The 140,701-nt window shown below is 41.1% G+C and overlaps 4 protein-coding genes across 13 annotated transcripts; 3 read left to right on the top strand and 1 right to left on the bottom strand.

Annotated features, from left to right (window-relative positions):
- Window positions 1-12,400: 12,400 nt before the first annotated feature.
- On the top strand, window positions 12,401-14,909 carry CEACAM18 (CEA cell adhesion molecule 18). Its single transcript, XM_060288294.1, is given in 6 exon segments — window positions 12,401-12,629; window positions 13,878-13,958; window positions 13,961-14,106; window positions 14,108-14,522; window positions 14,525-14,605; window positions 14,608-14,909. Coding segments are annotated over 6 exon segments (1,254 nt in total).
- A 10,835-nt stretch (window positions 14,910-25,744) lies between these two features.
- MYLK3 (myosin light chain kinase 3) lies at window positions 25,745-83,869 on the top strand. Of its 4 annotated transcripts, none has more exons than XM_060288343.2 (13): window positions 25,745-26,230; window positions 43,570-43,660; window positions 44,435-44,819; window positions 53,050-53,507; window positions 54,918-55,023; window positions 55,641-55,734; window positions 56,155-56,264; window positions 57,202-57,343; window positions 63,778-63,848; window positions 77,379-77,507; window positions 78,688-78,840; window positions 79,790-79,922; window positions 80,954-83,869. In XM_060288343.2, the coding sequence occupies exons 1-13, from the start codon at window positions 26,177-26,179 to the stop codon at window positions 81,011-81,013; spliced, it is 1,986 nt and encodes a 661-aa protein (XP_060144326.1). In that variant the 5' UTR covers window positions 25,745-26,176; the 3' UTR covers window positions 81,014-83,869. The 4 variants fall into 4 exon arrangements, with proteins under 4 accessions (XP_060144326.1, XP_060144327.1, XP_069900217.1 ...); XM_070044116.1 differs by having other exon boundaries at window positions 26,196-26,226; XM_070044115.1 differs by lacking the exon at window positions 25,745-26,230 and adding an exon at window positions 36,896-37,470.
- Window positions 83,870-88,260: 4,391 nt separating this feature from the next.
- Window positions 88,261-95,846, bottom strand: ORC6 (origin recognition complex subunit 6). 7 transcript variants are annotated; one of them, XM_060288349.1, is made up of 8 exons: window positions 95,407-95,846; window positions 94,564-94,816; window positions 93,438-93,567; window positions 92,033-92,196; window positions 91,729-91,818; window positions 90,431-90,543; window positions 89,966-90,034; window positions 88,268-88,946 (listed from the first exon to the last, which is right to left on the bottom strand). In XM_060288349.1, exons 3-8 carry the CDS (start codon window positions 93,483-93,485, stop codon window positions 88,819-88,821), a joined length of 612 nt encoding a protein of 203 aa, XP_060144332.1. In that variant the 5' UTR covers window positions 93,486-93,567; window positions 94,564-94,816; window positions 95,407-95,846; the 3' UTR covers window positions 88,268-88,818. The 7 variants fall into 7 exon arrangements, with proteins under 7 accessions (XP_060144328.1, XP_030688932.1, XP_060144332.1 ...); XM_060288347.1 differs by having other exon boundaries at window positions 88,269-88,946; window positions 93,438-94,082; XM_030833072.2 differs by lacking the exon at window positions 94,564-94,816 and having other exon boundaries at window positions 88,267-88,946.
- Window positions 95,847-95,920: 74 nt separating this feature from the next.
- VPS35 (VPS35 retromer complex component) lies at window positions 95,921-140,487 on the top strand. Its single transcript, XM_030833070.2, has 17 exons — window positions 95,921-96,025; window positions 115,125-115,223; window positions 116,540-116,636; window positions 117,758-117,881; window positions 118,370-118,552; window positions 120,146-120,359; window positions 121,355-121,438; window positions 128,018-128,127; window positions 130,504-130,600; window positions 130,707-130,855; window positions 132,298-132,505; window positions 132,907-133,062; window positions 134,939-135,061; window positions 137,097-137,276; window positions 137,784-138,023; window positions 138,734-138,877; window positions 139,522-140,487. Exons 1-17 carry the CDS (start codon window positions 96,023-96,025, stop codon window positions 139,699-139,701), a joined length of 2,391 nt encoding a protein of 796 aa, XP_030688930.1. The 5' UTR covers window positions 95,921-96,022; the 3' UTR covers window positions 139,702-140,487.
- Window positions 140,488-140,701: the final 214 nt, after the last annotated feature.

Raw genomic sequence — 140,701 nt, 5'->3', positions numbered from 1 at the left:
GTCTGCATTTCTCTGAAAATTAGTGATGTTGAGCATCTTTTCACGTGCCTTTTGGCGATCTGTATGTCTTCTTTGGAGAAATGTCTGTTTAGATCTTCTGCTCATCTTTTGATTGGGTTGTTTGTTCTTTTGATATTGAGCTGCATGGGCTGTTTATATATTTTGGAGATCAATCCTTTGTTGTTTCGTTTGCAAATATTTTCTCCCATTCTGTGGATTGTCTTTTCGTCTTGTTTATGGTTTCCTTCGCTGTGCAAAAGCTTTTAAGTTTAATTAGGTCCCATTCACTTATTTTTGTGTTTATTTTCATTATTCTAAGAGGTGGGTCATAAAAGATCTTTCTGTGATTTTTATCAAAGAGTGTTTTTCCTATGTGTTCCTCTAAGAGTTTTATAGTGTCTTGTCTTACATTTAGGTCTCTAATCCATTTTGAGATTATTTTTGTGTATGGTGTTAGTGTGCTGATTTAATTCTTTTACATGTAGCTGTCCAGTTTTCCCAGCACCACTTACTGAAGAGACTGTCTTTTCTCCATTGTATATTCTTGCCTCCTTTGTCATAGTTTAGGTGACCACAGGTGCATGGGTTTATCTCTGGGCTATCTATCCTGTACCATTGGTCTGTATTTCTGTTTTTGTGCCAGTACCATACTGTCTTGATTACCGTAGCTTTGTAGTATAGTTTGAAGTTGGGGAGCCTGATTCCTCCAGCTCTGTTTTTTTTCCTCAAGATTGCTTGGGCTATTTGGGGTCTTTTGTGTCTCCATACAAATTGTATAATTTTTTGTTCTCATTCTCTGAAAAATGCCATTGGTAATTTGATAGGGATTGCATTGAACCTGTAGATTGCTTTGGGTAGTATACTCATTTTCACAATATTGATTCTTCCAATCCAGGAGCATGGTATATCTCTCCATCTGTTTATGTCATCTTTGATTTCTTTCATCAGTGTTTTATAGTTTTCTGAGTACAGGTCTTTTGCCTCCTTAGGTAGGTTTATTCCTAGGTATTTTATTCTTTTCGTTGCGATGGTAAATGGGTTTGTTTTCTTAATTTCCCTTTCTGATCTTTTGTTTTTAGTGTATAGGAATGCAAGAGATTTCTGTACATAAATTTTGTATCCTGCAAACTTACCAAATTCATTAATTAGTTCTAGTAGTTTTCTGGTGGCATCTTTAGGATTTTCTATGTATAGTATTATGTCATCTGCAAACAATGACACTTTTACTACTTCTTTTCCAATTTGTGTTCCTTTTATTGCTTTTTCTTCTCTGATTTCCATGGCTAGGACTCCCAAAACTATGTTGAATGAGAATGGCAAGTGTGGACATCCATTTTTCACGATTGAGAATGATGTTTGCTGTGGGTTTGTCATATATGGCCTTTATTACTGAGGTAGGTTCCCTCTGTGCCCACTTTCTGGAGAGTTTTTATCATAAATGGGTGTTGAATTTTGTCAAAAGCTTTTCCTGCATCTATTGAGATGACCATATGATTTTTATTCTTTAATTTGTTAATATGGTATATCACATTGATTGTTTTGCGTATACTGAAGAATTTTTGCATCCCTGGGATAAATCCCACTCGACCATAGTGTATGATCCTTTTAATGTGTTGTTGGAGTCTGTTTGCTAGTATTTTGTTGAGGAGTTTTGCATCTATGTTCATCAGTGATATTGGTCTGTATTTTCTTTTTTTGTAGTACCTTTGTCTGGTTTTGTATCAGGGTGATGATGGCCTCATAGAACAAGTTTGGAAGTGTTCCTCCCTCTGCAGTTTTTTGGAAGAGTTTGAAAAGCATAAGTGTTAACTCTTCTCTAAATGTTTGATAGTATTTGCCTATGAAGCCATCTGGTCCTGGACTTTTGTTTGTTGGAAGATTTTAAATTACAGTTTCAATTTTATTACCTGTGATTGATCTGTTTATATTTTCTAATTCTTCCTGGTTCAGTCTTGGAAGGTTATACCTTTCTAAGAGTTCATCCATTTCTTCCAGGTTGTCCATTTTATTGGCATAGAGTTGCTTGTAGTAGTCTCTTAATATCCTTTACATTTCTGTGGTGTCAGTTGTAATCTCTCCTTTTTCATTTCTAATTTTATTGATTTGAGTCCTCTCCCTTTTTTTCTTGATGAGCTTGGCTAAGGTTTATCAATTTTGTTTATCTTCTCAAAGAACCAAGTTTTAGTTGTATTGATCCTGGCTATTGTTTTCTATGTTTCTATTTCATTTATTTCTGCTCTGATCTTTATGATTTCTTTCCTTCTACTAACTTTAGGTTTTGTTTGTTCTTCTTTTTCTAGTTGCTTTAGGTGTAAAGTTAGATTGTTTATTTGAGAATTTTCTTGTTTCTTGAGGTGGGCTTGAATTGCTATAAAGTTCTCTCTTACAACTGCTTTGCTGTGTCTGATAGGTTTTGGATGGTTGCGTTTTCATTGTCATTTGTTTCTAGGTTTTTTTTGTTTTGTTTTCTTTTTGCGGTATGCGGGCCTCTCACTGTTGTGGCCTCTCCCGTTGCAGAGCACAGGCTCCAGGTGCGCAGGCTCAGCAGCCATGGCTCACAGGCCCAGCTGCTCTGCGGCATGTGGGATCTTCCTGGACCGGGGCACGAACCCGTGTCCCCTGCATCGGCAGGCAGACTCTCAACCACTGCACCACCAGGGAAGCCCTGTTTCTAGGTATTTTTTGATTTCTTCAGTGACCTCTTGGTTATTTAGTAGTGCACTGTTTAGCCTCCATATGTTTGTGTGTTTTATAGGTTTTTTTTTTTTTTTTCTGTAATTGATTTCTAATCTCATAGCGTTCTGGTCAGTAAAGATGCTTGATACAATTTCAGTTTTCTTAAATTTTCCAAGGCTTGATTTCTGACCCAAGATGTGATCTATTCTGGAGAACGTTCCATGTGTACTTGAGACAAAAGTGTATCTTTCCACTTTTGGGTAGAATGTCCTATAAAAATCAATTAAATCTACCTGGTCTATTGTGTCATTTAAAGCTTCTGCTTATTATTAATTTTCTGTCTGGATGATCTTTCTGTTGGTGTAAGTGGAGTGTTAGAGTCCCCCAGTATTATTGTGCTACTGTTGTTTTCCCCTTTTATCACTGTTAACATTTGCCTTATGTATTGAGGTGTTCCTATGTTGGGTGTGTAAATATTTATAATTGTTATGTTTTCTTCTAGGATTGATACTTTGATCATCATGTAGTGTCCTTCCTTATCTCTTGTAACAGTTTTTAAAGTCTATTTTATCTGGTATGAGTATTGCTACTCCAGCTTTCTTTTGATTTCCATTTGCATGGAATATCTTTTTCCATCCTCTCACTTTCAGTCTGTATGTGTCCCAGGGTCTGAAGTGGGTATCTCGTAGACAGCATATATAAGGGTCTTGTTTTTCTATCCATTCAGCCAGTCTGTGTCTTTTGGTTGGAGCATTTAATCCACTTACATTCAAGGTGATTATTGATATATAAGTTCCTATTACCATTTTCTTAATTGATTTGGGCTTGTTTTTGTGGGTCTTTTCCTTCTGTTGTGTTTCCTGCTTAGAAAAATTCCTTTAGCATTTGTTGTAAAGCTGGTTTGGTGGTGCTGAATTTGCATAGCTTTTGCTTGTCTGTAAATCTTTCGATTTCTCCATTGAATCTGAATGAGATCCTTGTTGGGTAGAGTAATCTTGGTTGTAGGTTTTTCCCTTTCATCACTTTAAATATATCCTGCTACTCCCTTCTGGCCTATAGAGTTTCTGCTGAGAAATCATCTGATAACCTTATGGGGATTCCCTTGTATGTTATTTGTTGATTTTCCCTTGCTGCTTTTAATATTTTTTCTTTAAATTTAATTTTTGTTAGTTTGATTAATATGTGTCTTGGTGTGTTTCTACCAGGGTTTATCCTGTATGAGAGTCTCTGCACTTCCTGCACTTGGATGGCTGTTTCCTTTCCCATGTTAGGGAAGTTTTCAAGTATAATTTCTTCAAATACTTTCTCAGACCCTTTCTTTTTCTCTTCTTATTCTGGGACCCCTATAATTCGAATGTTGATGTGTTTAATGTTGTCCCAGAGGTCTCTGAGACTGTCCTCAATTGTTTTCATTCTTTTTCCTATATTGTGCTCCACGGCAGTTATTTCCACCATTTTATCTTCCAGCTCACTATTGATTCCTTCTGGAGTGTTTTGGATCATCTATACTATCATTACTCTGAATTCTTTTTCAGGTAGGTTGCCTATTTCCTCTTCATTTATTTGGTCCTGTAAGTTTTTACCTTACTCCTTTGTCTGTAACATATTTTATTGTCTTTTCATTTTTTTTTTTTGATGGGCGGGGCTTTATTCCTGTCTTACTGGTTGCTTGCCCTGAGGTGTCCAGCACTGGAGTTTTCAGGCAGTTGGGTAGAGCTGGGTCTTCCTGCTGCTATAGGGAGCTCCAGGAGGCCTCACTCCGATTAATATTACCTGGAGTCTGAGGTTCTCTGTTAGACAAGTGGTTTGCACTCAGTGCTCCTACCGCAGGAGCTCAGGCCTGACCCTAGCCTGGGAACAAGGATCCTGCAAGCCATGCAGCACAGCAATAGAAAACAAAAGGGAAAAAAAGGAGCTTACAATATCAAAGAGTAAAAAATTAGAGCAGAAGCAAGAAGAACTACAATCCTGCAGCCTGTGAAACAAAAACCACATTCACAGAAAGATAGACAAGATGAAAAGGCAGAGGGCTATGTACCAGATGAAGAAACAAGATAAAACCCCAGAAAAACAACTAAATGAAATGGAGATAGATTCTTTCCAGAAAAAGAATTCAGAATAATGATAGTGAAGATGATCCAGGACCTCGGAAAAACAATGGAGGCAAAGATCGAGAAGATGCAAGAAATGATTAACAAAGATCTAGAAGAATTAAAGAACAAATAAACAGAGATGAACAATACAATAACTGAAAGGAAAAATACACTAGAAGGAATCAATAGCAGAATAACTGAGGCAGACGAATGGATAAGTGACCTGGAAGACAGAAAGGTGGAATTCACTGCTGCAGGACAGAAAGGTGGAATTCACTGCTGCAGAACAGAAAAAAGAATGAAAAGAAATAAAGACAGCCTAAGAGACCTCTGGGACAACATTAAATGCAACAACATTTACATTATAGGGGTCCCAGAAGAAGAGAGAGAGAAAGGACTCTAGAAAATATTTGAAGGGATTATAGTCAAAAACCTCCCTAACATGGGAAAGGAAATAGCCACCCAAGTCCAGGAAGTGCAGAGAGCCCCATACAGGATAAACCCAAGGAGAAACACACCGAGACACATAGTAATCAAAATGGCAAAAATTAAAGACAAAGAAAAATTATTGAAAGCAGCAAGGGAAAAGCAACAAATAACATACAAGGGAAGTCCCATAAGGTTAACAGGTGATTTCTCAGCAGAAACTCTACAATCCAGAAGGGAGTGGCGTGATATACTTAAAGTGATGAAAGGGAAGAACCTACAACCAAGATTACTGTACCCAGCAAGGATCTCATTCAGATTCAATGGAGAAATCAAAACCTTTACAGACAAGTAAAAGCTAAGAGAATTCAGCACCACCAAACCAGCTCTACAGCAAATGCTGAAGGTACTTCTCTAAGTGGGAAACACAAGAGAAGAAAAGAACCTACAAAAGCTAACCCCCAAAATCAAGAAAATGGGAATAGGAACATACATATCGATAATTACCTTAAATGTGAATGGATTAAATGCACAAACCAAAAGACACAGGCTTGCTGAATGGATACAAAAACAAGACCCATATATGTGCTGTCTACAAGAGACCCACTTCAGACCTAGGGACACATACAGACTGAAAGTGAGGGGATGGAAAAAGATATTCCATGCAAATGGAAATGAAAAGAAAGCTGGAGTAGCAATACTCATATCAGATAAAATAGACTTTAAAATAAAGACTGTTACAAGAGATAAGGAAGGACACTACATAATGATCAAGGGATTAAATCAAGAAGAAGATATAACAATTATAGGTATATATGCACCCAACATAGGAGCACCACAATACATAAGGCAACTGCTAATAGCTATAAAAGAGGAAATCAACAATAGCACAATAATAGTGGGGGACTTTAACTCCTCACTTACACCAATGGACAGATCATCCAAACAGAAAATAATAAGGAAACACAAGCTTTAAATGACACAATAGACCAGATAGATTTAAGTGATATTTACAGGACATTCCATCCAAAAACAGCAGATTACACTTTCTTCTCAAGTGTGCACGGAACATTCTCCATGATAGATCACACCTTGGATCACAAATCAAGGCTCAGTAAATTTAAGAAAACTGAAAATATATCAAGCATCTTTTCTGACCACAACGCTATGAGATTAGAAATCAATTACAGGGAAAAAGACGTAAAAAACACAAACACATGGAGGCTAAACAATACGTTACTAAATAACCAAGAGATCACTAAAGAGATCAAAGAGGAAATCAGAAAACACCTAGAGACAAATGACAATGAAAACACGATGATCCAAAAACAATGGGATGCAGAAAAAGCAGTGCTAAGAGGGAAGTTTATAGATATACAAGCTACCTCAAGAAACAAGAAATACCTCAAATCAACAATCTAACCTTACACCTAAAGGAACCAGAGAAAGAAGAACAAACAAAACTCAAAGTTAGCAGAAGCAAAGAAATCATAAAGGTCAGGGCAGAAATAAATGAAATAGAAACAAAGAAAACGATAGCAAAGATCAATAAAACTAAAAGTTGGTTCTTTGAGAAGATAAACAAAATTGATAAACCATTAGCCAGACTCATCAAGAAAAAGAGGGATGGGACTCAAATCAATAAAATTAGAAATGAAAAAGGAGAAGTTACAAGAGACACCACAGAAATACAAAGCATCCTAAGAGACTACTACAAGCAACACTATGCCAGTAAAATGGACAACCTGGAAGAAATGGATGAACTCTTAGAAAGGTATAACCTTCCAAGAGTGAACCAGGAAGAAATAGAAAATATGAACAGACCAATCACAAGTAATGAAATTGAAACTGTGACTAAAAATCTTCCAACAAACAAAAGTCCAGGACCAGATGGCTTCACAGGTGAATTCTATCAAAGATTTAGAGAAGAGCTAACACCCATCCTTCTCAAACTCTTCCAAAAAGTTGCAGTGGAAAGAACTCCCAAACTCATTCTGTGAGGCCACCATCACCCTGATACCAAAACCAGACAAAGACACTGCAAACAAAATTACAGACCAATATCACTGATGAATATAGATGCAAAAATCCTCACCAAAATACTAGCAAACAGAATCCAAAAACACATTAAAAGGATCATACACCATGATCAAGTGGGATTTATGCCAGAGATGCAAGGATTCTTCAATATACGCAAATCAATCAATGTGATACACCATATTAACAAATTGAAGAATAAAAACCATATGATCATCTCAATAGATGCAGAAATAGCTTTTGACAATATTCAACACCCATTTATGATAAAAAACTCTCCAGAAAGTGGGGATAGAGGGAACCTACTTCAACATAATAAAGGCCATATACAACAACCCCACAGCAAACATCATTCTCAATGGTGCAAAACTGAAAGCATTTCCTCTAAGATCAGGAACAAACAAGGATGTCCACTCTCACCACTATTATTCCACATAGTTTTGGAAGTCCTTGGAACAGCAATCTGAGAAGAAAAAGAAATAAAAGGACTGCAGACTGGGAAAAAAAGAATTAAAACTGTCACTGTTTGCAGATGACATGATACTATACATAGAGAATCCTAAAGATGCCACCAGAAAACTACTGGAGCTAATCAATGAATTTGGTAAAGTTGCAGGATACAAAATTAATGCACAGAGATCTCTTGCATTCCTATACACTAATGATGAAAAATCTGAAAGAGAAATTAGGGAAACACTCCCATTTACCATTACAACAAAAAGAATAAAATACCTAGGAATAAACCTACCTAGAGAGACAAAAGACCTGTATGCAGAAAACTATAAGACACTGATGAAAGAAATTAAAGATGGTACCAAGAGATGGAGACATATACCATGTTCTTTGATTGGAAGAATCAATATTGTGAAAATGACTATACTACCCAAAGCAACCTACAGATTCAATGCAATCCCTATCAAATTACCAATGGCATTTTTTACAGAACCAGAACAAAAAATCTTAAAATTTTGTATGGAGACACAAAAGACCCCAAATAGCCAAAGCAGTCTTGAGGGAAAATAATGGAGCTGGAGGAATCAGACTCCCTGACTTCAGACAATACTACAAAGCTACAGTAATCAATACAATATGGTACTGGCAGAAAAACAGAAATATAGATCAATAGAACAGGATAGAAAGCCCAGAGATAAACCCACACACCTATGGTCAACAATCTATGACAAAGGAGGCAAGGATATACAATGGAGAAAAGACAGTCTCTTCAATAAGTGGTGCTGGGAAAACTGGACAGTTACATGTAAAAGAATGAAATTAGAACACTCCCTAACACCATACACAAAAATAAACTCAAAATGGATTAGAGACCTAAATGTAAGACAGGACAGTATAAAACTCTTAGAGGAAAACTTAGGAAGAACACTCTTTGACATAAATCACAGCAAGATCCTTTTTGACCCACCTCCTAGAGAAATGTAAATAAAAACAAAAATAAACAAATGGGACCTAATGAAACTTCAAAGCTTTTGCACAGCAAAGGAAACCATAAACAAGACAAAAAGTCAACCCTCAGAATGGGAGAAAATAATTACAAGCGAATCACTGGACAAAGGATTTATCTCCAAAATATATAAGGAGCTCATGCAGCTCAATATTAAAAAAAACAACACAATCCAAAAATGGGCAGAAGATCTAAATAGACATTTCTCCAGAGAAGACATACAGATGGTGAAGAAGCATATGAAAAGCTGCTCAACATCACTTATTATTAGAGAAATGCAAATCAAAACTACAATGAGGTATCACCTGACACCAGGTAGAATGAGCATCATCAGGAAATCTACAAACAACAAATGCTGGAGAGGGTGTTGAGAAAAGGGAACCCTCTTGCACTGTTGGTGGGAATGTAAATTGATACAGCCACTATGGAGAACGGTATGGACTTTCCTTAAAGAACTAAAAATAGAATTACCATATGAACCAGCAATCCCACTACTGGGCATATACCCAGAGAAAACCATAATTCAAAAAGACACATGCACCCCAATGTTCATTGCAGCACTATTTACAATAGCCAGGTCATGGAGGCAACCTAAATGCCCATTGACAGACGAATGGTAATGAAGATGTGGTACATATATACAGTGGAATATTACTCAGCCATAGAAAGGAACGAAATTGGGTCATTTGTAGAGACGTGGATGCATCTAGAGACTGTCATACAGAGTGACGTAAGTCAGAAAGAGAAAAGCAAATATCGTATATTAACACATATATGTGGAACCTAGAAAATGGTACAGATGAACCGGTTGGCAGAGCAGAAATTGAGACACAGAAGTAGAGAACAAACGTATGGACACCAAGGGGGAAAAGCAGCAGGGGGTTGGGGTTGGGGTGTGATGAATTAACAGGTTGAGATTGACATGTGTACACTGATGTGTATAAAATGGATGATCAATAAGAAAATAAACATTAAAAAAATTTTTAAGTTTTAGGAAATAGAAAGATAAAAAATATATTAGGAAAAATATAAATATAATTGAAAGAACTACAACAAGGTATAACAGAACCACAACAGAAAAGAGAAAGAAAAAAAAAGTAAAAACAAGAGAGGGGGGAACATCCCCAAAGGAGCAGAACAGTAACAAATTATAAATAATAAAATAAAATTAGAAAAATGAAAGATTTATTAGAAAAAAGTATAATATAGATGAATCAGCAACAATGGGTTAAAACAGAACCACAACCTAAAAGAAGAAAGCAAAAAAAATGCCAGAAAAGGCCTTGGCTGTGGGGGGCGGAGCTTAGGCGAGGTGGGGTTTAGGGTGGGCGTGGGGACTAGGCTCAAGACCCATGCAGCTGGAAAAGGCCTTGGGGGCGGGGCCTAGGCGGGGCGACATTCAAGAGTGGGGTGGGACCTAGGCTTAGGACCTGGTGACAGGGGAAAGGCAGTTCTGAGGGGGGCCTTGGAGAGTGGAGCTCCAGAGTTTGGAGGTAAGCTGTGAGTGAGCGTTTGTGGGCGAGGTTTAGGCCCAGTGTGGTTGGAGCGGGTCTCAGAGGTGGTCTCTGAGTGTCGCTTGTAGAAGTAGGGCTCTGAGTGGGGGTGTAGGGGCAGGGCTTAGGGTCTGCAATGCTGGAGGGAGCCTCTGAAGGCACAGTATTAAGCCCAGGAGACCAAGAGGCTCCCTGGTGCCCAAGTCAGCAGGGAAAGTGTTGGCCATGCTCCCTTCCGTTCCTCCACTCTCCCAAGGATCTCCCCTTGCTGCTGAAGTGTGGGTGGGTCCCACCATGTGTGGGAACTTCTACTCTCCACCCGCCGCCCCCCAGGGGTGCCAGTCCTGTCCGTCTGGCCTTTACTTTTGCTCCCCCTTCCCTCCCTCCCACTCCCTCAGAACCCATGCTGTTGGAGGGGACCTTGGTTGGCAGAGGATCAGGCCCGGGATCTCAGCAGGCTCCCCAGGGCCCAACTGCACAGGGGAAACGTTGGCTATGCTCCCTTCTGATCCTCTGACCTTCCAATGGTGCCCCCCTTTCCCCCTCTGGGCGTGTGATCCCTTCCTCTCCCCCAGCCGCCCCTCAGGGGCACTGGTCCTGTTCCCCCTCCACTTCTCCTCCCCCGTCACTCCCCACCCCACAACCTACCTGGTCGCTGGGGATTCCTCCCATCCCCTTAGGTGTCTGTGGTCCTCCACCAGTGCCTGGTAGGTGCCCTAGTTGTGCAGAGACGCGAATTCCACGTCCTCCTAGTCCACAATGTTTGGTAGTTTATTTCTTTTAGCACTTTGAATATATTAGCTCATTTTCTCCTGGGCTGTAATGTCTCTGCTGAGACATCCACTGATAGCCTTATGGGGGTTCCTTTGTATGAGAGATTTTTTTTTCTCTTGCTTCTCTTTTTTTTTGGCCATGATGTGCAGCATGCGAGGTCTTAGTTCCCTGACCAGGGATCAAATCCGTGCCCCCTGGAGTGGAAGTCTTAACCGCTGGACTGCCGGGGAAGCCCTCTCTTGCTTCTTTTAAAATTATCTCTTTGCCTTTGTTTTTAGACACTTAAAAAAAACGTAATTAATTAATTAATTTTTGGCTGTGTTGGGTCTTCATTGCTGTGCGCAGGCTTTCTCTAGTTGCAGCGAGTGGGGGCTACTCTTCATTGTGGTGTATGGGCTTCTCATTGCAGTGGCTTCTCCTTGCAGAGCAGGGTTCTAGGAACGTGGGCTTCATTAGTTGTGGCACATGGGCTCAGTAGTTGTGGCTCACAGGCTTTAGAGGGCAGGCTCAGTAGTTGCGGCACATGGGCTTAGTTGCTCTGCAGCATGTAGGATCTTCCCGGACCAGGGCTCACACCCGTGTCCCCTGCATTGGCAGGTGGATTCTTAACCACTGCACCATCAGGGAAGTCCTAGACACTTTTATTACTATGTGTCTTAGAGAAAAACGTTTTGGATTGAGAGTTTGAGGTGACATATTTGCTTCATGAACTTTGATGGCCTAATCTCTCCCCATATTTCAGAATTTCTCAGCCATTATTTATTGAAATAAGCTTTCTATTCCTTTCTCCCCTAGTACACATTATTTCTTTTGATGGTGTCCCATAACTTCTGTAGGCTTTCTACACTCCTTTTCATTCTTTTCTCTTTTTGCTCTTCTGTTTGTAAAATTTCAATCAATCTGTCCTCTGGATCACCAATTCGCTCTTCTGCTTGTTCAAGTCTGCTCTTGAAGCTTTCTATTCAATTCTTTATTTCAGTCATTGTATTCTACAGCTCCAGATTTTCTGTTTCGTTCTTTTTTTATGTTTTCTATCTCTTTTTTGAGGTTCTCATTTTGTTCTTGTATTGTTTTCCTGATAGCATTAAATTTTTCATCTGTGTTCTCTTGTAGCTCTCTGAGTATTCATAGAAGAATTATTTTGAATTCTTTGTCAGGCAATTCTTGGATTTCCATTTCTTTGCAGTCAGATACTGGAATTTTACTGTATTCTTTTGATGGAGACATGTTTCCCCTGATTCTCCATGACCCCTGTAGTGTTGTATAGGTATCTGCACATTTGAAGAAGCAGTCACGTCCTCCAGACTTTACTGACTGATTTTGTTAAGGGAAGCCTTCTACCTGCTGATAGGGACCCATACTGGTTATTCTGTGACCCTGATCTAGTGATGCAGAGTGCCATGTGGAAAGGTGCATGGTGGCACTGGGTCCAATGGTATATGATGTCTCTTTGGCTCCAGGACATTGGGGTCCACAGTATTGACAACTGTGTGGTCCTTGGCAAGCACTGCAGGAATTCTGTGGCTTCAAGATCTTTTGGGCTCCTAAGTGGCACCTCCAAGACTGGTAGCAGGGCAGGCAGTGGTGGTGGATGGAGCCAGTGGTGTGCACATACTTGGCTGCAGGGGCCAGCTGCAGGTGCCTATGTAGTGGCAGAGGGGGCCAAAGCAGGTAGCAAGGGCTGGGGCCAATTATAGGCTCACTGGCGTTTGCCAGTACCATACTGTTTTGATTACTATAGCTTTATAGTATAGCTTAAAATCAGGAAATGTGATGACCCCTGCTTTGTTCTTTCTCAGCACTTATTTGGACATTCAGGGACTTTTTTATTTCCATATAAGTTTTATCCTTCTTTCTCATCTCCCTAAGACAACAGTATGATGATTGGGACAGGCTTGAATCCTAATGAGAAGAATCTATCAGATCCTTAGAGGGGTAAGGTCCTTGCTTGAATATCTTCACTTCCATTCAGCCTTCCACCCTAGTGATAATCCCATTTGTTTGGGCATTATCTCTATCAATTGACTGTACTCCTTATGTAACCCACAATTTTCTAAGTCTTCTCTAAATCTTATGCTAGGGACATAAGCTCCTGGATTGTCCCTAACTCAACTCTCCACATTTTTTGCAGTTGACAGTGAGTGTTCACCTGATAGACCCTTCACTTGGCTGTAATATGCCCTCCACATATATCTTGGTCTGTAAAGCTTTCTAGACATCACTACTGCATGGAACTGACTAGGGAATTAACTAAGGTCATTCTTATTGGCCATGTGACCTTGAACAAGTTACTTAGCCTTTCTGAACTTCTGAGGTGGACATAAAAATTGTACCTAATTCATATAGTTGTTACAGGATTAAATGAGTTAATGTAAAGCACTTGGTGCCTGACTTGTTTAGGTGCTTAGAGATAGTGTGATTATGCTGTTGCTACTACTGCTGACTACTTCAGCTTTAAAACTTGCACTTGCTTGTTTCTTCATTGACATCAAGCCTTTGCCTACAGAGCCCTTTCTCTTTGTCCCATCACCTTTCTTTCTCAGGAGCCCCAATCCTTTGGCTGCCTGAATGTATGTTGAAGAATGGAAAATTCCTGTGGTTTTGTTGAGCTGTGCCTCCCATATTGGGGATGGGGGCCTGAAGGGATAGGGGTGCCAACCTGTTCATAACCAAAAGGCCAATAAAAGTGTCTTCCCAAATGAAATATTGAACTTCATTAAATCTAAGACATCATCAACTGTGAGCCACACCCTTATTTTATGTAATACTAAGAAAGAAATAAGCAACCTTTAGAATTTTAATTTTATACTTATTTAAAAGTTATTTTGATGCAGGTCTGTGAAGGGGCATAAGAGGCTTCCTGGTCCCTAGAGAGACCCCTCCACCAGGAGGACGTACGCAGCTCATGGACCTTTCCAGACATAGATGCAGCCTCTGGGGGGAGCTGGTCCTTGTGGCATGGGCCCATGTTCAACAGCCGGGAAAGAATGTACATGACAGGTGACTGCTGATCAGGGGCTCTCAATTAAGTGATACAGGGAGCTACACTGTGTGGGTAGAAGCCAGCAACGGGACCCAGAGAGCAACTGGCTGGCCTGAGATTCGAGAGTTGGAAATCCCAGGCATCTCAGTCAACATTAGCTCCGTGGGCAGAAAACATGGATTCCGTGGCTGCTGTCTGCCATACCAGTGCCACCAATGTCAAGTGGTATGTGAGTTACACACAGGTGTCCAGCTATGACCACATGACAGTCTCCCCAGACAACAAGACACTCATCATCCAAAGGATCAGTAGCTGCAACTCACCACTTCAGTGTGGGATAGAAATCCTCCCACAGATTATTGAGAGAAGTGAAGTAATCTTTCCGACATTGACCTATGGTCCCTCCAGTGTGCTGATCAGGAGTAAGCGCCGTAACTTCAATGGCATCCTGCCTGCTGAGATGGGCTCCCAGGTGGAGATGGAGTGTATCTCCTATTTCAGACCAGAATTCAAGTACCAGTGGATCCACTTCCACTGTGGATTCAAGTACCAGTGGATCCACTTCCTCCTGAACTTCTCAGAGAAAAAATTACCTTCCTGAATCTGATCTGGGACCAGATGGGCAGATACAGATATCAGGAAGTCCAACTCCAGGTGCCCTGGCACAGGACTGCTTTTAGCAAAGGTTTCACTATCTCAGGATCCTTGCTGGTATTTCTCATCATGGTGACAGCAGTGGGCAGTGTCCTCTTCTGTGCATTCCTCATTCATACCCTGATCAGACATTACTCTACCAGGGCAAATTGGGCTACATGACCACCCACCTCAGACATAGAAGACAAGACCAGATGGGCAAGGAGGGTTCCAACTCCCCCACTTCCTTATCCGACACCATGGGACCATCAGGTATGCCCCTTCTCAACATTGCCAGGGACAGAGAAACGGAACAACCTATACATGCCCAATAACCGGGAATTGCTTAAATGGGATGCAGCACATGTTGAGTGAATCTGTCATTGTTAGAAACCACGCTGGGGAAAGCCATTTACTGATGCAGAGAATGTTCACAACTTGTTGCCAGGTTAGAAATGCATAATGCAAACCTGCATCTGATAGTATCATATTGTGAAAAGTATAGATTAGTTAATTGATATAGATGTAATATTACAGTGTGTATGTATGTATGTGTTTTCCAGTTTTATGTGTACACACACATATATATGTGTATATATATATATACATATATATATACACACATATATACGCACCTGTGCAAAAATTGTGGAAAATATTACCTATCAACAGTGTTATCTCAGTTTCCTTCTTTGCACTTTACTGTATATTCTGAAGTGTTTTTTTTTTCACAAATTATATAAATTGTTCTTATTATTAGAAAACAAACCCCAATAAAGGTAAAACAGCATGAAGTTAAAAAAAACTTATTTTGACAGAGATTAGGATGGTGGTCACCAGGGGCTGGGGGTGGGGGCACTGAGAAGATGCTGTATAAGGGTACCAACTTACAACTAGTGGATAAATAAGATCTGGAAATCTGATGCACAACATAGGGATTATAGTCGACAATACTGTATTACAAACTTCAAAATTGCTAAGAGACTAAATCTTAACTATTCTCACTATAAAAAAAGAAATTATAAATATGTGCCATGATAAAGGTGTTAGCTAGCACTACTGTAGTAACCCTATGGCAATATGTAAATGAATCAAACCAACACATTTTACAACTTAAACTGTACAACGTTATATGTCAGTTATATCTCCATAAAAAAGGAAAAATATATTTTGAACAACTTTTTAAAAAGTTATTTTGGACTTATTTAGACATAGAAACAATGATAATATGAATGGCTATGGCTGAATTCACTCATGTAACTTGATAGCCACATCATAAACTGCTGCCTGGGTGATGGTCAGACACTATTGATTGTAAGATGCACATGAATTTCAGAGATGCTGAAATGTGAAAAATGAAAAAGTACATCTTAAAGTTAATGAAAGGTATTCTGTTTCCCTTCAACCAATCTTCTAGAATGTAGAAACTTCATTTTCTTTGTATAGTCACATATCTTTGATACATGAATTTTTGTAAAATAATTTCCCTCTATTCAAGACTTCAGGTCTTCCTAGCTTTAAATCTTCCGAGCTTTAAGAGAAAAATACCTTGGCTGACACAAGTGTTTGTTGTTGATTATCATCATCTCAGACAATAGTAGAGGCTCTGTGATTGAGCTACTAATTTTGTCTTTTTCATTTTATTAGATGGAAAGTAGGCTGAAAGTTATATCCCTCCTACAGAGATATGTGCTGTTTGATACTTAGCTGTAATTTCGTAACACTTTAAATTTCATCTCAGTGTTGTATAAAGAACAACATTTTGGAGTCAAACAGACTTAGGTTTATATTCTGCTACTTACTAGTCATGTGACTAGGTACATTACTTCACCTTCCTAGGCCTCAATTGCCTTATCTGTAATCTCATCATAGATTAAATAAATAATATATATAAAGTGTAAAATGTTTGCCTATAATATCTGTCCAGTAAACCGCTGTTTTGATGGAAATGATGTTCTACTGGAGAACTAAGAATATGTTCTCTGGAAAGGTGGATGTCAAACTTGGCAGCAGTGTTGCCAGAGCCTTGCCTGGAGTCAATGTGGCCTGGAAGCACTGTTTTCTTATAGGTCATTCCTCGAGAAATGGTGAGGTGACTACTTTTAGGGAAAGACAGTTAGTACTAATAAATGCTTTATTGTTCAATGGCAACATTATATTAATCTGGGAGCAAAAGGAAATGTTGGGAATGCAAAAAGAATGGTTTTGATCATTTGAGAAGGATTTTGAAACAGGAATTCTTTACTAAAGGTTAGGAATGGATAAAATTATTCATTAACTCATAAAATATGTATTGAGTACCTTCTCAATGCTAGGTGCTCTGCTAGGTCCTGGGAACACAGTGCCTATGTGTTTGTTCTAGTAAAGAATGCAGAAAAAGGCCTGTCCTTGTGGAGCTTACACTGAGGGGAGGATTTAGGGATATGCAATAAAAAGTAAACAATTTTTAAGACAAGATAATTCCATAATGCTGCTTAAGGTTTGGTGGTAAGGGAAGGCTTCTCTGAGATGGTGCCATTTTAGCTGAAACCTGAATGACAAGGAGTGATTTTTCTTATCCTTTGTGTTCATTAAGCTTCTCATATATGTGGATTTACAGTTTTCATCAAATTTGGAAACTTTTTGGCCATTATTTCTTTCCCTCTCCTTTGGAGACTGCTTATACACATATTAGGCCTCCTGAAGTCCCATATCTCACTATTGCTCTCATCTTTTCTTTCTTTCTTTGCTTTTTTAGAGTCTCTCTCTCTCTCTCTCTTTTTTTTTTTTTTTGGTATTCCTTTTTGGATAGTTTCCATTGCTTTGTCTTCAAGTTCACTAATCTTTTCTTCTGCAACATTTAACCTGCCTTTAATTCCATCCAGTGTATCTATCATCTCAGATGTTGTAGTTTTTATTTCTAGAATTTCATTTTAAGACTTTTTAATATCTTCCATGTCTCTACTTAATACATTCTGCTGTTTCTCTAGGTTTCTGGAAACTGGAACAATCATGGGGTTCACCTTGTATGTTCCCCATCTCTCATGCATCACTGTCCTTTATTGCCTGATGGCTAATGTCTTGAGAACTGTTCTTTCATATGCTTTGTCCTGATTTTTAGTTGTTTCAGATAGTAGGGTAGGGACTTCCCTGGTGGTCCAGTAGGTGGGACTTCGTACTCCCATTACAGGGGGCCCAGGTTCGATCCCTGGTTGGGGAACTAGATCCTGCATGCATGCCACAAGTAAGAAGTCCACATGCCACAACTAAGAGTCTGCATGCCACAACTAAGAAGTCCGCATGCCTCAACTAAAGGATACCGCATGCCGCAACTAAAATTAAAAAAAGAAACTGATAGTAGGGTAAATCCAGTCCTTACTCCATCTTGGCTGAAAGTAGGAGTGTTCTGCCTCTATTATTTACCTCATAATTATTCTCAGGTTTTAAAATGTACAAAAAGGCCACATATTGGTTTTAACCAGTTGCTATCAATAGAAAACACTTTAGAGTCTGATTATACATGTTTTCCTGATGTGTGATAAAGCACATGCCATCTATTTGGTCTCTGAACTAATCTTTGTTCAGAATCTATTAACAACATAACCATCAAAAAGCTCTAATATTTTTCTTCTTTTTTTTTTAATGAAAAAATTCCATCTGTTTTAACCAGTAAGAGAAATCTGCTTCAGAGCCTTTTGGTATTTATTATGCTATTATGGTATCACATTCCTGGGCTGAGCTGCTTGCCAGATGTAGTTATCAAACATTTTTGTGGCATTATACATGGCCCAAGGACTTTAGACGTCTTATTTTTGTTTTATGTGGGTTGAGGTGGATTTATGTTTTTTTTAAATTGTGGTTAAAGTCTATATAACAAAATTTACCATTTTAACCATTTTTAAGTGTATAATTTGTGAATGTCATAAAGTACATTCACAATGATGTATAACAATCACCACTATCTATTTCTGAAACTCTTTCATCATCCCAAAGAGACTTTGTACGCATCAAACAATAACTCCCCATTCTCTCCTCCCCCCACCTCCTGGTGATCTTTATTCTACTTTCTGTCTTTATGTTGCCTAGTATATGTACCTCATATAAATGGAGTCATACATTTGTCCTTTAGTATCTGGCTTATTTCACTTAGAATAATACTTAAGGTTCATATTGTAGCATGAATGAGAATTTTATTTCTTCTTAAGGCTGAATAATATTCCCTTGTATATATATAACACATTTTGTTTATTCATCTGTTGATGGACACTTGGGTTGTTTCTACCTTTTGGCTATTGTGAATAATGCTGCTGGGAACATTAGTATACAAGTATCTACTTTCAGTTCTTTTGGGTATGTGCCTAGGAGTGGAATTGCTGGATCATATGGTAATTTTATGTTTAATTTTTGAGAAATCACCAAACTGTTTTACATAATGGCTGCACCATTTTACATTCCCACCAGCAATGCACAAAGGTGCCAATTTCTCCACACCCTTACCAACACTTGTTTTTCTTCCTCTCTTCCTTCCTCCTTCATTTAAAAAAAAAATAGTACCCATTCTAATGGGTGTGAAGTGGTATCTCATTGTGGTTTTGATTTTTATTTCCCTAATGACTAGTGATATTGAACACTTTTTCATGTGCTTACTGGCTATTGTATATTTATTCACATCCTTTGCCCATTTTTGAATTGGGTTGTTTGGTTTTTGCGGGAGAGCTGTAAGCCCAAATCTGTATGTTCTTCAAAGATCTGGGAGTTTAGATACTCATTTGGTATTTTATATCTAACATATCTAGAAAATGCTCCACAGAAAATTTTGCCATGTTTCTATAACAGTGGTGTGACATATGTGGCAGATCTTTCTTTGTAATAGATGAAGCAGACAGTGATTCCAAGTTGCTTCCCATGTATCTGGGCTGTTTTCAGTGTTCTCCTTTTGTTTCTACATGGCAAACTTCCAGAAAAGAATGGTTGACTAGACTAATGGAAGTGATTGTGTGTGAGACTCCCAAGGCTCCAGTTATAGACCTGTTAAACTTCACTTTTCTTTGGGTTGGAAAATTTTATCTCAGTGAAATACAAAACATAAACAAAACAAACAAAAACACCTTTACTCTTTGGTTGCTAATTAGACTTGCAGTTGAGAAATTCACTTTCTAAATTTCATACGTCATTATTGAGAGAATCTGCTTCTGCTCCAGCAAAGGCAGCTCTGACACAAGTTTGCTAGGCACCTCTTTTAACTCAAAAGCTACAACCCAAGAGCTATATAAATTTGGTGCTAAATATATTGATAAATGTAACTAACTTCTGACCTTCATCAGGGAGCTCAGGGTTAAAAGTTTTAAGTGTGATTTTGAGGCCGTAGAAATATAAAGCACACTTAAAAATTTCAAACATGTTTGTAACAAATGAATCAGTTGAACACATCTGAACACATTTGTTTATGTCTTTTATGGTAGTGCCAGTGTTTGAGTGCAAATAAAAGGAACAATAGCAGAAACAATAGAAAAGAACAACCATTTATGGAGTACTCACTATGTCCCAGGCACCATGCCAAATGCTTTCCATGTATGATTGTGTTTAATAATTACAAATCAGGAAAACGAAGCTCAAAGATTCAAGAAAGTTGCTCAGGTCACATACTTGGGAAGTGGCAGAGACTGGATTCAAAGCCAGGTCAGTGTGACTCCAACTTCGTAACAGAAATACAACATCTTGATGGATGGAGGAGAAACAGGGAAATACATTTCAAATAGCTTAATATTATTGCGACTGGCTGAAGGCAGCATAAACATCATCTAGAAAATAGTAGGAGATTTAAGTAGACAGAACTTGTTTTTTTTTTAACTGTGTTGGGAATGTTACATAGAAATGCAGAAAGCCAGGCTTCCCTGGTGGCGCAATGGTTAAGAATCCGTCTGCCAATGCAGGGGACACGGGTCTGAGCCCTGATCCAGGAAGATCCCACATACCGCGAAGCAACTAAGCCCATGCACCACAACTACTGAGCCTGTGCTCTAGAGCCCGCAAGCCACAAATACTGAGCCCGCGTGCCTAGAGCCTGTGCTCCACACAAGAGAAGCCACCGCAATGAGAAGGCCGCGCACCACAACGAAGAGTAACCCCTGCTCGCCGCAACTAGAGAAAGCCCTCACGCAGCAATGAAGACCCACACAGCCAAAAAAAAAATAAAAAAAAAAAATGCAGAAAGCCAAGTGCTCATCTTAACCTTCTTGACTGATGCTGGCATCTTCTTTAAGTGTGTTGCAGTTTTTCTTTTCGTATTCAAATTTTGGATTAAAATATTTTGTTTATGTTTTCATTGGCTTTTATACTGACTATTATGCTCTCCTCATTGGCCTTACCACCTCTTTCTGAACAAAATGCTAATTCAAAATTTCCTTTCCTAAGAGTTCTTACCATGCCCCCATCTTTCAACTCTAAGCCTCGACTGCTTCCCTAACCCTGTCTAATGGATTCCGTTTCTTCATCTGAGGTTTGAAAGTCTCCAGTTAATCTACCTTTGCCTATATTATAGTTCTTGGTTCTTGACAACCATACTTTTGAGACTTTTGTCTTATACTTTCTCACTTGTGGCATTTTCTGTTTTTTTTTTGGCTTTTTTCTACCCTGTCTTTTTGAATTTATGGGAATTCATGGCCCATCTCTGTAGGTTGAAACCTAAAGACTGTCTCCAGAATTTCTCTTACTAGACCAATTTTCAACTTTCTAGAATGGCAAAACCAGTTGTTTCTAATTGATCAGAAATCTACTCTTGGATCAGTCAGTCATGACAAGTTGAGTAGGGACCAGAATCCCACAGTACAGACATGGCTGCTGGGAGTCTACTGACTTCATTAGGGGCTTTCCTGGAAAAGGCAGAATGTTTACTAGCCAGGTACTTATCCAAGAGGTGCCTTCTTCACTCTGTAGACCAGGACACTGGAAAAAGTTATGATATCCTTGTAAACAAGATGGAGAAACATGAGCTGAATCTTGGGGAATTGGGTGCAATTGTAAGTAACTGAACAATCAAATCCAAAGAAGGTGTACTGATGTTAGCCTGAAGGCAGGTCATTAGTGATGAGCTGAAAGGCTCTGCTCACCCTGCCCGGATTTTAACGTTTCTTTCAGTGATTCAGATGAGCTATCCCTAAAATGCAAATTCCCACAAGAACAGAGGCTATATGACCCTGGCTTCCTTGGTGATATCAGGGCACATTAAAAAAGTGATAGCCATTTGCCATTTTCTGACCACCCTCAACTCCCCTTCCTGAGCATACTACCCCTCAGTCGTGATGGGAATCCCATTAGAGCTCCCTGGGAAATGAGTGATGCAAAGATGGGAAAATGGCTGGAGTTCACTCATCCCTCCCCTCCCACTCCCAGCCTTTCCTCTATACTTTTCTCCTGGGACTCCATTTACTGAAGCTTGGACTTTCAGACTTTATCTGTTCTTTCACATTTTCTCTCTTTTTATCCTATGCTCTAGGAGATGTTATGATTTGTGAACATTTTATTTCTGCTATCATATTTTAAATCTCTAATCGCTTCTCTGATTATTCTTTTTTCAAATCAACATCTTCTTCATAAAAATCTTTCTTAAATCTCTTTGAGTCAAGTTTTCTTCTATTCCCTGATTATTTTTGTTTTCACCAGAATTTGTTTTTCATGTTTATATATCTTGGTCTTTCCCTTTCAAGCTGCTGGATCTGCTAATATCTTGGTGATCTTTGCTTGTCTGGTCATATTTAAGAAAGAATGTCCATGCAATTGGAGTGACATCTCTCCAGTGATAATTCTGACTGGGTGCTCTGGACATGAGGTGGGGGAGGTGAGTGGGAACTCATTTTTAGGCTGAGCCCACCTGATGGCTAGAATGAGAACTTTACTGTGAGACATGAAGTTGATGACTAAAAACCTTAGATTCTCCAATATGGAGAATTGTTTAATTTCTTTAAAGAAGAGCTATCAGGGACTTGTTTGTTTACTTTTGCCTGAGGATAAATGCCAGCTGCCTGTACTTACCGGGTATGAGGGAGGGACTGGAGGGTGGAAGCCGGTGGTGGAGAAAAGCAGGTGGGTACAGTTGATCCACCTTCAGAGCTTGCCCGGTTCTCCAGGCTAACTGGCAGCCCTCCTCTGCAGCCCTCATAGCTTGTCCTGGGCTGGCTGTCTAAGGCATCCTTTACCTGTTAAACCTCTTCCATCAACTTTCTGGCTTCCAGAAAGTTGCTAACTTGCTGGCTTCCAGATATATGCTAACTATCTCATCCCCAAGTAATACCTCCTTACTCTGTTCTCCTTCAGGTATGGGTTTATTCCTTTGTGTACTTCTGTTCCTTTAGTACAAAGAGTCAAGGCAGAGAGAGCATGTCTGGTTCATTAATAAAAAGCAACATACACATTTACTGTTTATTATCCCACAAATAATATTTCTAACAAAAGAACTATAAATTAATGTAATGGTTACATTAAAATAAATAAATTATTTTTTATTGCTTAAAAAGTGTACAAGTAACATATAAAAACATGCTCCTTATAAAAATGCAAATACAAAATCATGTAGACTATACAGGGAAATTGGCTGTTCCCTTCTTTTTTCCCCAACGCAATTCTGCTCTTTTCCCAGGAAGTAACTGCTGTTAATAACTAGGTATATATATACTTGACTATTGCTAATGTATTTATATATCTGTATCTGTTTGGTTATCAGGCTGTTTGTCTTTTTTATTTAGATAGATCAAGTTTTATATGTGGTTTTGTGAATTTTAACTCGACCATATGTCTTGGATAGCTTTTCATGGCAGTAGGTGTAGAGCTATCATTCTTTCCCCTACCAGTTGACATCTAAGTAGTTTGTAGTTTTTCTTTTTCAGAAAGGCAAAATCTATTACTTTCCTGTTTCATTGTCCCTTAGCATTCTTTCCACTCAAACTGAGAAATCCTTGTCATACCTGTAAAGAATCCCAGTGGATTAAACTGAAAAGAATCCCAGTGGATTAAACTGACTGAATGAAATATAGCAAGTTGAACAGATCATAATATATGATAATATTTAGAGGTACAGTACTAAAACTTCTTTATTAAAATTCATATTATCCTACCCCAGTTAATGAATGGAACAGAATCAGATCACATTTATTTTGATCAGAGTTAAGGAGGCAAACCAGCTTGCGTGTCATCTCTCAAACGTACTAATAACAAATGCCCACGTTTAAAACGTTCTTTTTTTCCCCTACTGTTCTTTTCCTACTATTTCCTGACTTTTTTCTTTGTTTATTCACCATGCTCTAAGCTCTTGATTTATTGCTCATTTTTTTTGTTACAGGTCTTGAAACTGGAATCAGTTTAACCTCAAGAGAATCATCAGAGTGTTAATTTCCAAATGAATCCTCTTTCTAACAATGATAAGACTATCTATGACGAAAATACACATTTTGGGGACCCAGATCCACACCTGCCCTGGAGAAAGGTCACATTCTCCACTTTTGAAGAGCAGAAATCCTTCTGCATGGCCAGTTCTGGCAGGTCCTTATGTTGTCCCACACCAAAAGGTTTTGAGAGTTCTATGCTTGGTTAGCACTGACTTTCTTGGCTCTGTGGCAGAATGACCCCCCTCGGTCCCCCTCACCCAGGTTTTCACATTTCTTCATCTATAGAAACCTGATGCTCCCTGGCCTCCCCTCTGTAAGGCTGGATCAGATCTCCAGCTTACACCCTGCTTTTAACAAATTCACCAAGCACTAAACTATGTTTAGGCACTGTTGTATTAGGCATTTCACGTTCATTATCTCATTTAATCCTCAAAACAATCCCACATATTAGCTTTAGATATGGTTAAGGTACTTGCTTAAAGTCACACAGGAAGTGGTAGAGCTGGGCTTCAAACCTGGGCTTGCCTAGCACCAAGCTTGAGCTCTGACCTCTGTGCTACACATTCACCACTCAGCCAATGAACCCTTATGAGCGCGTGAGAAGAGAAACTTGAAGGCCCTTGAGTGGCTGAGAGGCTAGATGATGGCCCCCCAAAAGGTATTCACCTCCTCCTCCCTGGAACCTGTGAATGTTACTTTATATGGTGAAAAAGGACTTTGCAAATGTGATTAAGTTAAGAACCTTGAGATGGGAAGATTATCCTGTACTATCCAGGTGGGATCTAAATGCAGTCACATATATCATCATAAAAGGGAGGCAGGGGATCTGACACACACACAGAAGAGTTGGTAAGGCAGTGTGATCGTGGAGGAGGAGACTGCAGTGATTGGCCGCAAACCAAGAAATGCCACCTGCTACCAGAAGCTGGAAAAGGCAAGGAATGATTTTCCCCTGGAGCCTCCGGAGAAAGCACAGCCCTGCTGACGCCTGGTTTGGCCCAGTGATACTGGTTTCAGACTTCTGGCCATCAGAACTGTGAGAGAATATGTTTCTGTTGTTTTAAGCCACTAAGTTTGTGGTAATTTGTTATGGCGATCACAGGTGACTTTGTGATCTCTCTAGGCCAGTTTCCTTATCTGTAAAATGAGGATATTAGTGGTAATACCTAGAATTAAAAAAAAAAGAAAAGCGCTAGCATTTACCTAGCACAAGGTAGATGCTCTGCAGGGCTATTATCACTCGCAGGGGCCGAGAGGAAGATGTATGGGGTGCTTTGGGAGCACATTGGAAGGAAGGGCAATTAACCCAGCCTCTAGTTCATAAATGCACATGACCATCCAGTAAGGTTAACAAAGAAGTTGAAATTAATTAAAAACGACAGTATATGGCATTTATTGACCAAATGACAGAGAGTTCACAAAACAATCTCCACCCTTAATTTCTAAGAGTGACTGCAACCATCAGAGAAACTTTTCAGGTGGTAACTCATTACCTCGTGGATGCCCCAGCAACTTTATTTTTCTGGAGGTGATTCTGAATGGTCATTCTAGGACACATTAATTAATGAACCATAAAAATAAACACTGCAACTGGAAACTGGAAGTGTAAATTCAGTTGCCTATTACGAATGTAATCTGTGACCATCACACTTTGTCCATAGAAATGAGCAGAGGGAAGGCTGGACTTATCTAGGGGCCTGGTTCCCAGGTATGTAAGGATTATTTCTCCCTGAGGGCTGGACTGAAGCCGGGCCAGAGAGTTTGCCTTTGAGCTGTTCCTATTTGTTCATCCAGCTCCTGGAGAGTCGTCATTGCCTTCGTTATGGATTGCTCTGAGCTAGTGATGGAAGAGTTAGCAGGGTGGCCTGGAGTGGCTCTTAGCAGGCTGGTGCCAGCTGACACATGCCACTTAGGTTTCCAAGGAGCCAAGCTGTCCCCACTCACGCATGGCTGATGCACTTGTGGCTAAATGTGGTGCCACCAGGGCCCCGGGCCAGATTCAGGGCAGGAAATAGAATGCCATCTCCATCACCAGGGAAACCGTGGCCTGCGTGCATGATTTAAACCAGGGCCAACAAAAAAGCTCAAAGGCAGGGTCAGAAGAGGAAGGGAGACCAGAGGGCGGCTTGCATGGATTTTGTCTTGGGTTATAACTGTTGACAAGCCACTTAGCTGCCCACATGTTTAAGTTTATCTGCATATAAGATGGAGGTAACAATATTTACGCATCTCACTGGGGACTTATGAAAACAACATTTCTGACAGACCACTCAGGATCCATGGATGGAAGGTGGTATGTAAGTGCAGATGGTAAACTTACTGTGTGTGTGTGTTTTCAGCAGGTGCATTAGGGGCATGTAGACCCTCCGGAAAACACATTTAGAGTCTGACCAAAAGCAAGCAATAATAAAAACTAACAATTTTAAGTGCATGGATTTGTCTTTGGGTTTGTGCAGGTTTGGGGGAATTGCATGTGTAATTCAGACTTCAAGACTGTTTTCAAACATTGCTGTGATTAGTAATACTTATGGCTCAAATCATTTGAGAATGCTGTGGTTGTTGATTGTTTCCAAATGTTTGCCAAATTTGCTCTAAAAAATTCCCAAGTTAATTCTCCCGTATAGTTTATGAGTTGCACGTGGAGTCTGGAACTTTTGTTCCCAAGTTGGAAGGAGGCAAAAATCTATTTAAAAAACAAAGTGCAAAGAGGAATCTGTTGCTCTAACCCCTGGAGGTCTGCTATTTCTGAGGAGTCCTGAGTCTGTTACATATACATTTGTTCTGTTCATTTAAGGTTAAGCAATTGACCTCTGACCTCCCTATAAGGTTACTAAACGCTGCTTTCTGTCAGCTGGGTTCCTGAGGGAGTCTGTCACTCTGTTCTTGGTTAATTAAACCTTTCTCTGGTGCATATTGTCTGTCTAGAATAATTCCTGTGGGTCCAGGTGAATGGTGACTATTATAGAAAAACAAACTTGTTTAATAACACAAATAATACACTTAAAAATTAGAATAATTATATAAGTGAAATATAGAAAAGAAAGATCATCTGCAATTGTCTCATGCAGAATTAACCATACTGGCATATATATATATTTTAAACAAATATGGGATTCTAATGTATGTACTTGCTGTTTTGTGACCTGCTGTTGGGCTGAAGCCTTCACCTATTGTATCTGGGTGGAACACCACAGATCCTTGGAGTGTCTGGCCTACAGTGGGGAGAGGTCCTGCTTCGGTTGTGGGCATGGGGGTGGTAGAAGGAGGGCCTCAGAGCTTCAGTCAGGACTTGCGAAAGGAGTTTCAAAGATTTGTTCTCTTGGGCTTCACTGGTGGCACAGTGGTTGGGGGTCTGCCTGCCGATGCAGGGAACGCGGGTTCGTGCCCCGGTCTGGGAAGATCCCATATACCGCGGAGCAGCTGGGCCCGTGAGCCATGGCCGCTGAGCCTGCGTGTCAGGAGCCTGTGCTCCGCAACGGGAGAGGCCACAACAGTGAGAGGCCCGCATACAGCAAAAAAAAAAAAAAAGACTTGTTCTCTCAAATGTCACTCCACTTCCTTAGCGCTCCCGTGTTTTGGCAACAGCATACATCCCAGAACTGGTAAACACTTGCTGATTTTAGCGTCTGTGCAGATGATGGTCCTGTGTCCTCCTGATCCATTTGCATTCTGCTGTCAGATCCATCGGTTCCCCCTTCCTCCCTTTTCTTCATACTAACAGAACTTGATTAAGGCATGGTTTATATGCAGCACAATGCACAAATCTTACAGCCTTTTGAATTGAATACTGCACACCTGTATGCACATAGGCATGACCCAGTGTAACCACTACCCGTGATATAAAACATCTCCAACATCCCAGAAGTGGCTTTGTGTCCCCTCTGAGTCAATCCCTCCTACCCCTAGGTAATCATTCTGTCCATTCTTAGACACTAATTTTACCATATTATTTCCCACCTAAAAACATTCCACAGGATTGTTGCCCCTTTATCTTGCTCCTTTGGGTCTAAATGTCCCTGCTTGACTTTCCAGGTCCACTTTCTTAAGGGTCCTGCCTGCTGAATCATTTGGGCCTCCACTGACATCTCCTGGCCTGAGGCCAGTCTCTGCACTGTCACTTCCATCTGCCAGGCTCCACCTGGAGCTTTGTTCACTCTGTGCCCTCACATTTCCCTGGCCTCCCCGAACCTCACCCATCCTTCAAGGCTCAGACCAAGTCCTGTTTCTGGCAAGAAATCCTTCCACTTTGCCAAAATTTTTTCCTATTTCTTTACCTCTCTCTTACACCCTGTATCGGTTGACATCAAGTGACTGAGTTTCTGCAAAGACTTGGGGCCATGGAAGGTAGACCACCCTGCCATTCCTACTTATGTTTCCCCATGACCATCCACATGTGGCAGCACACAGTTTTCCAAACCCTCCATTCTTTTCTCACCCATTGTCTCGCATCATGGGGCTGCCCCAGGTCTGCAGCTCCCCAACCCCAGGCCCTGCTCCCTGTCTATCTCTCCCCGTCTTTTCTTCCCCTTCTTGGTACTTTGCTACCCAGCTCACTAAATTGTCTCCTCCAGGCCTCAGATTCCACCCCTTCTTCAGATCTGACACCAAAAATCCTGAGACCAGGCTCTCCTCAGAGGGTAGGGATAAAATGCGGGGAGAGAATTTGAGCAGATGATGATGGAATTCTTTTTCTCAGATACAAGAGGGCTGGAGACACTGGTGCATCATATAATTTTGCCCCATCCCACCCACATCCTTTGCACCCAGCAGTTAGTGGCTGTCCCGCCTCCTCTGTTGTTCCAGTGTGTTAACTTTGCTCCCACCCAGACTTCCTGAGTTTGCCATGGCACAAAGAGAGTTCTGAGCTCACAAGAGTCAGCACAATCAAGGGGTTTAAGTAAGATATTGCAGCTAAAGGGCTTAGCACAGGTCTGCTGTGGTCAGGCTCAGAGCTAATATCAAAAGCCTGCAACCCCTTCTCTGATTCCTATCAAGTCAGATGTGTTGGGGATCCGAAAGTGACTGTGATTGTGTGTGAGTGAGTGTGTGTGTGTGGTCAGAAACCCTACCTTCTACAGTGAACACAGGCCCTGGGGCCAAGACCAGCTCTGCACTGCCTCTCCCTGGGACCCTCAGTCTCTTCATGAGTAAAATAAGATTCATAATCCATGCACCTCCGATGAGTGTAAGTGAAGCACACAGCAAAGCACTTTGCAGGTGGGCCCACCCTGCCATTGTGAGCCGGTAGAAGGACGGGCAATACAATGTGTTGGCAAGAAACTGGTTGGCCTAGTTCCAACTTGCAAATATAATTGTGTTTCTGAACTGGCAGTTGGCAAATGCAGCCCCCCAGAGACAAAGTCCGGTTCTAGACAAAATATTTCAGTTAGACTCCTTCAGTGGTAAGCAGACTCAGGAGTCTGGCTGCCTGCATTGATGTACAGGTTCTTACACTGACTTTGGAAAATGGCTTCGTCATTCCAAGCCTCAGTTGACTTGTCTGTGAAATGGGAATAATAGTCTCTTCCTCTTAGAATTGTCGTGAGGGGCAAAAGTAATTTATGTGAAGATATAGAACAGTTCCTGACACATAGAAATGCTCGATGAATATTAGTGATTTTATTATTTCCTAATAAGTGTTGCTCTGTACATGTTTAATGAATGAATAGCTGCTGGTGTGGATTTGGCTTATGAGGGTGCTTTTTGTTCTTCTCTGGTATTTTCAGGCTGATTCCATCTGACCGTGCTTGGCTGGGAACAATTTTGACTAGGTAGGTGGGAAAGGAAATGACGAAATGAAAAGACTTCAACCAGGGGTAGGAATGCTGACTACAGAAGACCGTGAGATCCTGGGAGTAAACCCACTAGCCACCTGAGAGCTACCAGAGGACTTCCCTGAGGCCCAGGCCAGCCATGCAGCTGTCATTTCCCTCTCTGCTTCTTCAGAGAGGCCAACTTGACTTTGGTTTTATTCCCAAGCACGTTTCCTGGATTCATCCTGGCAGGACTGTGGCTATTTTTCTGGATAGCCAGATGAGATAAGCTGTAGACGTTTTTCTACAAAAGAATAAGCAACCAATATAGTATCTGGGGGGTCCCTGCCCTGTGGCCCCCTCCTCATCTCCTCAGACAACTGTCAGAGCTGAGCCTGTGGGCAGAGGCCTATTTCATGACACACACACCCTTCTGAAACCCAGAGAGCAGGGTGGAGGGTTCCATGGCCACTCTGAGGGCAACAGTTTTGTTATTTGGTCCTGCCTTTGCCTTTGACTTACTATGTGACCTTCAGAAAGTCCCTTCCCCTCTCCAGGTCTCAGACTCTCCATCTACAAAATGAGGGAGTTGACCCTTACCGTCTCTGAAGTCCTCACTGTCTCTGAAAGTGGCAGAGTGCTGTGAGTTATCAACCTGGGTTGGAATTCTGGCTCCACTGTTTTCTGACCTCGTGGCCTTGGGTAGCCCACTTAAGTTCTTTAGATTGATCCCCCTCTGTAAAGTGGGGATGATAAATAGTAATCTACCCTATAGGGTTGTAGCAAGGTTTAAATAAGACCTGTGCGGCTAAAGTGCTTAGCGCAGGATCTGCCCATGGTCAGGCTCAGCAAAGCAAGCCAATATCAAAAGACTGCAGCCCCTTCTCTGATTCCTGTCAGCCAGGCCAGGTGAGTTGGGGCCCTGGAGTGATATGTGCGTGTTTCCATCTGTCTGTCTGTGGACATGTGCCAGTGTATGTGGAGGGCTTGGCCTCCCCCAGGGCACTCTGGGAAGATCTGTCCAGGGAGCCTCCCTGAGGGCACCAGCTGAGTTGGAGCAGGTGTCTCATTTAGCAGAAGAGGCAGGTCATAGCCTTCCCCTCACTGCAGCATGCCTCAGTCTTCGGGACTCTAGATATCTTCATTGTTTCCTGAGCAGTTTTCCTTGAAGAGGCAATAGCTGGTCCCTCCCAGTGTGGAGATAACTAACCAGGTTCCCAGCCAGGGTGCAAGCATCCCCTGAAGCAGCCTGTTCTATTGCTGCTCAGGACTTTGCTCTGTCTTGGAGGGCTGCCTGAAGGCAAGGAGCCCCAGCTCCTCTCCTGGGCCCCTGGGTTTTGAACTCAGGTCAGCTCTGTCCTAGGACTCCCTCCCATCTTTCTTCTCTCCTTGGACCACGTGGTGTTTGTTTCACACTGGACACTCCGCTAAGTGATGCAGGAAGTAGGCCCCCAGGGAGGCAGATACCGCCCAGCAAAGCAGATAACCAAGTGAAACCTCTGGATGCCTCTGGGGCCTGGGGCAGGCTCAGTGATAAGTGGAAATGCCAGGCTTATCGCTGCAGGCTGAGTTCTAGAGAAGCTATCCTGGCCAGCCCACCTCGCTCCCAGGCCTCCGGGCAGTCGGGCATCTCCAGGCAGAGTAAACGCTGGGTTGGCACAGCCGCAGCAGCAGGACGGGGATACTGTGCCCCACTCTGGCACTTCGCAGTCCCAGCGCCAGAGGCCAGTAGCGGGCGTCGGATTACACCCAGATATTTGCGGTAAGCAGGCCGGTCTGCTTTGAAGTAGGAGCCCGAGGAAGCATTGTTAGGTTCATGGGACTAAGGGAGGCTCGGTGACAATTGTTCCCCCGATCTGGGTCCTCTTGGACCAAGAAGCTCCATCAGCAGGAAGGTTTGGTTGATGGGTACAGCCCGGGGACGGTCAGCGCAGGCCTTTCCCGACTAACATGCCATATAGCGGGCAGAGGAGGCTGAGGGGCAGCTAACCCCGAAGTTGTCCACGTTGAAGCCTGCGAGACTTTCTGAGGTTCTGTTTCAGCTCTGGTTTCCTTCCAGGAGTAAGCGCAGCTTCATGGAGGACGCGTTTGCCCTTTCTGAGCGCACATCGGCTAATGGTGCATGCGGGGAGGTGGCTTGGGCCAGGCCAGGTGGCTGGGGGAGCTGACTTAGGACTGGGAAGACATCCCCTCATCCTCCTGTCCCCCCCCTGCCCCCGCACAAGGAGGGGACTGAGTACACTGCCATCCTTGTTGGCTGACCTTCTGGGGTGGGATGGGTGTGGTGAGGGGTGGTGAGTTCCAATCTCCACATTTTCATGTACTTTACCATGTGCCAGGTGCTGTGCTAAGTGTTTTACTTATCCTAATACTCAAATAGCCCTGAAGTTATTGCACTGTTATGAGCCCCTTTTACAAATGAGGAAAGCTGTGTTCGGGGAGATTAAGTTCCAGGTACGCAGCTGGTCCCTACGGGCACTTAGGTATGAAAGTAGGTAAGCACCCCTTTCCTCAAGATACGTGGCCTCTGTCTCTCAGAAAACTGCCATGATGTTTGATTTTCTTAGAACAAGACCTTTCACTGCCTTGTGCTGCCACACTTGTTATAAATCCACAAACCTACACAGTCTACCGCATGTCAGTCTCCCCCTCAGATGTTGTGCCCTTGAGCTTTGCAAAACCTGCTTCCTCTCCTCTGCTCCCCAGCCGCAAACACACTGAAGTCTTTGAGCTCTTTCTCCTGGCGTTCGACTCCAATTCTCTCCTCATCAATTTTGTTCATTATCTATGGACTTCCTCTTAAGAGAAACGAAGATTTAGCTCTCCCCATTTTCCCATCACAACTCTTGTAATACATATATCACTGTTTTAACTTAGTAAAGTATTTACTTTATTATGGCATAAAGTTATATAATATATATAATGTAATATTATATTATATAAATATAATTCACTGAAAATTCAATCATGTACTTTAATTTCATTCTTTCCTGAACTCTGATTTTCTCGGAGTCTCTGATTCCTTTTGTTCCCTTTTTGTCCTGTTGCCAGCATCATACTGATGGCTAACATTTGAGCACTCACTGGGTGCCAAGCTCTGTTCCACGTGCCTTGCAAGAATTCTCCAGTGACCATCCTGAAAACTCTATGAAGTGTGTGCATTGTTACTATGTTACAGCCCAGGAAGTACAGACTCAGAGAGGTTAAATAAACTGGCTCGTGATTCTGCCCGAAAACTGGCAGAGGCAGGAGTTAAATCCAGATGGTCTGACCCTAGGCCTCGTGCTCTTAATATTTTACTACATGTCCTTAATTATATTATATCGTATACTGTTTTTTTCCCCCCTGAAGTCCTCCCTTTTGGGGATCCTCCATCTTCCTGCTTCAACTTTGGGCCTAGGTTGAAGCTGTTGTTTCCTGGAGCTCTGTTTTTTTGTTTGCTTGTTTAGTCCCTGGTTTTGCTGGTGTTTATCCTCCAAGCAGCTTCCTTGGAAAGGGGGCATACATTTTTTTACATCTTGGAAAGTCTTAAAAGTCTTTATTCTGTCTCCTGACAATGGTGCAATTTCTTCAAAATTCTAATTCTCTCTCATCTCGAATTTTACATGCAACCTAACTGTCTTGCTGCATCTGGTTGTTTTTAGGATGAGAAGTCTGATGTCATTCTGATTCCAGTTCTCTGATATGAGATTTTTTTTCTTTTAAATTTCAGGGAGCTTTTATAGTCTTCTCTTTACTTCTCTGTTCTAAAATTGCATAATGGCTGCAGTATTTCTTTGATAAATTCCTCCCCTCTTTCTTTCCTTTCTCCTCCTGAACTCCAGTTAATTAGATGTAGGACCAGCTGGATCCACTGTCTCTCTTTCTTATCTTTTCTCTCCATCTTCATCTTTCAGTTCTGTTTTCTGGAATATTATCTTAACCTTGTTTTCTAATCCCTATATTGGATTTTTAAATGTTAACATTCATATTTGTAAAAGACCTCCCTTTTATTCTATGTTTGTTCTTTTTCCATAACACCCTCTTCTTTTTTGATGGATGGAACAGTCTTTCACACTTTTCTGTGGTTACTAATGAGAGCCTTTTTTAAAAACTTTCCTCTGTTTCTGCCACAATTATATTTCGGTTTATTTGTTCTGAGCTCCCCTTTTCATCTTGGGGGCTTTCTTTGAATACCTGGTGATCCTTTTTTTCTGTGCATAGTTCAGAATAAGTCACAAAAACCTGGGTGGGTGGTTGAGGCTTGTTGACTGCTTGGCTTTGTTGAGGATCAGATGGGGAGCTCCCAAGGGACCCCAAAGCCAGTGCATAGAACGGTTGTATTGTGGACTGCTCCGTCTCTGCAGAAACAGATCTCTGATCTGCAGGGAGGGTGGGGAAGGAGGAGAGCCATAGCTTTGGATGGACTCCTCAGCCTTAAATTTCTGCTCCCCTCTTCCTCCACCTAGGGTCTCAGGGTCCACAGGCCTTTCTGGGGTTTTTCAGGGAAAGCTGGCTGTCACCAGAAAGACAAGGGAAGAGTCTTGGGATTCAGCACACACTGACCGCAGCCTACGGCAGAGGTCAGCCTGTGTTTTTCCGGGAGTGGATCGGCTGCCAGTCCTCAGCCAGGAAGGATGAGGTGTCATTGCACTTGCTACTCTGTGTCCATCCAGCTAGGCTGCCTTTTCTCTGTCTGCGTTCTCTTGGCTTGCTGGGTGGAATGCCTCCCCCATCCTCTGGGCAGGCGGCATTGCCCAAAAGGAATTGCCCGTGGCTCTTGCTGTGCCCTCTAAATCAGGGAGTTGGAGAGAAGCCATGCACCAGCCCTCAGAGAACCCATGTGCTCACAAACTCATGTCTTCTGGAGGCTGAGAAATGAAAGGGGTTCAAAGCTGGTTTTCCTGGCTGCTCCTTTTCATCAAAGAGACCTAAGGACGTGTCCTGTCGGAATATTCTGAGCTTTCTCCCAGAGGGTCCCAGAGCTTACTTCTGGCAATTGTCAGGACTTCCTGCCTTCTGCTCATTTGATTGTTTTGGAAAATCTGGGCTGCAGCCTCCTCCTTCCACAATTCTCCCGGTGGTCAGCCCAGCCTCCGGCTCCTGCTGGAGCCTCCTTTATTCATTCCTTCCATACCTATGTGCCAGGCACGTTGTGCCTCCTTTATTCATTCCTTCCATACCTATGTGCCAGGCGCTGGGGAAAAAGGCAAGCCAAAGGGGCACTGTTCTGGCCTCAGGGGTCTTCAAGGTGGTTCTGTACCAGTGTATGACGCAGCAGACATGTTTGCAGTAAACCAGCTGCCTTGCAATTACTTGTCGCTTAAGGGAGACCTGGGGCAAATACTTTTGTAATTTAAATAATTTGCTTTTGATATGAATAGGTGTCTGGGACATTTATTTTTGTCCTTTGTGTTCATCTAGACTTTCTTTCCAGGCTTTATTAACCCGGGACCTGCCTGGATGCAAGCTACTCTGAAACTCTCTAGAGCAGCGGTCGTAGTGAAGCCAAGGATTGGTGGGAACTGTCTCCCAGAGACAGCATCTGTCTCTTTAGACTGTGGGGACTTCCTTTCACAAAGATTATCGGCACCTATTGTAGGACAGACAGTTGTGCTGGGTGTTAGACTTCCAGAGATTTCTCTAGGCGGACACTTCCCGAAGTTTGACCCAGGGAACAGTAGTTCCACAGGGAAGTATTAAGCAGGAATTACGGAGGAAGAAGTAAGTCCCTACCCAGGTGCTGGTTTCTTTCTGTGACAGGTGAGGTCCTGCTGAGGGTGAATCCTCAGGAGGGACTGGAGCCTCGTGTGTCCCACATTTCTTTTTCAAGGAGAGTTTATCTGTGTGTTTTAAATCACAGTAAATGTAACAGACCAGTGCCCTTTTGAGCATGCTCTGGGCCGTTCCATCAATGACACCCAGTCCGTGCTCCCAGAAATGGGTTTGGATTTCTACATGGGCTGCTAAGGGCAGCTGTCCTGACAGAGGGCGAGTGGCAAGGGGTTTGCGGTCAAGCTGCACACTGTGTTTACTACTCAGCTACAGCTTAAAACAGCAAAACGATCCCAAGGTGTTTTTAGATGTCAGAGTTCCAGGTCAAATTTATTCTCATAATTGCTTTTATTCAGAAGGAGGGAGTTTAGGGGGATGCTAACACTCACCTCCCTGGTGCCAGCCTTCACCAGAGCTGCGCTATCCTCAGGAGGTCATGTGCCGGGGCCACCTTGGACAGAGTCCCTCTCTGGCCTTGTTTTCTCTCTCTGAGGGCCTGGATGCAAGTGGTGTCAGTGGACTGTTCTGCGGCAGCCTTGGGCTCTGTGGTGCCCCCTCACACCCCACCTTAGTGTCAGCCTGAGCGTGTCCTTTTGTCTGGTATATTTATTGTGGCTTCTGTAAAAGTTTCATTTGAACCAAGTGTTTCTGAGGCTAAAATATTTGGAAACCACAGGAAACGCAGGCCCCCTTGCTCTCTAGGGCCTTACTGTGCCTGTTTCAGTTTAGAGACTGGGTGCCTGATGCCTGTGTAGACATCCTTGGGGGAGAAGGGTGTCACTGGCAAATGGTCCCCAGAGGGCTCTGCAAGGAACATGACCTGAGGGATGATACTTGGCCACTGTTCTTCACTTCTATTTTTAGGTACAAGTGACTAGTGACTGGGGGCCCCACGTGGGGAAGGACCTGCTGATTCACCCCAGAGCAGACTAAACACCTTTGGGCATCAGCAAAGTAGGGGAACCAAAATTTTGTTTTTAATTTGCAGAAGCACCAAATTTTTTCATCATGGCAAAATCAGAACTTTGTTGAATGGCCTCACGTTTCCTTCTGTTTTGGTCTAGCTTCTTATTGTGAATTGGATGTGTATGTGATGGGTGGGACCATCTGCTTCTCAGTGCTTTGGACCTCTAAAGCCCTTACTCTGCCCTGGTATCCCTGAGGCCCCCTCATAGAGTCCAGTTATCAGGTCGTTACCTAAAGGATCCCTTTTCTTCTAACCTTTAGTTTCAGCTACACGAACTCTGCCTGCCCTGGGCAGATTCTTAACATATTTGCCCATCAACAGCCTCTCAGAGAGGAATGTTAAATGCTGCAGTGATGTCAAAGGGGCCCCCAAGGGGAAGGGCCTGGGCCAAGCCCAGCCTGTCACTCATGGCCACAGCAGAGTGGGAGATAAGCAAAGGCAACGGCTCGGAGAGAGTCTGGTCTTCTGGGCGCCCTGAACAACCCAGGTGAGCCTTAGCTAGAGAACAATGAACTTCCAGACACCGCTGCCCAAGTGAAAGCAAGAGGTCTGCAGCTCTTCTGATTCCTCACCCTTGGCAATCTTCATCAGGATGTCAGGAGCCCCCAAGGAGAGTTTGCCGGGGTTGCCAGGGCTGGGCAAGGCCTGCTTAACCACCATGGACCAAAAGCTTAATGTGCTGGATGAGAAGGTTGACAAACTCTTAAATTTCCAAGAAGACGTCATGGAGAAACTGCAATGTGTGTACCGAGGCATGGGCCACCTGGAGCAAGGCCTGCACCGTCTGGAAGCCTCCCGTACTCTGGGCCCAGCTGGGGCCGACCGCACTCCCCCCGCTGACATGCAGGCTGGGTGGCCGGAGGTCCTGGAACTGGTGAGGGCCGGGCGGCAGGATGTCGCCCAGCAGGGCGCCAGGCTAGAAGCCCTCTTCCGGATGGTGGTGGCTGTGGACAAGGCCATAGCTTTGTTGGGGGCCGTGCTCCAGAACTCGAAGGTGGTGGATTTTATCATGCAAGGGAGTGTCCCCTGGAGGAAGGGAAGTCTGGCCGACGGCCCTGCGGAGGTTGGTTCCTGCTGCCCTGCCCCGGTGCCCTTCTGGCTGGAAGGGAGGTTCGGGTCCCTGGTGGGGAGACCAGACAGGAAGCTAGTCCTAGGAGAGCTGGAGGGCTGTTGTCCCCTCTTGTGCCTCCTGCGTGACCTGTTGATGGGAACATGGAGAGATGGAAACTTAAAGACCATAGGTGGGTTTCCAGACAGGCCAGGACAGGTGGATTTCCCCCAGGGAAAGGGAGAGGCAGTGCCTCTGTGGGGCCCTGGGCTGTGCAGGGAACCTAGAAGTGAGGGACAAATGAGCCATTAGGGAGAGGAGGGCAGTTACACTTCTTTGACATCCCAGGAACTTCTTTTCTCCTTACACCTGGGGTGGGAGAGAAGTGGGGAGTGCTCAGTTTACCCCGACAGAGCCCCCTTCAGAAACCCAAACCTCCCTCCCTTCCTGTCCCCAGCCTTGTGCTCTGTCCCAGAGTGGGCGGAGTGTGCAGCTGCCTGTGGGGACATGAGTGTTGACAGTGACCCACGGGGGACACAGGCGGGAGCCGGAGCCTGGGGGTGGAGTGTGGCATTTCTGGGAGCGGCTGTTCCCAAGGGTTGCATAATCAGACCCACTGGCTAATGGAAGCTTGGCTGGTGTGTGTGTGTGTGTGTGTGTGTGTGTGTGTGTGTGTGTGTGTGGTGTGTAGAGGCAACACTGGGAACAGCAGGGTAAGCCACCTAGCAACACTCACGTGGCCTGCAGCCACCCTTTCAGATCTCTGCAGCTTCCCCCCAGCTTGAAGTCTGTGCTTAAACTCTGTCAGCGACTGAGGCTTTCAGAGGCAAGGCTGCAGGAGTTTGCCTTCCCTCCCCCTCCCCAGCCAGGCCAGAACTCGCTCTGCAGATCCCTTCGCTCCCTGCCCAGCTGCTTCTCCAGAGCTGGCCCCTCCCACCTCAGCTCCCTGCTTTCTGCACCTCCCCTGAAAGTCAGGCCTGCAGGGGAGATGTGACCTTCTGCTCTTGACAATGATAACCAACCTCAGCTTTAAAACAGAAAATAAATCTAATTTATGCTCATGGTAAGAAAACATTCTCCCTCCTACTGCATCCCCCCAGTCCCCGGGACAGCCCTCCTCCCCAGACAATCATAGGAACCAGTCTCCTGTGAAACCTTCCAGATAGAGTCTGTTTATCTACAAGCACATTGGTATACACACCACCCTCTTTGTTTTGTTTTGTTTTAACTCAAATATTACTCACATTGTACTGGCCTGGATTTTTTCTAACTTAATATATTTGGGGCATTGTTTCATATTTATAGCTAGAAAGCTTCCTCGTTCTTGTTAAGTTGCAGAGAGCTCTCTTTTTGAGGATGTGTCTTAATTTGCTAATCAGTCCCATATCATTGTTTGTTTATATTGTTTCTCATTTTTAGCTATTATGGATAATGATGCGGTGACTAACCATGGAAGTGTGAGTTTATCTATATGACACACTCCTAGAAGTGGCAGTGCTAAGCCAAAGGGTAAATTTATACAATAAATGAAGCCAAACCAACCTTCAAAGGAGTTATTCTAATTCAATAACGTATGGGAATGCTTGTTGCCCCATTTTTGCTAACAAAGCATATTATCCAGTTTCTGACTCTTTGCCTGTCTGGCGGATGAAAACATCTTATTATGCATGTGATTTTTAAAAAACATTTTAGTATAAAAAATGTCAAACATTTATAAAAATAGAGATTAGTACAATGAACCCTGTGAGCCCATAACTGGAGGCTGATGTTTCCCACCCACTTCCCTCTTTCCAGATTATTATTTTTTTTTTTACGGTACGCGGGCCTCTCACTGTTGTGGCCTCTCCCGTTGCAGAGCACAGGCTCCGGACACACAGGCTCAGCAGCCATGGTTCACGGGCCCAGCCGCTCCGCGGCATGTGGGATCTTCCCGGACCGGGGCACGAACCCACGTCCCCTGCATCGGCAGGCGGACTCTCAACCACTGCGCCACCAGGGAAGCCCTTTCCAGATTATTTTGAGGAAAATCTGAGATAATGGATTATTTCTTCCATAAGCATTTCAGCACGTATATCTAAACCATAAGGGCTCTTTTAAAAAACATTATCATGATCTAAAATGTGAATGGTAACTTGATATTACCAGTCAGCATTCAAATGTCCCTGATCGGCTTATGCCTTATTTATTTATTTTTATCGTTTGTTTATTTGAGTTAAAATCCGAATAAGGCAATTGGTTATATGCCTCTTAAAGCTAACTTTTTAAAAAAAATTAAAAAAAAAACTTTTTATTATGAAAAATTTCAAACATAACCAAAAGTAGACAGAATGATATATCTCATTGTAGTTTTAATTTGCTCATGCCCTTTTCCCTCTATTTCTTTTTTTTTGCCTTTTTCTTGATTTGTAAGAATTCTTCATATATTAGTGAAATCAGCTGTCATACGTGTTGCAGATATTTAGGCATCTCTGGATAGGGTGAAGTCATGGAACTTTCTGTTTTCTGAGTTCTTGCCATGGTTCCTGCCTGTGATTGATCTGGCACGTGACTGATCTCTCTTCCGGTCTTTGTGTTTACTACACATCCCAGTAACTATGTTACTAGATCTAGTACTAGATCTAGAACTAAGGGCTAGATCTAGTCTCCCAGGCAGGCTGTCAGCTCCTTGCTGACTGTGAGGCCTCTGCTTCCCTCTGTGTGCGGGCAGGGCTGGCCATTAGACAGCTGTGACCGAGCCCCAGCTACTTAACACACTGTCCATGCTGAAAGCAGCGCACTGTGGAGACTGTCTGGAGATCCTCTTTGTATTTCCTAGGAGAGTAGGGGCATAGCAATTTGTGGAATTGAATTCAGCCTTAGCAGTGGCTGCCAGGACTTCGGGAAGCTTCTCCTCAGGTCTGGAGTGCCCAGAGGCACTTCGTTTGGTTGTAACAACGAATCAGATTATTACTGGAAGCCATGTGCTCTCTCACGGACAGAGTCAGGCTCAGCTAGGATGCGCAGAATCAGTCAACCTGCTCAGAAGGCATCGGTCCTCCAGATGCCTAGGCATTTGGGGTCTATCCTTTTTCTTCTGGATGCATCGGACAAGGCAGGAACCAAAAGTTTGAGCCTTGAAGTCAAAACCCAGCTCTGCATGTGTGTGTGTTTGTATGTGTGTGTGTGTGTGTGTGTGTGTGCGCGCACGCACGCCTCTCTCCACCAAAGACAAAGGGAGGGAGAAGACAGTCTGAGCCCCACAAGGTCTACCAAAGGACAGTCTGTTCAAGTCTTTCTCTACTGGTGGGTGAAACAGGAGGCAGCGTGATAATGCTTTCAGTTCCCCCAACTACGGGGGTGGCAGGGCAGAGTCTGTAGAAAGAGACCAAAGGAGAGGTCTCTGCAGAGCAGGGCATCCGGGTCACATTGATGATGCTGGTGATAATCATGATGACAGCAGCTAGCACTTATTTATTACGTGTTTCCATGTGTTATGTTGTTACCATTAAGAGGGCAAAGCTTACTGTCCTGGAATCCCAAAGACATGAGCAGAAAACAGGACTGAGGGGCACAGCATAGGAAAAACAGTGGAACCAACCTGGAACCAAGCAGAACCCTATGTGCCACCCCCCACCCCCACTCCAGTACAAAGGCCCCTCCACGTCCCCTGCCTCTTGTTTGTGGAAAAGCTGAAGTCTCCCAGGCCTCCCCAAGCCACAAAAGAGCAGGCCAAAGCAGCTAATGATTAGGACAACAGAGTCACAGACTCAGTGTCTGATGCACATTCCTGAGTTGTTTTACAGATACTGTAACTGCCACCAGAGGGAAAAAGCTAACTACATGATGGCCAGACTGCAGCCATGACTTAAGCTCCATCTTGAGCAGCACTGAATCTATGGCTAGCAAAATTTCAAGAACTGGCCTCAAGAGAATGGGATACTATTGCTCATAATAATCTATATCTTTGTGGGCATCAACATAATTGTAGCTTCTTCTGCCCGTATATGTAAATGGGCAACTACACTTGACAGCAAAGAGATGCTACAAACCCATGCCGACATCTTCCACTCTAAGAATATGGCGCCCTATGTCAGCACGAAGTAGTTACAGAAGATGGACCTTTGCCCATAATCCCATAGAAATGGAATGATGTTCTGACAAGTGGGGATTTGTAAGCAGCTTTTGGCAGGAAAGAGCTCTTTGCAGGAGGCCCCTTTTGTCTTGTCACTAACCTTAAACCAGGCACCCCCATGCTCTACTCATCTCTGGCCCAAGCGCAACTTTCAAGTCTTTTGATCACACAATACCTTGCCTAACAAGTCAGTTCTTTCTGTAGATCAAAGAAGTAGAAATGAAGAATAAGTAACTAACAGAAGACCAGATCTCTTCCCTAGCTTCCCCTTCAGTAAGCTCACAAACTGTGTGAACAAACTGTGAACAAGATAGCATCAACAAGCCTGCACGACAAGCCTGCATACACTGGGGGATGGCGACAACTCTGATTAACTGAGATTACTTCACTCTTTCCCTTTAAAAACTTTCATGGCTGAGCAGATTCTTTGGAGGCGGTTTTTGGGAGACGCTGAGTCCACCCTCTCCCCAGATTGCCAGCATTCTGATTAAAAGCAACTTTCCTTTCTACCAACATTTGCCTCTCTCAGGTATTGCATTTTGAGGAAAAAGCAGCTGGACCTGATTTGGTAGCAAATGTAACCTCCATCCTTAGTGTCAGGGAGACATGCAAGAGAGGTGAGCACTATGGTGGGAATTGCTCCAGCTGATTTTTGCCACATGGGCCTGGAATTCCCAGATCTTCCAATTTTCTTTTTCAAGAGAAGCTGGGAACCTAGAATTTTTTCTAATCAGTTTTATTAAGGTAAAATTTACATACAATAAACTGCACATACACACACTAAGTATGCACAGTTTAAGTATACAGTTCAACAAATGTATACACCCTAATAACCACCACCACAATCAAAATGTAGAACAATTCTATAACCCCCAAATGGAACTTAGAATTTTGATGTAAAAATCTCCTAGATTTAAAATGGTGGTAACAAATTTAAAATTTTTAAATTCTATGCAAGCCAAAAAAAATGCGAGCTCTTTTTGGACTCTGGCCTCCTAGTTGGGGCCTCTGTGGCCAAGGCAGGAGAAAGGGCCTTCGGTCTCTGGCCTGAGACCAGACCCACTTCTGTGACAAGTGCCAGGAGGAATCTTAGGGGCCATATCAGTCAAAGGCTCAGAAATACCAGGGGGGCCCAGCAAGGGTCAGGCCACCTAGAAATATTTGCATTTGGAAATACTGAGTGCTCTGGACGATTTCAGGGGCACGAGCATATGCACTGGACTGGTGTGGACCATTCAGTTCAGGAAGACCTGCTGAGAGCCTCACTGGGTGGGCTCCGAGTGTCCTTACATGATCTGCTCTGTCTCAGACAACACAAAATCATCCGAGCTATTGAGCACTTACCATGTGCTGGGAGCACTTCTCAGGAAATTCCACAAATTAACTCCCCCAATCCTCCCGCTAGCTCTACGAGTAGATAATATTATTCTTCCCATTTTACAGATGAGGAAAGTGAGATGCAGAGAAGTTAAGGATCTTGGCCAAGTGGTGAAGGTGGGGTTTAAACCCAGCAAGTCTGGTTCAAGGGTCCTGTACTGCAAAGAGGCAACCTTGGGATCCACCCACCTAGCTCCCAAGCAGACATTATTAATTGATAGTGGCACTCTCCCCCTGCAAGCATAGATTTATCTGACCTTAGTATCCAACTCAAGCCAACACTGTAAAAGCCATGACCGATTGATCTAAATTGACACCTTAAATTTATTTTCCATGCCTTGTCTAGTATTTTCAGGTCTGGTCTGTTTAGATCACCCTGTCGGGGGCTAGATCTGCCCCTTACCTGCACTATGGTGACCCATTAGAAAGGACTTGGTGACCTTGGGAAAGCCTCAGCATCCTTATCTCTAAAATGACAATAGTAATATGTACCCTCTAGTATTACTCTGAGACTAAGAAATAACCTAAGTTCTTCTATTTCAAGCACAAGGTAGGTGCTCAACAAATGTTTGTGGCCTGAACGATGATGTTGATGATGATGCTAGTTTTTATGGTTATTCTTTTAGAACAAAGAGGGAGTGGAAGAGAAAGGAGCAAAACCAAAGCATGCACTGAGCACCAGAGGCGTGCAAGCCGAGCTCAAGGGGCCTTGGGAAGGTGAGTGGGGCCCCGTTGGCTTTATCCCACCTGCCCACCTAATTTCAGAATAAAAATACCACCACCACCACCACCAATATGATTACTGAAAAACTGCTGAAACTTATTCTTCGTCCTTTTTTTTTTTTGCAGTTCTTTTTGTCCTTTATGCTTATTCCACTCTGTATTGCTCTTTATTTCACTTTGCTTTAAATTTTTATGGATCGCTTTTTTTAAGCACTTGGTCAACTTTAAAGTTTTTTAAGCTAATTTTCTTTTATAATCTTGCATAATAGTTACATGGTTCCAAAGTCGAATTGACAAAACAAGGTATATTAAGAGAAGTCTAGCTTCTATGCATGTTCCCTGCATCCTATTTTCTCCCCTGCATATGTAACTATGTAAAAAAGTTTTTGTCTTGTCTTTCCTTTGAGGTCCAGTCTCTTTAGACCACATTATAAGTGGTTATACACACACATATGCAGGCTCACATACACACAGCCTTCCTTCTTAGACAAAAAGAAGCATACCACACACTTCTCCTCCTTGCTTTTCTCCACCGTATATCCTGAGATCACTCCATAGCCGCATATGGAGATATTTGTTTCTCCTTTTTTATGCCTGGGTGGCCCTGGTTTAGTCAATCAACTCCCTCCTGATGGTCACTTGCATTATCTCCAGTCTGTCTATTATAAACATGGTGCACTGAATGGCCTTCTACATATTTTTCAGGATACCTTTGGGATAGGTTCTTCTAAATAGGAGAGCATTTTTATCCTGCTTATTTTCCTATAGAGAGCCAGAAGGTGGAGCTGCCAGAGGGGACAGTGGAGAGGTTGCCCCCCATCAGTGCTTCGGGGATAGGAGCTGACCTCCTTACCCAGGCAGAAGCCTCACCAGGGCAGGGAGACAGAGTTCCTGGCCCAGCCCAGGTACGCCCAGAGGTGGAAGCCAAAGCTCCTGTAACATCCAGCGAGAACCCCAGGACGGGCCTGGAATTGTCTGTGGTGTCTGAAAGGGTCAGTGAGGCTCCCACCAGCCAGGAAGCTGCATCGGGTGCAGGACGAGGAACATCATCCAGTAGACCTGACCCTCAGCCCTTGGAGGAGGGCATGAGGCTGACTCCAGCGCTGCCAGCCCAGGCCAAGTCAGCTCACGGTGGTGGAGAAACACCTCCAAGGTAAGGGATGTGCCTCCAAGCTGGGCAAGGGAAGGCATTAACTGCAGCTCCTGGGCTGGAGCCTGCTAAGGGGCCAGCTGCTCCTGTTTGTGTGTCCACTGTGTGTGCAGCTCTGGCTAGCCTCGAGACGAGAAGACAGGAGAAGGCCGAGGCCCTGCTTTCAGAAGCTTAGAGCACTGGTTCTTACCTGGCACCCATTAGAATTACTGGAAGGAATTTTTTAGATACGAATGCCCAGAGGTTCTGATTTATTCAGTCTGGAGTGATGCTCAAACATCGTTTTTTTGTTTATTTGTTTGTTTTTAAAGCTCCCCAGGTGAGTCCCATGTGGAACAAGACTGAGAGCAATAGTAGTAGCTATAATAATACTTAAAAGTGTTCACTGAACACATCCCAGGTGCCAGTCGTTGGCTGAGCGTTTCACAGACATCATCTCGTTTTATTCTCACAACCTCCCCAGGAGGCAAGTGTGGTTGGTATCCCCAGTTTACTCATGATGAAACAGGGTCAGGTTACCCAGGGCCACACAGCTTGGGATTCATAGAGCTGGAATCTGAATCCAGGTGTTTGTTTGTTTATTACGGAAGTATAGTTGATCTACAATATTATATTAGTTTCAGATATACAGCATAGGGATCAGAAGTTTTATAGTTTATACTCCATTAAAAGTTATTATAAGATAATGACTATAATTCCCTGGGTTATATAATATATCCTTGTTGTTGATCTAGTTTATACATGGTAGGTGTACCCTAATGAGCAACTCCCCGCTTCACTCTCCCCACTGGTAACCAGTAGTGTGTTCTCTGTATCTATGAGTCTGTTTCTGTTTTGCTATATACCTTCATTTGTATTATTTTTTAGATTTCACATATAAGTGATATCATACAGTAATTCTTTCTCTGTCTGACTTATTTCACTAAGCATAATATGCTCTAGTTGTATCCATGTTGCTGCAAATGGCAGAATTTCATTCTTTTTTATGGCTGAATAATATTCCATTATCTGTATATACCATGTCTTCTTTATCCATTCATCTGTTGATGGACACTTGGGTTGCTTCCATATCTTGGCTATTGTAAATAGTGCTGCTATGAACATTGGGGCACATGTATCTTTTTAAATAAATGATTTTGGTTTTTTTCTGGATATATACCCAAGATTGGAATTACTGAGTCATATGGTAGTTCTGTTTTTAGTTTTTTGAGGCACCTCAATACTGTTTTCCATAGTCACTGCACAATTTACATTCCCACCAACAGTGTGCAAAGGTTCCTTTTTCTCCACATCCTTGCCAACATTTGTTATTTGTAGTCTTTTTTTTTTTTTTGGCTGTGTTGGCTCTTCGTTGCTGCATGCAGGCTTTCTCTAGTTGTGGCAAGCGAGGGCTACTCTTTGTTGCAGTGTGCGGGCTTCTCATTGTGGTGGCTTCTCTTGTTGTGGAGCATGGGCGCTAGGCTTGCAGGCTTCAGTAGTTGCAGCACGGGGGCTCAATAGTTGTGGCATGTGGGCCCTAGAGCATGTGGGCATCAGTAGTTGTGGCTCGCGGGCTCTAGAGTGCAGGCTTAGTAGCTGTGGTGCACAGGCTTAGTTGCTCCGCAGCATGTGGGATCTTCCTGGACCAGGGATCGAACCCGTGTCCCTGGCATTGGCAGGTGGATTCTTAACCACTGTGCCACTGGGGAAGTCCCTATTTGTAGTCTTTTTGATGATAGCTGTTCTGACAGGTGTGAGGTGATATCTCATTGTTGTTTTGATTTGCATTTCTCTAATAATTAGCAATGTTGAGCACCTTTTCATGTGCTTTTTGGCCATCTGTATGTGTTCTTTGGAGAAATGTCTATTCAGGTCTTCTGCCCATTTTTTCATTGGCTTGTTTGTTTTTTTCATATTGAACTATATGGGCTGTTTATATATTTTGGATATTAACCCCTTGTTGGTCATGTCATCTGCAAATGTTTTCTCCTGTTCAGTAGGTTGTCTTTTTATTTTTTCAATGTCTTTTCATTTTTTCATTTTTCTTTGCTGTGAAAAAGCTTTTAAGTTTAATTAGGCCCTGTTTGTTTGTTTGCTTTTATTTCTTTCGACTTAGGAGATAGATACAAAAAAAACAGTTGATATGATTTACATCATAGGCTGTTCTGACTGAACATTCTTTTCCAGGAGTTTTATGGTTTGGGGTCTTATATTTAGGTCTTTAATCCATTTTGGTTTTTTTTTTATTATATGGTGTGAGAAAGTAGTCCAGTTTGATTCTTTTGCATGTAGCTTTTCAGTTTTCCCAACAGTGTTTATCAGAGAGGCTGTCTTTTCCCCGTTGTATATTCTTGCCTCCTTTGTCATAGATTAATTGACCATAGGTGTATGTGTTTATTTCTGGACTCTCTGTTCTGTTCCATTGATTTATATGTCTGTTTTCTGTGCCAGTACCATGATGTTTTGATTACTGTAGCTTTGTAATATAGCCTGAAGTCTGGGAGGGTGATACCTCCAGCTTTGTTCTTTTTTACCAAGATTACTTTGGCACTTTGAGGTCTTTTGTGGTTCCATATGAACTTTAGGATTATTTGTTCTCATTCTGAAAAAATGTCATGGGTATTTTTATAAAGATTGCATTAAATCTGTAGATTGCTTTGGGTAGTATGGCCATTGTAACAATATTAATTCTTCCAATCCAAGAGCATGGGATATCTTTCCATTTCTTTGTATCATCTTCAATTTCCTTCATCAATGTTTTATAGTTTTCAGTATATAGGTCTTTCACCTCCTTTGTTAAGTTCCTTCCTAGGCATTTTTAAAATGTGATTTTAAAAGGGATTGTTTTTTACTTTCTCTTTCTAATAGTTTAACATTAGTGTATAGAAAAGCAACAGATTTCTGTATACTAATCTAGTGTCTTGCAATTTCATTTAATTTGTTTATTAGTTTTTATAGTTTATTTGCTTTATAGTTTTATCTGTTTTATTGTTTGTTTATTTGTTTTATAGTTTTCAGGTGGAGACTTTAGGGTTTTCTATTTAAAGTATCATGTCATCTGCAAATAGCGACAGTTTTACATCTTTCCTTCCAATCTGGATGCCTTTTATTTCTTTTTCTTGTCTGATTGCTGTGGCTAGGTCTTCCAATATTATGTTAAATACAAGTGGAAAGAGTGGGATTCTTGTCTTGTTCCTGAATTTAGAGGAAAGGCTTTTAGCTTTTCACCATTGAGTGTGATGTTAGCTGTGAGTTTGTCATGTGACCTTTATTATGTTGAGATGTGTTCTCTCTATACCTACTTTGATGATAGCTTTTTATAATGAGTGGATGTTGAAGTTTGTCAAATGTTTTTTAGGCATCTATTGAGATGATCATGTGATTTTTATCCTTCCCTTTGTTAGTATGATGTATCACATTGATTGATTTGCAAATATTGAACCATCCTTGGGTCCCTGGAATAAATCCCACTTGATCATGGTGTACAATCCTTTTTATATATTGTTGGATTTAGTTTGCTAATATTTTGTTGAGGATTTTTGCATCTATTTTCATCAAAGATACTGGCCTATAGTTTGCTTTTGTTGTAGTGTCTTTTTCTGATTTTGGTATCAGGGTAATGGTGGCCTCATAGAATGCATTTGGGAGTGTTCCATCCTCTTCAAGTTTTTGGACTAGTTTGAAAAGGATAAGCACTAGTTCTTTTTTATAGAACACAAAAAAGAATTACCCTGTGAAGCTGTCCAACCCTGGACTTTTGTTTGCTGGGAGTTTTTTTTAAATTACAAATTCAGTTTCACTACTAGTGATCAGTCTGTTCAAATTGTCTGTTTGTTCTTGATTCAGTCTTGGCAGGTTGTATGTTTCTAGAAATTTGTTCTAGGTTGTCCAATTTGTTCACGTATAGCTGTTCATAGTATTCTTTTATGATTTTTTGTAGTTCTGTGGTATTGTTTGTTATTTACCCTCTTTCATTTCTTTTCTTGTTTGTTTTTAATTGAAGTATAGTTGATTTACAATGTTGTGTTACTTTCTGCTGTACAGCAAAGTGATTCAGTTATGCATACATATACAGCAAAGTGATTCAGTTATACATATATATACATTCTTTTTAAAAATATTCTTTTCCACTATGGTTTATCATAGAATAGTGAATATAGTTCTCTGTGCTCTACAGTAGGACCTTGTCCTCTTTCATTTCTTATTTTGTTTATTTGGGTCCTCTCTCCTTTCTTCTTGATTAGTGTGGTTAAAGGTTTATCAAAAAAAAAAAGGTTTATCAATTTTGTTTGTCTTTTCAAAAAACCACCTCTTGGTTTCATTGATATTTTCTATTGTGTTTTGATCTCTATTGTATTTATTTCCTCTTTAATATTTATTTTTTCTTTCCTTTTGCTGACTTTGGGCCTTCTTTGTTCTTCTTTAGGTGGTAATTCCTTTAGGTGGTAGTTTAGGTTGCTTGATGTTTTTCTTGTTTCTTGAGGAAAGCCTGTACTGCTATCAGCTTCCCTCTTAGAACAGCTTTTACTGCATCCCATAGGTTTTTGAGTGTTGTGTTTCCATCTTCATTTGTCTCAAGGTATTTTCTGATTTCCTCTTTGATTTCATCATTGACACATTGGTTTTTTAGTAGCATGTCATTTAGTCTCCACGTGTCTCTTCTTGTTCCATTTTTCTTTCTATAATTGATTTCTGATTTCATACCACTGTAGCTGGAAAAAATGCTTGATATAAGAATACACATTCAGGATTTCTCTGGTGGTGCAGTGGTTAAGAATCTTCCTGCCAATGCAGGGGACACGGGTTCGAGCCCTGGTCTGGGAAGATCCCACATGCCACTAAGCCCGTGTGCCACAACTACTGAGCTTGTGCTCTAGAGCCCGTGAGCCACAACTATTGAAACCCACGTGCCTAGAACCTGTGCTCCGCAACAAGTGAAGCCACTGCAATAAGAGAAACCACCGCAATGAGAAGCTTGCGTGCTGCAATGAAGAGTAGCCCCCACTCGCTGCAACTAGAGAAAGCCTGCACACAGCAACGAAGACCCAACACAGCCATAAATAAATAAATAAATAAGTAAATACACATTATTTTCAAGTACACATGGAATGTTCTCCAGGATAGATCACATGCTAGGCCACAAAACAATTCTCAAAAAATTTAAGAGGCTGGATCTAGGTTTTTGGACTCCAGAATCTGTGCCCCTAACCACTGCACTATCCTGTTTTTTCAGGTCAGCATTTAGTTAAGTCTTAAATACTATGATGGGGAGAGAATGATGGGTGTTCAGAGGTGGGAGGTTGGTATGGGCTGAATCAATCCAGGGGCTTTCAGAAAGATTATGCTTGGAGCTCTGGAAGTGGACTTGGAGCTCTAAGGACTCAGTCTCAGGACATGCCCTCAGCAGACATGGTGCAGGAAAATGAAGAGCCAGAACTGCTGACTGTCAGGTCCTACCTAGCCCTGTGTTTTCCAGCAGTGTTCTCCAGGGGCAGCGCATCCTGGTCCCAGGCAGCCCACTGAAGGGCACTCTGCTTCCTGGGCCTTTCTCTAAAGGGACTTGTGCCCTTCTGCACCTGCCCTTGGCTGTCCTGATCTATAACTGAGTCCCCCAAGGCCTGGCTCAGGGAGAGGAGCTGGTGTCTGTGTATGCTGTGGTGGCTGGCAGGGAAGCCCAGTCCTTTTTCTGCCTTTGTTCTGGAAGGAAATATGAGTCCCCAGGAGACCTAAACAGCTGGAGGGAGGGATTCCTGGCAGGCATCCTTGGATCCTGGCCAAGGCTCTAAATGTGGAATCTAGGGTGGGGATGAACTTTCCATGAACTTGTTAGGGGCCCTAAAAGAATTCTGGGTGAGGGGGAAAGGTCTGTGTGTCAGTTTCAACCCTGAGTTGAATTTCAGACACCAGACTGGGCTCAGGAAGTGGGGCGATCACTGCCTACCCTCCGTCACCTAGCACATGGGTATATCTTGAGAAAAATGGATTTGAACTCGAACATTGGCTGTGATTGGCAGTGGCTGCCTGTGTAGAGGATCCTTGGGCCCTTGCTGGACTTGGTGGAATAGAGTGCTGCAATCAATTAGCAATGCCTGCCCTGGGTGTGCTGCGCAGGAAGTGGGGAAGCCTTAGGCACTCAGAGTGGCATGGGAATGCATGGCAGTACCTTGGGGTCATCCCATGCCCCCAGGTATGAAGACCAAGAGGTACTCAATGGCTGTTGGCCTTCTTAGCTGGCTACCTGGCTACCTGGATATTCTTCCAGAAACTGGCTTCCTGCAGTTTCCCATGTCCCTTGGTTAAGGCAAGGGCTGAGCTGGGCTTGGATGCCACCCTTCCCATCCTACCCTATCATCACCAACCCGTACTTGCTCCTGAGGGAGTGTCGGGGGACTTTTGCTGGCTCCCACCCAAGGCTTAGCTGTGAACAGGCTGCCGAACCAGGTGCATTCAGAAGTAGGCACTGCTCTCAGAGGACCTGCAGCAGCTCAGAGGAGGGGCCTGGGCCTCCAGCTGCTAGGGAAAGCCTTAATTTTTAAAAAAATGTGGTTAAAAACTCATAACATAAAATTTACCATCTTAATCATTTTCAAGTGTATAGTGTAGTTGTGTTAAGTATATTCATATTGCTGTGACACAGATCTCCAGAACTTTTTTGTCTTGTAAATCTGAAACTCTGTTACCATCAAACGCCTCCCCTCCAGATCATGGTAACCACCTTTCTACTTTCTGTCTCTATGAATTTGACTATTGTAAGTCCTTCATATGATTCATTCATTCATATATGTGGAATCAGTCTTTCTGTCACTGGCTTATTTCACTTAGGATAAAGTCCTCAAGGTTCATCCAGGTCAGAACTTCCTTCCTTTTTAAGGATGAATAATATTCCATTGTATGTATATGCTACATTTTTTTATCCATTCATCCATCACTGGACACTTGGGTTGCTTCCACATTTGGCTGTTGTGAATAATGCTGCTGTGAACATGGCTGTGCAAATCTCTTTGAGATTCTGCTTTCAATTCTTTTGGATATATTTCCAGAAGTGAGATTGCTGGATCATATGGTAGTTCTATTTTTACATTTTTTAGGAACTGCCATACTGATTTCCACAGTAGCTGCACCATTTTAGGCTTCACTGTTTGAACCTCCTGCATTTGTACTTTCATTTCTTAGTCGACTCTCAGTACATCTGTGAAGTGTTACTGTCCCTGTTTGACAGAAGAGGTTGCTGAGGTTAGACTTGCCCAAACCCAGCCCTGTTCAGCAACCTGTGGCAGAACTACGGCCAGGATGGAGGCCGCCTGGCTCCCTCCTGAGACTCAGTCCCCCCCAGGCACTCACCCCCTCACCCCTGCCCCAACACTCATAGACCTCGGCAGTGGGGTTGTGAAGGGCAGTCAGAGGGCAACTCTGAGAGGGAGGGTCTGAAGCTCCCAGGATCAGGGTCCTTCCCTCTGAATGTCAGGGCTTAGAAGGCCTTCCTGACCTCCAGCTGGCTTCCAAAACCACAATGCTGCTTGGTCTGGGTAACAAAGGTGGATGCAGCGGGCCCAGTGGCATGGCCCAGTGGCATGGCCCATTGGCATGGCCCAGTGGTGCAGGGGGGCCTGTAGGGAGGCAGAGAGTTTCCTCAGCTGTGTAAGCACGCAGGCCCAGCACAGCCAGGACTGTTTTATTCAGGAGAAACAGAAAGTCCAGACTCTTATGAGCAATTCCCTGATTTTACTAAAATGTGTCTGACCTGAAGCTTCAGTGTGATGTTTGACTTGGTTCACCCTTCTCTTCATTTAATGGAAGGGAAACTGAGGCCCAAAGAAGGGAGGGAAGAGCCCAGGTCTCCTGCCTCCCGGCCACATTCCTCCTGGAGCAGAAGCACATTCCCAAGGGGCCACAGAGACAGCTGGTGCCCACCTCCCCACTCCTCCCAAGCCCCATCCACCACAGGTTGCTTCAAGTCTTTCCTGGATGCTGATCCAGTGGAATCCTGAGAGCTGGTGGCACCGTATGTCACTGAAGCCAGTCTCTCCCCTGGTGTCCTGTCTAGGTAGAGAGGGACAGGGGATGGAATCTGCTGGTTTCAACCACAAGCTAACTCTTACTATTATAACAACCCAAAGGGCCCGTTTTAACAGATGAGAAAACTGAGGCTAAGAGGCCATGGTCAGTGAATGGCAGCAGCAGGCATTTGAACCCAGGTCTGTTCTGACTCAGGTTCTTGCTTTTAACCTCAGGGCCACATTTCTCTCTGCCCCAGGATCTCCATCCATGTGCAGGAGACAGACATCCCTGGGGAGCTACTTGTGACACGAGGCGGCAGCCTCAGAACCACGCCCCCTGCAGAGGCTCTAGCAGCTGCCCATCCAGGTGAACAGGACTCACCTGGGCCCACGTGCTACCCCCAGGCCCCTGGGACTGAGTCAGGAAAACATATCCCAAAAGGAGCTGGGGTGTTTTCCCCACTGTGGAAGCGGAGCAGCGACTGCGGAGCAAAGGCCAAAGAGAAACAGGGATCTGGGCCTGAGCCCGCCATGACACCAAGCAGGGCCTGGAGGGACAAGGGAGCCGATGCCAGGACCCCAGGCCTGCAGCAGGACACAGGCCCAGAAGCAGGGAACCCTGAGCCTGGAAAAGACTACACAGCCAGGGGCACGAGCAGAGCTGAAGCAGGAAGGAGGACACCCCCAGGAGCTGAGGCGGGCAGCCTGTTTCTGGGTAAGTGAGGGCATTGCTATGTGCCCCGAGGTGAGTGAGTTTGAAAGGCCTACTCTGGGAGGCCTCCCTGAAGCTTCCAGGGAGAGAGAATGTGGGTGTTGGGGAGTCGAAGACTGGGAACAGCCTGCCAGCACATCCCAGGGCTGGAGACCAAGGCACGGAGATGCAGCAGGCTGAGCTCATGTTGGCTCTAGCCATCGGAGAGGAGGGAACCCATGGGGCTCAACTCGGATTTCTCAAAGCCACCTGCCTGCCCGATACTATTGGTATCATTCTGGATTGAGACAGGGAAGGCTTCTGCTAAAAGGCAAATCCATTAACTGCTATATATAACCCACTATCAACCATTTGCACTCAGTGGGCTGACTCTCATCCAGGATTGGGAAGGGGCTGCTGACCTGCTTTCTGTCCCAATGGTGGTGGGAGGCGTCCTTGTGTTCCTGTGACCTAAAGGGCCTCAACTCCTCCAGCCCTTAGGGCCACACCCTCGTTGGTCTGAGCCCTCATCCCATATGGCTGCTGGAAGGCCACCATTTGCTGACTCCCTGTTCCAGAATTTCTGGAGGTCCCTGAGGAAGGGCTGAGCATTCTGCAGGTCATCCTGGTGCCCCTTGCCAGTTCCGGGCTCCACGGTTGCCCTGTGCTGTGCTCTGACTTCTCTGGCTGCTTCCTCTCCCCTTGTATGACCTGGTCCAGATGTGGACGTAGGCCTCCCTTAATTCCTGAAACACAGCTGAGAGCAGGCTGTGACTTTAGAGCCTTTTCTGAGACTTGAGATGGTGATAAAGCCAATGTTAGCTGAGGACTCCCTGTGAGCCGAGCCTCGGGCATTTGTGGTGGCGTTTACCCTCACAGTCCTGTGGAGTGGAGACACGTGAAACACAGGAGGGGCTAAGAAGCACGTTTAAGGTCACAAGGTCAGTGCTGACAGAGCCAGGATCTGACGGTTGGGCTCCAGAAGAGAAGGCAGTTACTTTGCAGTGAAGGAGACTTCAGACTGGAATTCTAGATGTGGATTCTCTGCGACACACCCAGGCTTTCCAGGGGCCCAGGAAACAACACAATCATGCAAATGTTACCCCCTTGTAGTCTAGGGCTTGGGCTCACCTTTGCAGACACAAAAAAGGTACACAATATGCTCTCAAAGCAAATTCAGTCTTCTACTTTGGGGAGCAGAAAGTGGCTTGTGAGACAAACTAAGAGAAAATAGAAGTATTTCCCCTGCTCTGGGTCCAGGGTTGCAGAGGTCATGGAGTTGTTCCTGGAACACTCTGAGTACTCCCTCGATAAGCCCCCAACAAACTGGCAGAAGCCGTTTTTGAACCAAGTGGGTCTGGGACTGGGGGTGGGGGGGAGCTGAGAGGTGGGGACGGCACGAAGGAGGCTCACAGGTTGCTGTCTCCCGAACAGACGACAGTCCAGCCCCGCCAGCCCCCTTCGAGCATCGGATGGTGAGTGTGAGGGAGACCTCGACCTCAGCGGGCTACACAGTGTGCCAGCACGAAGTCCTGGGAGGGTAAGCTGGCCTTCTGCCTTGATGAGGGGCGGGGCAACTGGACAGCTGCGTGCCGCTGTGGTTCTCAGGAACTGATCGATGGAGCCACCGCCAGGAGTGGGATGTCCCGCACAGCATGGGAGTGGGCGGAGGGCTCACAAAGAGTGGGTGAGGAGATATCCGCGGAGTGCAGGAGGGCCCGCATGGTGTGAGTGAGATGAAGTGTAGGGTGCAGGAGGGCCCACAGTGCGGGCCTGAGACCCGTGTAATGGAGGTGGCACAGGAGCTGACATGGGGTGGGGTAAGAGGGATGTCCTCTAGGGTGCAGGACGGCTTGGGTGGTGTGGGTGACAGGGACACCACCTGGGGTGCAGGATGGGCTGGGTTCTGTGGGTTGGGGGGACATCCTCTGGGGTGCAGGATGGCCCACATATATGGGGTGAAGAAGCTCTTTTTCAGGTTCAGAGCCCGTGGGTGTGTGGGTGGTGACTGATAACTCTGGGGTGCAGGGTAATCCCTGTGGTGTGTGCGGAGTAGAGGTAGGACCAGAAAGCCCAGGGTCCAGGATGGGGCTGGCCCACCACATGGCGGGTGTACTTCTGGGGCTCTGAGACTGCTCTGTCATCATATCTCTGCAGGGGCCGGTTTGGCCAGGTCCACAGATGCACGGAGAAGGCCACGGGCCTCTCGCTGGCGGCCAAGATCATCAAAGTGAAGAGTGCCAAGGACCGGGTGAGGTTTTTGCCCCAGGCCAGTGGGTGTCCCGGACCAAGCTCAGGATTCCTTCACTTCCCTCTGGGCCACCCTGGACCCCACACTGCACCAGGCCCCTCCACTCTGAGCAGGAAACCTAGCCACCTTTCCTGCCTCTTTTCCATGACTCCCACACTCCAGTCAGCAGGTCACCTTGCACCCTGGGCAACAGGTCCTCCTAGACCTCCAGGGTTCCTTTTTGGGCTTCAGGTTTCCTATCTGTGAAATGGGTGGGCCCTTGCTGCTGTAAGAAGCTGGTGTGGGTGGTGAGTTGAGGAAAGCTGGTGTGAGAACAGGAAATGAGGATGCAGGGTGGAGATGTGTGTGTCTTGGGAAGGGCAGCTGACTTCTCTTCCTGACCCATTTCTTGGAAACTCCTCTCCCCTTTGGCTTCACAAGGAGGATGTGAAGAACGAGATCACCATCATGAACCAGCTCAGCCATGTGAACCTGATCCAGCTCTACGATGCCTTTGAGAGCAAGAACAGCTTTACCCTTGTCATGGAGTAGTGAGCATGGGAGACGGGGCCAGGGCTCGGGGTGGGGCTGGGAACTGAGATTCCAGCAAAACTCTCCCTTTCCTTCCCCTCTCAGTGACACCCAGGGAAAGGCATCACCTCCTCTGCCTGACCTCCAACATAGAGCACAGAGGACAAAGCCATTTGTCACAAACCAGCAGCCAGTGAACCTGATTTGACCTACAGATATTGTTTTGGCCTACACAATTTTTAGTAATTTTGATTTAGTTGTTAACTAAATTTAGTTGTTAGTTGGAAATTGGGAAATTTCACATTAAAACCTAGATGTCTAGCTTTCCTTGCAAATATAAAAGATCTGGTAATGCTGGATCTACATTTCCAGTTGGAAGTGGTGTGATGGAGCTCATAGTAACTGACCTTTGTAGACGGGGCAATCAAACTCCCATTTGCTACAGTCCCTATCACTTCCAGCTACCCATGACGTTGAGGCCAGGGGCTCAGGGGACGTTTATTATTGTGCTTGTGTTGCTATTTTCCTTCTGGTAGGACTGAGGATAGTGAAATATTTGTCATGTCAGTTCTCTATAAAAAGTGGAAAAAGAAGTTAGACTAAGGGCTATGTGTTCTAAGAAAAGTTTTGTCTTACATCTGGTCTGATTTAGGCTTCTTGCCATGTAGGTACTAATTGGCCCCTGTAGGCCAATGAGCTTACAACCTTGGCCTAGAGTATCAAGAGTGAGTATCCAGAGTGAGCCTGGATGATCAACACTGCAGATAAGCCCCAGTCTCCCATCTGGCCCATCGCTTCCTTTTTACCACCCATACTCTGAGCTGGGAATGGACAAGAGCAAAGGTCCCCGTAAAACCCCAGATGGCAGTGGCACCCTTGGGCTCACCTGGTGATGAGTGGACCAGTCTTCTGAGAGCCCTGCTCAGTCAGTGCTTGCCTCTTCCTTTGCCTTGGCAGTGTGGATGGGGGTGAGCTCTTTGACCGGATCACAGAAGAGAAGTACAACCTGACTGAACTGGATGTGGTGTTGTTCACCAAGCAGGTCTGCGAGGGTGTGCAATACCTCCATCAGCAGTACGTCCTGCACTTGGACCTCAAGGTCAGGCTCCGCCCTGGGCATGTGGCGGTTGGGTGCCCTGGTTCCTGAGCCTCTGCTGCTCTCTCATCTTTGAGAGCTCTGTCAGCACCCAATCCTGGCTTCCATTCCTTGCTCTGCCATTGCCTACTTCTGGAGTCTAGGGCAGGCCAAGTCTCTGAGCCTCAGTTCCTCCATCTGTGACATGTGGAAAATAGGTACCTCATTAAGTGTTCTTTGACGATCAAATGATACAGTGACTTTTTTCTATAAAAAAATCTCTAAGATTAGTTTTTAAAAACTAAAATAGAAACATGCATGTGGTAACAAATATAGACAATATAGAAATGTATGAAATGCACAGTGAAAGTTCTTCCCACTCAGTCTCTGTGCTGAGAGGTCTTCTGTATTAGCAATTTGGCATGACAAACACACACACACACAAGGGATCATACTATACATCTCGTTTTTAAACTTGCGCTTTTTAGTTAACAGTACACTGTAGACATCTTTTCTCATTCTCTTTAAGGGCCATGGTATAGTCCATTGAATGAATGCATTACAGCTTCTTTTGTCTACTTGACAAAAAGTAAGCACGAGGTAGCCATTCTTTTCTTTCTTTTTTGTACATGGGTTTATTTCTGGGATGTCTATTCTGTTCCATTGATCTACATGTCTGCCTTTTTATGCCTATATTATACTATTTTGATTAGTGTAGCTTAGTTATAGTTTGAGATCAGGAAGTGTGATGACTCCAATTTTTTAGATTCTACTTATAACTGAGATCATACAGTAAGTGTCTTTCTCTGTCTGATTTATTTCACTTTGCATAATGCCGTCAAGTTCCATCTTGTCACAAATGGCAGAATTTCCTTTTCTTTTCTTTTTTTTTTTTTTTGACTGTGCCTTGTGACATCTTCGTTCCCCAACCAGGGATCAAACCCATGCCCCCTGAAGTGGAAGTGTGGAGTCTTGATCACTGGACTGCCAGGGAAGCCCCACATTTGACTACTAAGCACTTGAAATATAACCAGTGTGAGTGAGGAACTGAATTTTAAATTTTATTAATTTAAATCTAAAAATTGACATGATTAAATTATTGAAAAACATTAAGTATATTTGGAACAATTTCAATATGTTAATTTGTTTTTCAAAAGCTATCAATTTCATGAAATCTAAATACAAATAATTCATGAGATCTAAATACATCTAAAGTATTTCTGATGAAAATTTAGTGTCTGATTTGAGATGTGCTATAAATGTAAAATGCACACTGGACTTCAAAGGCAATATGATAAAAATAATGGAAAATGTTTCATCGATATTTTTTATTTTGATAACTTATTGAAATGGTAGTGTTTTTGATATATCAGGCCAGAGAAAATTATTATTAAAATTAAGTTTTAGAAAATACTTTGAGATGAATGAAAATGAGAACACAACATGCCAAGACTTATGGGGGTGCATCTAAACTAGGAATGAAATTTGTAATTGCAAATACTTATATATTAAAAAGAACATCTCAAACCAATAATCTAACATTCCATCTTAAGAAACTAGAAAAAGAAGAGCAAGCTAAACTCAAAGCAAGCAGAGGATACAAATAAGAAAGGTTAGAGCAGAAATAATTGAAACAGAGAACAGAGAAACAGTAGAGAAAATCAATGAAACCAAAAGTTGGTTCTTTGAAAAGATCAATAAATTGACAAATCTTTAGCTATATTGAACTAGAGAGAAGACTCAAATTACTAAAATTAATGGAATGAAAGAGGGGGCATCACTACCAAGCCTTACAGAAATAAAGATTATAAGGGAATGTTATGAAAAATTGTATGCCAGTAAATTAGATAATGTAGATAAAATGGAAGAATTCCCCCAAAAGACACAAACTTCTGAAAACTCACTCAAAAGGAATAGAAAATCTGAATAGACTTGTAACAAGTAAAACAATCAAATTGGTGTAAAAAGCTACCCACAAAGAAAAGCCTAGGCCCATGTGGCTTCACTGGTGAATTCTACCAAATGTTTAAAGAATTAATACCAATCCTTCACAAACTGTTCCAAAAATTAGAAGAGAATAAAACACTTCCTCACTCATTTTATGAGACAAGACTTATCCTGATTCCAAAACCAGGCAGACATCACTTCTTGTGATGAAACTACAGACGAATATCCCTTGTGAATATAGATGTAAAAATTCTCAATAAAAAATTAGTAAACTGAATACAGCAACATTTAAAAAGGGTTATACAGGGCTTCCCTGGTGGCGCAGGGGACAGGGGTTTGTGCCCCGGTCCAGGAAGAGCCCACATGCTGCGAAGTGGCTGGGCCTGTGAGCCATGGCCACTGGGCCTGCGCGTCCGGAGCCTGTGCTCCGCAACAGGACAGGCCACAACCGTGAAAGGCCCGTGTACCGCAAAAAAAAAAAAAAAAAAAAAAAAAAAAAAAAGGATTATACACATCACAAAGTGGGATTTGTCCCAAGAGTGCAAGGTTGCTTTAACATATGAAAAATCAATCAATGTAATATGCCATATTAAAAGAATAAAGGACAACATCACATGATCATTTTAGTAGCTAGAAAAATCACTTGACAAAATCAAACAACTTTTCATGGTGAAAACACTAAACAAATTAGGTATAGAAGAGAACTCCTTAACCTGATAAAAGTCATCTATGAAAAACACACAGCTAATTTTAAACTTAATGATAAAATGTTGAATGTTTACCTTTTAACATCAGAAACAAGACATGGGTGTATATTCTTGCCATTTCTATTAAACATTGTACTTGTGGTTCTAACCAGGGCAATTAGGCAAGAGAATAAATAAAAGACATCCAGATTGGAGAGGAAGAAGTAAAATTCTATTCACAGATGACATGATTTTGATATAGAAAATCCTAAGGAGGGTGGAGGGAAACTATTAGAACTAATAAATTAGTTCAGCAATGTTGTAGGATGTAAGATGTAAAAATCAATTGTATTTCCATACATTAGCAGTTGACATTCTGTAAATAAAATTAAGAAAACTATTTCATTTACAGTAGCATCAGAAAGAATACAATACTTAGAAATGAATTTGACCAAAGATGTATAAGCCTTATATTCTGAAAACTATGAAACATTGTTGAAAGAAATTAAAGATGGCATAAATAAATGGAAAGACATCCCATATTCGTAGATCAGAAAACTTAATATTGTTAAGATGGCAATACTCTCCAAAATGATCTGTGTGTTCAGTGCAATCCTATCAAAATCACAGCTGGCTTCTTTGCAGAAATTAATGATCTAATCCTAAAATTCAGATGGAAATTTATGGGACCCAGAATAGCAAAAACAATCTCGAAAAAGGACAAATTTGGAGGACTCACAGTTCCCAACTTCAAAACTTACTACTAAGCTACAGAAATCAAAACTGTATTATGATGTAAGGACAGACAGACAGATCAATGGAATACCATTGAGAGTCCAGAATTAAACCCTTATATTTGTGGTCAATAGATTTTTGAAAAAAGTGCCATGACAATTCAATGGGCAAAGAATAGTCTTTTCAGCAAATGGTGCTGGGACACCATGCTTGATATCCACATGAAAGTTGAACCCCTACCTCATAATATATACAAATATTAACTCAAAATGGTTATAGACCTAAATGTAAGAGCTAAAACTATAAAGTTCTTAGAAGAAAGCATAGGAGTATATTATATATGAATCAAAAGCTCAAGCTATAAGAGCAAAGTTGATAAATTACACTTCATCAAAATTAGAAACCGTTATGTTTCGAAGGACACCATAATGAAAATGAAATAACAGCCCACAGAATGGGAGAAAATATTTTCAAATCATATATCTGATAAAGAACTTGTATCTAGGATATATAAAGAACTCTTACAACTCATTGAGAAAGACAAATTTGAAAATGGGCAAAGAATTTGAATAGACATTTATCCAATGAGGATATAAAAATGGCCAATAAGCACATGAAAAGATTTTTAACATCATTAGTCAGAAGAGAAATGTAAATCAAAAGTACAATGAGATATTATTTCACACCCATTGGATTAGCTAAAATAAAAAATAAAAATGGCAGACAAGAAGTGTTACTAGGATTTGGAGAAATTGGAACTCTCGTACATTGCTGGTGGGATTGTAAAGTTGTGCATCCACTTTAGAAAACAATTTGGCAGTTCCTATAATGTTAAACAAAGAGTTATCATATGACCCAGCAATTTCACTTCTAGGCATATACTCAAGAATTGAAAACAGAAGTCAACACAAAAACTTGTACACAAATGTCCTTAGCAGCATTATGCATAATAGCCAAAAAGTAGAAAAAACCCCAATGTTTACTAACTGATGAATAGATAAACAAAATGTGGTAGGTACTGTCCTTACAATGAATATTATTCAGCCATGAAAAGGAATCAAGTATTGGTACATGAATGAACCTTGAAAATATTATGCTGACTGAAAGAAATCAGATGCAAAAGGTCACATATTTATGATTCATATGATTCCATTTATATGAAATGACCAGAACAGGCAAATCTACAGAGGCAGAAAATACATTAGTGATTGCCAGGAGTTGTGGGTGAGGAGGATGGAGAGTGACTGCTGATGAATATGGGTTTTTTTTTTTTGAAGTGCTGAAAATGTTCTAAAATTAGATAGTGGTGAACTATCTACTGAAAACCACTGAATTGTACACTTTAAAATGGTAATTTTTTTATGATCTCATGTTTTATTATTTATTTATTATTTATGTTTATTATTTATATTTCAATAATTTATGTTTATTATTTATATTTCAAAATTTTAGGAAAATTAAGTTCACCTATTTCTTTTTACTTATTTAATGTGGCTATTAGAAAATTTTGAATTATATATGTAGCTCACATTATATTTCTATTGGACAGTGTTGTTCTAGACCTTACAAAGAAGACATGAAGACTTTTTGTTTTAGTTTTATTTATTTATTTGGATTTTTAAATAAATTAATTTATTTTTGGCTGCGTTGGGTCTTCGTTGCTGCATGCGGGCTTTCTCTGGTTGTGGCAAGTGTGGGCTACACTTCCTTGTGGTGCGCGGGCTTCTCATTGCAGTGGTTTCTCTTGCTGCGGAGCATGGGCTCTAGGTGCATGGGCTTCAGTAGTTGTGGCAGGTGGTCTCAGTAGTTGTGGCTCACGGGCTCTAGAGCACAGGGTCAGTAGTTGTGGCGCACAGGCCCAGTTGCTCTGCGGCATGTGGGATCGTCCCTGACCAGGGCTCGAACCCGTGTCCCCTGCATTGGCAGGCGGATTCTTAACCACTGCACCACCAGGGAATTCCCAAGACATGAAGATTTTTAATCATCAACTTCCTGAACCTATCTGAGGGATTTCACAACCGCTTTGTAACGTAAATAGCAATAAAAACTTCTGTTAGGAGAAATAGTACCTGACATTTGCTTCATAAGCTGGAAAGTTTTTACTGCGTACTCTGTCATTTGATCTTCCCACCCTCCCAGGAGGAAGGCAGGAAGAGGTTATTATTCCCATTTTACAGATGGAGACACTGAGTTTCCGGAATGGGAAAGTACTCATCTAGGGCTAGGGACCCTGGTAATGGACCCCTGGACCTCAGGCACTGGCCTTAGGTCTCTAGATCCTTTATACCATAAGCCCTCCATCTGCCCTCCACCCCTACCCCTATCCAAATTTGTCTGGCACAAGCAACGAGAATCGTTCCAGTCTCCCTCAGGGCCTCCAAGCTGATCTGAAACACTTAAGAGAAGTATGTCAAGTCCAGCACCTCCATCCCATGGGTCACAGCTGTCACCACAAAATGGCAGGTTGACATTTTGCAGCTCTGATCTCCTTGACCAAGCTACTGCAGATTTGGTCTCACCCCTGAGATTCTGATGTAATCAGGTCAGGGTTGGGGCCTGGGTGTTGGGACTTTTGAGGACTTCCTTGATGATTCTAGCGTGCAGCCAGGGTTTGGAGCCGCCACCCCAAGCCAATGGTCACAAACAATCAGCTTGTGGGCCAAATCCGCATCCCAGACATGTCGTGTTTGATTCCTATACGTGATGAATGCATGCTTAAATTGGATTAAGTTGTCAACATTTAAAAGCATGGAATTTTTACTTAAACCTGGATTTCTGGCTTCCCTTGAGGACTGAGGAACTCTGGCAACTGGGCCTGCATTCCTGTGTGGTGGCCAGTGGCTGGAGCTGAGCAGTGGCTGCCCCTTTACCCAGGGCAGGAGTTCTCCAGTTCCCCACCATCCATACTACTCCTTATTGTCTCACACTAGGCCACATCATTTATTTTCAATATCTATCCATCCCTATAGGGCTGCCCTGTAGGGCTTTCCCTTCCAGGCTGGGAAACTGAGGCCTATTGACAACTAAGTGTGGGAACTCAGACCTTCTTAGCTGTTGATTAAGCTATGCTAACTTCTCTTTCTTTCCCAGCCTGAGAACATACTGTGTGTCAATCAGACGGGACACCAAATTAAGATCATTGACTTCGGGCTGGCCAGAAGGTAAGGGAGTTTTATTTCGGTGGTTTGACAGAGCTCCTTGGAAACCCTTGGTGGCTCTCTTGGACATGGTTACCTACAACTCAGCCAATTTTTGAGTTTTGGGACTGATATAAGAAAGCTCTCTCACTGAGGCTGGCAGCCTTTACAAAGACTGCGTAGAGAGGCCTCGTTACTACTGCAGGGGGCGGCTTTGTGCGGCGGGCTCTGCTTCTCCTTAAAAGGCTGTGGGATTAACAGTATTTCAAACCACCTGTGTGAACAGAGAGGGGAGTGATAAAGGGGGTCACTGAATGGGGGTTCTGGGAAGCTCCTTCTATTCATCCTGCAGGCCTCCTGGGGCCAAGATGTACTGGGCTGTGTGATGCATTCATCACCAACCCTGCCCTCCAGAAAATGACTAGGTTAAATAGGATGGTGCCATGGGTAAGTGGTTCTGGGCACTCAGGACTGGGTTAGATCTTGGTAAAATGGTGATACAATGCAGTGCCCGCTGATATGGGCAATAATGAAGTTTAAATGAGATAATACATCAACAGTGGAGACCCATTCTATGAGGGTGATTAGGTTCTCAAGTTTCAGTGCATAAAGAGAATATCATATATAATTTAAAAAACATCTTAAAGTCCCTTAAAACGCCTAAAGCCTAGTGACATATAGTTTTACTGTGGGATCCTCATGATTGATGAACACCGTGTCTCTGCAGGGCTCTTGCCCATGGCGTGCACAACCAGTGGTGTGGCTGTAGCAGACCCTTGGCATTGGGGAGGGCATCCACAGTCTGTGAAGATGGCAATAAATGTATGTTCATCCTCCAGGCTTCCTCCAGAATTCTATTTCCACCAAGAATGACATTTCTCTGAGAATCACATACTTTCTAGATATGTCTTCACACCACGGCTTCAAATCTTGAAATGTTCTTACTCTAATGGTCATTTTCCACACAGAAGTTGTTTTTGTCACTTTCGGAGCCTTGCAGCATCTACCACTCCATCCACAAGGGAGAAAGGAGCACTTCATCCCCATGGTGGCAGAGCCGTGCCTGAGCTCAGCCTCTGGTGTCCAGCACTGGCCTCCCAGAGGGGGCGTTCAAACCCACAGTGGTGGTCCTCCTAGGTCACTTCCCCACTGGTTGGAGAGGTAAATGTCACCTCTTTGCAGGTGTGAAAGGTACATTTTCAGGGCCCCACATGATGGATGGGAGGCTAAGTGTGGTATTGGAGCAACAGCAGAGGGAAGTTCTTACCACCGCGCTGTACCTTCAGGGTCCACACTACACAGCATACTGCATTTCATGAACAGTCCCGAATCCCCCAACCCACTCAATCCATAATGTAAAAAATTTGCTTAATATTTTCCCAAATAATGTTGTATAAAATTGGGATGCATCCTATACACTTGCACACCTTATGCACCAGGGCGTGTTTCTCAACCTATTTTTCATGTCTCCACCTGCCCCACAAAGAGCCTTTTTAACCATTTCTTTCCTAATCCCTCAGTCCCTTCCTCTTGAAATGTAATGCCACAGGTGTATTGTGTATCTGTTTACGTACTGTGGCCCTTTGGAGAGCCGCAGACCGTTGTAATAGCTAAGATTTTTTTGCCCTTCCCTCAAGAACCACTGTTCCCTCACTGTGGGGCAATATATTCTTCATTCAGACCTCACACACTAGTGTATGCAGGACCCTACCAAATGCCGGGTGACCAATTGCCAAATGAGGATTTACAGTGACACACTGTGAATTCAGAGCAAGAAGTAACCACCTGAGGTTCCTGGAGTCTGGGACGTCTCTGAGCAGCCAGAAGAGACGAATGGACAGGGTTTTGTTACCTGCAGGCAGTAGTGTGCTGGTAAATGTTTAACAACCCGCTGCGGCTGGGGCATGAGAGGAGGTGGGGTTGATTTGTAACCTTTGCTAACTTTGGCTGATTTCAAGCTACCAACATGACGTCACTGAGTGCAGAGTTGGGAGGAGACGTGCACCATTGGCTCTCATGCACCCGTGAGAACCGGCTCCAGCACGACTCTGTGTGGAGGGGGGCAGGAGGGATAGTGTCAGTTAGGGACCAAGAATAGGATGCACACTGTGTATGAGCAGGCTGGCCTGGGGAAGGCAGGAGCTGTGGGTGGGACTGGGGAAGGAAGACACAGTAGAAGGTGAGGGCACTAATGGGGCATCCTGAGTAGGGAGGCTCAGATGTTGGAATGGTATCCAATAGGCCATTGAGTCTCAGATGGTGGGAGGTGAAAAGTGTTGTAGGCCAATTTACCGAAAATCGATTAGCCAAAATCTATTCCCAATACACACTACTATATATAAAATAGATAACCAACAAGGGCCAACTGTATAGTACAGGGAACTGTAGTCAATATTTTGTAATAACCTATAATGGAAAAGAATCTAAAAAGGAATATATATATATATAAAACTGAACCACTTTGCTTTACACCTGAAACAAGCACAACATTGTAAATCTATATTTCAATAAAAATTTTAAAAAATCTATTCCAAACTGTCAGTCAAATTTGTTAATCTGGTTAAGGGCATTAATGGCAATAATTTTTTTTTTTTTTTTTTTTTTTCGGTACGCGGGCCTCTCACTGCTGTGGCCTCTCCCGTTGCGGAGCACAGGCTCTGGACGCGCAGGCTCAGCGGCCATGGCTCACGGGCCCAGCCGCTCCACGGCATGTGGGATCCTCCCAGACCGGGGCACGAACCCATGTCCCCTGCATCGGCAGGCGGACTCTCAACCACTGCACCACCAGGGAAGCCCAATGGCAATAATTTTGCCAGTGGGAACAGAGGTAGAGGGCAAGTTCAAGAAAATAAACACAGGGAGCCTTATTTTTAATTTTAATTTTTTGGCCGCACAGCATGTGGGATCTTAATTCCCTGACCAGGGATCGAACCTGCACCCCCTGCATTGGGAGCACGGAGTCTTACCTACAGGACCACCAGGGAACTCCCAGGGAGCCATATTTAAGAGAAAGCCACCCATGAAAAATTGCTGGGCACTGGAGAAGTGCAGGTGTCAGAAAACGTGATACTCAGGAAATTGCACTTAGTGGAACTGGGCTGACAGGTTCACAGGTTCTGGCTGTGAGATGAAAGGAAAACATCAAAAGCATCCTCAATAGTCTGGCAAACTGGTCATTCAGCAAAAAGATTCTTTGGCAAATTGGTTTTTGACAAATTGGCCTGCTTCCTGGGAAGTGTGTCCTTCTGAAAGAAGGGATCTGTAGGGGGAATGTGCAGTTTGAGAGAGCATGCTTTATGCTCCGGAATAGTTAAATGTTTGTAAAGAGGGAGGAAATGACAAATTTTCCCCATAACACGAATTATAGAAAATACAGTTGTATTTCTGGGTGGGACTATGAGAAGGCGCTGAGATTCTGAGTGCAGGTATGACCCCCAGTAGAGTAGGGCCATACAAATCTTCAGAGACTCTGACATCTAGCAAGAGGGACCAGTTTTTTGTTTGTTTTTTTTTGCGGTACACGGGCCTCTCACTGCTGCGGCCATCGTGGAGCACAGGCTCCGGACGCGCAGGCTCAACGGCCATGGCTCACGGGCCCAGCCGCTCCGCGGCACGTGGGATCTTCCCAGACCGGGTCACGAACCCGCGCCCCCTGCATCGGCAGGCGGACTCCCAACCACTGCACCACCAGGGTAGCCCAAGAGGGACCAGTTTTACACCAGGCTGGGTGGTGAGAGTCATCAGTGGGTCTAAGTAGGGACATGTCAAGGGGTCGAGAATGGAGACAGAATGGGAAGTATCTTGTTTAATTATCTTGGTCTCCAGAATGTTGAGTGCAGGGATGAGCCTCCTGACTCCCAGTCCAGTGCTCAGATTGGAATCTAAGCCCATTTCATCAGATCCTTTGGCAGGGCAAGGAGTTGCCTATCTCAAACCTTATGAGGCTGCAACCTCATATGTGACCTTATGATCACAGAGGGCCTTGCGCTGGGAATCTGGAGAGGGGGGTCTTAGTGGATATTTTGACACAGCTTTGGGGTGGATGGATCAGTTAACTATTGCTACAGTACTGTTGTATAACAAATCACCCCCAAATGCAGTGACTTAAAACACCAATTGTTTATTTTCCTCCACACATTTTCGAGTCAGCTGGGGAATTAGTATGCTGGACCCAACTTATACTAGCTTATGATAAGGAATCTTGTAAGCCAGTTGTTAAACATGGCCATTATTAAAAATTAAGTTGTATAAGCTTACAATTAAAGAAATTATTTTAAAACAAAGATGTTACATTTTAAAAAGTTAACACTTCCTAACTATTTCACTACATTTCACAGTTATTTATGTTCATGAGTTTATTTACGCCGATTGTTATCTATATGGTGGAAAGACTATAGAATAGTGTGCTATTGCCGATCTCTTCCCAACTCTTCATTCAGTGACATGGTGATGGTACTTTTAAATCAGACACGGTGAAATCAGTATTTACACGATTGGCAAATGCTACAAATCAAAACTTAAAAGAAATCAGATAGCTGGTTATTAAACTTTTACCCACAGACCACTGGTTGGGAGTCACTGATCTAGGCTGAATTGAACTGGGCTTGGATGCAGGTCAGTGAGGACAGGTCTGTTCCAGGTGTGTCTCATTCTCTTCTCATGGTGATGGCCGAGGAGCAAGAGGGCACGCTCCTACAGCCTAGCTTGGAATTGGCCCACCGTCATGTCCACCCACATTCCACTGGCCAAAGCAGCTCATGTGACCAAGCTCACCATCAATGGGATGGGGCAGTATATGCCATCTCTAGTGGAAGGAACTACAAAGTCACATGATACAGGATGTGGCTGTAGGGCAGATGAAGCAGTGGAAACAGGAATGCATCCTGGGAAAGGGACATCCAGGGGCTGAGAGCCTGGACCTTCTCTCCTCAAGGGGAAGCCTGTTCCTCTCAGTTTGGCTCCTTGGCCCTGAGGCTCCAGTCAGGTGCCAGTGCAGGGGAGGAACAGACTGCCAGAGGAAGGCTCTAACTCTCCTCCCCTCCCTGGCTTCCCACCACAACTCAGCCACCAAGGTGATCTTTGTTGCTCTTTCACTGGATGAGTATGGTTTGTGTTGGCTCAGGGTCTGCATTTGCCTGACTCTCAGCAAATTTGGAAAAGAAGAGACTGTATTTTGAAAACGCACATCCCTGATTTAAGGGAATCAGGCACATTGGCAGGATATTTATTTTATTCTTCTCTATTTCTCAATTGCCTCATCTGTAAAATGGGGACAATAAACTTACCTACTTCATAGGGTTGTTGTGAGAATGAGAAGTTTATATAAGTAAAACTTTTAGCATGGTATCTGGCGAATAGGAAGTGCCCATTAATTTTTTTAAATTAACACTTCATTTTTTAGAGGAGTTTTAGGTGCACATCAAAATTAGGGGGAAGGAACAGGGATTTCCCATTTATCCCCTGTCTCCACATGCAAAGCCTCCCCTCATCACCATTGATAAGCCTACATTGACACATCATAATCACCCAAAGTCCACAGTTTAAATTTAGGTTCACTCTTGGTGGTGTACATTCTATGGGTTTGGATAAATGTATGATGACATGTATTCATCATTATAGTATCATACAAAGTATTTTCACTGCCCTAAAAAGCCTCTGTGCTTCACCTGTTTATCTCTCCCTCCTCCCTAATCCCTGGCAACCACGGATCTTTTTACTGTCTCCACAGTTTTGCCTTCTCCAGAATGTCATATATTTGGAATCATACAGTATGTAGCCTTTTCAGACTGGCTTCTTTCACTTAGCAATATGCTTTTTTTTTAACTTTTTATTTTATATTGGAGTATAGTTGATTAACAGTGTTGTGTTAGTTTTAGGTGTTTTAGGTGTACAGTTTTGCTGTACACCTAAAGATATCTATACAGCTATATAGGTGTATAGATACACCTATATGATTCAGTTATACATATAGGTGTATCTATTCTTTTTCAAATTCTTTTCCCATTTATGTTGTTACATAATATTGAGCAGAGTTCCCTGTGCTATACAGCAGGCCCTTGTTGGTTATCCATTTTATTTATTTATTTTTATTGGAGTATAATTTCTTTACAATGTTGTGTTAGTTTCTGCTGTACAGTGCAGTGAATCAGTTAATGTATACATATATCCCTTCCCTCTTGGACCTCCCTCCCCCCAGCCACCCCACCCATCTAGAACATCACAGACAACCAAGCTGATCTCCCTGTGCTATACAGCAGGTTCCCACTAGCTATCTATTTTACACGTGGTAGTGTATTTATGTCAAACCTAATCTCCCAATTCATCCCACCCTCCCCTTTCCCACCGTGGCCACACATCCATTCTCTACGTCTGCCTTTCTATTCCTGCCCTGCAAACAGGCTCATCTGTACCATTTTTCTACATTCCACATATATGCATTAATATACGATATTTGTTTTTCTCCTTCTGACTTACTTCACTCTGTATGACAGTCTCTAGGTCCATCCACATCTCTACAAATGACCCAATTTCATTTCTTTTTGTGGCTGAGTAATATTCCATTATATATATGTTCCACATCTTCTTTATCCACTCCTCTGTTGATGGACATTTAGGTTGTTTCCAGGTCCTGGCTATTGTAAATAGTGCTGCAATGAACATTGGGATACATGTGTCTTTTTGAATTATGGTTTTCTCAGGGTATATGCCCAGTAGTGGGATTGCTGCATCGAATGGTAGTTCTAGTTTTAGTTTTTTAAGGAAACTCCATACTGTTCTCCACAGTGGCTGTATCAATTTACATTCCCACCAACAGTGCAAGAGGGTTCCCTTTTCTCTGCACCCTCTCCAACATTTACTGTTTGTAGATTTTAAAAGTTCTTCCATGTCTTTTCATGGATTGATGATTCTTTTTTTATCACTGAATTTATTTATTTATTTTTTAAAATTTTATTTTATTAATTTTTTTATACAGCAGGTTCTTATTAGTCATCCATTTTATACACGTCAGTGTATACATGTCAATCTCAATCTCCCAATTCATCACACCACAACCCACACACCCCGCTGCTTTCCTCCCTTGGTGTCAATACATTTGTTCTCTACTTCTGTGTCTCAATTTCTGCCCTGCAAACCGGTACATCTGTACCATTTTCTAGGTTCCACATATATGCTTTAATATACAATATTTGTTTTTCTCTTTCTGACTTAACTTCACTCCACATGACAGTCTCTAGATGCATCCACGTCTCTACAAATGACCCACTTTTGCTACTTTTTATGGCTGAGTAATATTCCATTGTATATATGTACCACATCTTCTTTATCCATTCATCTGTCGATGGACATTTAGATTGTTTCCATGACCTGGCTATTGTAAATAGTGCTGCAATGAACATTGGAGTGTATACGTCTTTTTGAATTATGGTTTTCTCTGGGTATATGCCTAGCAGTGGGATCACTGGGTCATATGGTAATTCTATTTTTAGTTTTTTAAGGAACCTCCATACTGTTCTCCATAGTGGCTGTATCAATTTACATTCCCACCAACAGTGCAAGAGGGTTCTCTTTTCTCCATACCCTCTCCAGCATTTGTTGTTTGTAGATTTTCTGATGATGTCCATTCTACCTGGTGTGAGGTGATACCTCATTGCAGTTTTGATTTGCATTTCTCTAATGATTAGTGATGTTGAGCAGCTTTTCACGTGCTTCTTGGCCATCTGTATGTCTTCTTTGGAGAAATGTCTATTTTGGTCTTCTCATTTTTTGATTGGGTTGTTTTTGTTTGTTTGTTTGTTTGTTTGTTTTTGTGGTATGCGGGCCTCTCACTGTCGTGGCCTCTCCCGTTGCGGAGCACAGGCTCCGGACGCGCAGGCTCAGCAGCCATGGCTCACGGGCCCAGCCACTCCACGGCATGTGGGATCCTCCCGGACCAGGGCACGAACCTGTGTCCCCTGCATCCGCAGGTGGACTCTCAACCACTGTGCCACCAGGGAAGTCCTGTTTGTTTTTTTAATATTGAGCTGCATGAGCCGTTTATATATTTTGGAGATTAATCCTTTGTCCGATGATTCATTTGCAAACATTTTCTCCCATTCTGAGGGTTGTCTTTTTGTCTTATTTATGGTTTCCTTTGCTGTGCAAATGCTTTTAAGTTTCATTAGGTCCCATTTGTTTATTTTTGTTTTTATTTCCGTTATTGTAGGAGGTGGATCAAAAAAGATCTTGATGTGATTTATGTCAGAGTGTTTTTCCTATGTTTTCCTCTAAGAGTTTTATAGTGCCCACTCTTACATTTAGGTCTCTAATCCATTTTGAGTTTATTTTTGTGTATGGTGTTAGGGAGTGTTCTAATTTCATTCTTCTACATGCAGCTGTCCAGTTTTCCCAGCACCTCTTATTGAAGAGACTGTCTTTTCTCCATTGTATATTCTTGCCTCCTTTGTCATAGACCATAGGTGCATGGGTTTATCTCTGGGCTTTCTATCTTGTTCCATTGATCTATATTTCCGTTTTTGTGCCAGTACCATATTGTCTTGATTACTGTAGCTTTGTAGTATAGTCTGAAGTCAGGGAGTCTGATTCCTCCAGCTCCATTTTTTCCCCTCAAGACTGCTTTGGCTATTTGGGGTCTTTTGTGTCTCCATACAAATTTTAAGATTTTTTGCTCTAGTTCTGTATAAAAATGCCATTGGTAAGTTGATAGGGATTGCATTGAATCTGTTGATTGATTTGGGTAGTATAGTCATTTTCATAATATTGATTCGTCTAATCCAAGAACATGGTATATCTCTTCATCTGTCAGTATCATCTTTAATTTCTTTCAACAGTGTCTTATAGTTTTCTGCATACAGGTCTTTTGTCTCCCTCGGTAGGTTTATTCCTAGGTATTCTATTCTTTTTGTTGCAGTGGTAAATGGGAGTGTTTCCTTAATTTCTCTTTCAGAATTTTCATCATTAGTGTATAGGAATACAAGAGATTTCTGTGCATTAATTTTCTATCCTGTAACTTTATGAAATTCATTGATTAGATCTAGTAGTTTCCTGGTAGTATCTTTAGGATTCTCTATATATAGTATCATGTCATCTGCAAACAGTGACAGTTTTAATTCTTTTTTTCCAATCTGTAGTCCTTTTATTTCTTTTTCTTCTCTGTTGCTGTGCCCAGGACTTCCAAAACTATGTGGAATAATAGTGGTGAGAGTGGACATCCTTGTCTTGCTCCTGATCTTAGAGGAAATGTTTTCAGTTTTTCACCATTGAGAATGATGTTTGCTGTGGGTTTGTCATATATGGCCTTTATTATGTTGAAGTAAGTTCCCTCTATGCCCACTTTCTGGAGAGTTTTTTATCATAAATAGGTGTTGAATATTGTCAAAAGCTTTTTCTGCATCTACTGAGATGATCATATGGTTTTTATTCTTCAATTTGTTAATATCGTGTATCACATTGATTGATTTGCGTATATTGAAGCATCCTTGCATCTCTGGCATAAATCCCACTTGATCATGGTGTATGATCCTTTTAATGTGTTTTTGGATTCTGTTTGGTAGTATTTTGTTGAGGATTTTTGCATCTATATTCATCAGTGATATTGGTCTGTAATTTTCTTTTTTTGCAGTGTCTTTGTCTGGTTTTGGTATCAGGGTGATGGTGGCCTCATAGAATGAGTTTGGGAGTGTTCCTTCCACCTCAATTTTTTGGAAGAGTTTGAGAAGGATGGGTGTTAGCTCTTCTCTAAATGTTTGATAGAATTCACCTGTGAAGCCATCTGGTCGTGGACTTGTGTTTGTTGGAAGATTTTTAGTCACAGTTTCAATTTCGTTACTTGTGATTGGTCTGTTCATATTTTCAGTTGCTTCCTGGTTCTGTCTCAGAATGTTATACCTTTCTAAGAATTTGTCCATTTCTTCCAGATTGTCCATTTTATTGGCATAGTGTTGCTTGTAGTAGTCTCTTAGGATGCTTTGTATTTTGGCAGTGTCTGTTGTAACTTCTCCTTTTTCATTTCTAATTTTATTGATTTGAGTCCCCTTCCTCTTTTTCTTGATGAGTCTGGCTAATGGTTTATCAATTTTGTTTATCTTCTCAAAGAACCAGCTTTTAGTTTTATTGATCTTTGCTATTGTTTCTATTTCATTTATTTCTGCTCTAATCTTTATGACTTCCTTCCTTCTGCTAACTTTGAGTTTTGTTTGTTCTTTCTCTAGTTTAGGTGTAACATTTAGGTGTAACATTAGATTGTTTATTTGAGATTTTTCTTGTTTCTTGAGGTAGGCTTGTATAACTATAACCTTCCCTCTTAGAACTGCTTTTGCTGCATCCCATAGGTTTGGATCATGTTTTCATTGTCATTTGTCTCTAGGTATTTTTTATTTCCTCTTTGATTTCTTCAGTGATCTCTTGGTTATTTAGTAATGTATTGTTTAGCCTCCATGTGTTTGTGTTTTTCACATTCTTTTCCCTTTAATTGATTTCTAATCTCATAGTGTTGTGGTCAGAAGACATTCTTGATATGATTTCAATTTTCTTAAATTTACTGAAGCTTGATTTGTGACCCAGGATGTGGTATATCCTGGTTAATGTTCCATGTACACTTGAGAAGAAAGTGTAATCTGCTGTTTTTGGATGGAATGTCCTATAAATATCAATTAAATCTATCTGGTCTATTATGGCATTTAAAGCTTGTGTTTCCTATTAATTTTCTGTTTGGATGATCTGTCCATTGGTGTAAATAAGGTGTTAAAGTCACCCACTATTATTGTGTTACTGTTGATTTCCTCTTTTATAGCTGTTAGCAATTGCCTTACATATTGAGGTGCTCCTATGTTGGGTGCATATATATTTATAATTGTTATATCTTCTTCTTGGATTGATCCCTTGATCATTATGTAGTGTCCTTCCTTGTCTCTTGTAACATTCTTTATTTTAAAGTCTATTTTATCTGATGAGTATTGCTACTCCAGATTTCTTTTGATTTCCATTTGCATGGAATATCTTTTTCCATCCCCTCACTTTCAGTCTGTTTGTGTCCCTAGGTCTGATGTAGGTCTCTTGTAGACAACATATATATGGGTCTTGTTTTTGTATCCATTCAGCCAGTCTGTGTCTTTTGGTTGGAACATTTAATCCATTCACGTGTAAGGTAATTATCGATATGTATGTTCTTATTACCATTTTCCTAATTGTTTTGGGTTTGTTTTTGTAGGTCATTTTCTTCTCTTGTGTTTCCCACGTAGAGAAGTTCCTTTAGCATTTTTTGTAGAGCTGGTTTCGTGGTGCTGAATTCTCTTATCTTTTGCTTGTCTGTAAAGCTTTTGATTTCTCTGTCAAATCTGAATGAGATCCTTGCTGGGTAGAGTAGGTTCTTCTCTTTCATCCCTTTAAGTATATCATGCCACTCCCTTCTGGCTTGTAGAGTTTCTGCTGAGAAATCAGCTGTTAACCTTTTGGGAGTTCCCTTGTATGTTGTTGTTTTTCCCTTGCTGCTTTCAATAATTTTTGTTTGTCTTTAATTTTTGCCAATTTGATTGCTATGTGTCTCGGCATGTTTTTCCTTGGGTTTATCCTGTATGGGACTCTCTGAGCTTCCTGGTCTTGGGTGGCTATTTCCTTTCCCATGTTAGGGAAGTTTTTGACTATAATCTCTTCAAATATTTTCTCGGGTCCTTTCTCTCTCTCTTCTCCTTCTGGGACCCTTATAATGCGATTGTTGTTGCATTTAATGTTGTTCCAGAGGTCTCTTAGGCTATCTTCATTTGTTTTCATTCTTTTTTCTTTATTCTGTTCCACAGCAGTGAATTCCACCATTCTGTCTTCCAGGTCACTTATCCGTTCTTCTGCCTCAGTTATTCTGCTATTGATTCCTTCTAGTGTAGTTTTCATTTCAGTTATTGTATTGTTCATCTCTGTTTGTATGTTCTTTAATTCTTCTAGATCTTTATTAAACATATCTTGCATCTTCTCGATCTCTGCCTCCATTCTTTCTCTGAGGTCCTGGATCATCTTCACTATCATTATTCTGAATTCTTTTTCTGGAAGATTGCCTATGTCCACTTCATTGAGTTGTTTTTCCAGGGTTTTATCTTGTTCCTTCATCTGGTAGATAGCCCTCTGCCTCTTCATCTTGTCTCTCTTTCTGTGAATCTCTTTTTTGTTTTTTTTAAGTGTTGAATACTATTCCATTTTCTAGATGTACCATACTTTATATTATCCATTCTCCAACTGAAGGACATCTTTTTTGCTGCCCATTAAATTTCAGCTAGAAGTTTTCTTCTTTTTCAAGATTGATTCTAAAAACCAACTTTCTCCAACCCCTTTCCCCATACAGCCACCAATTCTCTTCCTAGCCTTCCTTAAACTTCATGTCCAGAATACTTTTTCTAGATCTTTCTCTTTTTGTAATTGTATAAAATACACATAACATAAAATTTACCATGTTAACAATTTTCAAGATTAGTTACAGTAGTCTTTAGATATGTTCATATTTTTGTGCAACCAATCTCCAGAGCTTTTTTTACCTTGCAAAACTGAAACTCTGTACCCAGTAAATAACTACCCCTCATTTTCCTCCTGCCTTCAGCCCCTGGAAACCAGCATCCTACCTTCTGTCTCTGAATTGACTACACTGGGAACCTCATATAAGTGGAATCATACAGTATTTGCCTTTTTGTGACTGGCTTATTTCACTTATTGTAATGTCTTCGAAGTTCATCCATATTACAACATGTGTCAGAATTTCCTTTCTTTTTAAGGCTGAATAATATCATATTGTATGTATATACCACATTTTGTTTATCCATTCATCTGCTGATGGACACTTGGGTTGCTTCCACCTTTTGGCTATTCTGAGTAATGCTGCTATGAACATGGGGGTATAAATATCTCTTCAAGACTCTGCTTTTAATTCTTTTGGATACATACCCAGAAGTAGGATTCCTGGATCATATGGTAGTTCTTTAAAAAATTTTTTTGAAGAACTGCCATACTGTTTTCCATAGCAGCTGCTCCCTTTTACATTCCTACTGACAAGGTTCTAATTTCTTCACATCCTAGCCAACACTTGCAATTTTCTATTTTTTTCTGATGGTGTGAGGTAATGTCTCATTGTGGTTTTGATTTGCATTTCACTGATGATCAGTGATGTTGAGCATTTTGCCTCTTTCTATAACTCCTATCGTCTTCCCTTTAACTATGATGCACAATAGAGCAGTCCTCCCCACACAGCTTCTACACAGGTTGTTTGTGCTCATCCGTGTGACTGCAGGCCAGTCACATAAGATATATTGATCTTCCCTCTTTTTCAGATTGTAAATACCTGGAGGAGGAGGAGGATTGTGGTTTTCTTATTCTCCACAGTGACTTAGGAAAGTCTGCATTTAGGGCCTGGGTGTGTGATGATTTCCCAGTAAACCAAGTGTGGTGGGATGTGATGTCCAGAAAACATGGCTGACAGCAAAGGTTAGGGAGTGTTTAGCGCCCCCCAAGGAATTAGCCGGGCATCCACAACTTCTCTCAGGGCTCACTCCCATTGTCCTCTGCACCTCTCCTCCCCAGGTACAAGCCTCGGGAGAAGCTGAAGGTGAACTTTGGCACTCCCGAGTTCCTGGCCCCAGAAGTCGTCAATTACGAGTTTGTCTCGTTCCCAACGGACATGTGGAGTGTGGGAGTCATAACCTACATGCTGTGAGTGCCCAGGGGCCTCACGCCCCACTGGGAATGGGGGCCATTTGTCTTAGTTTGTGTATCCTTAGAAGCAGCAAGAATTTGAGGGCAAGGAATTTATTGAGGAGGCATCCCTAAGAAAAGCCAACAGAGAAGTGGGGAAGTGAAACGGGGAAGGAAGGCAGCCAGTAAAGTGTGTGTGGTGGAGTCAGTAACCACTGTGGGCACCTGGAGTTTAATCCTGCAGGGAACTGGGGCCCACTGTGGGACACCCACTCAGAGCTAGGCCAGCTAGTGGGGGAGGGAGTTGGGGTATTAATACACCGACTCTAATCAGTTGTTGCTAGTGGGCTGGTCCCAGAATTATTAATTCCCTGAAACTTCTGGGTGGATAAATCAGCTTCCACTGGAGAGAAAGCCCTCTGGCAAAGAAATGCGGGTGCTGTGGTGCAAGTGGGACTGGAGTGCATTGAAGTGGTAAGGAGAGGGGAGGGCAGGGCAGGGCACAGCTCCTGCATCTTCTAACTTTGTCCTTCTGCTCTGCACTCCCTGTTTTCTGTGGGCTGAGGAAGCAGAGTTAGGATGGGCTGAGAGGAGATATGTACACAGACTAAATGTCCTCTTCTCTCTCCAACTGTGGACATCCCTCAGCTATTTCCTCAGAGGCCCAACAAAATCAAGCTTTGCTCCCAGTCTTATTATTACAGTTTAACTCTTTCCCCACACTTTGTGTGTGTGCTACACCAGGTTGGGGAATATTGTGGCCCAAGGCCAGCCAGTGAAGTTGTCTCATCTCTCTGCCCTCCTCTAGAGGAGCCTAATAAAGCCAGTTTTCCTTTGGCCCCTGAGGCCTGGGTAGTCTCAGAGACATGCCAAGCTACCTTCACATTCAGTCAAATGTACCTGATAAATGGGCATATTGGGTTGGATCCAAATTTACTCTTACTTCAGGGTAAGGGGGAATGTGGTGAGCATGATAGGGGACTTATTCCACCACTCTTCCTGTCATCAATTTTTCAGTGCTTCCACTTTATTGAGCGCACTGGACTTCTCCTGTGGAGAGGCAATGGGGGTGCTTTTTTTTTGAACCCTCTTGGTTCTGATTAGTTCTGCTTGACCTTGTAAGAGTCTTCTTTATATTGTCGGTGTGTGTTGGCAGGTATAGCTTCCACATACTGACAGTCCTTTCTCTCCTCTGTAGGCTCAGTGGTTTGTCGCCATTTCTAGGGGAAACGGATGCAGAGACCATGAATTTCATTGTGAACTGTAGTTGGGAGTTTGATGCTGACACCTTTGAAGGCCTGTCAGAGGAGGCCAAGAACTTTGTCTCCCGGTTGCTGGTCAAAGAGAAGAGGTACCCTTTATTGCTTGTCACCCATGATCCATCCTGATGGTGACCATCCATTTGGGTGCTGTGGAAATCAGGCTGGTGCTGGGCAGGGCTGCTGGAGCGAATGGTCCTTTCTCCCTGTAGACCGATTCTCTTCAGGATTTCTTAGTCTGCTACTTCTTTGGGGAAAAAAAAGAAAAGGTAGCAGGGAAAGGGACAAAGGAAGTCAGTTAAGAAACAAGCAACTAGGAGCATAAAATCTAGACAAGAGTTTTAGGAAGGACCATATTTACAAATAAGACCTATTTCCAAGTTATTGCTTTTCATAGGCTAATGTTGAAAAAAAGTTGAGATATGCAGTTGTTATTCCCCAGAATAAAAGACAGAAAACCTTATTTCTTGGTGATGAAGACCTACTTCGTTTTCAGTAGCTATATCAAGGTTATGGGTTGGGCCACTGAGTTTTCCGATACTCAGACATATGGGAATAACTACAAGTGGTGGGGCCCAAGATCTGGGCTCTGAGACAGCTCTCGTTCCCTGGCCTTGACTGTTTGAAAAGTTATGTGAGAGGAAATATATTTCTAATTCAGATGAACAAGTTGACATTATTCTCTGTGAAGAAAGATGAGCTTCTTTCAAGGCTCATGCTCTTTTACTTCTTAAGAGCAATTCCAGGCACAGCTGGCCCTCCTACTGTCCTGCCTTGATTCCCCAGCTCTCTCTGGGAGGTGGTGATTAATCACCAGGACACATACCCTCAATAGAGGGCAGGGAACATTTTGCTGACGACATTCTTGCACTTTTAAGGATGGGAATTTTAGGTAGTAGGTCTTTTTTTAGCACGTGGCATGAATCTGCCTATATGATTAATCTGTTCCACTGACTCAGCTTCCTACCAATTAAACAGATTTTGGATAGCCAGAAAAATGCAACGCCAACTAAAAGTCTCACCTGCTGTTTGATTTCACAGCTGCAGAATGAGTGCCACACAGTGCCTGAAACATGAGTGGTTGAATAACTTGCCTGCCAAAGCTTCTAAATCGAAAGTTCGTCTTAAATCCCAACTATTGCTGCAGAAATACATGGCTCAGAGGAAATGGAAGGTATCTGTTTTTCTTTTAGTAAAAGCAGCACTTGTTTTCTTAAAATGTCCTTTGAAAGAAGTGTACTAAGTTTTTACTTACGTTTTGATTCTAAATAGATTATTTAGGGGGAAAACTGTCTCACGTCAAAAACCTGTTACCTTCGCAACGGAAGAGGCCACAACAGTGAGAGGCCCGCGTACCGCAAAAAAACAAAAACAAACAAAAAAACCTGTTACCTTGATTAAAAAATGCCACAGACCAAAAGTGACTGGCATAAAAATAGCTTTCAATTCATACTTATGTGAACACTTGAAGTGACAGAATGAAGTCTGAGCATGTGTTCTCAATGAACACCGCAGTGCAGCGCTCAGAACTAACTGCCCATAGCTTGAGGATGATTCCTCCACATTTTAGAAAAAGGGCCTAGGAAAGCCCTATTAGGCTTTGAAAGCTTTATAATTTTGTTTACAGCAGAACCATGGACATAGAATGTCTCTTAAAAACAATTGTCCTCCAGGGAAGTGACTTTCCAACATTTTGATACTGGCTTAGATCTTCAATAAAAAACAAAACCAAAATGCTTTACCCAGAGAGCCAGTATACAAGTACACGTATACTCGCACACATGTGAAACAAAAATACTGCGACATTTGCTCCACAGAGTGTGATGCACTTTTGATATTTTCTATTCTATGATATTTAGTTTCATTTAAAAAAAGTTGTTAGTCATGCCCCACCAGTTTGATTTCATGACCCACTGGTGGGTTGTGAGTTACAATTTGAAAAATACCATTCTAGGGTGCTCCATTTTTCACATGAAAAGGGTGGGATAACATATTTTCTCACTTCAAACTTGCTCTAAACATGTCCCTGAAAGTCATGTGACTGTTTTACTATAATTGTGCTAGAATCTTCTTTTCCCCTTTAGTTATCAATTTTAAACAAACCCAAGTGGCTAAACTTAAGCAAGTCCTTTTATTGTTTCTTCTTAAAGTAATTGATCTATAAATATGCCTTTTTCCCTTCCTTTTTTCTCTCCTTACCTTAAGAAACACTTCTACGTGGTGACTGCTGCCAACAGGTTAAGGAAATTTCCACCTTGTCCCTAATCCTCAACTCTGCTGCTCCCATGGGCCCAGAAATTACTGAGACTTGTGGTGAAGTCATGACTGAAGATTTTTAATAATCTGGCCTTCTACTTATTTTGTAAAAAAAGGTTATGGCTGTTGCCTTCCTTGTGGATGAAAAGTGGCTGTAAAGAGACTGACCTAAGAACTTTTTTCTGCCTTATAAGATCAGTTGAAATGCTGGGATTACTTTTCAAGTGTACCTACTTTTGGCGATAAGTGTAGGCATGCTTTAGGTAGGTAGGAAAGCTTCTACTTTGCATATGTCAAATTTAATGTCTAAGCTTACTCTGATTAAAGAACCCAGTGGACTATCACGCAGGGCATGTTAGTATTACCTCCTCCAGTGCAAAGAATTCCTAGCATTTTGACTTGCTCAGGTGTGAGCTGACATTTTGTACTACATTTGTTGCTCTAGTGTGAAGCAACGTGGATTCAGGGCAGAGATCCTCAAACTTGTTTTAACGTGTGCTCCTTTTTGAGAATCAAAACATGCATCCTTTAATATTCTTTGAAATTTCAAAATGTACTGACTGTCATGGCTATATCAGAGTAATGATAGTTTTGAATAAGCTTTTAAAATCTGTACATACCTCTACCCTCTCCTAATTCTGCCCTGTCCTGACATTGGCAGTCTCCCTCCTGATCTCTCTTCCACAGTTATGAATCTATGGTCTAGTAAGTCTGGGAACTGATATGTAATATGTGAAAGAGAGATAAGAATGTAATGATGTTCAGCTTTCTGAGAGAAACACAGAAATGATGCATCAAGAGAAAACAAATGCAAACTGCTCTCGTACTGTTTTATCAGGTATATACCCATCACTTAACTAACTTCAAGAAATTATTAACAAGGAGTAATTATTCAAAAGGAAACAATCCTTTTAATTTCCTTAGTTGTAAGGAAGTTTTTTGCTATTCTCATGACCTTCTTGGGCCAGAAGTTTTTAGTTACTTTTAATTTTTAATTAGCCATGCAACAGTTTCACAGCCTTTCAGGACTTTTGTCCCATAATAAAGACTTTTTTTTATTGTGGGGAGAGAGGCAGAAGATGGAGATATTAATCCTCCTAGAAGATGGAGATATTAATCCTCCTGCTGCATTTCTTCGGTTATAACTTTCCTCTGGAACACTAACCCCTGTTGGGAAGCTAAGATTTTCAGTATCAGCACATCTAGGCCTGCTTCAAGCTTGTCAGCTTGTGGATGAATATCAGAAGAGATGGCTGCTGGAAACCTCCCTTTCGTGGGCCAGTAACAGTGATTTGGTAAAATGCTTTATTTTTAAGGTGTTCTGAAGGCAGCCTCCAGAAGGAGCTATAGAGGATATCTATAGTTCCATCTATAGTATGGTGATTCTTCCCTTCCATGGGACTTCACATTCTTGGGGGAATGCTATAAATCTTCTCCCCAGAAAAATGTAGTTAGTTATCCTGATCTAGAGCACCACTCCCTCATGGAAATATAATATGAGCCATATACATAATTTAAAATTTTCTGATAGCTTCTCTAAAAATACCCCGGTAAAATTAATTTTAATAATTTATTTAACATATCAAAACCTATTTTAATATGTAATCAATATAAAAATTATTGAATTTTTTTCATACTAAGTCTCCAAAATCTGGTGTGTATTTTACACTTAAAATACATGCCAGTTCAGATTCTAGATTTTTATCAGACATACAATTTGTATTTAGATTTCATAAAATTTACTGTGGAAAAATATAGTCACATATTCAAGTTGTTCAAGCATCTTAAATATTTTCTAGTATTTTTATGATTAATTAAAATGAAATAAAATTAGAAATACAGTTGCTTTAGCCACATTTTAAGTGCTTAATAGCCACATATGTTTAGTGGCTTCTATATAAGACAGGGCAGATCCAGAGAAAATCCGATAGCTATCAAATTTTAATTTTTCCCCCTATATGCTGTTATTCTCTACCTAGAGAAACTTTTCAACAAAGTTCCTTTGAGGGATTTGTTTAGACCAGGCCCACACAAGTGAGAGGTACTGCAGAAGTTAGCTTCCCTTATTTGAAAGGCGAGGGAGCTTTTATGAAACTTTAATTTTCTCGATATTTTTAGTTCTCTGCTGGTGTGTACTTGAAAATTTTTTAGATTGCAACTTTGCTAGCATTAACTATTTCAAACGGGACTTTTTAATTTGAATGAACAGTCATTGAAAACTGGGAAATCAATGATACTCCAATATAAAATAAAAATTAAATTTAAAAAAATGAAAGAAAACTGCTGGGCAGAGGAACTCTGAAAGGTAGTCAGGACCCACTTTTTTCACCTATCAGATTTGGTGAGGGTGTGGGGAAGATGGAATTTTTCACTTTTGATGAATATGTATCCAAATAAAAGTCATGCCCATACTTTCACCCGGCAATTCCATTTCTAGAAATTTATCCCTCAGCAATACTTGAACAAGCGGACAGAGATGTATGCAAAGTGACCTTTACTGTAGCAAAATGGCCCATATAGGTTGAAAACAACCTATATGTGTGCCTATCAGCAAGGGTTTAAATTTTGCCACATACATATGGAAGGTTACCTTGTAGCCAGTAAAGATAGATCTTGATGTACTGAGTTTTATTATGAAAAAAATTATAGAACATATATATGGTATTATCCCATTTATGGAGAGACATGCTTATATGTGCATTAAACTTTTCTAGGTTATGCAAGAAAGTTAACAGTGTGGTGTAGAAAGTGGGTGATGGGGAGAGAGGGAATTCTACTTTTCACTTTATTACTTTCTAAATCATTTGAATTTTTTTTTTAACAATGAGCATGTATTGCTTTTAAAATTAAAAATTAGCAACCCACTGTCAAGTGTGGACCTTGTCTTGACCCTGATTTGAGCAAACAAACGATAAAAGATATTTCAGAGACATCCAGGGAACTTTAATTCTAAATTGCATATTTGGGCTTCCTTGGTGGTGGCAGTGGTTAAGAATCTGCCTGCCAATGCAGGGGACACGGGTTCGAGCCCTTGTCTGGGAAGATCCCACATGCCGCGGAGCAACTAAGCCCGTGCACCACAACTACTGAAGCCCATATGCCTAGAGCCTGTGCTCCTCAACAAGAGAAGCCACCGCGATGAGAAGCTCGTGCACTGCAATGACAAGTAGCCCCCACTCACCTCAACTAAAGAAAGCCCGCGTGCAGCAACGAAGACCTGATGCAGCCAAAACTAAATAATTTTTTTTAAATTGCATATCTGATGATAGAATTTCTATTAATATTGTGACGTATGATAATGGTAATGTGGCTATAATGTGGGTTAAATGACTTCAGGAAAAAGGGAGATACAGTTAAGCAAGTGTGGCAAAATCTTAACTGTTGGGTTTGGGTAGTCAGTATGGGGTAGCATAATATTGTCTTCTAGTAAAGAGGTATATATTTGTTGTATACATTTGAAAACTTCCATGATAAAACATTTTTTGATCAGTTAAATAAGCCAAGAGGAGCTGTTAAAGAAATGAGCTTCCAGAAAGTCTTTACAACAGTACTGAAATATGGACCCACTAAGTAGTAAGCTTCCATAGCTGGAGTATGAATGTGTTGGAAAATTGTGAAGGATTCCTGCCCTAGGAGGGCATTTGGACAAGATTGCTTTAAGGCAATTCCCCTACCCCACAACTAGTTTAAAAAATAACGAAGTACCTACTATATTCCAGATAATCAAGATATATTACCATCACCTGCTTTCAGGGCATAGAAGAAAAAGTCACAAACAGTACTTATATTTATTCTCATGAAATCAACAGTGAAAAGGCAATCTTAAGAATGGGAGAAAATATTTGCAATAATTTTTTAATAGGGGGTTAATATTTACACTATATAAAGAACAACTCAACAACAAAAAACCTATTAAAAAAATGGGTGAAGGACTTGAACTGACATTTTCCCAAATGGCAAACAAGCACATGAAAAAGTGCTCACTAATCATTAGAGGAATGCAAATCAAAACCACAATGAGATACCACCTCACACCCATTTAGGATGGCTACTAACAAAAAAAAACCAGAAAATACGTGTTGGCCAGGATGTGGAGAAATTGGAACCCTTGTGCACTGTTGGTGGGAATGTAATATGATGCAGTTATTATGGAAAACATAATATGTTTCCTGGTGGTTCCTCAAATTTAAAAACAGAATTATCAAATGTCACTTCCAGGTAAATGCCCAAAATAATAGAAAGCAGGATCTCCAAGAGACACATAACTATACACGTCTATAGCAGCACTATTCACAACAGCCAAGAGGTAAAAGCAACCTAAATGTTCATTGACAGATGAATGGATAAAGTGTGGTATATCCACACAATGGAAAATTATTCAGACTTAAAAAGGAAAGAAATTCTGACACATGCCACAATATAATGAACCTCAAGGACATTATGCTAAGTGAAAAACAGCAAAAAATGAATACCATATGATTCCACTTAGATGAAGTATCTAGCTAGAATAGTTAAAATTCAGACGGAGGTAGAATGGTGGCTGCCAGAGGCTGGGGGAGGGAGGAATGGGAGTTGTTTAATGGGTTTCATGGGTAGAGTCAGCTTTGCAAGATGAAGAGTTCTGGAGATCACATAACAATGTGAATGTACTTAACACTAGTGAACTGTACTCTTAAAAATTGTTAAGATAGTGAATTTTATATTTACCACAATTTTTTAAAAAAGTGAATGTGCTTTAATTTTACCTGGTGATGAATAGATTGCTTTGACCCAAAGCTAGAATCTAAATCTTGGTACCAAAATCAAATTATATACCTTCTTAAAATAAATGAGGAAAAGACTCACATCCATTTTAGATCAAAGTAATAATAGAAGCACTATTTAGTGAATGCCTTCTAAGTGTCACACACTTTACAAATATTACCTTTAATTCTCACAAGGTAGATAATATTTCCATTTTATAAACAAGGAAACTGAAGCTCATTAAGGTTGTAATATTTCCTCAGGGTATAAGTGGCAGAGTCAGATTTAAATGCAAGTGCATGTGGTTCCAAAGCTCACGTTCATTCCCCTCTACCACATGGCTGTGGGACATTATGCATGTGTGGGATCATTTGATTACAGCATTTCTCTAACCTTAGCTTGCTAAATGTCTAGAATTAAAAGGGGCAGGGAAAGAAAATCACTCCCTTAGTTACTCCTGTTCTATGCAGCAGGTATTATACCTTATTTACAGCAGATAGAAGGCAACCACTATTATTGATTCCATTCTGATTAGGCTTTAAAAATTTGGATGCAATCACTTTATTGCATTCTTCATGGAAATATTTAATTAGATCATGTATTCTTTATTTTTGAAAGTTAATAAACTTTATTTTTTTAGAGCAGTTTTTAGGTTCATAGCAAAATTGAGCAGGAAGGACAGAGATTTCCGCTATGCCCTCTGTACCTGCCCATACCGCCTCATCCACAACCTCCTCCACTATTGACATCACCCGCTACAGTGGGTGTATTTACTACAGTTGATGAACCTACAATGACACATTGTTATCACCCAAAGTCCATTGCTAACATTAGGGTTCACTCTTGGTATTGCACATTCTGTGGGTTTTGATGAATGTATAATGATATATATCCACCATTGTAATATCATACAGAATAGTTTCACTGCCCTAAAAATCCTTTATGCTCTGCCTATTCATCTCTGCCCCCACCCCAACCCCTGGAGACCACTGATCTTTTTACTGTCTCCATAGTTCTTTCCTTTTTCATAGTGTCATATACTTGGAGCCATAAGGCCTTTTCATATTGGCTTCTTTCACTTAGAAGTACGCATTTAAATGTCCTCCATGTCTTTTCATGATGTGATAGCTCATTTCCTTTTAGTGCTGAATAATATTCCATGGTCTGGATGTACTACAGTTTATCCATTCACCTACTGAAAGACATCTTGGTTGCTTCTAAATTTTGGCAATTATGAATAAAGGTGCAATAAATATCAATGTGTAGGTTTTTGCAGACTTAAGTTTTCAACTCATTTAAGCAAGTACCAAGGAGCGTGATTACTGGATTACATGGTAAGAGTATGTTTAGTTTCGTAAGAAGCTCCCAAACTGTCTTCCAAGTAGCTGTAACATTATGCCTTACCACAAGCAACGAATGAGAGTTCCTGTTGTTCCACATCCTCGCCAGCATTGTTCTTCTCCTTCAATATCGACTTGTTGTTCTGGGTCTTTTAATTTTCATATAAACTTTAGTCTGTTGATGTCCACAAAATGCTGGGACTTTGATTGGAATTGTGTTGAATCTATACATCAAGTTGGGAAGAACTAACATCTCAACAATATTGAGCCTTTCTATCCATGAACATGCAATCTCTCCATGCATTTTATTCTCCTTAGATATGTTGATATTTTATTGGAGTTTTGAAGTTAGCTTTGTAGTAGATCATGTATTCTTAATTTTGGTTAAAATCATGTCTGGCATGATGCCTCAGAGCCCCTAGCAACTTATCTTTCCAGGCCCTTTTCCATAGTTTTAAAGTAAGTATTTAGTAAGGTTACATTTTTCAGTATGTGGATATCAAAGAAAATAAACCTTGGGCTCTTTTTTAAAGTATAATTGACTTACAATATTATATAAATTTCAGGTGTACAATATAGTGATTTGATATTTCTACACATTATGATCACCAGTCTAGTTATCATGTCATCAGTGATTACATATTATTGACCATATTCCCTATGCTGTACATTACATCCCCATGACATTTATTTTATAACTGGTAGTTTGTACTCCTTAATCTCCCTCACCTATTTCACTCATCCCCCCTATCCACCTCCCCTCTGGCAACCACCAATTTGTTCTTTGTTTGTTTTGTCCATTCGTGTTTTGTTTTTAGATTCCACATGAGATCATACGGTATTTGTACTTCTGTCTGACTTATTTCACTTAGCATAATACCCTCTAGGTCTATCCATGTTGTCACACTTTAGTCTGTTTCTTAATTTTTTAATATGATGCTAATATATAATTATGTGAGACCTCTATGTGTTTCTTTCTGTATTTTAATACTTACTAAATACTTACACCAGGAGCTGTACTAAATGCTTTCCATGTATTAGCTCAGATACTCCTCCAAATTATTCTATGAGGTAGACATTATTTTTATTCCTACTTATTGATTTGGCATAAAGAAGCTAATTAATTTGCTCAAGGTTTCACAGGTGGTAAATGGCTGAGTAGTGTTTTAAACCCAGAAAGTCTGATTCAAGAGTTTGTGCTCTGGGGAGCAGTATGGTTCAGTGTTCAGCAACCTGGGCTTTTTTCCTGCTAGAGTAGACGGCTTTTGGCATACCACAGATTCTCCCAAACTGATAACAACTGCACCTTGAATGCATATAAAAATAATATTTATTAACTTAGGTTGTACTATATATTTAGTCAAACCAAGAGATTAACACAAAAACTTAAAATCTTTAGACTCCATTCAGCTTGAATTTCATATTCTGGATAGGACAGGAGACTGTCTTTTGCTTAAAACAAAACAAGAAAGCAAAATGGTTTCAATGACATTTTGTAGGAGAGAGCAGACCTGTGGGGAGCCAAGGCTGAGCCAACCAGGCACTGTGGCTTATCTAACGAATTTGCTGCCCATGTGAGAGCCACCCTGCTCAGCCCCAATGCTGGTTTCTTTGCTATTAAGGATAGGATCCTTGTTATAAAAGTTCAAACAAATTTCCAAAGCCCTCACATCTTCCTTGAGGTGGCAGATGCACCGCTGGTTTGCAGTACAGGTGGTCCGGAAGCTGAAATCACTCTGTTGTAGCCTTTTGTGCTTTGGCAGCATTTTCCAAAATTTTCCTTTTCCACTGTTCATAATCCTGTGTCAGATCTTCATCTTTTTGCGGTTTATGTGGGATCTCTACTACATTCTCTATTTCTATGAGAGAAAAAAAATTTTTAATGTTTCAAAATCCTTATGTTTACAAATGAGTAAGAAAGAAGTAAGCTTGTTTACTTTAAAACCTCTATCTTAATTAAGGTAATAGGGAATAAGATACCAAAATGAGAAGTGGAAACAGAAGTTAACACATCAGTTTTTCGCTCTCCCTTACACTCCAAGCATTCCAAGACATCTTGATGATAGCTAACATTTATCAAGCCCTGAATCCAGCACTTTTTAATTGTATTATCTCATTCAACCCTCACCACAATTATGTGAAATGGGTGCTAATATTAATCACATTTTATAGATTAGGAAGTTGAGGCTCACAGAAATTGTCACTTTCCTAAAATCACTCGGTGGTAAAGCAGGATTTGAACCTCAGCAGTTTGCCTTCAGATGTATTCTTAATTACATGATACTTCTGTAAACTACTGCTTGGAAAACTGGTCTTATCAAATGATTAACTTCCAGGATTTAGTTAAAATCTGACTTTTTTTTTTAATTGAAGTACAGTTGATTTACAATGTTGTGTTAGTTTCTGGTGTACAGCAAAGTGATTCAGTTATACATATATGTATATTCTTTTCCATTATGGTTTATCACAGGATACTGAATATAGTTCCCTGTGCTACAGTAGGACCTTGTTGTTTATCCTTCGTATATATAATAGTTTGTATCTGATAGTCCCAAACTCCCAATCGAACCCTACTCCTTGGCAACAAGTCTGTTCTCTATGTCTGTGAGTCTGTTTCTGTTTCGTAGATAAGTTCATTTGTGTCATATTTTAGATTCCACATACAAGTGATATCATATGGTATTTGTCTTTCTCTTTCTGACTTATTTCACTTAGTATGATAATTTCTAGATCCATCTATGTTGCTGCAAATATAAAATCTGACTCTTGTCAAGGCAAGCTGCTAAAGCAGCAAAGGGCTGTTCACTGCATTAAACCCACTGTACACTAATCCCATTGTACTAATTTCAATGTTCATCCGGTGTTAATAATGCTTCACCCGTTGCTGAAGGTTCAACCACTGTCTTCTTTTTCTTCCATGGTGGAGTAGCTGAATCTCCAGGCTCTCCTTTAGGGGGAAAAAAAAGTATTATCAGAGTTATTTTTTCTCCTATTTTCAATTTTAGTTTTGGGGCTTATTTTGGATCACAAATAAAAACCAGATACCTTGATTGACCAAATACTAGGATAAGGAGAAGGCAAATGATCTTGCCCTTCTCTTTTCTTTGGCTTTTCCTGTCAGACTTCAGAACAGAGAATCTATTTTCTAGGTATGAATTTACGGAATCACAGGGTTGGTTATTTTGTTTTTGTTTTTTAGTTATTAAGCTATTTTATTTGAAAAATAGAAAAGAATAGTAATTTTCTCAGTAAAAACCGATCTTGTCTACAGATAGACAAGAATATATATTTCAGAGACGTTCTTTCAAATGACACATTCTTGCAACGTGGAATGAATACTCACTGTCGATCTGCTGCCCAATCTTCTCTAACTGTTTACAGAGTCGATCAAACATGGCTTTTTTTACACCGGATGTGGCTGCCATTTTATTTTTGTCCACCTTTAGCTTTAGAATCCTACAAAAGAATTTGATAACTTACTGTTCTTAAGATCAGTATTGTTATCTTCTTTGGCCAACCAGTTATCAACTTATTTCCTTTCCACTAAGGCTTTATGAAGAGCTCCCAACTGTTTAATTTTCCCTTTATTTCAAACGTATATCATTAGCTAAAACCATGCAAACTTACCTTTTAAAGCTATTTATTTAGTTATTTATTGTACTGCGAGAGATAAAATGCACACGGGGTCTGTTACATAACAAATAGGGCACATAAAAACATTTGCTATAGTACTTCATGCTTTATAGAACTCTTATACATCTCAGGTGTTAACTTGTTAAATGACAATTACAGCATTTTAAAGTGTTTAACTCACTTTAAACACTTATGATGCTTATATTTATATGACTACAAGAATATAAACCACTCTCCCCTCCAAAACCCCCCCCAATAACACTTCACAACAACCACTAATGAAAAATACAAAACAAACTTATTTAAAATAACAGACCCATTCAAACCTTTCTTTGTTCAGTGAAACGTGCTTTCAAAAGTGAGGTTGTCAATACTGCTTTCTACCATAACAGCCATACTCCCTCCACACATACATATACCTTTGTTGAAATAAAGGGACTATTTCTATTCACTAATAGTAGCTAAGGGAGCCAAACACACCAAAATTAGTGGTTAAATAGTAAGAAACCTATTCTTTAAGCACCAGCTACAATTTGTTTTCTAATGAGTTTTCCAGCAAGATAAAACAAGACAACTTTAGACAAAGATAACAATTACTAATATTTCCAGGGTAAAATTTCAGTATACACACAGATAACCCCAAAGATTCAAATTAAGAATTTATCATTGAAAAGTTTTATAAATTACTTGAAAAAGAGTTGCAATCAGTACTTTAAAAAATGTGACTGGAAAATCACAACTAAGCACTGTTTTAATGATAGGTTTCATGACTTAGCATACATATACATATATGTGGCTGTCACTTGGCAAGTGGGCTTTGGGCAACACTAGTTCCTAGTTGTCAGGTCCATCGTGGGATAAACTGAGAATCAGGTCACTTGGCCACTATTAAGGTTATTTAGGAAAATATGCTCTGAGTTGAAATCAACTAAATTAGAAGTATTCTTTGGCAACGAGAAATTTATTTATAAATTACAGACTTTTCTGAATGTTCAAAGGAACACTTACTTGCATGCTGAAAGTAGTGCAGCAGTGGTGAAAAGCGGCCTGGATAAGTCAAGATCCACTTGCTGTGTTTGTGGAAGACTGGACTCATAGCTAAGTGAAAGCAGTGTTTGCAGAGTTATTTGTTAGAAAATATTATTTCAAAGAAACTGAAAATGCAAATCAGAACTTACAAACTATTTAAATGTATAAGATACGCATTCTGTCACTTCAGCATATTAGTTATTTTTTAAGACGGAAAATTACCATGACATTGGATATTTCTGCTTTATGTATCAGTATCGATTTTCAGTTATATGCCTCATACCTTTGCAGTATCTTTGAAGCCATGTTCACTGCTTCTGTACAGCTAAACTGTACAGCTAGGTCTCTTATTCCAATATTCGAGTTCAGGCCCAGTAAACACTCAAAAGATTTAAGGCAACTCTGATACATCTTCTTGTTCAAACCAGAAAGTTTAATTAAATAATCCTTTGAAAGGAAAAACAGATGAATCATAAAAATCGTAAGTGCTGTATATTAGTGCCTTTAACACTTGTTTAATAAGTCAACTTTCCAAGATTAATTAATTCTGTGGCAAGTCACTCTACCTAAAGGTTTAGCTTCATTTAGTCAAAAATCAGTAATCATATCAGGCAAGTTAAGTACCGCTGGCAATAAGCTCATACTATAGAAAGGCAGTCATGCATGTGTGCAGATAATTTAAAATACAACATAGTGTTACCACAGCCAAGCTGTGAATTAAAAAACACAGGAGATGCATATATGGTTATTTGCTTTAACAAAGGTGCCAATGTGCAATTCATTGGAAAAACAAAGGAGGGAAGTAGTGGGAGTGAGGTGGGGAGGGAGAGTGTGTGTGAAAGGGAGATAAGAGGGAAACTGGGAGAGAAACAGGAGGATCAACAACTGAGGGACACCAACTCTGCTTGGGAAAGGAAAGCTTAATAAAGGATGTAACAGCAAGGCAGGGTCATTTTAAGACAAACAGGAGCTTGCTAGAAAAGCATTCCAGGTTAAAAAAAAAAAGGCATTGCATTTACAAAGTCAGTCATTAAGATGCATGGTCTGTTAAGTGAACAGTGTAGCTTGAGGTTAGTAGGGTTCAAGAAGGGCTGGAGAGTTTGATGTTAATGGGGAGCCAACCCATGGGGAGCCAATGGTGTTTTTAATGCCACCATTTTTATCAGTGTACCATTATGTGACAGGCACTGTGTTAACAGTGTAACATATAGTACATTGTTTCCTCCTTACAATTATCCAGTGAAATGGATACCTTTATCCCCATTTGATGGATGAGGAAACTAGAGACACACAGAGTTAGTAACCGGTGGTGTTGAGATTTGGTCTCAACATGTGAGCCTTGCCATAGCTTGGCTCTCAACCACTGTGACACTGGAAGAAAAATAATACATGGGTTTTAAAGTATGTGATTTAGGAGAATGATGCTAGTGGCAGTGTGGAAGACAGCCTTCTGTAAAGAAAGGGGTGCTCAGGAAAACTAGGTAGTAAAGAATAGAGAGAATGTTGCAAAAAAATTTTTTTTCTCAAACTCTACAAAATGATTCTAAAGTTCATCTAGAATAACATACGAGAATAGCCAGGAAAATTCTAAAACACGGAGTTTTGATGGAGTTTTCACCAGAGATGAAAACATGATTAAACTTCAGTGTTGCACCAGATTATTCAGACATTCAGTGGGACCTACTTACCCTGTCCAAGGGGAACTTCACGTAGGAAGCTGCAAGGTCCAGGCACATGACTGCATTGCTGGTTTCTGTGGTTCGTGCCGCTAGGCCAATACACTTCACATGGGACAGTCTCAAGTACTCCTCTGCTTTCCTGAGCAACACATTCACTAAAACTCTTTCCCAGAAGTCTGCCCAATACTTTGGTAAACAATGAATTCAGCCTGGCGAACTTCACTCCGACCCTAATTCCTATGCAAGTTTATTTGGGGCTGGGAATGAAACTCCCATCTTTTGGGGGAGGACAGGGTTCTACAAAACAGAACAGACCCTCTGACTCCAGACATCACTGTGCTCAAGTACTTTCAAGCAAAAGTAAGTTCCTGAAATCCTCCCAAAAAGGCCAACCCTTCTTTCAGCCTTCCATTACTGGAACAAGCATGAATTGTGACATAGGCAGGCAAGTGAGACCAGGGTTCCTCCTTCCTCTAAATCTGTGGTTCTTGGGACTTCCCTGGTGGTGCAGTGATTAAGAATCCGCCTGCCAATGCAGGGTACACGGGTCCGATATCTGGTCCAGGAATATCCCACATGCCGCGGAGCAACTAAGGCCCTGCGTCACAGCTACTGAGCCTGCGCTCTAGAGCCCACGCGCTGAGAGGCCATGCTCTGCAACAAGAGAAGCCACTGCAATGAGAAGCCCGCGCACCGCAACTATGAGTAGCCCCCACTCGCCGAAACTAGAGAAAGCCGGCGCACAGTAACGAAGACCCAACGCAGCCATACGTACATACATACATACATACTTACATACATAAATAAATAAAAATAAATCTGTGGTTCTCAAACTTTAGTGTACATGACAGTCACCTTGGGGCTTGTGAAAAGATTGCTGGTCCCAGCCCGAGTTTCTGATCAGTAGGCCTATAGTGGGGCCTAAAAATGTGCATTTCTACCAAGTTCCAAGGAGATACTGATACTGCTGGTCCAGGCACCACACTTTGAGAACCACTGTTCTAAATGATTACGAGTCCAGGAGGTGTTCCTTTCCTTCCCTTCTGTCACCTAATTGACAGTCCAAGCACCCAGGCTAGCCCTGCCCCCCCAGTTTAACTACAATTCTTTCTTTCTTTTTTTAACATTTATTTACTTATCGGCTGTGTTGGGTCTTCGTTGCTAAACGCGGTTTTTCTCTTGCGGCGAGCGGGGGCTACTCTTCGTTGCAGTGCGCAGGCTTCTCATTGCGGTGGCTTCTCTTGTTGCGGAGCACAGGCTCTAGGCACGCGGGCTTCAGTAGTTGTGGCTCACGGGCTCTAGAGTGCAGGCTCAGTAATTGCGGTGTACAGGCTTAGCTGCTCCGCGGCATGTGGGATCTTCCCGGACCAGGGCTCGACCTGTGTCCCCTGCATTGGCAGACGGATTCTTCACCACTGCACCACCAGGGAAGCCCCAATACTTTATTTCTAACCCTGGATCATGCAAAAGTCCTTCCCATCTCCGGGGTTTTGCACAGGCTGCTGTCCCTGCTTGGGCCCTCTTCGCACATCTTCCCGTGGCTGGCACCTTCTATAAATCGGGTCTCAGCGCCAATGGCGCCCCCCCCCATCCGAGGCTTTCTCGCAAGTTTCTTTTAAATTAAAGGCTGCAGAGAAGCTGCGCTCCGCTCCATCCCCAGCGGCTCCGCACACCACCCCATTCCACTTCCTGCGTAGTCGTTGCCACGTTAGACACTGCCCTCCATGAGGTCTCTACCCCGTAGGTCTGCCTCCGCCGTAAACGCACTCTCAATAAGTTTCAGGGAAACGACCCAAGCTCTCCGCCTCTCTCCCTTTCCCACCACCGTGCATCCCACAGTGCTAGCTGTTCCCAGGGGCGTCTACACTCGCCCCTCCGGCCTGCTCACGAAGCTCACTGTCGGGAGGTTTTTCTTAAGGTAGGGCCTAAATCCCTTCTGAGGGCGCAGGGCCGCTGGGGTGCGCCCGACCGGACTCACCTCAGCACCTCCGGCTCGGCGATGCCCAGGCGCGGGGCTAAACGCCGGATCAGACCAGGTTCCATGGCGCGGACAAAGACTACACCCGCAAACAGCTGCAACGCGACGAAACCCGCGCGCGGACGTCTCGCCAGCCAGTGAGGGCCGGGACCCACCCCCCCGCTGCATCTGGATTGGTTGGGACAAGAAGTTGCGACTACCCCGTAAACCAATCCTGGTCTTCCTCTTGAGCGTGCGCGCTGCGAGTACACGCGCCAAGGCAGAAAGTGAATGTGCTCCGGCAGCTCCCACTCCTTTTATTCCTCCCTTTTAGGCAGACGCAAACGCTGCCTTAGGCTCTTGCTGTCTCCTTCCTGCAGCCGATGGATTTCCCCCTACTCCGCACTGTCCCGCCACACACTGTGGAGAGATTGGCTGGCGCCTAGGTTCCTCAGTCCAGCGTGAAGTGACAAGGACCAATAAATACGCGAGACTTGGAGGGCCAATCTAGGAGCTGCCTGCAGCGTCCGAAGGCGGAGCTAGAGGGGGCGGGGCTTGGAGGGGCTGCAGAGTCACCTGACCGCGGGAGGCTCCGCGCGGGGTGGGTGCTGTTAGCTGCAGGCTTAGGGGAATCGCCATGGTGAGTGCTGAGGGGCCGCGGGCCCCGGGCCGACCCTTCTCCCAGCACCTGCTCACTCCCACCGCCTTGGAGCCTTGCAGGAGGAGTCGGGGCCCCGCAGCCGGGTCGGGGCTAATACCAGCCCGGCTTGGCCTGCGGGGTGGGCGACAGGCCGGGGAAGGCCGCAGGCGGGGCGATCCGGGCTCGGGTGGGCGGGGGTGCTTGGCCGCGGCCGTTACTCTTTGAGGAGGTGTCTCCGCCCATTAGCTCTGGGGGTCCGTGAGGGACTGCGGCCCCTCTGAGTGGAGTCGGCCACCGCCCGCCTTGATGGGATCCAGAGTGCCGGGTCTGGGCGTCTGGCTGGAACGGGAGCGTGGGGAGGGCCTGAGGCTCAGAGGTGGCGTTGGGATCCGCCCAGAGGCTGCTCCCTTGCTGGCGGTTCCACCTTTGTGCCTGGTAGTGCTTTCTTATCCCTTCCTTGTGCAAGAAATACCTTCCGGAGGGGCCTTAATGGTACCCGGGCCTTCTTCGGCCTCATAGCCCCCTTCGATTGCAGTGTGTGTCAGAATTCTAGGGACTCGCTTACGTGAATTTCCTGGAAGGACTCATGCTCTCTGATATCTACTAATTCTGAGAGACGGAAAGGAGACTGCTTGTTTCCTTTAACACTTGTTCGTTGGGCGTCCTGGCTCTCTTACTGACCTCCCCATTGATGAAATCCAAGTGTTTTACTTCCTGGAAGTAGGCATACTCCTTAGCGCCTCTCCGTGCTGGCAGCAAATCGTGGTGTGGCTGTTGGCTGGTGAACTTGAACTTCCTCAAAGTGTGAATCCTTGTGTCTAGTTTCCACAAAGGCAAGTTGTCACTTGCATTTTATTAGCGTTTGACATAGTCTGCACAGTATGAATAATGTTTTTGGATGTTGGTGTACAGTATGTCAATTTTATCTCACTATTTACTTTACGTAGACAGGCTTCTGAAAACCTGTAAGCCTGGAAACAGGGGTCGCTTTAAATGTGTTAATGCCAGAAAGCAGAATGTTTGACATATATTACTTTCATATAATATGATGCCATACAAGGTGATTTTGCTTATTTCTCAGAATTTTTAGTTGGGAATTGATATGAGAACGGTGCAAAAATTAAACTAGGATATCTCTGTTTCTCAACGTTTATGGATTGACATTTATAGTGTTTTGTAATCAAAGCAGTTACTTGAGGATCTACTATACATCCAGATTCTGTGCTTGATGAACCAGTTTGGAGCAGTGAGCCAGACACAGTGAGCCAGTCCTGTTCTCATGAATTTTATTGGGAAAGAAAACTTGAGTAGCAGTCTTGTCACAGCCACTGTCTCTGTGACTTGGGCAAGTCACTCAATCTTCTTTGAGTCTCCTTTTTGCATCTGAAAACAAATGTTGCCTCTTTGGCCCTTCCCAATCCTAAAATTCTAGGATCCAGTTCAATTCATCATGCATCTTGTGTGCCTTCTATGTCATGGACTGTGCTGGGCAATGGGAACATAGTCCTTGCTTTCAAAGAACTTAAGGGTCTAGCAGGGAAGACTTGCTTGTGGCACTTAATGGAATACAGTCTGAGGATCGCTTTGCTAGCACTGTCAACTCAGTGTTGTGGGGCCCCGGAGGGAGAGACGGTTCTGCCTTGGGAGCTTGGGAAAGACTACAGGAAGTAAATGTTAACTTTGATTCTGAGGAAGGTGAGCAGAAATTCCCCAGGTGGAGAAGAAAGCATATTGCTAGTAGATAAAACTGGGAGAAGTGAATGCTCATGGTGTGTGCCATCATAGGATTCCTGGGGCAATTTATTGGTAAATTAAGGTGGAGACACTTTGGTATTAAAATACATGTTTGGACGTTCCCATCCCTTCATCATCCTTAGTTCTTCCTACGTCAATTGCTATTTTGTGTCTTATCATCATTTTTAAAATAGTACTTTCATTAACATAATGAAATTCTGTATCTTTGAGAGACTGGTTATTTTCACTTTACAGTTGCTTTGCATCGCGTTGTTAGATTACATCTGTAGAATGAGTGGAGAGATTGACAAATAAGTTTCTAGGATCGTTGGAGATAATTGCTGATGTCCAAGGGGGATATAATAATAATGGTAACACTTATGTGAAGTGCTTATTACTAAGTGCTAAGCACTTTTCAAGCTTTATCTGTGTCACTTCACTTATTACTCATAATGGTGATGTAAGTACTCTTATTAACCTTGTTTGCTACAAGAGGAAGTGAAAGCACATTGTTTGAATGGAGAATAGTTTTATAAGTGATATGTTCATAGTGACCTTTGTTCTCTCTGCACCTTTTTGAAAAAATAAATTTATTTATTTAATTTTGGCTGCGTTGGGTCTTCATTGCTGCACACGGGCTTTTTCTAGTTGCGGCGAGGGGGGCTACTCTTTGTTGTGGTGCATGGGCTTCTCATTACGTGGCTTCTTTTGTTGCAGAGCATGGACTCTAGGCGCGCGGGCTTCAGTAGTTTGTGGCCCATGGGCTTAGTTGCTCCGCGGCATGTGGGATCTTCCTGGACCAGGGCTCGAACCGTCCCTGCATTGGCAGGCAGCTTCTTAACCACTGCACCACCTCTCTGCACCTTTTAACTGTGTAGACTTGGGAGGGCTGTTCGGCTTGAGTCTCACGCTAAAATGGGCCTGATCACAAATGTTAATTTGATTTTGACTCTGTAGTGTTTCCATTTTTCTCTGATGCATGTAGCTGCTATGTACAGGGTCATTTGTAAACGGAGAACCACTTTCATGAGTGAGGAATCATTGGTTACCTGGCTTGTGTTTAATGAGAGCGTGTTCACGTTATACCTGACACTACTCGCAATGTGACACTTCCCAGGAAGGGCATCTAGATGCTCCTTTAGAATAGCCATTTGGGGACTTCCCTGGTGGTGCAGTGGTGAAGAATCCGCCTGCCAATGCAGGGGGCACGGGTTCAAGCCCTGGTATGGGAAGATCCCACATGCCACAGAGCAACTAAGCCCGTGTGGCACAACTACTGAGCCCATGTGCCACAACTACTGAAACCCGCGCACGTAGAGCCCGTGCTCCGCAACAAGAGAAGCCACCGCAATGAGAAGCCCGTGCACTGCAACGAAGAGTAGCCCCTGCTCGTCACAACTAGAGAAAGCCCACACACAGCAATGAAGACCCAATGAAGCCAAATAAATAAATAAGTAGACTAGAATAGCCGTTTGTATAATAACTACATTGTCTTACAAGTAATATGTAAAAATACATTAATATAGCTTTATCTCTTCATTTGTAGCCTACTAATAAGTCTGTAATTTTCTACATTGTGTATATATATGTTTCTATTAATTTTAAACCCCATTGATACAAAATAGAAAAATTTTGCCAATTTGTTTTCAGATTACTGAATCTGGTCATTTCTATACAAGTATTTTTGAATTGCTTGTAATCTCTTTTTTTTTTTTGAAGTCAAATCACCCTTTATTCTTCTATTCTGCACTTGATGCACTTGGTGCTCGGTAGGTTGAATCAAAAATGATTTTCTTTTTTTTTTTTTAACATCTTTATTGGGGTATAATTGCTTTACAATGGTGTGTTAGTTTCTGTTTTATAACAAAGTGAATCAGTTATACATATACATATGTTCCCATATCTCTTCCCTCTTGCGTCTCCCTCCCTCCCACCCTCCCTATCCCACCCCTCCAGGCGGTCAGAAAGCACCGAGCTAATATCCCTGTGCCATGCAGCTGCTTCCCAGTAGCTATCTACCTTACGTTTGTTAGTGTATATATGTCCACGCCTCTCAATTGCCCTGTCACAGCTCACCCTTCCCCCTCCCCATATCCTCAAGTCCGTTCTCCAGTAGGTCTGTGTCTTTATTCCTGTCTTACCCCTAGGATCTTCATGACATTTTTTTTTTCTTAAATTCCATATATATGTGTTAGCATACGGTATTTGTCTTTTTCTTTCTGACTTACTTCACTCTGTATGACAGACTCTAGGTCTATCCACCTCATTACAGATAGCTCAATTTCGTTTCTTTTTATGGCTGAGTAATATTCCATTGTATATATGTGCTACATCTTCTTTATCCATTCATCCGATGATGGGCACTTAGGTTGTTTCCATCTCCAGGCTATTGTAAATAGAGCTGCAATGAACATTTTGGTACATGACTCTTTTTGAATTTTAGTTTTCTCAGGGTATATGCCCAGTAGTGGGATTGCTGGGTCATATGGCAGTTCTATTTGTAGTTTTTTAAGGAACCTCCATACTGTTCTCCATAGTGGCTGAACCAATTCACATTCCCACCAGCAGTGCAAGAGTGTTCCCTGTTCTCCACACCCTCTCCAGCATTTATTCTAGACTTTTTGATGATGGCCATTCTGACTGGTGTGAGATGATATCTCATTGTAGTTTTTTTTTTTTTTTTTTTTTAGAAAAAACCTAAATTTTATTCCATCTTCTTTTTTTTTTTTTTTTAAACATCTTTATTGGAGCATAATTGCTTTACAATGGTATGTTAGTTTCAGCTTCACAACAAAATGAATCAGTTATATATATACATATGTTCCCATATCTCTTCCCGCTTGCGTCACCCTCCCTCCCACCCTCCCTATCCCACCCCTCCAGGCGGTCACACAGCACCGAGCTGATCTCCCTGTGCTATGCGGCTGCTTCCCACTAGCTATCTACCTTACGTTTGGTAGTGTATACATGTCCATGCCTCTTTATTGCTTTGTCACCGTTTACCCTTCCCCCTCCCCATAGCCTCAAGTCCATTCTCTAGTAAGTCTGTGTCTTTATTCCTGTTTCACCCCTAGGTTTTTCATGACATTTTTTTTTTCTTAAATTCCATATATATGTGTTAGCATACGGGTCTCTTGTAGACAGCAAATATATGGGTCTTGTTTTTGTATCCATTCAGCCAATCTGTGTCTTTTGGTGGGAGCATTTAGTCCATTTACATTTAAGGTAATTATCGATATGTGCGTTCCCATTCCCATTTTCTTAATTGTTTTGGGTTTGTTATTGTAGGTCTTTTCCTTCTTTTGTGTTTCTTGCCTAGAGAAGTTCCTTTAGCAGTTGTTGTAGAGCTGGTTTGGTGGTGCTGAACTCTCTCAGCTTTTGCTTGTCTCTAAAGGTTTTAATTTCTCCATCAAATCTGAATGAGATCCTTGCTGGGTAGAGTAATCTTGGTTGCAGGTTTTTCTCCTTCAACACTTTCAATATGTCCTGCCACTCCCTTCTGGCTTGCAGAGTTTCTGCTGAAAGATCAGCTGTTAACCTTATGGGGATTCCCTTGTGTGTTATTTGTTGTTTTTCCCTTGCTGCTTTTAATATGTTTTCTTTGTATTTAATTTTTGACAGTTTGATTAATATGTGTCTTGGCGTATTTCTCCTTGGATTTATCCTGTATGGGACTCTCTGTGCTTCCTGGACTTGATTAACTATTTCCTTTCCCATATTAGGGAAGTTTTCAACTATAATCTCTTCAAATATTTTCTCAGTCCCTTTCTTTTTCTCTTCTTCTTCTGGAACCCCTATAATTCGAATGTTGGTACGTTTAATGTTGTCCCAGAGGTCTCTGAGACTGTCCTCAGTTCTTTTCATTCTTTTTTCTTTATTCTGCTCTGCAGTAGTTATTTCCACTATTTTATCTTCCAGGTCACTTATCCGTTCTTCTGCCTCAGTTATTCTGCTATTGATCCCATCTAGAGTACTTTTAATTTCATTTATTGTGTTGTTCATCGTTGCTTGTTTCATCTTTAGTTCTTCTAGGTCCTTGTTAACTGATTCTTGCATTTTGTCCATTCTATTGTCCATTCTATCTCCAAGATTTCGGATCAACCTTACTATCATTATTTTGAATTCTTTTTCAGGTAGACTGCCTATTTCCTCTTCATTTGTTAGGTCTGATGGGTTTTTATCTTGCTCCTTCATCTGCGGTGTGTTTTTCTGTCTTTTCATTTTGCTTATCTTACTGTGTTTGGGGTCTCCTTTTTTGCAGGCTGAAGGTTCGTAGTTCCTGTTGTTTTTTGTGTCTGTCCCCAGTGGCTAAGGTTGGTTCAGTGGGTTGTGTAGGCTTCCTGGTGGAGGGTACTAGTGCCTGTGTTCTGGTGGATGAGGCTAGATCTTGTCTTTCTGGTGGGCAGGTCCACGTCCGGTGGTGTGTTTTGGGGTGTCTGTAGACTTATTATGATTTTGGGCCGCCTCTCTGCTAATGGGTGGGGTTGTGTTCCTGTCTTGCTAGTTGTTTGGCATAGGATGTCCAGCACTGTAGCTTGCTGGTCGTTGAGTGAAGCTGGGTGCTGGCGTTGAGATGGAGATCTCTCGGAAATTTTTGCTGTTTGATATTATGTGCAGCTGGGAGGTCTCTTGTGGATCAGTGTCCTGAAGTTGGCTCTCCCACCTCAGAGGCACAGCACTGACTCCTGGCTGCAGCACCAAGAGCCTTTCATCCACAGGGCTCCTTAATTTGGGATGATTGGTTGTCTATTCAGGTATTCCACAGATGCAGGGTACATCAAGTTGATTGTGGAGCTTTAATCCGCTGCTTCTGATGCTGCTGGGAGAGATTTCCCTTTCTCTTCTTTGTTCTCACAGCTCCCAGGGGCTCAGCTTTGGATTTAGCCCCGCCTGTGCATGTAGGTCGCCGGAGGGCGTCTGTTCTTTGCTCAGACAGGACGGGGTTAAAGGAGCCGCTGATTCGGAGGCTCTGGGTCACTCAGGCCCGGGGGTAGGGAGGGGCACGGAGTGTGGGGCGGGCCTGCGGCGGCAGGGGCCGGCAAGAAGTTGCAGCCTGAGGCGCGCCTGTGCGTTCTCCCGGGGGAGTTGTCCCTGGATCCCGGGACCCTGGCAGTGGCGGGCTGCACAGGCTCCCCGGAAGGGCGTGTGGCTAGTGACCTGTGTTCGCACACAGGCCTCCCGGTGGCGGCAGCAGCGGCCCTAGCGTCTCATGTCTGTCTCTGGGCTCCGCACTTTTAGCCGCGGCTCGCGCCCGTCCCTGGAGCTCTCTCAAGCAGCGTTCTTAATCCCCTCTCCTCGTGCACCAGGAAACAAAGAGGGACGTAAAAGTCTCTTGCCTCTTCGGCAGTTCCAGACTTCTCCCCGGACTCTCTCCCGGCCAGCCGCGGTGCACTAACGCCCTGCAGGCTGTGTTCACGCCGCCAACCTCAGTCCTCTCCCGGCGCTCCGACAAAAGCCGGAGCCTCAGCTCCCAGTCCCGCCCGCCCCGGCGGGCGAGCAGACAAGGCTCTCGGCTGGCGAGTTCCGGTCGGCCCAATCCTCTGCGCTGGAATCTGTCCGCTTTGTCCTCCGCACCCCTGTTGCTGTGCTCTCCTCCGCGGCTCCCAAGCTCCCCCACTCCGCCTCCCGAAGCCTCCACCCGCGAAGGGGCTTCCTAGTGTGTGGACACTTTTCCTCCTTCACAGCTCTCTCCCGCTGGTGCAGGACCCGTCCCTATCCTTTTGTCTCTGTTTAGTTTTTTCTTTTGCCCTAACCAGGTACGTGGGGGGTTCCTTGCCTTTTGGGAGGTCTCTCATTGTAGTTTTGATCTGCATTTCTCTAATGATTAATGATGTTGAGCATTCTTTCATGTGTTTGTTGGCAGTCTGTATATCTTCTTTGGAGAAATGTCTATTTAGGTCTTCTGCCCATTTTTGGATTGGGTTGTTTGTTTTTTTGTTATTGAGCTGCATGAGCTGCTTGTAAATTTTGGAAATTAATCCTTTGTCAGTTGCTTCATTTGCAAATATTTTCTCCCATTCTGAGGGCTGTCTTTTGGTCTTGTTTATGGTTTCCTTTGCTGTGCAAAAGCTTTGAAGTTTCATTAAGACCCATTTGTTTATTTTTGTTTTTATTTGCATTTCTCTAGGAGGTGGGTCAAAAAGGATCTTGCTGTGATTTATGTCATAGAGTGTTCTGCCTATGTTTTTCTGTAAGAGTTTGATAGTTTTTGGCCTTACATTTAGGTCTTTAATCCATTTTGAGCTTATTTTTGTGTATGGTGTTAGAGAGTGACCTAATCTCATACTTTTACATGTACCTGTCCAGTTTTCCCAGCACCACTTATTGAAGAGGCTGTCCTTTCTACACTGTACATTCCTGCCACCTTTATCAAAGATAAGGTGTCCATATGTGCGTGGGTTTATCTCTGGGCTTTCTATCCTGTTCCATTGATCTATCTTTCTGTTTTTGTGCCAGTACCATACTGTCTTGATTACTGTAGCTTTGTAGTATAGTCTAAAGTCAGGGAGCCTGATTCCTCCAGCTCTGTATTTCGTTCTCAAGATTGCTTTGGCTATTCGGGGTCTTTTGTGTTTCCATACAAATTGTGAAATTTTTTGTTCTAGTTCTGTGAAAAATGCCAGTGGTAGTTTGATAGGGATTGCATTGAATCTATAGATTGCTTTGGGTAGTAAGAGTCATTTTCACAATGTTGATTCTTCCATTTGAAGGACATGGTATATCTCTCCATCTAGTTGTATCATCTTTAATTTCTTTCATCAGTGTGTTATAATTTTCTGCATACAGGTCTTTTGTGTCCTTAGGTAGGTTTATTCCTAGATATTTTATTCTTTTTGTTGCAGTGGTAAATGAGAGTGTTTTCTGGATTTCACTTTCAGATTTTTCATCATTAGTATATAGGAGTGCCAGAGATTTCTGTGCATTAATTTTGTATCCTGCTACTTTACCAAATTCATTGATTAGCTCTAGTAGTTTTCTGGTAGCATCTTTAGGATTCTCTATGTATAGTATCATGTCATCTGCAAACAGTGACAGCTTTACTTCTTCTTTTCCGATTTGGATTCCTTTTATTTCCTTTTCTTCTCTGATTGCTGTGGCTAAAACTTCCAAAACTATGTTGAATAAGAGTGGTGAGAGTGGGCAACCTTCCTGATCTTAGTGGAAATGCTTTCAGTTTTTCACCATTGAGGATGATGTTGGCTGTGGGCTTGTCATATTTGGCCTTTATTATGTTGAGGAAAGTTCCCTCTATGCCTACTCTCTGCAGGGTTTTTATCATAAATGGGTGTTGAATTTTGTCAAAAGCTTTCTCTGCATCTATTGAGATGATCATATGGTTTTTCTCTTTCAATGTGTTAATATGGTTTATCACATTGATAGATTTGCTTATATTGAAGAATCCTTGCATTCCTGGAATAAACCCCACTTGATCATGGTGTATTATCCTTTTAATGTGCTGTTGGATTCTGTTTGCTACTGTTTTGTTGAGGATTTTTGCATCTATGTTCATCAGTGATATTGGCCTGTAGTTTTCTTTCTTTGTGACATCCTTGTCTGGTTTTGGTATCAAGGTGATGGTGGCCTCGTAGAAGGAGTTTGGGAGTGTTCCTCCCTCTGCTATATTTTGGAAGAGTTTGAGAAGGATAGGTGTTAGCTCTTCTCTAAATGTTTGATAGAATTCGCCTGTGAAGCCATCTGGTCCTGGGCTTTTGTCTGTTGGAAGATTTTTAATCACAGTTTCAATTTCAGTGCTTGTGATTGGTCTGTTCATATTTTCTGTTTCTTCCTGATTCAGTCTTGGCAGTTTGTGCATTTCTAAGAATTTGTCCATTTCTTCCAGGTTGTCCATTTTATTGGCATAGAGTTGCTTGTAGAAATCTTTCATGATCTTTTGTATTTCTGCAGTGTCAGTTGTTACTTCTTTTTCATTTCTAATTCTATTGATTTGTATCTTCTCCTTTCTTTTCTTGATGAGTCTGGCTAATGGTTTATCTATTTTGTTAATCTTCTCAAAGAACCAGCTTTTAGTTTTATTGATCTTTGCTATTGTTCCCTTCATTTCTTTTTCATTTATTTCTGATCTGATTTTTATGAGTTTTTTCCTTCTGCTAACTTGGGGTTTTTTTTGTTCTTCTTCCTCTAATTGCTTTAGGTGCAAGGTTAGGTTGTTTATTCGAGATGTTTCCTGCTTCTTAAGGTGGGTTGTATTGCTATAAACTTCCCTCATAGAACTGGTTTTGCTGCATCCCATAGGTTTTGGGTCGTCGTGTCTCCATTGTCATTTGTTTCTAGGTATTTTTAAATTTCCTCTTTGATTTCTTCAGTGATCACTTCGTTATTAAGTAGTGTATTGTTTAGCCTCCATGTTTTTGTATTTTTTACAGATCTTTTCCTGTAATTGATATCTAGTCTCATGGCGTTGTGGTCGGAAAAGATACTTGAAACAATTTCAATTTTCTTAAATTTACCAAGGCTTGATTTGTGACCCAAGATATGATCTATCCTGGAGAATGTTCCAGGAGCACTTGAGAAAAATGTGTATTCTGTTGTTTTTGGATGGAGTGTCCTATAAATATCAATTAAGTCCATCTTGTTTAATGTATCATTTAAAGCTTGTGTTTCCTTACTTACTTTCATTTTGGATGATCTGTCCATTGGTGAAAGTGGGGTGTTGAAGTCCCCTACTATGAATGTGTTACTGTCGATTTCCCCTTTTATGGCTGTTAGTTTTTGCCTTATGTATTGAGGTGCTCCTATGTTGGGTGCATAAATATTTACAATTGTTATATCTTCTTCTTGGATTGATCCCTTAATCATTATGTAGTGTCCTTCTTTGTCTCTTCTAATAGTCTTTATTTTAAAGTCTATTTTGTCTGATATGAGAATTGCTACTCCAGCTTTCTTTTGGTTTCCATTTGCATGGAATATCTTTTTCCATCCCCTCACTTTCAGTCTGTATGTGTCCCTAGATCTGAAGTGGGTCTCTTGTAGACAGCAAATATATGGGTCTTATTTTTGTATCCATTCAGCCAATCTGTGTCTTTTGGTGGGAGCATTTAGTCCATTTACATTTAAGGTAATTATTGATATGTATGTTCCTATTCCCGTTTTCTTAATTGTTTTGGGTGTGTTATTATAGGTCTTTTCCTTCTCTTGTGTTTCTTGTCTACAGAAGTTCCTTTAGCATTTGTTGTAAAGCTGGTTTGGTGGTGCTGAACTGTCTCAGTTTTTGCTTGTCTGTAAAGGTTTTAATTTCTCCATCGAATCTGAATGAGATCCTTGCTGGGTAGAGTAATCTTGGTTGTAGATTTTTCTCCTTCATCACTTTAAATATGTCCTGCCAGTCCCTTCTGGCTTGCAGAGTTTCTGCTGAAAGATCAGCTGTTAACCTTATGGGGATTCCCTTGTGTGTTATTTGTTGTTTTTCCCTTGCTGCTTTTAATATGCTTTCTTTGTATTTAATTTTTGACAGTTTGATTAATATGTGTCTTGGCGTATTTCTCCTTGGATTTATCCTGTATGGGACTCTGTGTGCTTCCTGGACTTAACTATTTCCTTTCCCATATTAGGGAAGTTTTCAACTATAATCTCTTCAAATACTTTCTCAGTCCCTTTCTTTTTCTCTTCTTCTTCTGGAACCCCTATAATTTGAATGTTGGTGCGTTTAATGTTGTCCCAGAGGTCTCTGAGACTGTCCTCAGTTCTTTTCTTTCTTTTTTCTTTATTCTGCTCTGCAGTAGTTATTTCCACTATTTTATCTTCCAGGTCACTTATCCGTTCTTCTGCCTCAGTTATTCTGCTATTGATCCCATCTAGAGTATTTTTAATTTCACTTATTGTGTTGTTCATCGTTGCTTGTTTCATCTTTATTTCTTCTAGGTCCTTGTTAAATGTTTCTTGCATTTTGTCCATCCTATTTCCAAGATTTTGGATCATCTTTACTATCATTATTCTGAATTCTTTTTCAGGTAGACTGCCTATTTCCTCTTCATTTGTTAGGTCTGGTGGGTTTTTATCTTGCTCCTTCATCTGCTGTGTGTTTTTCTGTCTTCTCTTTTTGCTTATCTTACAGTGTTTGGTGTCTCCTTTTTTCAGGCTGCAGGTTCGTAGTTCCAGTTGTTTTTGATGTCTGTCCCCAGTGGCTAAGGTTGGTTCAGTGGGTTGTGTAGGCTTCCTGGTGGAGGGGACTAGTGCCTGTGTTGTGGTGGGTAAGGTTGGATCTTGTCTCTCTAGTGGGCAGGTCCATGTCTGGTGGTGTGTTTTGGGGTGTCTGTGGACTTATTATGATTTTAGGCAGCCTCTCTGCTAATGGGTGGGGTTGTGTTCCTGTTTTGCTAGTTGTTTGGCATAGGTTGTCCAGCACTGTAGCTTGCTGGTCGTTGAGTGAAGCTGGGTGCTGGTGTTAAGATGGAGGTCTCTTGGAGATTTTCACTGTTTGATATTATGTGGAGCTGGGAGGTCTCTTGTTGACCAGTGTCCTGAAGTTGGCTCTCCCACCTCAGAGGTAGAGCCCTGACTCCTGGCAGGAGCAGCAAGAGCCTTTCATCCACACGGCTCAGAATAAAAGGGAGAAAAAGTAGAGAGAATTAGTAGAAGTAGGAAGAAAGAAAGAAAGAAAGGAGGGAAGGAAGGAAGGAAGAAAGAAGAAAAGAAGGCAAGAAGGAAAGAAAGGAGGGAGGGAGGGAGGAAGGAGGGAAGGAAGGAGGGAAGGAAGGAAAAAAGACAGAAAAGAAGATACAGTAAAATAAAGTATAATAAAGTTATTGAATTAAAAAATAATTATTTAGAAAAAAAAGGGGGACGGATAGAACCTTAGGACAAATGGTGGAAGCAAAGCTATACAGACAAGATCTTACACAGAAGCATACACATACACCCTCACAAAAAGAGGTAAAGGGGAAAAAATCATAAATCTTGCTCTCAAAGTCCATCTCCTCAATTTGGGATGATTCGTTGTCTAAAGGAGGGAAGGAAGGAAGGAAGGAAGGAAGGAAAGAAAGAAAGAAGGTAAAGTATAATAGAGTTATTAAAATTAATTATTAAGAAAAAAATTTTTTAAAAACCAAAACAATGGATGGATAGAACCCTAGGACAAATGGTGGAAGCAAAACTATACAGACAAGATCTCACACAGAAGCATACACATACACATTCACAAAAAGAGGAAAAGGGGAAAAAATCATAGATCTTGCTCTCGAAGTCCACCTCCTCAATTTGGGATGATTCGTTGTCTATTCATGTATTCCACAGATGCAGGGTACATCACGTTTATTGTGGAGCTTTAATCCGCTGTTTCTGAGGCTGCTGGGAGAGATTTCCCTTTCTCTTTGTTCTCACAGCTCACAGGGACTCAGCTTTGGATTTGGCCCCGCCTCTGCATGTAGGTCGCTGGAGGGCGTCTGTTTTTTGCTCAGACAGGACGGGGTTAAAGGAGCTGCTGATTCGTGGGCTCTGGCGCACTCAGGCTGGGGGGAGGGAGGGGCACGGCGTGCGGGGCGGGCCTGCGGCGGCAGAGGCCACCTTGACGTTGCACCAGCCTGAGGTCCGCCGTGCGTTCTCCCTGGGAATTTGTCCCTGGATCCCGGGAACCTGGCAGTGGCGGGCTGCACAGTTTCCCCGGAAGAGTGGTGTGGATAGTGACCTGTGCTCGCACACAGGCCCCTTGGTGGCGGCAGCAGCAGCCTTAGCGTCTCCCGCCCGTCTCTGGGGTCCGTGCTTTTAGCTGCAGCTCGTGCCCATCTCTGGGGTTCGTGCTTTTAGCCGCGGCTCGCGCCCATCTCTGGAGTTCCTTTAAGCAGCACTCTTAAACCCCTCTCCTCGCGCACCAGGAAACAAAGAGGGAAGAAAAAGTCTCTTGCCTCTTCGGCAGGTGCAGACTTTTCCCCGGACTCCCTCCCGGCTAGCCGTGGTGCACTAACCCCTTCAGGCTGTGTTCAAGCCGCCAACCCCAGTCCTCTCCCTGCGCTCCGACCGAAGCCCGAGCCTCAGCTTGCAGGCCCGCCTGCCCTGGCGGGTGAGCAGACAAGCCTCTCGGGCTGGTGAGTGCCGGTCGGCACCGATCCTCTGTGCGGGAATCTCGCCGCTTTGCCCTCCGCACCCTTGTTGCTGTGCTCTCCTCCGCGGCTTCGAAGCTCCCCCCTCCGCCTCCCGCAGTCTCCGCCCGCGAAGGGGCTTCCTACTGTGTGGAAACCTTTCCTCCTTCACAGCTCCCTCCCACTGGTGCAGGTGCCGTCCCTATTCTTTTGTCTCTGTTTTTTCTTTTTTTTCTTTTGCCCTACCCAGGTACATGGGGAGTTTCTTGCCTTTTGGGAGGTCTGAGGTCTTCTGCCAGCATTCAGTAGGTGTGCTGTAGGAGTTGTTCCACGTGTAGATGTATTTCTGGTGTATCTGTGGGGAGGAAGGTGATCTCTGCGTCTTACTCTTCCGCCATCTTCCCAGCACCCCCCCGCTTGTAATCTGTTTATAACCACAGTTTTATTTGCTGTATAATTATACACAATAGCCAAAAGGTAGAAGCAACCCAAATATCTATCAACAGACGAACAGATAAACAAAATGGTATATACACATGATGAAGTATTTAGCCTTAAAAAGAAGGAAAATTTGACATATGCTACAGCATGGATGAGCCTTGAAGATATTATGCCAAGTGAAATAAGCTGGACACAAAAGGGCAATATTGTATTATTCCACTTATATGAGGTTAAACTCCTAGAGAGAAGTCAAACTCCTAGAGAAAAAAAGTAAAGTGGTGGTTGCCTGGAGTGCAAGTCGGGGGATGGGGAGTTACTGTTTAATGGGCACAGAATTTCCTTTTGGAAAGGTGAAAAAGTTCTGGAAATAGATGGTGGCATTGGCTGTAAAACGATGTAAATGTGCTTAATACCGAACTGCACACTTAAAAATGGTTAAAATGGCAAATTTTATGTTATATATGTTTTACCACACTAAAAATTATAAAAATTTCCTGATGTATCACTACTTATCTCTAAGTTGGCCATCTGAATCTAGTGAAATCCATTGATTCTAATAATTGTTAAATCTATTGCATCCAGAGTTTAGAGCCAGAAAACCCAAACCATAGCTTGGTCTTCCTGAAGTTTTCAGATGGCTAGACCGTGATGAACAGTGAATTTCATGAAGTCAGAATCCTTAAATGCTGATGTTCTCCTTGCCAACATTTACACTAATAGTTCTGTTGTATAAATTAGTGTTCAGTTTAAAAGATACATAGCTTTTTCTTTGAAATTTATGTATGCTTATGAAGAAGTATGGTCACAGGGAAACTCAGTTTACTAGAGTTTGCCCACAGGAAAAGATAGAGAGATGCTTGGCATTGCTTATTATTTAATTAATTTTTTTCCTCTTTCCAAAATTAGACCAAGAAAGTATTCTATTTTTATGAATGATTCTAGTTCAGAAGTGGGTTTTATGTGCTTTTTGTTAATCTCGAAATTAAGTGTTGTTTTGATTGTCTTTGATAATGGAGCAGACCAGATTTAACTTTAATGTTTATAAGTAAGTGCTTGCCTTCCATCTTCCTAGTTCATTGTGTAAGAGGCATTCTATCTCTAGTCATTTTTCTTTTTTATTAAGGTAGAATTTACATAAAATTGACTGACCATTTTAAAGCAAACAATTCAATGACATTTTGTACATTAACAGTGTTGTATGACTACCATCTCTGTCTAGTTTCAAAACATTTTTATCACCCGAAAAGGAAACCCTGTACTCATTAAGCAGTTACTCATCCACTCTCCCTCCTGGTAACCACCAGTCTGCTTTTTGTTTCTATGGATGATTTACCTATTCTGGATGCAAGCTTACTTCGTTTTATTGTGCTTTTGCTTTACTGCATTTTTTTTTTTTTTAACAAATTGAAGGTTTGTGGCAACCCTGCAGCTAGAAAGTCTTTTGGCGCCATTTTTCCAACAGCATTTGCTTACTTTGTGTCTTTGTGTCACATTTTGGTAATTCTTGGAATATTTCAAACTTTTTCATTATTATATTCTGGTGATTAGTGATCTTTGATATTACAATTGTAATTGTTGTGGGGTGACACAAACTGTGCCTATATGAATGGGCGAACTTAATTGATAAATGTGTGTATTCTGACTGCCCCCCGACTGGCTGTTCCCCGTTACTCTCCCTCTCCTTGAGCCTCCCTATTCCCTGAGATACAACAATATTGAAATTAGGCCAATTAATAGCCCTACAGTGGCCTCTAAGTGTTCAAGTGAAAGAAAGGGTTGCACGTTCTCACTGTAAATCAAAAGCTAGAAATGATTAAGCTCTGTGAGGAAGGCATGTCAAAAGCTCAGCCTCTTGCACCAGTTAGCCAAGCTGGGAATGGAAAGGAAAAGTTCTTGAAGGAAATTAAAAGTCCTACTCCAGTGAACACATGAATGATAAGAAGGCACAACAGCCTTATGGTTGATACGCAGAAAGTTTTAGTGGTCTGGATAGATGATCAGACCAGCCACCACATTTCCTTAAGCCAAAGCCTAATCCATAGCAAGGCCCTCTCTTCAGTTCTTTGAAGGCTTAGAGAGGTTAAGGAAACTGCAGAAGAAAAGTTTGAAGCTCGCAGAGCTTCATGAGGTTTATGGAAAGAAGCCATTTCTGTACCATAAGAATGCAAGGTGAAGCTGCAAATGGTGATGTAGAAGCTGTAATAAGTTATCCAGAAGGTCTAGATAAGACAATTAATGATGGTGGCTACACTAAACAACAGATTTTCAATGTAGACAAAACTCTCACAGCTAGAGAGGAGAAGTCAACGTCTGGCTTCAAGAACAGGCTGACCCTCTTGTTAGGAGCTAATGCAGCTGATGGCTTTAAGTTGAAGCTGATGCTCATTTACCGTTCCTAAAATCCTAGGGTCCTTGTGAATTATGGGCCTGTGCCCATAAATGGAAAAACAAAGCTTGGATGACAGCACATCAGTTTACAACATAATTTACTTAATGTTTTAAGCTCACTGTTGAGACCTAGTGCTCAGGAAAAAAGGATTCCTTCCAAAATATTAATGCTCATTGACAATGCACCTGGTCACCCAAGAGCTCTGATGGAGATGTACAGTGAGATTAATACTGTTTTCACGCCAGCTAACACAACATCCATTCTGTAGCCGACAGATCAAGGAGTTATTTTGAATTTCAAGTCTTGTTATTTAAGAAATATATTTCATAAGGCTATAGCTGCCATAGTTAGTGATTCCTTTGATGGATCTGGATAAAGTAAAGCCATTAAGAATATTTGTGATTCATGGGAAGAGGTCAAAATATCAACATACACAGGAGTTTGGAGGAAGTTGATTCTAATCCTCATGGATGACCTTGATTGGTTTAAGACTTCAGTGGAGGAAGTAACTGAAGATGTGGTGGAAATAGCAAGAAAACTAGAATTAGAAGTAGAGCCTGAAAATGTACCTGAATTGCTGTAATCTCATGATCAAACTAACAGATGAGGAGTTGCTTCTTATGGATGAATAAAGAAAGTGGTTTCTGGAGATGGAATCTACTCCTGGCGAAGATACTGTGAAGATTGTTGAAATGACAATAAAGGAATTAGAATATTACATAAACTTAGTTGATAAAGCAGGGCAGGGTTTGAGAGAACTAACTCCAATTTTGAAAGAAGTTCTATTATGGGTAAAATGGTATCAAACAGCATTACATGCTACCGAGAAATCGTTCATGAAAGGAAGAGCCAGTCGCTGAGGCAGACTTCATTGTCTTATTTTAAGAAGTTGCCACGGCCACCCCAGCCTTCACCCTGATCAGTCAGTAGCATCAACATCAATGTAAGACCCTCCACCAGCATAAAGAAAATGACTGAAGGCTCAGATGATGGGTAGCAGTTTTTAGCAATAAGTTTTTGTTTTTCGGTATGTGGGCCTCTCACTGTTGTGGCCTCTCCTGTTGCGGAGCACAGGCTCCGGATGTGCAGGCAGGCTCAGTGGCTGTGGCTCACGGGCCTAGCCGCTCCGTGGCATGTGGGATCTTCCCGGACCGGGGCATGAACCCGTGTCCCCTGCATCGTCAGGCGGACTCTCAACCACTGCGCCACCAGGGAAGCCCCAATAAGTTATTTTTAAATTAAGGTATATACATTGTTTACTTAGACATAATGCTATCGCACACTTAATAGACTACAGTACAGTGTAAACATAACTTTTGTACATACTATGAAACCAAAAAGTTTGTGTGACTCACTTTATTGCAATATTTGCTTTATTGCTGTGGTCTGGAACTGGACATGCAATATCTCTGAGGTATGCCTGTATTTCATATCAGTGGAGTCATACAATATGTGGTCTTCCGTGTCTGGTTTCTTTCACTTAGCATAATGTTTTCTAGGTTAGTTCACGTAGCATGTATCAATACTTCACTCCTTATGATTGAGTAATATTCCTTATATGTATATAACACAATTTGTTTATCCACTCATCTGTTGATCCTTTAGTCATTTTTTATTAAAAACATAATCTAAAACCAGCTTATTCATTCGTACAGTGAACATTTATGAAGCATCCATTATGTGTCAGGCAATGTGTTGGGTCCCAAGGATGTAAAAATGGCCATCATTTATAATTATAATGTGATACCTGCTGTAGTAGAGGTGTAACACAGTGTTTATACAACATAAGGGGTGGAGTGGTTAACACTGCTTGACAGGTGGATCTAATTCATCTTGCAAGCAGATTTTTCTGATGGCAAAGAGAAGATTATATAGATGTACTTCGTTCATTATAACTGTAGATCTCCATATTTGAAATGATAAGGTAGGTTCTTGAGGAGAGTACTCTTTATGGTGTTCTACTACAGGTCACTGACAATAATTTTAGCTATTTTATTTCTAAGCTGTTTAGTCCCTCGTTATATATTACCTAAGGGGATAAGTGTTCTCATAAACTAGTTCCTTGGTCTGCCTAAGAATAGACTAAGATGCAGATGAGAGGCTTTTAGAGATTTGGGTTAGACTATACTTACCACCCCAGATTGGTTATGTTCCAGTTGAATTCAGAGTGTATTAGCAGAACATAGGCAGCCATAAACTACCACCTTATATTTCTTTGAAGCCAGCCTGCTAGAGGAATGTTGAGTCAGTTTCTGAGAAGAAGAAATTCTCTGTACATATTACTTTTCTCCTTCAGCAATCTTATGCTGTTAACTTCAGTGATGACACAGCTCTCTGTTCAGTTGTCAAAAATTGATAAATTAGTTTGAGATGTAGAACTGGAATGAGTCTTATATGAAAGCCTTGGAAATATAAAGTATGGTGGGAAATATAGAAAGAACAGATTTACTAGAAGAGAGTGCTAATGAGACATTAATGGGAGGTTTTTAAAAAAATTTTTCAGCCTACAACACAGCAGTCACCTCAGGATGAGCAGGAAAAGCTCTTGGATGAAGCCATACAGGCTGTGAAGGTCCAGTCATTCCAGATGAAGAGATGCCTGGTAAGAAGGACAATTGCAGTCTATGTATTCCTAAGAACACATATGCAGTGTTCTCTAAAGTTGTATAGCACTACTGCTTCTGGTAAATCTAATCTTCAGTCCCACTTCCCTCAAGCACTGCTTGGAGCAGTTTCAACAGATAGCCCTGTTGAAATATTTACTTACCATTATATTTATGTTTTGAGATTGTCTGTCTTCCCTACCAGAATGTAAGCTCCATGAGGACAAGAGACCCTGACTCCTATTTACACGTCACTATATTATCACCATACCCTATCTCACCTGAATTACTAGCCTCATTAGTTCTGTACCTCAGAACTGAGGAGTACTTGACATATAATCGTTGCTTAATAAATATTGGTTGAACAAATGGATTTAAATGCTTTCAACTTGAATTATTCAGCTTTTCCCCCCTATCTTGAAGGATTTTATTTCTGTCCTTAATAGATACATTTTTTTCAGGAACTACCTTAAAAATTAGACCTATTTATATATTTTCATATTCTGAAAGGGTAGGAGATTATCTGTGTAGAAACTATAAATTCTCTGGATTAAAATTTAAGAAATGGAACCAAATATGCTGGTACTTCAAGTTGTAAGTTGCTGTGTTGATGATGATAATAATATCTTGCCTTTGTAAAGTGTCTTAGAGTTTCTAAAGCTTAGTAATATGCTCTTTTAACCAATTGTATCTACTGTATTGCTTTTCTCGCAAACCAATTTGTAAAAACAAAACTCTTGGAATGGAGAAAATGGGTGAGCATGGAGCTTGCTATTGCTTGCTTCTGTCTCTTTCTGTGTATGAATAGTGTTTCCTGTATCTAAAGGAATTGTCTGCATTTATGTGTTAAGTGGGACACATGGACATTGTGAGGAGGAAAGCATAATTAAAGGAGTAGTCATTCCAGACATCTCTGAAGAGTATTTAACCTATGACCAAACCATTGTCAGAATAGTATCTTGCTTCAAAAGGATCAGTATGCCAGTTTTCTTTATTGCAGGTAAAATATGAATTGGTGGAGTTACAGTTTCAGTGTTGCTAGGGGTTGTAAAGACGAGTTATTGCCAGGAAGCTTGCAGCCCTAGATAAATTAGATTTGGTAAGCTTTGCAGCCCTGGTGAGGAACTATGTTTCTTATTCTTTTCAGTAAAGAGAAGGCAGGGTGAAACTAAACTTGATTTTTATGCGATTAAAATACTTTAGGTGCTGTATACTTATAAAACTGTGTAACAGATCCTTGGTGAAAGTTTATATAACCAAGTTAAATGTTTATTTAAATTAAGCATTCTCACCAATTCTCTTGGTATTTCTGTAGGACAAAAACAAGCTTATGGATGCTCTGAAACATGCTTCTAATATGCTTGGTGAACTTCGGACTTCTATGTTATCACCAAAGAGCTACTATGAACTTTGTATCTTTTGAATGCTGAAGAATGAACATTTTGATCATACTTTTTTCTCGATAAGGCCATATTTTTGTTTGTTCCTTAAGTTTTTCTGAAGTTGTGTTATTGTCTTAACCAAATAGTACTCCTTCTCCATGCAAATGTGCTCAGTGAGAAAAATAAAAACTCAGTATCAGAAACCCTTTTTCTATGCTTAAATTTCAAGTGGGTTGTTGTTACATCTCAATTTTCAGACTCTCATGAAGGTTATTGAAAGTATTAGACAATTGGTTCTTTTTGTTTGTTTGTTTTTTAATTTGTTTTGGGCTGTGCTGGGTCTTCGTTGCTGTGCGCGGACTTTCTCTATTTGCGGCGAGTGGGGGCTACTCTTCCTTGCGGTGCGCAGGCTCCTCATTGCAGTGGCTTCTCTTGTTGCGTAGCACAGTCTCTAGGCTTGCGGGCTTCAGTAGTTGTAGCACACTGGCTCAGTAGTTGTGGCTCGCAGGCTCTAGAGCACAGGCTCAGTAGTTGTGGCGCACAGGCTTAGTTCCTCCGTGGCATGTGGGATCTTCCCGGACCAGGGCTCAAACCCGTGTCCCCTGTTTTGGCAGGCGGATTCTTAACTACTGCGCCACCAGAGAAGTCCCTAGGCAGTTGGTTCTTTAATGCTAAGATTTTGTCATGCAGGACTCTGAAATGGAAAGGAAATCAATGCTTTGCCATTTCAAAACCCTTTAGTAGTCTGACAGGCAATCTTGTTTTTGTTGCCTTGCTTTACCAGACATCTTTTAAAACCCTCATTTTAAAGTAGGGAAAGCCCAGAAGAAATTCTGTCTTTACTTAATTTAAAAATGCTCTCATACATGACTAACGTTTAAGAAATTTGCCCAATATGGTAGTTCCCTGGTGGCCTAGTGATTACGATTCTAGGTTTTCACTGCCATGGCCCAGTTTCAGTCCCTCGTTGGGGAACTAAGATCCCACAAGCTGCGTGGTGTGGCCAAAAAATAAATAAATAAATAAAATAAAGAAATGGCAATATCAAAAAAAAGAAAAACAGAAATTTGCCCAATAATTTAACGACTCCAACAAGTTGCAGAGTATTGCTTAGGTTGACTTAGCTTTGAATCCTTAATGATAATTAAAAGATATGGCTATTTCTGATGAACTGCACTACTTGGAAGTTTACCTGACAGATGAGTTTGCTAAAGGAAGAAAAGTGGCAGATCTCTATGAACTTGTACAGTATGCTGGAAACATTATCCCAAGGCTGTAAGTTATTAAGACTGTGAGGGCTTTTATATCTGCATTTCCCACTTTATGTTATATCCTTTAAAATCAGCAGCTTTTTTAAACCAAGTTTAAGGTTATTTAATTTCTTAACGAATAGAGGTTAACATTCCGATAGTGATTAAGGTTTTAGAGTATAATTAGTTTTACTTTTTATAGATTATTGAGGAACTTTGGAAATAGGAAAAATGGACATATTTTATTTAATTTCTTGACTACTAGAAAAATTAATATAATGACAATTATAAGAGACCTAATGTGTTTAAAGGTGATGATATATATATAAAAATGGAGGGGTGTCAGTAAACAGTTATATTTTAAATCAAACGATATTTTCTTCATTGTGCAGGAGAAAACCTGCTCCCTGTCTTGTTTTTTTAATGTTTGTATATGCTATGTTTGAATATAATCAAATTCTTGACTTAAGTATTTTATATTTCTAATCTAATGTTGCCTCATAATTCTTCTAGTTATCTGTTGATCACAGTTGGAGTTGTATATGTCAAGTCATTTCCTCAATCCAGGAAAGATATTTTGAAAGATTTGGTAGAAATGTGCCGAGGTGTGCAGCACCCTTTGAGAGGCCTGTTTCTTCGAAATTATCTACTTCAGTGTACCAGAAACATCTTACCTGATGAAGGAGAGCCAACAGAGTAAGTGCTTTTCTTTCTTGATTTAATTGTAGTATTTTTTTGTTGTAAAACATACAAAAAGTATAGAAAAGTATATAGAAGGAAATAAATAATCAATAATTCTCCTGCCCAGAGTCAGCCACTGGTAGCATTTTTTTTCTTTTTTTTTTTTCCGGTACACGGGCCTCTCACTGTTGTGGCCTCTCCCGTTGCGGAGCACAGTCTCTGGATGCGCAGGCTCAGCGGCCATGGCTCACGGGCCCAGCCGCTCCGCGGCATGTGGGATCTTCCCGGACCAGGCCACGAACCCATGTCCCCTGCATCGGCAGGCGGACTCTCAACCACTGTGCCACCAGGGAATCCCCACTGGTAGCATTTTGTGTATAGATTTCCTTTGAGACACAGAACTCCTCAGTATATGTGATGTGATACAAAATGTACTGTTATGAAAATTATGTGTGGATTATTAGTACCTGCTTTTTTCATGCAACATAATTGAGAGCATATTTTTCATTCCATTAGATATTCTTTGAAAATGTGACTTTTTAAATGAGTTACATTTTGAAAATGGTATTTGTGATAAAATAATGAAATATGCTTAACTTTTTCTATGAGCTAGCCAGTTTTCATATTGTTTCTTGAATGTCTGTCAGTTTTTATAATTTGTCAACTTCTAGTTACCCCAGAGTATTAGTGATTTCAGTTATCTGTGCACACAAATTAGATATTAACTCCAAAACAGAAAGCAAAAAGCCATTCAGAGAGAGCCCTATCTCTTATGTGAGCAGTATTCCAGCATCCGAGTCCATTGTGCTTTTATCCCACAAAAAGGGTAGATGGTCAGCCTGCTGTGGTCTCATCCAACTGGGTGAACTATTCATGAGACACGTTCCCTTGATTGAGGAACTTAATTCCCTTTTTTTTAAAGTTTATTCATTTATTTCTAATGTGTATATTTTAGTGGTTTTTAGTATATCTGCATCATTTCCTTTTCAAAAGAAAAACTTTAATAAAAATTTAACCAATGCACAAGACAAAAAGTTTAAATGGTATAGAAAATATAAAAATTTAACGGTGTAGAGAAGATGGTGAGGTTATTTGCTTTATTATGATTTGACTCAGTTTTGAGCATTTAATTAGGCAATAAGCAAAAAATTTTGAAAACTCCTAAGTTCACCATCTTAGGAGATGTAAAAATAAGGAGGAAATACTTGGTATCTTCCCTTGCAGAGCTTACAAAGCTTATACTCCAATTGAAAACATAAAATATTCAACAATAAAATGATGAGATAACAGTGACACTTGTGTCAACTTTTTTAGGCCTTTTGAATTAATGGAATACAATTCCAAGAACATGTTTAGTTGGCCCAGGAAAGGGAGTGGTGGGGGAAGCGTTTTGTCCCTTTACACTTGAACTGTGTCCTCTCCCTGATATTTTTTTCTCGAGTCTGTTCCCTTTGAAATTGAGCACTGAGCCAGTGAGGTTGAAAGTGTCTTTCATAAAGCATTTGGTGTATTAAAGAGGTAAGAAGGAAATGCACAAAGAAGAGGAATAGTAGTAATTTTTCCTATAATTTAAATACTGTATATAAAGATTTTTCCATTTCTTTGCAGTGAAGAAACAACTGGTGATATCAGTGATTCCATGGATTTTGTACTACTCAACTTTGCAGAAATGAACAAGCTCTGGGTTCGAATGCAGCATCAGGGACATAGCCGAGATAGAGAAAAAAGAGAACGAGAAAGACAAGAACTAAGGATTTTAGTGGGAACAAATTTGGTGCGCCTCAGTCAGTTGGAAGGTGTAAATGTGGAACGTTATAAACAGGTTTATATCTTTTTACTTCTCATCTTTTCTTATGTCGTGAGATGTAAATTGAAGTCTGATTTTTAAAATTGAAATATTTTTAAAAATAATGTTACACTGAAAACCATTGACAATCAAAGAAGACTTAAATAAACTAAAAGATATATATTTTGAGTCTGTGCTTGTGGATTGGAAGACTCAATATTATCCAGATATCAATTTTCTTTAAATTGAGATTTAGTATATTTTAACTATAGATTTACTCTAAAGCTACAATAAGATAATCTGGTATTGGTGAAAGGGATAAACACATACATCAGTGGAGAATAAATCAGGAATTAGCAAACCTTTTCTGTAAAGGACCAGATAGTACATATTTTTTGGTTTTGTAAGCCATATAGTTTGCAGCTACTAAATTCTGCCAGTGTAGTGCAAAAGCAGGGAAATACAATGAGGAAACAATTTACAAAAATGGGCATTAAACTAGGTTTGCTGACCCCTAGAAGAGATGATCCAGAACAGACCCACATGTATATAATCAACTATTGTTGATAAGGGTGCAAAGGCAACCTTTTCAACAAGTGATTCTGCAACAATTGGACATCTGTATGCAAACAAAGCCTCTGAACTGCAACCCATTTTCATGTAGAGAAACTAAAAAAAAATGATCAAAGTCATAAGTGTGAAATTTGCAACTACGAAACTTTTAGAAGAAAACACAAAGGAAATCTTTGTAACCTTGAATTACATAAAGCTTTCCTAGGACACAAAAAGGACAAACCATAAAAGAAAAAAAAACTGATGACATGGACTTTGGCTTTTATGAAATAGAAACCCAGAATTTTTAATTTAAAAATTCTGTAAAATTTCAAAGTTTAGTCTAGAAATGATGTATATGTCAGAAAAATCTAAAATATGACTTTTAAACTAATAGCTCAAATGTGTTATTAGAGGAGTTACTTAGGATTTTGAAAATAATTTTTTAACTCCTAAAAATTTTTCTCTTCTCTTTTCAGATTGTTTTGACTGGCATATTGGAGCAAGTTGTGAATTGCAGGGATGCTTTGGCTCAAGAATATCTCATGGAGTGTATTATTCAGGTAGGTGAGAACATTTCAGGGTATTAAAGAACTCATTTTATATTTCATTAATTTTCATTGTTTTGGAAAAAAATCTTGATTGAAGAGGAATTAAGGTTTCCTGAATAAATCCCTTTCTCCTATTAATGTAACAACTTGGTCTTTGTATTAATGTCTTTTTCTCCCAAAAATGTAGAAAAGATTAACATCCAAGTTTTCTAGGTATCGTTAGTTTTAGTTTAATTGTAGCTGTACTTTGGAATTGCTTCAAGATGGCAGAGAAGGGCTTGCGCTCACTCCCTTTTGCGAGAGCACCAGAATCACAACTCACTGCTGAACAATCATTGACAGGAAGCCACTGGAACTCACCAAAAAATATACCCCACATCCAAAGACTCCTGCTGCAATGAGACAGTAGGAGGGCACAATCATGGTTAAATCAATCCCGTAACCACTGGGTGGGCGACTCACAAACTGGAGAACAATTATACCTCAAAAGTCCACCCACTGGAGTGAAGGTTCTGAGCCCCACCTCAGGCTTCCCAACTTGGGGGTCTGCCAAAGTGAGGAGAAATCCCCAGAGAATCAGACTTTGAAGGCCAGTGGGGTTTGATTGCAGGACTTTGACAGGAAAGGGGGGAACAGAGACTGTACTCTCGGAGGGCACACACAAAGTAGTGTGTGCACCAGGACCAAGGGGGAAGGAGCAGACACCACAGGAGACTGAACCAGACCTACCTGATAGTGTTGGAGGGTCTCCTACAGAGGCAGGGGGCGGCTGTGGCTCACTGCGGGGACAAGGACACTGGCAGCAGAAGTTCTGGGAGTTACTTCTTGGCGTGAGTCCTCCCAGAGTCTGCCATTAGCCCCACCAAAGAGCCTTGTAGGCTCCAGTGTTGGATTGCCTCAGGCAAAACAACCAACAGGGAGGGAACCCAGCCTCACCCATCAGCAGACAAGCATATTAAACTTTTCCTGAGCTCTGCCTACCAGAGCAACACCCAGCTTTACCCACCATTAGTCCCTCCCAACAGGAAGCTTGCACAAGCCTCTTAGCCCCATCCACCAGAGGGCAGACAGCAGAAGCAAGAAGAACTACAGGCTTGCAGCCTGCTGAATGAAAACCACAATCGCAGAAAGATAGACAAAATGAAAAGGCAGAGGACTATGTCCCAGATGAAGGAACAAGATAAAACCCTGGAAAAACAACTAAATGAAGTGGAGATAGGCAACCTTCCAGAAAAAGAATTCCGAATAATGATACTGAAGATGATCCAGGACCTCGGAAAAAGAGTGGAGGCAAAGATTGAGAAGATGCAAGAAATGTTTAACAAATACATAGAAGAATTAATGAACAAACAAACAGATGAACAATACAATAACTGAAATGAAAAATACACTAGAAGAAATCAATAGCAGAATAACTGAGGTAGAGAAGAATGGTTAAGTGACCTGGAAGAAGGAATGGTAGAAATCATTGCGGCAACAGAGAATAAAGAAAAAAGAATGAAAAGAAATGAAGACAGCCTAAGAGACCTCTGGGACAACATTCAACGCACCAACATTGGCATTATAGGAGTCCCAGAAGGAGAAGAGAGAAAGAAAGGACCCAAGAAAATATTTTAAGAGATTGTAGTCGAAAGCTTCCCTAACATGGGAAAGAAAATAGCCACCCAAGTCCAGGAAGCACAGAGAGTCCCAGGCAAGATAAACCCAAGGAGAAACACGCTGAGATGCATAGTAATCAAATTGACAAAGATAAGGACAAAGAAAAATTATTAAAAGCAACAAGGGAAAAATGACAAGTAACATACAAGGGAACTCCCATAAAGTTAACAGCTGATTTCTCAGCAGAAACTCTGCAAGCCAGAAGGGAATGGCATGATATATTTAAAGTGATGAAAGGGAAGAACCTACAACACAGAATACTCTACCCAGCAAGGATGTCATTCAGATTTGATGGAGAAATCAAAAGCTTTACAAACAAGCAAAAGCTAAGAGAACTCAGCACCACCAAACCAGCTCTACAACAAATGCTAAAGAAACTTCTCTAAGTGGGAAACACAAGAGTAGAAAGGACCTACAAAAACAAACCCAAAACAATTAAGAAAATGGTAATAGGAACATATATATCGATAATTACCTTAAATGTAAATGGGTTAAATGCTCCAACCAAAAGACGCAGACTGGCTGAATGGATACAAAAACAAGACCCTTATATATGCTGTCTACAAGAGACCCACTTCAGACCTAGCAACATGTACAGACTGAAAGGAGGGGATCGAAAAAGGTATTCCATGCAAATGGAAATCAAAAGAAACTGGAGTAGCAATACTCATATCAGATAAGATAGATTTTAAAATAAAGACTGTTACAAGAGATAAGGAAGGACACTACGTTAATGATCAAAGGATCAATCCAAGAAGAAAACATAACAATTATAAATATTTATGCACCCAACATAGGAGTACCTCAATACATAAGGCAAATGCTAACAGTGATAAAAGGGGAAATCAACAGTAACACAGTAATACTGGTGGACTTTAACACCTCACTTACACCAATAGAGAGATCATCCAGACAGAAAATAAATAATAAACACAAGCTTTAAGTGACACAATAGACCAGATAGACTTAATTGATTTTTATAGGACATTCTACCCAAAAGTGGAAGAATAGACTTTTGTCTCAAGTACACACGGAACGTTCTCCAGAATAGATCACATCTTGGGTCAAAAATCAAGCCTTGGGAAATTTAAGAAAACTGAAATTGTATCAAGTATCTTTACTGACCACAACGCTATAGATTAGAAATCAATTACAGGAAAAAAACCCCTATAAAACACACAAACACATGGAGGCTAAATAGTGCACTGCTAAATAACCAAGAGATCACTGAAGAAATCAAAGAAGAAATTTAAAAATACCTAGAAACAACTGACAATGAAAACACAATGATCCAAAACCTATGGGACACAGCAAAAGGAGTTCTAAGAGGGAAGTTTACAGCAATTCAAGCCCACCTCAAGAAACAAGAAAATTCTCAAATAAACAATCTAACCTTACACCTAAAACAACTAGAAAAAGAAGAACAAACAAAACCCAAAGTTAGTAGAAGGAAAGAAATCATAAAGATCAGAGAAGAAATAAATGAAATAGAAACAAAGAAAACAATAGCAAAGATCTATAAAACTAAAAGCTGGTTCTTTGAGAAGATAAACAAAATTGATAAACCTTTAGCCAGGCTCATCATGAAAAAGAGGGAGAGGACTCAAATCAATAGAATTAGAAGTGAAAAAGAGAAGTTAACAATGGACACCACCGAAATATAAAGCATTGTAAGAGACTACTACAAGCAACTCTATGCCAATAAAATAGACAACCTGGAAGAAATGGACAAATTCTTAGAAAAATATAACCTTCCAAGACTGAACCAGGAAGAAATAGAAATTATAAACAGACCAACCGCAAGTAATGAAATTGAAACTGTGAATAAAATCTTCCAACAAACAGAAGTTCAGGACCATATGGCTTCACAGGTGAATTCTGTCAAACATTTAGAGAAGACACCCAGTCTTCTCAAACTCTTAATATTGCAGAGGAAGGAACACTCCCAAACTCATTCTACGTGGCCACCCTCACCCTGATATCAAAACCAGACAAAGACACTACAAAAAAAGAAAATTACAGACCAATATCACTGATGAATATAGATGCAAAAATCCTCAACAAAATACTAGCAAACAGAATCCAGTAACACATTAAAAGGCTCATACACCATGATCAACTAGGATTTATCCCAGGGTTGCAAGGATTCTACAATATATGCAAATCAATCAGTGTGACACACCATATTAACAAATTGAAGGATAAAAACGATACGATTATCTCAATAGATGCCACGAAAGCTTTTGACACAAGTCAACACCCATTTATGATAAAAACTCTCCAGAAAGTGGGCATAGAGGGAACCTACCTCAACATAATAAAGGCCATATATGACAAACCCACAACAAACATCATTCTCAATGATGAAAAACTGAAAGCATTTCCTCTGAGATCAGGAACAAGATAAGGATGTCCACTCTCGCCACTGTTATTCAACATAGTTTTGGAAGTCCTAGACATGGCAATCCAAGAAGAAAAAGAAAAGGAATACAAATTGGAAAGGAAAAGGTTAAACTGTCTCTGCAGGTGACATGATACTGTACGTAGAAAATCCTAAAGATGCCACCAGGAAACTACTAGAGGTAATCAATGAATTTGGTAAAGTTGCCAGATACAAAATTAATACACAGAAATCTCTTGCATTCCTATACACTAACAACAAAAGATCAGAAAAAGAAATTAAGGAAATAATCCCATTCACCATTGCAACAAAAAGAATAAAATACCTAGGAATAAACTTACCTAAGGAGGTAAAAGACTATAAGACACTGATGAAAGAAACCAAAGGTGACACAAACAGATGGAGAGAGATACTATGTTCTTGAATTGGAAGAATCAGTATTGTGAAAATGACTACTACGTAAGGCAATCTACAGATTCAGTGCAACCCCTATCAAATTACCAATGGCATTTTTTACAGAACTAGAACAAAAAGACTTAAAATTTGTATGGATATACAAAAGACCCCAAATAGCCAAAACAATCTTGAGAAAAAAAAAATGGAATTGAAGGAATGAGACTCCCTGACTTCCAACTATACTACAAAGCTACAGTAGTCAAGACAATTTGGTACTGGCACAAAAACAAAAATATCAATGGAACAGGATAGAAAGCCCAGAGATAAACCCATGCACATATGGTCACCTTATATTTGATAAAGGAGGCAAAAATATACAATGGAGAAAAGACAGTCTCTTCAATAAGTGGTGCTGGGAAAACTGGACAGCTACATGTAAAAGAATAAAATTAGAACACTTCCTAACACCATACACAAAAATAAACTCAAAATGGATTAAAGACCTAAATGTAGGACTGGACACTATAAAACTCTTAGAGGAAAATACAAGAAGAACACTCTTTGACATAAATCACAGCAAGATCCTTTTTGACCCACCTCCTAGAGTAATGGAAATGAAAACAAATAAACAAATGGGACCTAATGAAACTTAGCAGCTTTTGCACAGCAAAGGAAACTATAAACAAGACAAAAAGACAACCCTTGGAATGTGAGAAAATATTTGCAAAGAAATCAGCAAACAAGGATTAATCTCCCAAATACATAAACAGCTCGTGCAGCTCAATATCAAAAACACAACCCAATCAAAAAATGGATGGAAGACCTAAATAGACATTTCTCCAAAGAAGACATACAGATGGCCAAGAGGCACATGAAAAGCTGCTCAACATTACTAATTATAGAGAAATGCAAATCAAAACTACAATGAGGTATCACCTCACACTGGTTAGAATGACCATCATCAGAAAATCTACAAACAATAAGTGCTGGAGAGGGTGTGGAGAAAAGGGAACCCTCCTGCACTGTTGGTGGGAATGTAAATTGATACAGCCACTATGGAGAACAATATGGAAGTTCCTTAAAAAGCTAAAAATAGAATTACCATATGACCCAGCAATACCACTACTGGCATATACCCAGAGAAAACCATAATTCAAAAAGACACATGCACCCAAATGTTCATTGCACACTATTTACGATAGCCAGGTCATGGAAGCAACCTAAATTCCCATCGACAGATGAATGAATAAAGATGTGGTACATATATACAATGGAATATTACTCAGCCGTAAAAAGGAATGAAATTGGGTCATTTGTAGAGACGTGGATGGACCTAGAAACTGTCATACAGAATGAAGTAAGTCAGAAAGAGAAAAACAAATACTGTCTATTAATGCATATATGTGTAATCTAGAAAAATGGTACAGATGAACTGGTTTGCAAGGCAGAAACGGAGACACAGATGTAGAGAACAAATGTATGGACACTAAGTGGGGGAAGCGGGGGTGTGGGGTTGTGGTGGTGGGATGAATTGGGAGATTGGGACTGACATACATACACTAATGTGTATAAAATAGATAACTAATAAGAACCTGCTGTATAGCACAGGGAGCTTTAGTTCGCTGTACAGTAGAAACTAACACAACAGTGTAAAACAACTATACCCCAATTAAAAAAAGAAAAAAGGGAAATAAAATAAAGACAGAGTTGTTAACACTGCCAGATGGGCCATACTGGAAGCTGATGCAAAGGAAAAATACTGATCTTCCTTAACTTAAAATTTTGATATTTTGGTTTGTCATTTTTTGGCATTACTGAGTCTCATTTTTCTTACCTTGAAATGGGACTAACAGAGATCCTTATAAAATTGTCAGGAGCATTAAATAGATAAATAAATATAAACCTGGAAAAAAACTTGTAGATGTACTTTGGTTAATAGAATATTTCTTTCTGGGGTTATGTTTAGAGAGGCTTAAAAGTGATGTATTTGAATTTGGTTTTATAAGATTAAAATGATTTTTTTCCCCACAAATATGAACTTTAAATACTAAGTCCAGAATATTGTGTGAAATGCTTTTTCTAATTGATCTTTACTATTTGGTTTTAATAATAATTGAGTATTATTTGATTTTCAGGTTTTCCCTGACGAATTCCACCTTCAAACTTTGAATCCTTTTCTTCGGGCCTGTGCTGAGTTACACCAAAATGTAAATGTGAAAAACATAATCATTGCTTTAATTGATAGGTAAGAATTTCCAACACTGGAGGGCAGATGTTCCGACTTGGGAGTAATGAATTTAAAACATTTTTGTGAATTCTTTTTTTCTGTTCCATCTTTATTAATATTTTTGATGTAGTTACACTAGTTCTGTAAGTCTGAGTACTTACTAAGTGCTTGTCTAGCTTACGCATGAAATAAGTTTAGCTCTTAATTGTACAGGGGTCATGAAGGTAATGTATTTTAATCTATGCATTTAATTGGCATTTAAAGACATTATATAGACCTAAGATGTTAGTCATAAATCCAAATTTTATAAATCCAAAGATCACTGAAGAGCAAAACTTGCTTTTACCATGATGAAAGTATCTTGGGCTTCCCTGGTGGCACAGTGGTTAAGAATCCGCCTGCCAATGCAGGGGACACAGGTTTGATCACTAGTCCAGGAAGATCCCACGTGCCATGGAGCAACTAAACCTGTGCACCACAACTACTGAGCCTGTGCTCTAGAGCCTGTGAGACACAACTACTGGGCCCACGTGCCACAACTACTGAATCCCATGTGCCTAGAGCCCGTGCTCCGCAACAAGAGAAGCCACCACAGTGAGAAGCCCGCACACCACAACGAAGAATGGCCCCTGCTCGCCGCAACTAAAGAAAGCCCGCGTGCAGCAATGAAGACCCAACACAGCCAAAAATAAATAAATTAATTAATTAAAAAAAAAAGAAAGTTATCTTTCAGTGGGAACCAGTTTGATCTGGAGTCTTCTTTATCAAGTAGCCATAAATATAGATGATTAAGAATGTTCAGGTAGGGCTTCCCTGGTGACGCAGTGGTTGAGAGTCCGCCTGCCGATGCAGGGGACACGGGTTTGTGCCCCGGTCCGGGAGGATCCCACATGCCGTGGAGCGGCTGGGCCCGTGAGCCATGGCCGCTGAGCCTGTGTGTCCGGAGCCTGTGCTCCACAACGGGAGAGGCCACAACAGTGAGAGGCCCGTGTACTGCAAAAAACCAAAAAAAAGGACGTTCAGGTAATCACTGCATCATCACATGTTTTTAAAGAAGAATTTTCAAGTATTAAAAATGTTAGTAAATCCTCTTTAAGTTTGACTTCTTTAGCCCTTGGTCTTTGTTAAAAGTATAAAACTTGGCCTTTAATAATAGCTTTAATGAGTGCATGCTAGTACATAGTATGTGTCCTACTTGTGAGCATACACTCATTGACATTATGAAACCAGAAACCCAAGTGTAGATTTATTTCTGCAAATACGTTTTATTATATTTTAAATATCTAAGTTATTAGTTTTAAAGTCTGAGAATTTATATAGCAGAATTCTTCAAATTATCTTGTCAGTCCTGGACATTAAGAATTATAAGTTACTTGGCCATGCTCTTTTTTTTTTCTTTTTTAAAGCATTTCTCTTTTTTTATTAATTTATTTTATTTTTTGCCTGCACTATGTGTTAGTTGCGGCATGTGGGATTTTCATTGAGGCATGCGGGATCATTTGTTGTGGCACGCAGGCTTCTTTCTAGTTGTGGTACACGGGTTTTCTCTCTCTTGTTGTGGCATGTGGGCTCCAAGGCGCATGAGCTCTGTAGTTTGCGGCACACAGGCTCTCTAGTTGAGGTGTGTGAGTTCAGTAGTTGTGGCCTGGAGGCTTAATTCCCCCGCAGCATTTGGGATCTTAGTTCCCCAACCAGGGATCCCACCCGCATCCCCTGCACTGTTAGGTGGATTCTTTACCACTGGACCACCAGTAAAGTCCTCTATTTGGGCATACTTTTAATGGAAGCTAATAACTGGATTTTCCTATGTTGGGTGTATTGTCACTTAACTGTTTCTGTCAGTAGTGGTTCTTCTGTGCATAACAAAATGTGCGTCTAGTTGTAACCATGATAAACACTTAGTGATAATGGAACAGACATTATTTTGTATAGTTTAAGATGTGGTAAATAGAAGTTAACTTTACTACTTTTAGAATTCGTTGTGTTTTAAACTTTTCAGTAGTAAAAATGCAGTGTCTTAAAAGAGTCTAGGTGCTTTTTATATTTAAAAGATTATTTTTTCTAATCATGGCTGTTGAATACGTTTATCACCTTTAATACATTTCTATCCATATCTACTTAATTAATTTGGCAGAATTGGCCTGTCGAAAATTTGTTGTGTATGGTAAGAATACAGTGAAATAAGGCATCATTGGTAAAACTGTTTCATTAAAAATGAATTGAGGGAATGGTCAGCTACGTTCCCTGTCCTTCTTAAAAATCTTTTTAGGAGAAAGGTTCTAGGAGAAATACACTTGGAGAAAATACAGAACAGCATAAAGAATAAAATGTCATCCATGATCCCACTACCCAGATCCCTATATCCTTTTAAATAAAGATTATTTTCTTTTTTAGATTAGCTTTATTTGCTCACCGTGAAGATGGACCTGGAATTCCAACAGATATTAAACTTTTTGACATATTTTCACAGCAGGTGGCTACAGTAATACAGGTTTGTATGGCTTTGTTGCTAAGTTCTCAAAACTTTCAAACTTCTCAGGTGGTAGTTCCTCTTCTAATTGTTTAAAATAAATTCCATGGTTTTCTGAACATTCCAGTCGAGACAAGACATGCCTTCGGAGGACGTTGTATCTTTACAAGTCTCTCTCATTAATCTCGCTATGAAGTGTTATCCTGATCGTGTGGACTATGTTGATAAAGTTCTAGAAACAACAGTGGAGATATTTAATAAGCTCAACCTCGAACAGTAAGTCAAAGTTAAACATTTTTGTAAAAACCTTTGTAAAGCACTTTTTTGTCCCAGATTTATTTTTCTTTCGCAATTCCTTTTTGAAATGTTAGCGTTCATCTTGTTTTAAGTATTTGTTAGATCGACATGCTTGGTACTAATCAGGGCAGAAAGTGGCAACCAACTGCTTGGCTGTGTACATTGATCAAGTAGTGGCACTCATAGACCATAGCAGTCTTCAGGGACCAGTGTCTCCAATTCAGACCCCTTTGTATATATGGGTGAGTTAGTTTTTAAACTGGTAAGGAAACTATTTATATCAAGCAGTATTTCCATGAGAAGTGGTTTCCTACAGATGAGTAAGATGTGAAAAAATTAGGGAGGCATGTATGTATTTAAGGTGTGGAAATTAATTGGTTTAAATTTTTCTCTATTTTGAGCTTTGATTTTGATACCATCAAGGATAGTATAATATTCTGTTGTCTACTTGCATCTTCTTCAACTATGCTGTCCTGGACCTGTTGCATCCTCTAGTGGCCACTGTGGGCAGTTCTGATCCCTTTTTGTTTTCCCAGCAGTCCTCTTACTGTCCCATCCTTCACTGCTTCTGAACATGCGGTCAATTTAGGACCCTCCTTGCCCTATACCCCTCCTTGCCCAATCTAGACCCCTCCTTGCCCCTCCTTGCCCTATATATATAGGTCCCTATATATACTCACGTAATCTTTCCGCTTTCCATCTCTCCTCCAGTGGTTTAGTTAACATCTGGAAGATTTCTTTTCCTTTTACCTCTTTTTATTCCTCCTTTTTCTTTTTGTCACTCCCATTTTTTGTGAACTGAAAAACATTCCAGATCTTGAATAAGTGATGTATCTATATCTTCTCCCACTAAGTGAGTTTTAAAGTAAAATTAGACAAGATAAAAAATTAGAAATCCCAACCTCTAAAGGTCTTATAAATGCCTGGATATTCTTCAGCCCCCACGGAATGTTCCTAATTTCATCCTGCTTTTCCTTAGTCATCAACATCTGATGCAGAAGAAATAATTTATGTATTTTTCTATTTTGTTGAATTGCTATTTTTGCATGGCTTTGTCACCCCGAATATCCCGTACTTATTGGCTGCCCTAGAAACCTAACTACCACTTAAAATACTTCCCTTAGAAATACCACATTCTAGACAGGCATTTTAACTCCAGGTATACAACCTGTTTATGAATTGGAGACTAGCATAACTTATTGTATCAATAGGACATTAATAGATGAATAAATGTGTTTAGAAAGACATCTGATAAACCTCTCTTGGAAGTCATTGGAGTGTTTTGGGATGGTGTGATTCACTTGACCCATTTCCTTTAATATTATAAATGAAAAATTTCAAGTTTTTGTGAATCAAGTGCTGTTTGTGTATATAAGAAGTTAATTTCATTCACTAAAGGGCTGCTGTTTTTCTTTTTGCAGTATTGCTACCAGTAGTGCAGTTTCAAAGGAGCTCACCAGACTTCTGAAGATACCTGTTGACACTTACAACAATATTTTAACAGTCTTGAAATTAAAACATTTTCACCCACTCTTTGAGTACTTTGACTATGAATCCAGAAAAAGCATGAGTTGCTATGTGCTTAGTAATGTTCTGGATTATAACACAGAAATTGTCTCTCAAGACCAGGTAAGAGAATACCCACATGCTTTATTAGAAAAACAGAGACAATGTAGTTATGGTTTTAGACCTTGAGACAAACACATGAGATGGGCGGGGAGGGTAATTTACTAAAAAAAGTTACAAGTAGCTTATTCATTATATAAATGAGATAATGTATAAAGAAGAAATTATAAAATAACTATAATCCCACCAGGAAGAGAGGTCCATTGATTAACTATTGATTAACATTTGGTGCATCTCTTTCTAAATGTTTATATGTGTACCAACATGCATATACTTTCATACAGAAGAAGGAATTACGTTGGAATACTATTTCGTAACTACTTTACACAACTAGAAATGCTTTTGTCAGTGGCATTATATGCTGATTGTTTCACCCCAGTGGGTTTCTGTCTCTCATGATACAGGTGGATTCCATAATGAATTTGGTATCAACGTTGATTCAGGATCAGCCAGATCAACCTGTAGAAGACCCTGACCCAGAGGACTTTGCTGATGAGCAGAGCCTTGTGGGCAGATTCATTCATCTTCTACGGTCTGAGGACCCTGATCAGCAGTACTTGGTATGAGTTAACTCTTACTATACCCCTTCAACAACTTCTAATGAAGTCGTGTAGATGTGTCTCAAATGGTCTAATCCAGCTTGTGGTATTAAAAGGTTTTGAAAGAATTGAAACTGAATAAGAGATTAACTGAACTTTATGATTAAATGCATAATTGTTTGTAAACTTCTGGAGCTTATGAAGAACAAGTTGGTTGCTGTCATTTCTTTTGAAGACTTCTTAAGAATTGTAGAAAAACCTATCTTCCTTTAGTTGGGTGTCCTATAATCAGTCCATGTTCATTTTCTTTTTGAACTGTGTGTTACTTGTAGAATTGTTCATTTGTTTTTCATAATAAACTTTTAAAGTATGAGTAAAATCCTTATATTCAACTGTGTATATGTTTCCAAGGTTTGCAAATAGAAGTTGTTTGTGTTTGCCACATGGAAAATGTGTGAAGACTTTAAAATTAAAATTGCCTTTTTCTTAACCCCCTTTTCCTGGAAAAAAACAATCAGATGAGATTCTCCCTTTCTTTGTCCTTAGTCCTCAATAAACCTTTGTGAAATGAATAAAACATGTTGCCTGAGTAGGAGTATTGGTGACTGATACTGGACAATTTATGTTTATGAAAGGTAGCACATATGGCTGCCTAATTATCGTTTGGGCAAAGTAGTTTAACCATTGTTGGTTGCATGAGGCTAAGTGTTAGTAATGAAGAACACCTTTATTTGAGGATGAGTCCTGACTTTCTTCCTGTGTTGACTTTGTCATAGTTGACACTCTAGTACTTCTTCATAGCCATTGTGAAAAAGAAGCTGATTTCTGTTGGTAGTGTGACAGTCTTCAACTTGGCTTAGTGTCAGATAATCTGTGCACTGTGTGTGATCTATACCTAGTGGCTGGCTCCATTGTTCAGATGTTTTAACTGATTCCCTTATGTTTCTGTGTCACATGGCCTATGTGTGTTTTCATTTTTTGTTGTATACCAAATGTAGTAGTTAGGAAGTATGCTTTCCACCTGTGGCCAGTTGGTTATGCCATGTACAGAAACACCTTTAAGGTGAGGATCATTAGCTGTGACTTCCCCAAGGGGGAATGCATTCTCTTCCTATCCATCTATGACTGTCAGAGAAATTTACAAAACCTGAATATGTCACACACTGTGACACACATATTAAGTTATTTCATGAATTCTTGTGGTTTTTTTTCTGAAACAACCAGACATTTGTTTACTAATGGCTCTTTTTTAAAGTGTGTTACCATTTCCCTTGACTTAAATGGTCTTAATGTTTTTCTGAAGTAGGAGGTGTGATATACCAGCAATATGCATATTTTTTGTATCATAATAATAGTCAATATTTTGAGTACATACCTTGTGTTAGTACTGGTAACACTTTACATCTATTACTTGATCTTCCCAGCAACCCTAAGAGAAATATACTGCCCCATTTTTCAAATGAAACTTACAGCTAAGAGAAGGTAAATATTAATGTGCCCAGGGTCACACAGATAGTAAGTGTTAGAATCTACTTTTAACTGTATCTGTCTTCAGAGCCTGTGCTCTTTATCAACACAGTATACTTCTCACATGTGTATATGAATATGTATTTATATCTGCCCCTGACTAGCTATGTAACTTTGGGCAAGTTATACAACCTCTCTGAACCTCAGTCTTCCCCATTTGTGAAATGGGTTTAGTATTTGTCTCTAGGGTGATTGTGATGACTCGGCAAGATAAGAAATGTAAAAGTATACCATGAAGTCTGGTATATCATACATATTCAAAAAATGGTAGCAATCATGATGATTAGAGCTCCTGTTTAATTTTATAAGTGATTAATTACAGTTTCTATAATTACAGAAAAGATTAATGGGTTTTGTTTGTTTTGGTCAGATTTTAAACACAGCACGAAAACATTTTGGAGCTGGTGGAAATCAGCGGATTCGCTTCACACTGCCACCTTTGGTATTTGCAGCTTACCAGCTGGCTTTTCGCTACAAAGAGAATTCTAAAGTGGTGGGTTTACTTTTAAGTATGTCACTAATTTTTCCCCTTTTTCCTCTGTGTATGTGTTTTAGTTTATCACTATAGAAAATTTCAAACATATACAAATAGATAATGGTGTAATAAAATCCCAGTTTCAATAACTCTCAATTCATTACTCATCCTGTGTTATACTTAAGTATCACTATTGACAATAGTGATGTTGGTAGATAAGATTACATACTAGTTGAGGAATCACATAAAAAACACTTAGAAATGAAAGATTAAAATAGTTTAAATTTATGTTAGAAGTTTTTCCTGTGTCTAAAGATCACTTGTGAGACATCTATAAGTTTATTACAAAATGGCTCAGAATGCTTTAGTTTCTCAAGAACGATTTTATTTTCTTGGGAGTCTTTATGAAGTACTAATTCTGAAGTGATATAATAATCTTATTCAGAGGTTGCAGTACATAACAAGTAAGATCTAATTCATGTTAAGCTTTGCCTAATGAAAGGGCCCAGCATTGCATAATTGCTGCTCTCTAAAAGCCTGTAATTGAATAATTTTATGAGTTGTGTACATTTTTTAATGAGCTTAGTCCTTTTACAAACAGGATTATGGCTAAGTCTTCAGTGGTGTAGAAAATATCCTAATCTGGGAGTTCCCTGGCCATCCAGTGGTTAGGACTCTGCTTTCACTGCCGAGGGCCCAGGTTGCATCCCTGATTGGGGAACTAAAATCCCACAAGCCTCACGGCGCAGCAAAAAAAAAAAAAACCCTAACCTAATGTACCTGAAAGTTGGACAGTCAGGTTTATATTAAGGAACAAACACCATAAACTTTATTTTCTAATAATGGAGAAACAAGGTATATTCAGTAGACTTACCAGTATGACATAGCATGCCTTTGGCCAGTTTTTATGAGGCCAGCCTCTCATAGTTCCTTTTTCCCAGTATTTTATGGATAGATGTTTGTGAATGTAACAATAAAAAAAGCAACGAGCATTTACTTACTATGTGCCGTACACTGTGCCAAGGAGTATAAACTTGGATTATTGCATTTAGTCCTTGTAAAAGTCTGTGACTATTATCCTCTCTTAAAAGTGAAAAGAATCAATTGCATTAATAAGAAATTTGGATGGTCAAATGTGGATAAAATATTTAACCTCACTACTAATTGTAACAGTGAACCTTTTTAGAAATCAAACTGGTAAAGAAAAAAGAAAAATAAGGTTCAGCAATAGCCGTGGTGTGATGAGAATTCATTCTCATCTAGTAATGGTGGGAATGTGAATTACTACAGTCTTTCTAGAAAACTCTGGCAGTGTGTAACTAGAGCCTTAAAAAACCCAGTATTTCCACTTCTAAATTTACACTAAAGAAAAAATTAGGGATTCAATAAAGCTTTGTGTTTACAGACCATTTGTTATATTACATTTATTTCCAAAAGGAAGTAGTTAAGTAAATTATGCTATATCCAGTTTGTGGAATATTTTCTAGTGATTAAAATGATTTTAAATAACTTTAGTATCGTGAGGAAAATTATGACAAAATAAGTGAAAGAAAAGAAGTTGAATACAAATTACATGCAGCATGAGCCCAATTTAATTCTTCAGTAAGTACTTTAAAGTAGAAAACGATACACAGAGGATCCCAGTTACATTATATTTGCATAGAAAAAAGAAAGGAAGACATTAACATTAGAATGTTATCAGTGATTATTGCTGGGTGGTAGATTTAGGGATGGTTTTAATTTTTAAAAAATTCTTTTGTGTATTTTCCTAATTCTGTCCAATTTGGGAATATGTTGCTTTTTCTGATGCAAAAAAACCAATACCAAGTATATAAAAATTGCAAAGCCAGTGACTTCAAATGGATGTTTTGAGAAGACATCCTGCTTGATTTCCTTGTGTACTCCACAGATGAGACAGAAGATAGCAGGAAAACTGTGAACTCAATTTTAACACTTTTCCTGTTTGTTCTATAGACATTTTATATAAAATGAATATTCTTAAGCAAGTTAATCTTGAACTTAAAGTAATTTAAACTATTTTTTTTTGTTTTAGGATGACAAATGGGAAAAGAAATGCCAGAAGATTTTTTCATTTGCTCACCAGACTATCAGTGCTTTGATCAAAGCAGAGCTGGCAGAATTACCCTTAAGACTTTTTCTTCAGGGCGCTCTAGCTGCTGGAGAAATTGGTTTTGAAAATCATGAAACAGTAGCATATGAATTTATGTCCCAGGTGTGATCTGCTCTCTTTCTGGGATGTTTAATCCGTTTGCTCTGTTCAGTCACCTGTCTGTAGTTAATGGTGGTGGTGCACGTGGATTTACTCTTCACTGAATTTATAACTACCCCTTTCTCACCATCTTGATGGGAAATACTATGCTTCTTAACACTATAGTTTTATTGACTGGTTTGGAGCAGGAAAATTGATCAGTTATTGGGTGCTAATGAGATTGAAGATTTTCCAGTGGGTTATGGTAAAAACTGTTTCATGGGGGAAAAAAATTCCTTTGTTATTCATTTTGGGAACCCTGGATTAAACAAAAGTTAAAACAAGTTTCTTTTTTGCAACTTGTCAGCATCTTTGTCTTGTGCCTCTCCAAGCGAGGGCACTGCGTATTCTGATCTGAACCATATTCTGATCTGAATGACTCACAGGATGGGGCTTTGATGGGAAATACTTTGGAAAATGCTCTAGTAGATGGTTGGTCCCTAAAGGTCACTTCTGCTTTGTGTGTACCAGGCATTTTCTTTGTATGAAGATGAAATCAGTGATTCCAAAGCACAGCTGGCTGCCATCACCTTGATCATTGGTACTTTTGAGAGGATGAAGTGCTTCAGTGAAGAAAATCATGAACCCTTGAGGACTCAGTGTGCTCTTGCTGCATCCAAACTTCTGAAGAAACCTGATCAGGGCCGAGCTGTGAGCACCTGTGCACATCTCTTCTGGTCTGGCAGAAACACAGACAAAAATGGGGAGGAGGTAAGGTGGGAGGTCATTCCTAACCAACAGTGTTAGAGGAGAGGGGATCATTGATAGGGAACGGCTGCTGGGGCCTTTTGCCTTGGAGGTGAAACATGTGCAGTGCTTGGAAACCTGACAAAGAATATTGCTTTGTTTTGTTAAAAGAAACGAAATGGACAGTAACATATAGAGTTACATCCTGTGGTGAAGCCTCCACTTTGAGGATTTTGTAACATAGCAAGTTTGTACCACTATCTTTAAAAAATATACAAAACACATAAATATAAAACATTTAACATATAAATATATAAAACAAATAATATATTTGTTTTAAAATATAGCTTTGTGGGCTTCCCTGGTGGTGCAGTGGTTGAGAGTCCACCTGCCGATGCAGGGGACATGGGTTCGTGCCCCGGTCCGGGAAGATCCCACATGCCGTGGAGCAGCTGGGCCCGTGAGCCATGGCCGCTGATCCTGTGCGTCCGGAGCCTGTGCTCCGCAACGGGAGAGGCCACAACAGTGGGAGGCCCGCGTACCGCAAAAAAAAAATAAAATAAAAAAATAAAAAAAAATATAGCTGTGTACTTTAAAAAATGAAGAGGATTTAAATTGGTTTTTTCCTTTTAAAATATGAAAGAGCCACTGTAGTGTGTTTATTTCTTTGTGTGAAATGGGACATTTGTGATTCATTAATCTCTTTAATACTCCCCTCACTCCCTTTATTCTAGCTTCACGGAGGCAAGAGGGTAATGGAATGCCTAAAGAAAGCTCTAAAAATAGCAAATCAGTGCATGGACCCCTCTTTACAAGTGCAACTTTTTATAGAAATTCTGAACAGATATATCTATTTTTATGAAAAGGAAAATGATGCGGTAAGTGAATAATAAATTGCTGTTAGTGAACTATTTTCCTTTCCTACTCTTAGATTTGATACATACAAAAGTTTATCATCCTGATACTTTTCTTTTTTGTTTACAAGGGTCAGAGTTTGGAGAATCTACCTAGTGGTCTCTTTCATTCTCTAAAATTCTTCTCTGTCTATATAGATGCATCTTACAGAAGAGCTTATTATGTGCAAGAAAATTCTTATCTCTTTTGTTTATGAATATTTTATAAAATAGTCACTCCCTGTTTAAAAAATAAAAAATAATTTACAAATGCTGAATAGTAGGCTGATTTGTCATCCCATAAAAGTGTAGAATAATTCCCAAATACAGGATGGATCAATATTTGTAGGTTAAATAAAATTTTGCTTTTGTTCTTTTACTGGTTTATGATTTTCTGTATTTCCATTAAGTTTTTTTTTTTTTTTTTCAGTTGTTGTTTTGGATGAATGTCCAATAATTGTTGCTCAAACCAGGAATCATGTTCTCATCTCTTTTTTTTTTTTTTTCTTTGTTTTCATAATCTGGTAACTGCTGAGAGTAACACAAGCTCCTCAAAACATTTTTATTAAATTACGTTATTTTTTGTGTGTGTGTGGTACATGCTTGATGGTAAAATTGTTCTTTTGTAGGTCACGATTCAGGTTTTGAATCAGCTTATCCAAAAGATTCGAGAAGACCTCCCAAATCTTGAGTCCAGTGAAGAAACAGAGCAGATTAACAAACATTTTCATAACACACTGGAGCATTTGCGCTTGAGGCGGGAATCACCGGAATCTGAGGGGCCAATTTACGAGGGTCTCATCCTTTAGAAAGGAGCCAGGCTCACCATCCTCCTTTCCATGTACATCCAGTAAGGGTTTTATTATACTAGGCTTCCCTTCCATAGATTGTGCCTTTCAGAAATGCTGAGGTAGGTTTCCCATTTCTTACCTGTGGTGTGTTTTACCCAGTACCTCCAGACACTCACCTTCAAGACCTTAATAAAATTATTCACTTCATAAGTGTTCAGGTCTGTCTGATCACCCTAAGTAGCATGATTGATCTGCTATTTTAAATTCCTGCGATCTGTTTAAAAAAAAACAAACAAAAAAAGCCAAAAAAACCCCACTTATCTCTGTGACTAATGAAGCTCTCCTTCCTTTTTTTCTGTTTTGTTTCATTGTTGAGTGTGTAATTTCCTTCATTACTTGCGAGTACTAACCAGAAAGTGTCTGTCTCTCTGTTCTGAGATTAATTTAGAGGAAAGGAATACTGTTTGTGAAATTCAGCTTGGGCTTCTCCTGATATGCAAGATAAGGCCATGTGTAATATTTTCCCTAAAATTAGAGTATATTAATGCATGTTTGAGAATTTTAAAGCACCATGGTCTAAACCAGAAGCTATATTTTGCATATTTGGACTCAGCCATCCATTAAGAACTTAGGTTGTCCTCTGGACATATTTATCAAAATAATTTTGTTCTAAATAGTATAAAATAGAAAATTTGTGATCTATATAATTTATGTATAACCTTCATTGTTGTAAATTTAGGGGGAAATGCATCATACAATTATGATTTTTTTTTTTTTCACCAGTGAAACAATAAAAGTTGCTATTAACAATTTTGGACCTTCTTCCTTTCACACTACCTTAATTCATAAAAGGAACTAGTAGAATATATATGGAGTTTATTGTATATTCTCAACATTCGCAACACTCACTTGTTCAACTGTTCACTTGTTTTAAACACTTATTGAGCAGGACACCATCTACTCTTTTAGTCATATTTACTCATTTGCTTTCTTCAGCCTTACTCTTCTTTCCTAGGAA

This window comes from Globicephala melas, chromosome 19, assembly GCF_963455315.2.
Source record: "Globicephala melas chromosome 19, mGloMel1.2, whole genome shotgun sequence".
NCBI lineage: Eukaryota > Metazoa > Chordata > Mammalia > Artiodactyla > Delphinidae > Globicephala > Globicephala melas.
The sequence above is the reverse complement of the archived record's forward strand: the minus strand, read 5'-3'. Positions and strand labels throughout refer to the sequence as shown.

Bases quoted from the DNA above. Each gene is read 5' to 3' on its own strand.
- MYLK3 (XM_070044115.1), top strand. From the start codon at position 37,000: ATGTCAGGAGCCCCCAAGGAGAGTTTGCCGGGGTTGCCAGGGCTGGGC. The intron at 37,471-43,569 runs GTTGGTTCCTGC...TTATTCTTTTAG, and splicing joins TGGCCGACGGCCCTGCGGAG to AACAAAGAGGGAGTGGAAGA. The intron at 79,923-80,953 runs GTATCTGTTTTT...CCTTACCTTAAG, and splicing joins TGGCTCAGAGGAAATGGAAG to AAACACTTCTACGTGGTGAC.
- ORC6 (XM_030833072.2), bottom strand. From the start codon at position 95,471: ATGGAACCTGGTCTGATCCGGCGTTTAGCCCCGCGCCTGGGCATCGCC. The intron at 93,568-95,406 runs GTGAGTCCGGTC...TGTGTTGCTCAG, and splicing joins GCCGAGCCGGAGGTGCTGAG to GAAAGCAGAGGAGTACTTGA. The intron at 91,819-92,032 runs GTATGAGGCATA...GCTTTCACTTAG, and splicing joins GCTTCAAAGATACTGCAAAG to CTATGAGTCCAGTCTTCCAC.
- VPS35 (XM_030833070.2), top strand. The intron at 128,128-130,503 runs GTAAGAATTTCC...TTTCTTTTTTAG, and splicing joins ATCATTGCTTTAATTGATAG to ATTAGCTTTATTTGCTCACC. The intron at 138,878-139,521 runs GTAAGTGAATAA...GTTCTTTTGTAG, and splicing joins ATGAAAAGGAAAATGATGCG to GTCACGATTCAGGTTTTGAA.